This window comes from Maylandia zebra, linkage group LG5 (genome assembly GCF_041146795.1).
Source record: "Maylandia zebra isolate NMK-2024a linkage group LG5, Mzebra_GT3a, whole genome shotgun sequence".
NCBI lineage: Eukaryota > Metazoa > Chordata > Actinopteri > Cichliformes > Cichlidae > Maylandia > Maylandia zebra.
This window is the reverse complement of record NC_135171.1, coordinates 19,637,729-19,746,620: the sequence shown is the minus strand read 5'-3', so window position 1 is coordinate 19,746,620 and position 108,892 is coordinate 19,637,729. Positions and strand designations below refer to the sequence as shown.

The 108,892-nt window shown below is 40.6% G+C and overlaps 9 protein-coding genes across 17 annotated transcripts; 7 read left to right on the top strand and 2 right to left on the bottom strand.

Annotated features, from left to right (window-relative positions):
* The first annotated feature begins 782 nt into the window (after nucleotides 1-782).
* On the top strand, nucleotides 783-14,415 carry LOC101475803 (E3 ubiquitin-protein ligase MARCHF9). The gene is made up of 4 exons (XM_076883959.1): nucleotides 783-2,599; nucleotides 6,009-6,164; nucleotides 10,640-10,832; nucleotides 13,513-14,415. Exons 1-4 carry the CDS (start codon nucleotides 2,252-2,254, stop codon nucleotides 13,830-13,832), a joined length of 1,017 nt encoding a protein of 338 aa, XP_076740074.1. The 5' UTR covers nucleotides 783-2,251; the 3' UTR covers nucleotides 13,833-14,415.
* Nucleotides 14,416-16,074: 1,659 nt separating this feature from the next.
* On the top strand, nucleotides 16,075-23,090 carry mettl1 (methyltransferase 1, tRNA methylguanosine). Its single transcript, XM_004544990.3, has 6 exons — nucleotides 16,075-16,288; nucleotides 16,509-16,636; nucleotides 16,732-16,916; nucleotides 19,875-19,988; nucleotides 22,166-22,267; nucleotides 22,597-23,090. Exons 1-6 carry the CDS (start codon nucleotides 16,209-16,211, stop codon nucleotides 22,720-22,722), a joined length of 735 nt encoding a protein of 244 aa, XP_004545047.1. The 5' UTR covers nucleotides 16,075-16,208; the 3' UTR covers nucleotides 22,723-23,090.
* A 19,739-nt stretch (nucleotides 23,091-42,829) lies between these two features.
* cyp27b1 (cytochrome P450, family 27, subfamily B, polypeptide 1) lies at nucleotides 42,830-49,271 on the top strand. Its single transcript, XM_004544991.6, has 9 exons — nucleotides 42,830-43,317; nucleotides 43,862-44,052; nucleotides 44,337-44,527; nucleotides 45,095-45,295; nucleotides 46,014-46,177; nucleotides 46,268-46,434; nucleotides 46,538-46,619; nucleotides 46,720-46,917; nucleotides 47,592-49,271. Exons 1-9 carry the CDS (start codon nucleotides 43,090-43,092, stop codon nucleotides 47,703-47,705), a joined length of 1,536 nt encoding a protein of 511 aa, XP_004545048.2. The 5' UTR covers nucleotides 42,830-43,089; the 3' UTR covers nucleotides 47,706-49,271.
* Nucleotides 49,272-49,703: 432 nt separating this feature from the next.
* mcrs1 (microspherule protein 1) lies at nucleotides 49,704-58,224 on the top strand. The gene is made up of 14 exons (XM_004544992.6): nucleotides 49,704-50,107; nucleotides 50,744-50,898; nucleotides 51,084-51,222; nucleotides 51,343-51,507; nucleotides 51,657-51,766; nucleotides 51,906-52,014; nucleotides 52,212-52,350; nucleotides 52,693-52,768; nucleotides 52,932-52,960; nucleotides 54,482-54,574; nucleotides 54,691-54,773; nucleotides 54,933-55,020; nucleotides 57,569-57,696; nucleotides 57,791-58,224. The coding sequence occupies exons 2-14, from the start codon at nucleotides 50,744-50,746 to the stop codon at nucleotides 57,875-57,877; spliced, it is 1,401 nt and encodes a 466-aa protein (XP_004545049.1). The 5' UTR covers nucleotides 49,704-50,107; the 3' UTR covers nucleotides 57,878-58,224.
* A 3,091-nt stretch (nucleotides 58,225-61,315) lies between these two features.
* Nucleotides 61,316-74,550, top strand: suox (sulfite oxidase). Of its 4 annotated transcripts, XM_004544993.6 has the most exons (6): nucleotides 61,318-61,443; nucleotides 64,153-64,285; nucleotides 69,732-69,802; nucleotides 70,613-70,778; nucleotides 71,427-71,669; nucleotides 72,436-74,550. In XM_004544993.6, the coding sequence occupies exons 3-6, from the start codon at nucleotides 69,744-69,746 to the stop codon at nucleotides 73,654-73,656; spliced, it is 1,689 nt and encodes a 562-aa protein (XP_004545050.2). In that variant the 5' UTR covers nucleotides 61,318-61,443; nucleotides 64,153-64,285; nucleotides 69,732-69,743; the 3' UTR covers nucleotides 73,657-74,550. The 4 variants fall into 4 exon arrangements, with proteins under 4 accessions (XP_004545051.2, XP_004545050.2, XP_076740073.1 ...); XM_004544994.5 differs by lacking the exon at nucleotides 64,153-64,285 and having other exon boundaries at nucleotides 61,316-61,443; XM_076883958.1 differs by lacking the exons at nucleotides 61,318-61,443; nucleotides 64,153-64,285 and adding an exon at nucleotides 65,125-65,202 and having other exon boundaries at nucleotides 69,733-69,802.
* Nucleotides 74,551-76,574: 2,024 nt separating this feature from the next.
* On the top strand, nucleotides 76,575-81,465 carry LOC112434911 (uncharacterized). Its single transcript, XM_076883957.1, has 6 exons — nucleotides 76,575-76,791; nucleotides 77,435-78,344; nucleotides 78,613-78,709; nucleotides 79,083-79,193; nucleotides 79,642-79,808; nucleotides 80,141-81,465. Exons 2-6 carry the CDS (start codon nucleotides 77,437-77,439, stop codon nucleotides 80,601-80,603), a joined length of 1,746 nt encoding a protein of 581 aa, XP_076740072.1. The 5' UTR covers nucleotides 76,575-76,791; nucleotides 77,435-77,436; the 3' UTR covers nucleotides 80,604-81,465.
* Nucleotides 81,466-82,581: 1,116 nt separating this feature from the next.
* LOC101464225 (uncharacterized) lies at nucleotides 82,582-87,489 on the bottom strand. Of its 4 annotated transcripts, XM_076883953.1 has the most exons (12): nucleotides 87,351-87,489; nucleotides 86,268-86,293; nucleotides 85,873-85,958; nucleotides 85,692-85,724; nucleotides 85,506-85,595; nucleotides 85,023-85,094; nucleotides 84,709-84,811; nucleotides 84,577-84,629; nucleotides 84,387-84,465; nucleotides 83,669-84,165; nucleotides 83,276-83,469; nucleotides 82,582-83,167 (listed from the first exon to the last, which is right to left on the bottom strand). In XM_076883953.1, the coding sequence occupies exons 2-12, from the start codon at nucleotides 86,272-86,274 to the stop codon at nucleotides 83,023-83,025; spliced, it is 1,359 nt and encodes a 452-aa protein (XP_076740068.1). In that variant the 5' UTR covers nucleotides 86,275-86,293; nucleotides 87,351-87,489; the 3' UTR covers nucleotides 82,582-83,022. The 4 variants fall into 4 exon arrangements, with proteins under 4 accessions (XP_076740068.1, XP_076740067.1, XP_076740069.1 ...); XM_076883952.1 differs by lacking the exon at nucleotides 87,351-87,489 and having other exon boundaries at nucleotides 86,268-86,399; XM_076883954.1 differs by lacking the exons at nucleotides 85,873-85,958; nucleotides 87,351-87,489 and having other exon boundaries at nucleotides 86,268-86,406.
* Nucleotides 87,490-90,920: 3,431 nt separating this feature from the next.
* mmp19 (matrix metallopeptidase 19) lies at nucleotides 90,921-95,175 on the top strand. Its single transcript, XM_004544998.4, has 9 exons — nucleotides 90,921-91,137; nucleotides 91,318-91,403; nucleotides 91,561-91,691; nucleotides 92,175-92,387; nucleotides 92,475-92,720; nucleotides 92,889-93,014; nucleotides 93,193-93,357; nucleotides 93,452-93,579; nucleotides 93,676-95,175. The coding sequence occupies exons 1-9, from the start codon at nucleotides 91,030-91,032 to the stop codon at nucleotides 93,904-93,906; spliced, it is 1,434 nt and encodes a 477-aa protein (XP_004545055.3). The 5' UTR covers nucleotides 90,921-91,029; the 3' UTR covers nucleotides 93,907-95,175.
* LOC101477618 (transmembrane protein 198) lies at nucleotides 94,685-107,780 on the bottom strand. 3 transcript variants are annotated; one of them, XM_076883956.1, is made up of 6 exons: nucleotides 107,176-107,779; nucleotides 103,805-103,887; nucleotides 97,137-97,382; nucleotides 96,376-96,951; nucleotides 95,907-96,055; nucleotides 94,685-95,789 (listed from the first exon to the last, which is right to left on the bottom strand). In XM_076883956.1, exons 3-6 carry the CDS (start codon nucleotides 97,282-97,284, stop codon nucleotides 95,640-95,642), a joined length of 1,023 nt encoding a protein of 340 aa, XP_076740071.1. In that variant the 5' UTR covers nucleotides 97,285-97,382; nucleotides 103,805-103,887; nucleotides 107,176-107,779; the 3' UTR covers nucleotides 94,685-95,639. The 3 variants fall into 3 exon arrangements, with proteins under 3 accessions (XP_076740071.1, XP_012773037.1, XP_004545053.1); XM_012917583.4 differs by lacking the exon at nucleotides 103,805-103,887 and having other exon boundaries at nucleotides 95,978-96,055; nucleotides 107,176-107,780; XM_004544996.5 differs by lacking the exon at nucleotides 103,805-103,887 and having other exon boundaries at nucleotides 107,176-107,778.
* Between the last annotated feature and the right edge of the window lie 1,112 nt (nucleotides 107,781-108,892).

Genomic DNA, 108,892 nt, shown 5'->3' with positions numbered 1-108,892 from the left:
GAGCTTGAATGTGCTAAAACAAACTTTGTGTCATAAAAATGTGATTTATAATAAATGTGAGTAATAATTCCTGATCTCACTACATGACCTCTTTATACTTAGGACATTACCGAGCAGTCTGACTGCATCTACTTGTTCAGGTCCAAGACCTATGGCTCAAAATATTCATTGCAATCCGTGCAAAACTGTCAAAACTCTTGGTCCCTGTCACATCGAATAGACGACACACTGATGTTCTCAGAGTCCATGCAGACATGCTTCAGTTCTCTCTACACGACTGTAAGAAAACAGTCTATCCCAGCTATCAGGGACACTGTGGACAGATCACCAATCCCTCCAGCCCCTGTGATTAAGTCTCATGAGAAAATAATAAATAAAGCTTTTTCATTCTAGTGAAACATTCCATCTTTTGAATCTGCCTTTTTGCTCTGGCCCAATCGCTGCTTCTTGTAATGGGAGAACAGAGAGCATGTTTATTTATTTAATAATAAACCGTACACTGTCTCCTCTGAAACAATTATCTGTGCTGTGTTGTTATGTTCCTGTGAATGATGAATCTGTTAAATCATCTTATATGCACACTTTCTACTGTTTCAACCCTGGAGAGCTTTTGTTCTGGTTGTTAGACACACACGCAAACTGTTGGGCTTCCATGATTTCTGCAGACATTTCATTACCTCCATGCAATTCAATGATTTTCCTTGAGGGGACTTTGTTTTTTGTCCCCAGAAGAAAGACACGTCCCTATAAATTGACTGTTTGAGTAGATTTAGGTCCCCACAACATGGGTAATACCAGACCAGCTCACAACCACACACGTACACTCACTCACTGGATTATTACAATAGTTGCTTTTTTTCTCAACCAGCAGACGAATAACAGCACGTGGCTTTAACGTCACATGAATATCAGCACCTTGGACAGCAGCCACAGTCAGCAGCTACACCACCAATGAAGGATGGAGATAATTTCTTCTTAGCTGCAAGAAGCAAAAGTCTTTTTTAAAAATAGGAAACTATACAGATAACGAAGTTTGGGTGGTTTGAGCTGACGTGCATGCGAAACTTCTGAAAATCGAATTTGAGCATCCTGGGATTATGATGAAGGAGACACTATACTACAGTCTGCCAGGTGAAGTGGCACTTCATTGTCTCGCCTATTCTCCGGGGTCTTTATATGATTTGCTAAATAAGTGAGGAGGTGCAGTTTTTTTTAGCAACCCGGAAGGGACAGTTGCGGTCTGCTCTTTTTGTGTTCACAGGAATCCATATCTGGCATCCTCTCGCTCCCCCTGATTTGTGGCGCAGAGATGGTCGGGAAAAGAAGTGGCATTACAAGTTGCTGTGAAAGGATTTTTTTTTCATGTGATGTTATTTTCTTCGCTTTCTCCGCTGAGATTGAACCCCGCTGGATTCTAACTTTATAATCTGGCTGTCGGACCTGCTTAAGGGGAGAAAGTGCGGGACGAGCTCCCCCACCGCCCGATGTAACAGCAGAGAACGAGAGAGAGGGGGGAAAGGGCTAAAGCGAACAGGAGGAAAGAGTGGCGAAGTGATGGATGCCACTGCCAGACAACAAAGGATGCACGCTTGTCACCTCGTGTAATTCTACCCGCTCTGTGGGTAAATGAGAAACTCAAATATAAATCGGATTGGACTTAGTTGGTAATAGGATTCTGCATCAACCCCACACCTCAGACACCCTCGCTGTTTCCGCACGAAGAAGAAAACATTCTGTGGCAAACCTCGGACAGCTCCTTGTGATTCACAACATCGAGATGACCCGTTTGAACCTTGCGATATCAGCGAGCGAGCGGGATGGAGACGTGTAAGAGGATGCTGCTGGACTACTCTGACTTTAATGTTTGTGCCTCACAGTTCGTGGCTCTCAGCCTCCATTGAATCCCGAAAGAAAACGCCTCTGTCCATGAAAAATAATCCTTCCCTATTGGCTGGATTGCGGTGCACATGCTATAACAACAGGATATGCAAAGAGCTATGGGCTGATCTAATAGCCTATCATGTTAGTCGCATGCTTTCTCAATTCAGATCTGAATTTTATTCAGTAAGATTTGAACTGTCTACTTGAATCAATTCAATACCTCAACAACAACAACAACAACAACAACAACAACAACAACAACAACAATAATAATAATAATAATAATAATAATAATAATAATAATGAAGGGACTGTGACAGTAAAGCTGAAGGTTGCTCTGTTTGTGGCTGTGTAGTAAAGCTGCTGAAGAATGTTTAAGTATCGCATCCGGATGTTCTTTAATGAACTCAAAGTGTTGCTACTGATGCGTTCTGGATCAAGCAGGAGAACGGACACTGACCCGAACACACAGACCACGATGAGAGGGCTCGCTATTGGAGGCTGTGATTGGCCACAGCTGAGGTGCTCTCAGCGGGACGACGAGGAGGAGTACTATGGCTCTGACCTCCGGCCACGAAGCCTGGCGTTTGAGGATAAAGAAGGTGCCAAACCTCAGGGAGGAGGAGTAGGAAACATGGATGCTGCTTCACTCCCGAGTCTCTCAGAGAGCGGGACGCGATCACCGCAGTGCCGGATCTGCTTCCAGGGGCCAGAAAAGGTAAAGTTAGAAAAAAAGAAGGTATTGGTGCTGGAGGAACAAACACAACTGGAGCCTCTAGCAGTGGCTTGTTCGTGGTGCTTCTCTCTAATCACTTGAAGAAACTGTCTTAAGACAAGTTGCTCAGAAAAGTTTCCACCGGATACATGGAGAACGTTTGCTTAGAAAATTTACTCATTGTCCAAAAGAGTAAAGAAGTTGAAGCCAGATCTTTAAAGTTTACCACCAGCCTGAGCTGCATTTAGCCCAGTGTACTCAAGTTCTTTCTTTATGCACTCAAATGCTTTACTTGAGTGTGATTTACCTAGAGGCAGACTTAATGAATGGTCAAACCTGGAGCAGGTCTAATGGTTAACACATTTACATGAAATGTGAACAATTCCTGGTTCTCAAGAAGTCACAACAAGTGTACTTCTAATGCCCGTCCCAAGTCGTTATAAAGGTTGTGTCAAGAAATCAAACACAGATCCATCTGCTTGGAAAATAAGGGAACAGCCGATAAAGCTGCAGAGGGTGAAATCTCCAGATTTTTACTTTACCAGTGAGGACTGAAACTCCAAAAGTGTTGCACATTACCCACAATGCAACTCAGTTAGAGATTTGGGTGTGTAATGCTAGGAGCAGGGGATAATTCCTGAAGCTGCTGAGGACTAGTAAGTAAGTGGTATCATCTGACACACACAAATAAAGCCCCTCAGCCTTTACTGGAGTCACATAAGAGTCAAGATTCAGCATAATAAACTGTCAATTCAGGTTTGCATAGTGAAACTGTACATATAGTCGCCTTGTGTTACTAAAAAGAGTGAACAAATAATCTAAGGCTATTTTTCATGCTCAGGTATGAAGGAGTTCAGTATTCCCACTGCCCCCAAAGTCTGAGAGTACATCAACAGACAATTCTGTATTGCTTGCCAGATATAACCTGTGATAACATCTTTTTTCACAAATGCAAAAGTGCTCCCGAGGACCTTTAAGGCAATCTTGATGTGTAAAACCAGTAAGGATTTCATTTATGTGCCATGGGTGTGGTAAGGATTCCATGTGTTTCCTTTGCAAACACATGGAGAACATGTCAGCTACTGTAGATCAGTTTCAACTTGTTTTCAGTATCTGGAAGACTGCATCACATCTGCTCTGAAGTTTAAAAAAGAGAGAGAGAGAACGAAGTCAGAGAGAGTAAGACTAAAATAGGGGAACTATCTATCAACAGCGATCTGAAAATAGCAGTGGGCAGACAAAGGGCATCAGTTAAGAATAGTCTCAGAGAAAAGGGAGGAGCTTTATATGTACTGTGTGAAGTAGTGAAGTCTTTACGGAAACAGATTCAGCATCTGATGCACAAAATTAGGCTGTTTTAAAAAAGCAATAAAGAAAGGTTTTAAGAAGGATTTCTCAGCATGAAAATAAATCAATCTATGCTCATTGTTATTTTAAGGGATTCGAAGGGCAGTATCTGTTTAATAACTCTGACTCTGTAGCAGAAACCATTAATGAAGGGATCAAACCTTTGATCATGTGTTTTAGTTACAGGAAGGTCAAAGTACAGTGAAAGTGTCTCCCACAGACAGACTCTGCTGGAGGTGTCCGTAAAGTTTTTGGTTCGCCTCCAGAAATCCACATAATTAAAGGCCTCGCACGTCACCCAGAGTCAGACAGGAAATAAATGAAGATGTGCAAGAGTGTTGTCAGTCCAAAGCCTTAGGGAGTCATGCTGACAATGAAAACCTGCAACAGATATCCTGTGCTTTCTTTTAAGGGGAAAGTATAGAAAGGTATTCAGATAAAGGTCTTAGGAAGCATATAGTCAAAGAATATCACATAGTGTCATCGTGAATTCATGTTTGAAATCGCTTAAGCGCACGATATTAAGGCAGGCAGCACATATATACTATACACTGTGCAAAAATCTTGAGCCGCCTCTTGCTTCTTTAATTTTTTCTTCCAAGAAGCCAGACTTATTTGTCATTTTTAAAGTGGTCTTAAGCAATAGTTCTCCAGGCTTTCTTGGTCTTTCAAAGTTTGTCTTTTTCTCTTATTTTTTTGGACTTTGGCTGCTCCTTCACTCATTTTCAGACCAGTCCGTGTACCTGAATATTTTCAGAGGAATGTTGTTTGTGTGTGCTGAACCTTTTAACACTGACCTATAAATCATTCACTAATAAAAAAAGGCTCAAAAAGGAGAGAAAGGTACAACAGTGAGTGTCTGCAGGCATTTGTAACACACAGCAGAGGCTCTTTCATGGTTTAGCTGGTGATGCTGGGGATTTGGTCAAAATTGATGGAATTATGAATGCAGTACCATCAGATTTTGACCAACCATGCAATACCAACTCTGTTTTTTAACCCTATGTACTGCATTTCCATTCCATTTCCATTGGTATATTTACCAAGGATAGATCAACATGCAGACTGGAGGAGCCAAAGTTCAAACCACAAACCTTCCCATAAGTAATAATTTCCTAGAAGTTCTTCAAAAACTCTCCTTTTTTAACAACAACAACAACAAAAAAAGCCTTACTGGCTATTGATTACTTCACCACAAAAAGAGAGTAGCAAAGCATCAGCAGCACAGCAGCAGGCTGAAAAAGCCAAATAATGTTCAGTATGAAATGCCAGCAAAGCTCACCAAGTAAAGAATCACTCCAAGCTGTCAGAAAGAGTAGGAAGAGTCAACAAACTCTAAGATGGTTCCCAAAGGAGAGGCTGGAGTTACAGGATCCTGTTCACTACTGAGAGAGATAACACAACACTGTGAGGTTACATGTACAGGCAGTGCTTATCAGTCAAGGCAAAACAAGTGTAATTAGTTTTTAACTCCATATTAAAGCAGAACACAACTGTAAGTATCTTTACACGTTCTACATCGACAGGTCAGTGGATGTATATCTCAGTGGACATGCATCCAATTTGCAGTGACCACGATTGAGCCAGCACAACCACAACACTGCAGACTCGCTAACCGTGTACTCTTCCTGAAAGCAGACCTGTAGATAATATAGAATAACAATCCATCCACGGTGTCTGCAGCCGTCTGCAATGGAGTACGAGTCCAGTCTTGATTTAATTCACGGTATTTGTAACTACGCCACAACTTACCCTATAAAACCCACTGGCATAACTCAAACATTTACCACCCCCCTTCTTGCCAACCAGAAACAGTAAATTATTTTATCTGTTGGTACTTGCTCCAGACAGGTCTGTGACCCAGAGATGCCCTCAAACAATGTCTTCGTCAGGTAAAACACAATAGGAACATTGTTAAAGCTGTGAAAATCAAAATCAATGATAGAGATCTTTATTCCCATTTTTACTGTCAACTGTGTGACTCAAATCTTCATTCGGTGGGAGTTTTACCCTACAGGAGGCTCTGTGGAAGGCTATTTCATGCACTTAATGTTTCATCCTGCAGGGGGAGTTGCTGAGCCCTTGTCGCTGTGATGGCTCAGTGCGCTGTACCCACCAGTCCTGCCTTATCCGCTGGATCAGTGAGAGAGGCTCCTGGAGCTGTGAGCTCTGCTACTTTAAGTACCAGGTGTTGGCCATTAGAACCAAAAACCCACTGCAGGTATGGTCAATGTGGTTTTGTTCTACTCTTACTGTTTTAATGTTAACAGTGTAAAACCTTCCTATAGGATTTAGAATTGCTACAGGAATAAAGTCCTTGATGGCTTTATGGCCGAAAGCCATCAATAAAGGTTAATTTGCCAGATTTGAGTGACTGACTGGCAGAGGAGCACGATAATCACATTAGGGGTCACTGTAATCTAAGAATCAATGTGCTGGCACTGTGTAGAGGCCATGAAGTATTCACATTACCATCCCCTCAGGCTCCCAGTCATTTTGAACTCATGCTGTTCAGTAAACTTGCAACGGTTCCCAACAGGAAGCACAGTAGCTTTCCATACTTTTCACATAGCTATTTTTACGGTTTCTATGAACAAATGGAGAAGAAAACAGTGAGGATTGAGGGCTTGCAGGCGGAGGTTGCCAAGAACAATAAAATGAGGCACTGCACATTTGAAAGAGTTGAATGATTTGGTCTAAGTGATTTCAGCATCTTAATGCTAATTAGTGATGGGTCGTTCGCGAACGAAATGGCTCTTAGAGCCGGCTCTTTGACGTGAACGACGCGAGCCGGCTCCTTATCGCGAGCCGTCACGTGGGGTTTTGTTTTTTTTTTTTCTTTCTCTCAGCCTCTCTCTCGCACTTTTTTTCCGCTTCACTCTGCACGCGAGCCTTGTGCTTTACGCTGGGCAGAGGGGGGAGGGGCGGTAGTTACACTCAGTAGCACAGGAACAGTATGGCGTTATTTTTGTGCCACTATTCTGAGCGCACGTAAAAAAAAATTGCAGGTGCAAGTGTTGCATTTTGAGGAGAAATTTATTTTGAGCGAAGAAAAGCTGAATTTGAGTGAACAAAATTCATTGCTGCATGCAAAAAATGTATATCCGTGTTTGCTATTATCCATATACACACGCACAATAGCAGCCCCTCTCGCTCAGTTTTTGTATTTGCGCTCGCAATGTGTCGCTCACGCTCTCAACATTTCTGCCCGTGCACGCTCAACTCGTTCTGTACACCGTTATATTTGTGCCACAAAACCAGCCAATCACAGACTTGGATGCAAAAAAATCTGATTGGCTGTTTTTGTCTCCAATCAGCTCGAAAGGACGAAATGCAATATCCCAGAATCCATTTCGTCCAAAGCTCAAACGAGGCAGTGGCGGAGGAACACAGAGTGGCGGAGTTTGAAATATTACTCTTTCTGGGACACAAAATAAACTTTTAAGATATTTTCATGTTAGAATGTAGCTGTGTGAACTTCAAATATCTGCTCGATTTATCAAGACATCACATATTTGCATAAGTGCTCTAACGTTTTCGGAGATGCCTGTTACCCACCAGCTGACCGAATACCTGGACTGGCCATTGGGCATTTACCCGGCATTTGCCCGGTGGGCCAATGGTGATTTTTCATTTTTATGTTAGTTTGTTTGTTTGTTTTTGTAATGGTATAAACAATGAAAGGTGGTGGATTAGCCAGCTGGTAATAATCAACTATGGGCTGGACCAATTACAATACATCCGTATTGAGGGGAAAAGACTTCAGCGAGAATAAAAAAGACACAAAGCTGGAGTTATTCTGTGTCTTAGCTGCCTCTTCTCTCCTCATTCTCCCTCCCTCTCCTGTTGCTACTTCAATCATGAAACTGATCAATGATCAGCTGATCGTCTCTTGTTTGTTTATCTCCCACTTTGCGCCAGAAACAGGAAACCAGCGGATGTTGCGCTAAACAACAACAGCAGCACGTTCAAAATTGATCAGCTGTTGTTAGAATTTATTTAAAATTAATTTCTAGTATCAGCTGATGTTTGCTGGAGCCACAGCTGTAAAGCTGGAAACATGAAGGTGATACAAATCATACAAATATACCAACAAAACAGTACATCACTGTCACAACAGCGTTTGTTTTCGTTCAAAGGCTTTATGGTTTTTCCAATAATACCTGGTGGTGTAGTCGGTGATTTTTTTGTCAGTTCAGCCTTATATATTATGTTTAACCCGAGTTCCCACCCGGTCAGCTGGTGGGTAACAGGCATCTCCGAAAACGTTGGAGCACTTATGCAAATATGTGATGTCTTGATAAATCGAGCAGATATTTGAAGTTCACACAGCTACATTCTAACATGAAAATATCTTAAAAGTTTATTTTGTGTCCCAGAAAGAGTAATATTTCAAACTCCGCCACTCTGTGTTCCTCCGCCACTGCCTCGTTTGAGCTTTGGACGAAATGGATTCTGGGATATTGCATTTCGTCCTTTCGAGCTGATTGGAGACAAAAACAGCCAATCAGATTTTTTTGCATCCAAGTCTGTGATTGGCTGGTTTTGTGGCACAAATATAACGGCGTACAGAAAGAGTTGAGCGTGCACGGGCAGAAATGTTGAGAGCGTGAGCGACACATTGCGAGCGCAAATACAAAAACTGAGCGAGAGGGGCTGCTATTGTGCGTGTGTATATGGATAATAGCAAACACGGATATACATTTTTTGCATGCAGCAATGAATTTTGTTCACTCAAATTCAGCTTTTCTTCGCTCAAAATAAATTTCTCCTCAAAATACAACACTTGCACCTGCAAACCTTTTTTACGTGCGCTCAGAATAGTGGCACAAAAATAACGCCATAGAACAGAGCCAGAGAGAGAGAAAGAGAGGCAGGGACAACAACATTAGAAAGGTATAGTAATCATCCACAACTATTTTCGGTTGCAGATGATAAAGGATTGAGAAAGTTTATTCATGCAGGTCCATATGACAGAGAATATGCATGTTCTTTTAGTTTTCATATTATAATTTATATTTAATTGTGTTGTGGTTTGCAGTGTTTTGTGTTCTTTTCACTTTAAATTTGTGAAAGGAAAAAGCTGAAAATTTAAATAGTTAAAACTTGAAATGTGAATAGTTGATTTTTGTATTATATGATTTATTTATTACATTTTATGTGGAGTGAATAAATAAAAGTATATTTACGGTGGCCCCTAGAGACAAAGCACATACAAACTTCAAATCACGTACGAACTCTGAAGCATGTACAAACTCCAAAACACGTAAAAACACGTACAAACTCCAAAACACGTAAAAACTCCAAAACACGTAAAAACACGTACAAACTCCGAAGCACGTAAAAACTCAGAAGCATATAAAAGCTCAGAAGCACATAAAAACTCAAAACACGTACAAAAGACAACAGAAGTGCTCCAGGATGCTGGGCACAGTGTTGAGCCTTTGTTATCTTGTGGCTACACAAGCCAGCAAGTACCAACGACCGGATTTGGTGTGTGGTAATAACAGGTAAATGAACTTTTTTAAAAATTATTTGAATATATATATGAGTGCCTGTGTATAAATACACAAACAATACACACACTCTTTCAATTGTGTGATTTAAGTGATCTAGTAGCTCTGCTTTGGAAGTTCAGTTCATGCTAGAAATGTGTTTTGGAGTTTATATGTGTTTTGTCTCTAGGGGCCACCGCATATATTTATATATAAACATATATAAATAAAACCACTTGTTTTTACGTTAGTAATTCCTTTTGTGCATAATTTTATATTATTGTTAATAATAAATTAATTAAAGCAACAAAACAACCTGAAGAGCCGGTTCGGAGCCGAAAGAGCCGGCTCTTTTTAGTGAGCCGAACCGAAAGAGCCGGATCTCTAAAAAGAGCCGGAAATCCCATCACTAATGCTAATAGCAGCAGCCATCTCAAGGAGCTTTCTAATCCAAGGTAAAGACCCTATAATTTTAGAAAGGAAACTCCAATAATCTGATGATCTCCTGTGAGCAAGCACTTGGCAGAGGCGGAAAGTAAGATCTCTTTTTTATCAGGATGAGACCTCCGGCAGGACTGGAGTGAGGGAGGGGCAGCCATCTGCCTTGACTGGTCTGGGGCCAGGGGAAGGAAATGACAGAACATATTCGACCTGTGTCCTTTTTCTGTGTGAGAGACGCCGTATGCTACGTTGGAGAATGTGCCATCATTACTGTTCTTCCATACTGGCTAATACATGACAAATTAATAAATGCCACAGTACCGTAGTTATGATTAGTTACAGTCAGAATCAGGAGTAGACATGCTTCCAATTTTGACAAATTTTGAGTTTTCTTTTGTAGCAGGACAAAAAAGAGAAGAGATAATGAAACTTACGAAGAATAATTTTGTTTCCAGTAATTTATTCTCTTTCAAAAAGGTGCAGCAGAGAAGAGTCTGTAGTTTCATTATGGAGATCGGATTATCCTCAAATCCACTTTCAAACCTGCAAAACACAATTGCTGTTATTGCCTGTGAGATTCAGTGATTATGCTCCAGAAATCACAGAAACCATCTGGGAAATATGTGCTGATAAAAAACCAGGGCCTCTTTAGATGTACGGCAACGATTCAAACTCTGTGCTATTATCTCACATAATCAAGAAGCAGTTTGCAGTTTCTATCTGAAAAACAATTTCATTCAGTTTTTGTGTCTGTATCCAGTGGCAGGCCATCTCTCTGACTGTGATTGAGAAGGTACAGATTGCAGCCATTATCCTCGGCTCTCTGTTCCTCATCGCAAGTATTTCCTGGTTGGTTTGGTCCTCTCTCAGCCCCTCAGCCAAATGGCAACGGCAGGACCTTCTCTTCCAGATATGCTACGGCATGTACGGCTTCATGGACATAGTTTGCATAGGTAAGACACAGATACTACGGCGGCCACATATTCGTTATTATATATTTCACACTTGGTGTAAATGTCATCAAACTGAGTGCCAGTCTTGCATAATCTGACTTTTTATCTTACAACTCTGCAATTTCCCAATAATTTATTAGAATTTATCTTTTGGTGATTATTCTAAGTAATTTGTCGTGAGTCCATATACACTGCAAGGTTCCCAAAAAAGGGCAACAGTTTGGTTTATCTAAGTAAATAGGTACTTTAGGAGTTTTCCATTGGATCATTACTACAGTGATTTATATGTTTGGGCTGGCAACAGGTTGCCGTTGTCGTGAAAAAGATGGGTTGAATTATTGGCCTGCATCAAGCTACTAAAATTTACTTACTATAACTACAGAAATCATATTAAGAACGGTGCACGGCATTACTACCATCAACTTCGAGGAACAAATATGGTCAGAAAAGAAAACTCGAATGATCAAACGGTCAGAGATTGTTTAAATATTTAGTGAAATCAAATTGTAAAGCAAATCAACAGTAGAACCTGCAGCTTTGTTTATGGTTACTGATGAAAGCAAGAGTGTGTTTCCAGAAGCAAAATGTGAAGAGAACTCAAGGGAATGGGACTAAACAGCTGTGCAGCCTTAAGAAGACCACATATCAGTGGAGAAAAAAAAGGCTTCTATTTGCCTATAGAGCATAAAGATTGGACTCTGGAGCAATGGAAAAGGGTCGTGTTGTCTCTTATTGCATCAGGATAAGAAGACAAGGGATGAAGTGATGCAACCATCATGCCTAATACCGTCCAAGCCTGTGGGGGCAGTGTAATGCCTGCCCAAGTGTTGCTGGGGTTTCTTGTGGACGAGTGGTGCAGGGAACATTAAATATCATTTTCACACATGGACTGGCCACCACGGATTCCAGGCTTTAACCCCACTGATCATGTTGTGTATGTGCTGGAGGACACTTTGCGCAGCGGTCCGACTCCCTCATAAGTACAAAATCTTGGCGAACAATTAACGCAACTCAGGATGAAAATTAATGTTGTGACACTGCATAAGCTTGTTGAAGCGATGCCAAGACAAATGAATGCATTACAGCTAAAGACGGTTCAGTGAAATATTAGAATGTGTGACTTTTTTGGCTAGAGTACATACAGAGTCTAATTCTAACTTGCACTGATTTTTAAGGTAGTTTCAAAACCTGCTACAGCTGCTGTTTAATAGCTTCATCTGTTGCAGTCTGGTGACTATTGTATCAAAAATTATCAAAAACCTTTGTACATGATTATACACAAAGAATCACTGATTTCCAAGCTATGTGAATGACAATCAGTTTTTTGAGGGGCTCAAAAAGTATATTCCCTATAATTACACAAAATTGCACTACATCCTGTAAGATACATTATTTTATGTTGGGGTTTTTTCAGTTACCATATCCAAACTTACCTTATAACAAGTAATTTAATATGGTTGCTTACTTCCTTTTTAAAGGGAAACCAATCATCCCCAATATTAAGATTGCTTCTTGTTAGGTTTGTAAATAAAACCAAATACATTTTGAATAGATGCTTTTGTGGCTTTAATATAAAAAAAGTTAGCGTTGTTAGATCTGAATTGTAGCAGAGCATGTCCCTGAATGGCTTTGGCCACATAGAATGAAGGTCTGATGGAGGGCCGGCAGACCAAAGAGGATCAGGGGCTTGCAGGGAGATGAAGCGAATCTGGAGCACAAAGAGGATGAAGTTAACACTAGGATTTCACACTGAAGAAAACTAAAAGAGTTTGCCTTAAAACTTTTTGTACTCAGACAATGGTGAGAGGAACGCTCTGGTCTGACACGCAGGTATTACACTGAGTGTGCTGCCTTTGTAATACAGCAGGGTTTATATCAGAGCCTGAATGATATAGAATTTTTGAGACAGAAACCAATACCAATATTTGGTGATATAAAATATTCTGATATATCCTCCTGAGAACCAAGGAAAAAGGGATCTTCCAAATTAATTTTTTTGTGTGTGATTTCCTTCCTCTTTGGAGCTAAAAGAGGCCCAAACACATGAGATATCAATGGAAGATGTCCTCTATTTAGTGCTTCAGGACTTAGTAGGGTAGCTCAAATAAGTCAAAAGATATCTAGACCAAAAACAAATGTCCATTACAGAGGACATAAATGAATAGGCTGGTTCTCAGCCCGCCTCTGCTCTGATCAGCTGGTTATTGTTGCTGGAAGTTGACAGGAAGTGCCTTCTAGTGGACAAACTATGCAACATTAACACTCATGACATAGTGGACTGGTGTTTCTCCTGTCACTTATTTACTCTTTAAATTTTTTATTTATCAGCTGTTATAAATTCAGACATTGATAGATCAGCATCGCCATATTGGCCAGAAATAACAGCCTGCTGCTAAGATTGGCCCTCTGATAAATCTTTCAGACTCCAATACATGGCACTGTGATAACACTGTGATAACACTTTTTACACACACACCACATGAGAGCACACATATTTCAAAGCCTGTTGCCCACCGCTGCACACTATTCCAAGGAGACATGTCAGTTAACCTGGGAATTGTAGCACACATCGCACACCATGTTCTGGTTTGCACACAAACACAGATGAGGACAGAAACATTCTACATCCTTAAATGCCTACAGTAACATTTCTTTTCTTGCCTTTGAACTTCACATGCAGGCCTTATAATCCACGAAGGATCATCTGTCTACCGGATCTTTAAGCGCTGGCAGGCGGTGAACCAGAAGTGGAAAGTGCTGAATTATGACAAAGCAAAGGACTTAGGGGATCCCATCAGTTCCAGCAGCAAAAGCACTGTTCGAGTAGAGAGGAACTCTTCTCACACTGTCACAGACAGCAGCCGGAGGGCAAACCGCCATATCAGGACTATTCTCAACCACCACTGTGGCTACACTGTTTTACATTTCCTTAGCCAGCTAAGACCCAACAACTTGCACAGCAGCAACCATGAGGTGGTCATGAGAGTGACCACCGTATGAAGCTGACTAAAGTGCTGTAATGTTTAAGGAGGAGAAAAGTGTTGATTGGGGTTTAATTAAATAAAATCCCAATCTGCCATATAAACACTGCCGTGAACTTCCACTTTCATATTTCCTTCTCAGATTCTGCTGGAGTTAAGGATGAGTATTACCTATTTTGTGAGAAACTTGAAGTTTTTATTTGAGACTTTAAATGTGAAGCCTGTGAATTGAGAAAAAAAATGATTTTGAACAGATTCTTTCTTAAAGCAAGTAACCATTTTTAACACTAGAACTAAGGTTTCAAAATGTAACCAAACAAGTTTGTTTTACTTAGAAAAGAAAAGAAAAAGTTGGATTTGGATTTGTTTTTAAGGTTGATTAGGATTTGACCACGTAAGTGAGAGTTTGATGGCGATAATGATTGTGCTTCTACGTATGACCACTGTAGCAGTTCCCCTTCTAATGTTTCTGTGTATGTCTGAGAGTTTGCCATGATCTTGGTAACTTGTGCTGTTTTCACTTAAAGTTGAACTGATGGATAAGTCAAGAAAATGCCCAATAAAACTTTAGGATGTGTTAAAAGTGCATAGAATGTCACATTTTATTTTCTAGGTTTTGTCTCGTCTCAATTTAGGAAACAAAGATCTGACTGTTTGATGCTTTAAACATTCAATTGTCAGTAAAAATCCTAATATTAAAAAAATGTGCTAACCAAACTGAGTAAACTGAGTAGGCACATGAGTCAATACATGAGCACAGCTCAGCAAGGCATTGGAAATAACACCAGAGGGCCAAAATGGAATTCATTGGGACTGTGGAAAACAACACTCCAAGGCAAATCGCATCAGTCCCTTGTCCAGCCCACCAGGATCCACAGTAAAGCCATTTGGATGTCATTCTGACTGAATACATGTGGCCCCTAAGAATCAGATCTATAAAGGCAGGGGTCTACCACAGCCAGCTGCACCCAAGTTTCAGATTGTACAAAGGTGCTGTGTGGCTGAGATAGTGTACAAGAACATCTCTGCCACATACGGGAGACACCACCAAAGGTGCTAGGATCCTGTGGGACTTCCAGACAGACAAGCAGCTGCTGGCGAGTCAACCAGGCACAGTGGTGGCTGACAAGGAGCAGAAGACCACAGCTGTGATAGATGTGGCCATCCCAGTGGACAGCATAGAGAACAGAGAAGTACTAGGGGCTTGAAGGAACCACTGATGCAGATGTAGAAGACAAAGTCAAAAGTGGTCCCAGTAGTAATGGGAGCACTAGGAGATCAAACCCAGAAACTGGAAGATAAGATTCTAAAAGATTCCACGCACAACATCCGAGGTTTCTGTGCAGAAGACAGCAGACCAAGGAACAGCTAAGATACTGAGGAACGTTTAAAATTCCAAGATTGAGGATCAGCTCCCATTGGGTCAGAGGCAGAATTTTCTGATACCCTATTGTCAATGGAAAATTGTATTTAGTAGTCAGTATAATCTTTTAGTGATATAAGTTTGCATATGGTAGAATGCTGCATGTAATCATTTGTGTGTAGAAGTATATAGTTGGTGGCATATTGAAAGAATGTCTCATCCTAGGAGGTCTGTAACATTCTAGGGTGTTCACCCCCACATCCTAGAAGCATGGGAGAGGTCGTACCTTGTCTTATTGTTTTACGGTAGGATTAACGTAGCTATGTCTGTTTTAGTTTAAGTGCTTCTTTACATATAGATGAACTGCTGGACTTCCTCACCATGTTATTTAGGGTGAAACATTTAGGGTGAGGGGGAGACTACCCTTTTCCTGACCAAGGATGTATCTTTTGTGCTTTCATGTTATATGACCCTTTGATCAGCAGGACACACACACGCACACTGAAGTATAAATAAAGACCGGGGCAGTTTCTCAGCGCGAGTCTCTCAGTCTGGAGACTGCCCTTGCTAGCAAGAAGTTCTGTGTGTTTCTCTTCTCTGAGTCTTTACTGAAGAAGTGTTTTAGAACATATTTCTTAACACCTATATATAGCCACATAACTGCAGAATGCATGAAGAGAAACAGAACTTTAAGGTAATTTCATCCATCCTACAACTAGGGAGGAGTTGTAATTTTACACTTACCTTTATCGGTAAAATTTGTTTACATATTTTTGTGGTTTCTGTAATAGATCAGTAAACATTAAAAACAACACAAATCACTTGAAAACAAAGAAACTGTAATGTTGAGTTTTTCAGCCGGTATCAGCAAACCTGGCAACCCCGAGCGGACGCTTGGTGATGACGAAAGAACCCTGCGACTAACAAACTGAGTGGAAACAAGCGTGAGCGAGCGCAGATTCCGGCAGTTTGTTCATAACTGGGTGAACATCCTGAATATCGTCAGCATTAACATCTTTCCTTTGATCCATCATGGCTTCGTCCATGCCGCAGAAGCGTTACTACAGACAGCGAGCCCATTCAAACCCGATGGCGCACCACACCTTTGATTAGTGAGTGAGCTCCATGTGCACGGCTCTCTGTGAGCACGATTAGGTGTTTCTGAGTGTTTGGATTGGTATGAGAATAAAACAAACAGATAACATAAAAGAAACAGGAAATAGAGGATCGCTGCTGATGGATCCTTTATTTTCAAAAGGGGTCTGTCTTCCGCAGAATACGATTTAATTGAAAACTATTTATAGTGATGTACTTTCTCCTACTCCTCTTCAGCCCTGTGTGTCCTGATAAAATGGACTGGTCCAAGCTGTATCCAGACTTATTCACTGGCAGCCTGAGTGAGACAGAGCCCCCTCGAGTCGAGTTTGCTGACATTGGATGTGGATATGGGGGGCTTTTAGGTACTACACACAGCCTGTGTATAAAGACCACATTCAGCCTTTTATTGCTCCGTAATCTACATCATGATTGTGTCTTTATTTTCTCTGCACTCCAGTGGAGTTATCTCCACTCTTCCCAGATAAGCTCATCCTGGGTATGGAGATCCGGGTGAAAGTGTCAGATTATGTTCAGGATCGTATCCAGTCGCTGCGTGCCTCAAATCCAGCGAGCTACCAGAACATCGCCTGCATTCGTAGCAATGCCATGAAGTACCTCCCCAACTTCTTTTGTAAAGGACAGGTGGGTTACTGCTGTTTAATGAATCAGCACGGCAGAGGTGTCTTTTGGCTTAACTCGCTCAGTAATTCCTGCAGAAATATTTCGCTTTGAGCTCACAAAAATGCTGCAGATTAGTCCCCTAAAAAATGTTCTTGGTCTCTTACCCGCATAAAATGGATTAGTGAAAAAGGTTAAGTATGAGGGCATTATAAGGCAGCAGTGTGATTTAAGAAATTAAAAAGGGAACATTATTAATTTGGTTTAATTGAGCTTTTTGTTGGAATTCGTATTAGAACTCTTAAATTTCCAAAGCTGGCTCAGGCTGGCTTCAATCAAACATAATGCAAAATGTTAGAAATCACTTCTGGATCAGTCGCAGTTTTTCACTTTTGTTTTTAAAGAAATTAAAAGCATTTCAAACACATTTGACATATCAAATTAGAATACCTTTCCCCAAATATCAAACACATTTAAAATGAAATGTTCAGTTCTTGAATAAGATAATAACACTGGATGTCGGTGTCTGCGGTGCGGCATTCATCTATAACACAGTTTATATGTAGTTCTTACACTTAAATCAGACCATCAAGATGTGAATGAAGTGCAGATTTTTAAGGTTTAACAAAAAGTTTGCATTAACTGTTTAGGAGTTACACGTATGTATGCGTCATCCTCATTTTCAGACACTTAAAATAAACTGAACAAACTAGCGTGACTTTAAATGGGATTTTTGAAGTGTAAAACTCTCAGACATGACCAAATTCTGTGTTCTCTCCCTTGAGATGCTCTGCTATGAGTTCATCCTGCTGGTTCTGTCAGCAGTCACGTCATCAAGAAACACTAGACTGATATGCTTCGGATCATGAGCTGTTTCTCTCAATCTCCGTACGTTTCTCCTTCCATCATTCTGGGAAGTTGTTTTTCTAAACCATGGAAATAATTCTGTCCTCATGAGCTTTAGTCGTCTTCTGTGGTCTTTCATTGTTGCTGACCTTGTCCAGTGCATTCAGTCTTTTTAAGAATGCACCAGATTGTTGATTTGGCCACTCCTGAAGTTTATCTCTATCTTTCTGATGGGTTTATTTTAGCTTTTCAGCCTAATGATAACCTCCCTCACTGGTATTTCTTTAGCGCTCATAAAAATTCAACACTTTGAATCAACTTAAGATATTCTGTCTGCTTCACTTGTCACAAAATAACAGGGAAAACAGGCCTCACATAGAAATTAAGCTGCTCATCAGCCAATTATTTTTGAGTCTCTGTGTATATAAATAAATGTAATTCCTATTTTTGTTAAATCCCTTAAATTAAAGCTGAAACACTGCACTTCAGTCACATATCGGTTGCCTTATTTAAATTTGTGGTGGTGTACAGAGGCAAAAATAGAAATTCTTTCTTTCTTTCTTTCTTTCTTTCTTTCTTTCTTTCTTTCTTTCTTTCTTCCTTTCTTCCTTTCTTCCTTTCTTTCTTTCTGTGGATATTTACCAGCTGGCATATAAATACTCAGCTGCAAAAATCTACTACAGGTTCTGTTGCGCTTCAATGCTTGCGGCTCATTTTAGCTTCTACAATTCTCTAGCAAACCTAAAGAATATGACTGCGGCACCATTTTGTGGCACTAATGCATTTTATGAATAGAGGAAAAACCACATGCACCTACCTGATATATAGGGCCAGCATTGATATGATTATGTGCAGGTTATTGAATTAGAGCACATATACAAACCTGACCTTTTTTTTTTTTTTTTAAATGGCTCAGCCAACGTGGGCTTTAAAAACGTTAAACTGACGTCTGTGCTGGACATGCCAAGGTAATAAGAATATGCACGTGTTCAACATATGGACTGAATTAATTTATACAAGGTCCAATAAATCCAGGGATTTCACAACAATGGGGTCATTGACTGACATCACATCAGCTGAGCGAGACACCTTTTATCCGGCCCAATTAGCTGCAGCGCTCTGACTTGTTGAAACCCGCATTAGACTGCTCAGTGGGCTTAGTGTACCAGGGTTCATTCAGGTATCCTGCATAAAAAAATTCACCTCAAATGCCCTGTGTGGGTATCAACTAAAGGAGGAAAAAGAGGCGTAACAGTGACACGTTTATGGAGCACAAATCATGAAGGTGTTTCATATAGAAACATGCACATTTGTTTAATGTATTTATATTTTAGTGTGCAATTTCAGGTCATTTAAAATAATAGGACATGCTGGAAAGAGTTGGGGCTTTGAACAGTGCTAAGAGCAACCTTGCAGAGCTTCAGTGCCTCTAAGCATTAATACCTCTTGGCTCATATTTTTTTCCCCAGAGCTGAACAGTGCAGCTGCATCCTCCTTTAACGTTGGGTGTCTACCTTTTCTTACAATAGGCTCAAAATCATTCAAATTTTAAAGTGACAGTATTAAGTGAAGACCACCCAGACTAGAAATGGAAATTTAGCCACAATCCTTCCCACATGCACGCCGTGTTTCAAGTGTCGGAACAGTGTATTCTAAAAGATTCAATCTCTTTGTTTCCTCCCTCTTGTTGGTGTGTTTTGTAACCCAAAAATAATTCAGTTCTTTGAAGGTTTTTCCACCTTCTGTCAGCACTGAAGGAGCCCTTGAGGCTGTAGCCGTCCCCGGTGATTATCCCCACAACTCGCTGTCTGTACCTGATGTTATTTATTTTAACTAATAAAAAGTGACTGGAAGTATTTTTAATATATCAGCCAGACAAATATGAACAGAGCCTGCGCTTGTACACTTGTCAAGGACGGAGACACGGGGAACTTTGTGGGAAGAAAAGGAAAAAAAAAAATCAAGGAGGGAAATTCCACTTTGCAATTCTCAGCGTAAAATTCAACAGCAAATTATGGGGGCCAGATTTGCTCACCTTTTGTTGTGTTGCATGGCTAAATATAGTTGAATAAAACTGCCTACACTTTGTTTGGTCCTTGCTTGTGTGACTGTTACCGTGTTGTTTCTGTCTCTCAGCTCACTAAGATGTTCTTCCTCTTCCCTGACCCTCACTTTAAGAAGACCAAGCACAAATGGAGGATCATTAGTCCCACTCTGTTGGCAGAATACGCCTACACGCTCAGAGTAGGGGTATGTATTTGAGTTATGCTTATTCCAAGTTTTTAGTGAACATTAATGCATCATTTATCAGACAAAAATGTAAAACATTGTCCTTCTTCCAGTTTTCTTTCAATGTAATTAAAACCTGACCGATATCGGATATTTAAGACAAATACCGATATTTAGGGATGTAAGAGAATCTGATATAACAGCTAATGCTTGTTTTGTTTTTTTGCTTTTAGACATAACAGATTTGTTATATGTAGTTATTTATAAATTCTTATTAAGATGATATGATAATTGCATTTAAACATAATCTTTTTTTATTGCTACAATAAGTTGGATTGCTCACTGACGCTCTGCTCGACACTGCTTGGATCAGCAGGTTGTCGTGTATGTGGCGTTCCGAAAACGTGTTGCCAACAGGGAATTTGTAGAGTGCCCTTAGGTGGGCAACAGGCCATTATAAATGCAGATACCAATGAATCAACAAATAGAAACTATCAACTTGGATATCGGTCGGACTCTAAAGATAAAATCTATGCTTTTTTAATTGAGTGGAAAAAATACATAGCTTAGGATTCTGTGCTGAGCTTTGCATTACATTTCTCACTTGTACTGGATAATAAATTATAAAATAACTATTCAGTTTTCTTGCTTATCATTTAAAATTGGAAATGCACAAATAATTTTATCGCTTCAGATAAACTATGAACAACAAAGTAACATTTTCTTCAGTGCTGCAGTATGGTTCACGTATGTCTTTGGATAAACACAACAGCTGTTCAGAGACCAGCGTAGTTGTGCGTTGATCCTACGGTGAGCTGCACAGCTTTGCAGACCGCCATCTCCATGTTGTACTGTGTTACTGTCACCGGGGGGCAGTGTCAAAAATGTGTAAATAAAGACGTCTGTGGGCTACTCTTGCTTCCTGTTGGTCCTTCCGCGTGCCCTGGAGTGTTAACAATGTTGAAAACATCTCTCTCTGCGGTAAACTCTACTGTTGCTGCCCTTTCTGTTCAAGCCCACTTAGGCTCTGTATATGTTTTGTAGGTTGTATACCCATAATCCTTCACTCTGTATATCCAAACACCAACGCAAACCTATACAAATGCACTACCATGAATTCTGCTTTAATAGGCTGAGTTCACTGATGGTTTGGAGCTTTTAATGGAATTTGTTGACAGTGGAAATTGATAGTGTATCACTACAATAACCACTTAAAACAGTGTGGTTTAGCTTGTCTCATTACTGTAAGTGTTTTTCCATATATGCAATAATATTTTTTCCCTACTATGGGTCACAGTTGAGAGTTAAACTACCATTTCTTCTAGTTTCCTACATAATTGAACTGTGTACAAACCTGTGAGTTCACAGGAAATAAAATGTGGGAACCGGTGTGGCCTACAACTGGTTTATACACCCAAGTCCTGCCTCTCAGAGCTGTCAAGGCAGCAGTGGGACACTGGGGGTGAACGCTGATGGAGGTTGTGGGGAACAATGGAAGGCTTGTGTCTAAATTTATCCTTTTTCCTCCGTTGTGTGTGTGTGCGCATTGATGCACGTGTGCATACATACGTTGTGTGTGCGCAGGTGTGCGTGCAAACTCTACAAGGGCCTTCAGCGTTGGCTCGCAGCCAGAACTGCCGGTGGGAGCGGAGGCTGTCAAGTGTGCGCTCATTTGTAGAGGCAGTTTCAAACCAAAACAAGTCTAATTTTAAGTTGTGACTAAGTTTTAAATCTTGGGTATTGTCAGAACGGCAGGATAAAACGGCGTCCCTCACCCTGCTTTTTTTTCTTTTTTCTGGAAATTAAGACTCATACGTGCTGACATGCACTGGTGTGGAAATCTGTGCCTTTTCAAAGTGTTCAAAGAAATCCAAGTTCTAGTAATTTTATCAGCACGGTCTCCAAAGTAAACTACCTTGACACAGGTGATTCACCTCTGTGTTGGCATTAGGTTATTTTTATCTTTAGAGATAAATTGCTCTCCAAAGGTGATGAAACCATATAACTAACTGCAGGTCTGAAATGTCTGACAGTGTCAAAAAAAAGAGACTCGTATATGTGTTTGTTATTTTTTCATCAGTGCAGTAGTGAGTGTGTTTGTTTTTTGATAAATGGGTTCATATCAGTAAATAGCAAAGTTTTAGTATTTTTCTCAGAGCTGTGTTAATGGTCTCTGTGTGTTTGTCTGTTTGTGTCAGGGTTTGGTATATACCATCACAGATGTGGAGGAAGTCCACCTCTGGATGGTGAAGCACTTCAGTGAACATCCACTGTTCACGCGGGTCGTCGATGAAGAACTGGTACGTTGACATGCTTTGCATCGCTGTGTTTGCAGGTCATGACATCAGCATTTGGTGTTCAGCTGCTCACTCGAACAAAGTAGTCAAAAGTAGGATATGAAATAGGAAATAGTTTTTCGGGGGGGGGGGGGAATAGAAAATATTGCACTGTTTCCTTAAATAAGAAACGTAAATTTTCTATTATTGATCAGAAAAGCGCAGAATGGTGGTAAGTTGATTTGTATGTTAGAATAAGTTGCTAAAAAAAGTTACTGAGCAGTGTCAGAAAGTGCACGTTTTGGTCTGCTGTACCATTAGATGTGATTCAATCCTAAATCCTCTTTTGGCAGGCTGATGATGTCATCATAAGTCGTCTGGGTACCTGCACAGAGGAAGGAAAGAAAGTGCAGAGAAATGGAGGAAAGAATTTTCTTGCAGTTTTCCGGAGGATTGAGGATCCACATGAGATTTCCTGAAATAAAGGCCTTATGCAGTCATCTGTGCGTGGGTTCAGCTGCTCTGCTGATGGATTTTTCACCAACCAGATGAATGCTGATTTTTTTTTCTTTTATTAATGGACCCTTTTAATATTAGCAGATTTTTAAAAAACAATTTTTGGGGGGGCTTTTTCACATAATTTATGTTGTTTTTTTTTTTATTTTCTCAGACTGTAAAAGAGACGTAGCACATGATAGGATCTGACGTGTTTGGTTACACTTTCTAATTTTTTGCCTCTCTTGTTCTTTAGTTTCTCTCGCCAAATGTCAGCGTGCTGGTTTTGGATGTCATGTAAAGATGTACAGTATTTCAATTAAAAAAAACTACTAACAAAATTTTAAATGCATTTAATGACTCGATTTCTATATTCATAATTTGTTTACTAACATTATTTTTAGAATAATAATGAAAATGGACAGGTTAAATATTGTTATCTAAAACCACAAACCTATCAAACTGTGCTGCAGACTTCGCTGATAACTGTGCTGCGAAAACCCTTCCCAGGTTTTTTAACTTTGGATTACAAGCAAATATTTGAAAAGGCACATAGTTTTCACTCTTAGACTGTATATAAATGATTGTCACCCACTGTAAACTCCTGTTTGGAAGCCTCAAGGCTCAAGTGACCATTGCCATCTTGGTATTTTGGAGCCAATAATTACTTTAGCAGTTTCTCATGTGCTGTCGCATGAATGCCTTCAATACTTGGATGAGGTGTTGGAGTGCTAACTTATCAACTTCTTCTATGTACGTGTATCCATAGACTGTATGGCTGTATCATACCAACACAAAATAAGACTGTAGCATTTTACTCCCTTTAACTAAAACACAGAACTGTTAGACTGGCTGTTGTACCTCACTGCACAGCATGCCATACTTTTGGAGTGGATTACATTACAAATGCAGTGCATGTTCCATTATAAAGTCCAATTATATAATCAGTGAAAATGCTAACTTTGTGTTCATTTAAACATTTTAACTCAGCATTCCAAGTTGCTAGATAGTCTGGAAAGGGAGCTGGGCAGATTTGAATCCCATTTGCTGCTGCAGGCTGCGGTGATTACAAAAACAGGACAGCACATGCCTTCATGTTTGAAACCCAGACACTGGAAAACTTGAGCTGAAAGCAAAGAGAAGCTCTCAAAATACATGTCGTCATCACAATTAGAAATCTTTCCACTTTTGTATCCTTTGTTCACCACATTTGGCAGTATGTATGGAGTGCAAATTCTCAAGCCTCTCCACATTTCTTTATATTTTGATTCCAAGGAGCCAGGCTTTCTTGGAATTTTATTATAGTGGTCTTAAGCAATAGTTCTCCAGGGTTTCTGGAGGTCTTTCAAACGTTTTCCTTGGACATTGGCTGCTTTTACAGTCATTTTCAGTCCTTGTATCTCCGCCTTTTTTAGTCAATTTTCTTTTTTGTAAAGCCATTTAACACTGTCGTATGAGTCTTTCAGTAATGGAAAAAAAATGCACATTGAGCATTGTGTTTACAGATAACAGACAACTTTGCACTTTAAATTGTATCTTTAGGCACTTTGTTAATTGCAGCCTGTCACGTAAACGCACGATTTGTTCCCATTTCTTTAGTTGCCAAAGATAACAGTTTGGCATAAAATAGTATTTTTGCACCAACAGCTTGATTTCCAAAGAGTTATTGGCCAAAGACTTGGCATATGACAGCATGGTGCACAGTATGTTCTTAAAACATTGGAGGAAACTGGATAAGTGAAGGACAGAAGGACAAAATGCAGCAGAAACCTGACACAGGACCTGAGAGATGCATCTGGATCTGCAGTTCATCCATCTAATGTTCACGGAAGCCAAATCAGAAATACACACAATGGACGGGTGGCTGGCTCAGATGGGTTTGTTGCCATGTGGCTAAGATTTGTCATAATTGTGTGATTTGCGATTTCCAAAGGAAAAGGCTGAGTTATGACATTTACTCAAGAACTGGACTGAAAATCAGCAGCAACAGGTCTGATGAATCCAAATTTGACATAAACAAGTCTTTATCAGGATGTATGGAGAACAGCAGGAGAGAGGTACAACAGTGAGTGTCTACGGTCATCTGTAAAACACGGTGGAGGCTCTGTATTGGTTTGGGGCTGTATTTTAGCCAGTGGTGTTGGGGGACTAGTCAAAATGAATAGAATCAGAATCAGAATCAGAATGGGGTTTATTGCCAAATGTTGAGCAGGTTTACAACATTAGGAAATTGCTGCGGTGCTTCAGTGCAAACATGCTGTCATAAATAGCACTTAAATAGACATGGAAAAAAATAAAAGTAGGGATAAGAATTAAAAGTGCTACGTGGAAAGATATGTGCATGAGATATACATGAGATATATACATGAGAATAAGAATTAAGAGTGCTACGTTGAAAGATATATACATGAGTGCAGGTGGTGATCAGTGCCAAACATAGAATGATGCAGTGACACAGCGTAGGGTCATGTGTTAGTGGCGGGTACAGTCATATGGTTATTGTTCATGTGTCCAACAGCAGAGGGGAAGAAACTGTTCTTATGGCGAGAGGTTCTGGTGCGAATGGACCGGAGCCTCCTGCCTGAGGGGAGCAGGTCAAACAGACTGTGTCCAGGGTGAGAAGGGTCAGCTGAGATTCGAGCTGCACGCCGCAGTGTCCTGGAGGTGTACAGGTCCTGCAAAGATGGGAGTCTGCAGCCAATCACCTTCTCAGCAGAGCGCACAACACGCTGCAGTCTCTGTTTGTCCCTGATAGTGGCTCCAGCGTACCACACGGTGATGGAGGAGGTGAGGATGGACTCGATGATTGCAGTGTAGAACTGCATCATCGTCCGTGTTGGCAGGTTGAATTTCTTCAGCTGCCTCAGGAAGTACATCCTCTGCTGGGCTTTCTTGATGACGGAGGTGATGGTGGGCTCCCACTTCAGGTCCTGGGTGATGGTGGTACCCAGGAAGCGGAATGAGTCCACAGAGGTGATGGGGGTGTCAGTCAGGATGATGGGGGGGAGTGGGGCTGTGTGCTTCCTGAAGTCCACAATAATCTCCACTGTCTTCTGGGCATTCAGCACCAGGTTGTTGTGGCTGCACCAAGACACCAGACGTTCAACCTCCCTCCTGTAGGCAGACTCGTTGAATAGAATTACGAATGCAGAAAAAATACAGTCAGATGTTGATCCACCATGCAATATCCTCTGTAAAATGTTTTAGTGGCTTTAATTTTAGCATGAAAGTGACCTCAAACACACTGCCAATGCTGTAAAAGCATACCTGGGTAGAATAACACACAATGGAGCACTATGCCTGGACCTCAACTTTATTGTTTCAGTGTGGGATCATATAAGACTGGCTGGCTGGGAGAATTCAGGATGTGCTGAAGAGTAAAGGGGATCATGGCAAATACCGACTTTCAAGCTTATTAGTATTGTACAGTTTACTTGATCCATTTTTAAAATAGTTAATCCAGTTTACCAAGTAATGTGATTGTTGTTCATGAATTTCTTTTCTTTTTCTTTGCTAAATACAGGAAGTATTACCAGCTTTTTTTATGGTGTGAACGTTAATCAGTCCATCAAATGTGTGACGATGGGGAGCCGCTCTTCTGTTGACACTTATTTTAGCCATATGGCAACAAACCCATCTGAGCCAGCCAAATCAATGCATCATGCAACATTTTTATGCTATCAGGTCATCAAATAAGAGTTTTATTAAATGCTCTCCATGGGAATCCAGGAAAGGGAAACTTAATGATTTGCATTTGGCAGGACTAATAAAGTGTGGATTTACTTTTGTTTCACCCAAAAAGAATTTGTGACATCCAGATATTGGAATGTTACTGGGGTCAAAGATAAATCCCCCTGAACGTCTTTACAGAGGCAGGTGCTCGACTTATTTTGTCATAACATAATCGACAACTTAAAGCTACAGTTCTGGCACTACACAGGGATAAAACAATATCTTTAAACCAGATGAAAGATTGATGGCGCTCTTTTGTGTGTACTGTATCTTAGTTATGAAAACACCTCCAGCAGCTGACTAGCTTTGTTTAGCGCAGACATGGATAGGGCTGGAGACAAACCCTAGCCACAAGCAAAATATATATAGACTGATGAATTTTGTGCCAGACTACTTTTTAGCCTGAAATAATAACTTTTTTATTTTTTGTTGACACTGGAAGAATGCCAGACAACCAATATGCTCTAAAGAAGTTACTGTCCCGGCTAAGAAAAATTCAGACACATGACTCCACAAGCCCTCTCTGATAAACCACAAACTGCTTAGGATTTTGGCAAATTAGGAAGAAATCTGGAACAGGTTCATAAGTGACCTTTTTCGTGTTTCTCTCCATTTTCAAACTTGATCTTGAGCTAAAATAACCAGCTACAATTTACTAGCTAAAACCTTAAACAATCATATGAAAAAGTATTTTCCACTTACTTAAAATCCTTTAGTTTTTCTCAAAAACTGACTGTGCGCCGGTGTGCCTTAAGTATGAATTCTGGTTGTGCTTAGTGACCTCGAACTGATTTTATGTGGTACACGCTGCTCAAAAATCTGTCAAAAAATGTCTTAGTACGACTTTGGTAAGCTACGAAGCCGCAACGCTCGATGAATTATGGCTACCGTAGTCAGTTATGTTATGTTATGTCTTTAACTTCTGTCATCACAGTCATCCGTCAGCTCGATAGCCGCTCTTCACCGAGCCAAACTGCTCAGTGGAGCCACCTTGTGTTGTACCTTGTTCCTCTCCTTCAGGGAACAGAAGTTATAGACATAACTATTCGTTCCCTTTCAGTCAATTCACTCGGTACAACACATAAGTATGGGACATATATACACACCCCGCAGAGCAGCCACCGAACCGGAATCAGACCACCACCACCTTAGTGTGCGGTAGACCCAGCAGAAAGGATAGCTTGAGCCACCAAAGGGGCTGTAACGATAAAACCACACAAAAGTCTGCGGTGATGCCAGACTAGCTGCTGTACAAATATCAGCTACAGGCACCCCTTTAAAAAGAGCCCATGAGGTTGCCATCCCCCTGGTGGAATGAGCTCTCACTCCCTGGGGCAAAGCAAGACCTTTGGTGCTGTACGCCAGTGAGATAGGTTCTATAATCCAGCAGGACAGCCTCTGTTTAGACAGAGCTCTACCTCTAGTTGGATTAGCGAAGCAGACAAACAGCTGGTCACATAAACGCACATTCTGAGTACGCTCAATGTAGGTGCGTAGCACATGAACTGGACAAAGAGAATGCATCCTCCTCTGCTCCTCAGATGCAAAAGGATGGATCTCAACCACTTAGAGCTGCAGGCATGATCTTGGGAAAATAGGTAGCATTTGGACGCAATACGAGAATTGTGTGCAGGAGGGATGCACATGGATGCGCATGAAGAACATCCACTCGCTTTGCCGAAGCAAGAAGTAATGCAGTCTTATATGAAAGAAATTTCATATCCACAGACTCAATGGGTTCAAACGGGGGGCTACAAAGGGCCTCTAGCACCAAAGACAAGTCCCAAGCAGGGACACTGAACTTAAGCATGGATCTCAGCCGGCGAATCCCTTTCAGAAAATGTATGGCAATGGGATGTGCACCTGGTGTCACCCTGTCAAAGTCAATATGACAAGCAGATATAGCTGCTAAATAAACCTTAATTGTCGAAAATGAAAGGCCCTTATCCAGCAGCTCCTGCAGGAATGTCAAAACATCCACAATAGAGCACTGAAATGGGAGAGTGTGGCGGTCCTGGCACCATTGCTCGAAAGCTCGCCATTTGTAAGCACACAAGCCTCTAGTAGATGAGGCCCGTAGCGCTCTGAGTTGTCGCTATCACACTGGGTGGGCAAACCCTTAGCAATCAAGTTTAACCTCTCAGCAGGTAAGCATGAAGGCGCCACAGATCCGGGCGCGGATGAATCACTTCTCCTGCCTGAGAGGAGATCCCTGTGGAGAGGAAACTGCCAAGGACTCGCTGCTAGCAGGCTGATTATCTCTGCATACCACGACCTTGTGGGCCACCAAAGGGCCACTAGAATCAGAGAGAGAGAGAGAGAGACTGCCGACGCACTCTCTCTAGAACTGGAGATATCATTTCCACTGGGGGAAATGCATACAGGAGCATGTCTGGCCATTGGTGCACTAGTGCATCCATGCCCAAGTGCATTGTGGTCAATTATGGAGAAGAACAGGGGGCGGTAAGTATTTACCCTGGAGGCAAAGAAATCTACTTGCGCCTTGCCAAATAGATCCCAAATCTGAGCCACTATTAAAGGATGTAACCTCCATTCTCTCACCAGAGGACCCCACTGGGGAGAAGGTCCAGCCCCAAGTTCAGGTGGCCTTGAACGCGGGTGAACACTGCACCATAACAGCAGAGAGCGAGACAGCTTCAACAGGGGAAGAGAGCGTATTCCTCCCTGCCTGTTTATGTAAGACACCACTGTTGAATTGTCCGTCCTGACTAAGACATGTTGGCCCTCCAGGACTGGACGGAAATGCTTTAGAGCTAAGAACACTGCTAACAGCTCTAAGTGGTTGATGTGCAGCTGGTGCTGGGCTGCGGACCAGATCCCTCTCACTGATGCACCCTCGCACAGCGCTCCCCACCCTCTTAGGGAAGCATCTGTGGACACCACCTTGCGAAACAACACCCTCCCAATCCGAGAGTGCTGATGCAGCAGCCCGGGCTCCCTCCAAGGACTGCGAGCTAGCATGCAAGACACGGTTACCGTCAGCCTCCTCCGGAGGTGACCCGATGCGCACAGGTGAGAGAGAGTCCAGCGTTGAAACTCTCTCATCTTTAACAGTCCAAGTGGCACTACGGCGATCATAGATGCCATCATGCCCAACAAATGTAATATCGTCTGGAAACGCAGTCTGTGTCCCAGCTGAAACTGAGTGAGGCAGCAATGAAACGCGGCCACTCTGTGCTCCGACAAACGTGTGTGGCTGGAAAGCGAGTATATTTCCAAACCAAGAAAAGTAATCTGCTGACTCGGGATTAGCGAGTTCTTTTGAAAGTTCACAGAGAACCCCAGTGTCTGAATGTGTGACAGAACCAGTGACAGCTGTGTCTCCGCCTTTTGTCCTTGTTACGACCCGGCTCAAAAAACGCAACATAAATAAGGAGACCAGAAGACACGAGATTGTAGGTGAGAAGAGGTTTTAATCCTAAAATGCATAGCAGGTTGGCTAACATGGCTGGTACCACCAAGGTACGGCTAGTGAAGCTTCCTGAAAGCCTGCCTCAGGTATGCTTTTATCAACACCTGACTAGGTGTGGCCATTTAGCACCAGCTGAACAGTTTAGGGGCTGCAGAGGGATGTAACACCTCCCTCAAAGGGTTCCTCTAGGACCCCTAAACAAATTAAAAGCTCCTCTGAAGCCTTCAGGTACTTCAGGTACAACAAATAACAACAACCAAGTGATCTGTTGTCTCCACTACACAAATGGTCACATACAAGTGGCCTTATACCACAACAAGTTACTTTAATCCACAAGGTTCAGTAAAGCAAGCGTACTAGTGACCAACCACAAAATGGAGAGCTATGGCCACACAATGATCACATCGAGGGTGGCTCACCCCCCCTCAGCGTTATTGCCATCACCTGGCCAACAACACTCACAAGTGACCTAACCAAAGTAGCCAAATCCTCCACAACACCAAAGGTCACAGCATAAAACATTCACCCCATGAGGATCTCATTTGGCATCCACCAACACTGACATATTAGATGCACACACAGTGTACACACTATGCCAACTTAAAAACAGCCTACCTGCCTCAGCTACAAGACCATAATTAATGAATGGTCTCAAACCTCTTGCCAAGTTTGGTCCCACTGATTTACTATGTGCAACTCCCAGCCTAAAACGCTAAAAACAATAAAACCCTAACTTTTTTTTTTGTATTGTATTGTATCTTTATTTGTTTCAGACATATAAAACAAAAAACAATATATACACACTACATATATTTTCATTTACAGATACGAATATATATGTAGATATACACACACACACACGTATGTGTTCAGATAAACAAAAAATATATAATGAAATAAAACAAAATCGTCTGACATAATGTAACAATGTTTGGTCTGAAAAGGAGTAGGAAGAAGTATGAACATACTTATTAATTCCTACCCCTGCTCAACATCTTATTGATCCCACATAATTCACCTAATTCCCATCATCACATACTCCACACGATACACGAGGAGAACCTATATAAACTTGGCTACCGTGACTGATATAATTTGGATATAATTTGATATTTTTATACATACAATGGGTGATCATCTTTATCGGTATCATATTCTTCCAAAATCAGTTTTCGAAGTATTTTCATGAACTTACTAATTCCTGAGCATTGCTGTAGATCTATAGTAAAACTATTCCACAGTTTTACCCCATAAATAGTGACACAAAAGGTTTTAACCTTTGACCGTGCTTTAAGAATCCTTAGATTCAATTTCCCCCTCAATTCATAGTCTCCTTCTCTGTCATAGAACATCCTCTGTATATTTCCTGGTAACATATTGTATCTGGCCTTGTACATAATTTTTGCAGTTTTATATTTTATAAGATCCATAAACTTCAGTATTTTTAATTTCAAAAACATGATGTTAGTATGGTCTCTAAATCCTGCTTTATTAATCATCCTGATTGCTTTTTTTTGAATTTTACATATTGGTTGAAGTGCAGTTTTATATGTGTTTCCCCAAATTTCCACACAGTATTCCAAATATGGCAATATAAGTGAACAATAAAGTACCCGGAGTGATTTGGAAGGCAAAAAATATTTAACTTTACTTAGTACGGAGATGCTTCTTGACAGTTTGGCTTGTATATGCTTTATGTGAGGTTTCCAGCAGATTTTGTTATCTATTATCACACCCAGAAATTTTGTATCCGAAACTTGCTCTATTTCAACATTGTTTACTAATAATTTTGCTCCTGCATCTTTTTTACAATTTCCGAATAACATAAATGTAGTTTTTTCCAAATTTAATGATAGCTTATTTCTATCAAACCATGTTTTCAGTTTAATCATTTCTTGTGTGACAATTTCCAAAAGCTGATGTAAGTTCTCTCCAGCACAAAAAATATTTGTATCATCTGCAAATAGAATAAACTGTAGTATATCTGATGTTCTGCATATATCATTGATATAGAGGATAAACAGCTTTGGTCCCAATACTGACCCCTGCGGAACTCCACAAACAATGTCCATACACTCTGATTGATATTCCCCAATTTTCACAATTTGCTGCCTGTCTCTCAAATAACTCTTTACCCATTCTAATACCACTCCTCTAATGCCGTAGTACTCCAGTTTATCAAGTAATATGTCATGATTAATTGTGTCAAAAGCTTTTTTTAGGTCAATGAATACACTAACTATACATTGTCTTTTATCTATATTGTTGGTGATATTTTCGATCAGTTCCATTAATGCCAATGATGTTGATCTATTTGATCTGAAACCATACTGACTATCCGTTATTATTTTGTGTTTATCTATAAATTTGTCAAGTCTATTACTAAAGACTTTTTCCAGTATTTTTGAAAATTGAGAAAGTACCTACCTAGTCTTCAGTTGTGTACCAGGATCTAGGCGACTTTAAACGCAAACTCAAGGGTAGGCAGCAGACCAGGGGTACAGTCTCCCACCAAACCCTGAAGCATACACCCACCCAGGATAACCACCAAACACAACAAATTAAAACAAAGCAAAACAACAAACAAGTGCTCCGATGGAAGGGCAGCACAGCTACCCAGCTGAAACACACTTACTAAAGGGACGTTGCTCAATCACAGTGAACACCTTCACTCACCCACTTAAAAGAGAAAAACTGATATTCAGTCGCCAAAAAAATGTCCAAACAATCCCGGATGAGCCCCCACTTATGTTACGACCCGGCTCAAAAGCCGCAACATAAAAAAAGGAGACGAATAACAGAGTGTTAGTGAGAAGAGGTTTTATCTTAAAATGGCATAGCAGGCTGGCTGAAATGGCTGGTGCCACCAAGGCAAAGACTAGTGAGCTCCTGAAAGCTTCTTCTCTCTCTCTTCTTCGTGTTTAACAGCAGTTGGCACCCAACGTAAAGGAGCATTACCGCCTCCTACTGTTCCGGAGTATGGGTCAGACAGTGAGTTTAGCTCCTGAAAGCCTGCCTCGTGTATGCTTTTATCAACACCTGACTAGGTGTGTCCAATTAGCACCAGCTGAACACACTGAGGAGATTAGGGGATGCAGAGGGACGTAACAGTCCTACTCTTCTTTCTACACTCACAATGATGTATCATAAAATTTCCTTCTTCTTGTGCCAAGTCACTAGCACTCACCTGTCTCTTTTCCTTCCTAATACTCAGGTTGAGACATGAACCTCTGCTGCCTCATTAACATCCCACCCTGCCACCTCAGGCTCACCCTAAATCAGACCGAGGTGCTCTGTTTCTAGAGCAAAATCCTGACACGTTCCCATAAAAAAAAATGTATTCTGATGGGGCTTTACGCAGCCACAAAAGAGAAACTCATCCTGCAAGTTTGACTTCAGAATCAGATCCTTGCTCATTTGGGATTCTTAGATCTAAGCTAATGAGAAGCTTCTCTCTATTGACCTAAGTGTCCGATAAAATCTTTCCCTGGCTTTCAACTCAACAAAGAAAAACTGCTCACTTTGTATTCAGCTTCACATGCTGTCTTTTAGCCCATTCTTGCAACTCTTCATTTCAAAACAAAAAAAAATCACAAAATAACTTTTCCAACTGTTTTCATCTTTCATTTGTTTTTATTCACAGACTGACATAAAGTCAGCATCAGGGTTCAGTCTGACCCTCCACTGTAGACACAGTGGTGGTGATGTTTTATTGTTATTTTTTTCGTGACTGAAATAAATGGCAGAAAAGTGTCCCACGTTTGATTTGATAAGGCCATAGATGAAGCTGGAAATCCAAAGCCACAGATGTTGGAAATGTATGTGTAAAGTACGGTTATCAATCCACTCTACTCAGGAAAAAACATCTTAAACGGACGATCGTGGCTCAAGAGTTGGGAGTTCGCCTTGTAATTGGAAGGTTGCCGGTTTGAGACCCAGCTTGGACAGTCTTGGTCGTTGTGTCCTTGGGCAAGACACTTCACCCGTTGCCTACTGGTGGTGGTCAGAGGGCCCGGTGGCGCCAGTGTCCGGCAGCCTCGCCTCTGTCAGTGCGCCCCAGGGTGGCTGTGGCTACAATGTAGCTTGCCATCACCAGTGTGTGAATGTGTGTGTGAATGGGTGGGTGACTGGATGTGTAAAGCGCTTTGGGGTCCATTAGTAAGGCGCTATACAAATACAGGCCATTTACAATTACTCAAACTGTCTAAGCAAATGTCTCACAGTTTTACCAAACAACGCAGTTTATTCCATGCTTTCATTCTCTTTCCTTTTTATTTTTGTCCAGCCAGCATATGTCAGTGATAAATAGAAGGAAATGTGATCTGTTCAAACTTTTAAGAGTAAACTTTGGCGTTGATGGACACCGGTAATTATTTTTGAAGCCGAGTGCAGCTGCAGCCCTTTCAGTAATTGTTTACACCTGCCGGTCATGACATCACGACCGCCTCATTATTCAAGTCAGCTTGCACTGGATCGCCCCAATATATGTGCTGAGAGATCATTAATCATGTCGGAGCTGCTACATAAGGGTCATGGGTTAGTCTGAATCTGTACTTTTTATGCTGGGTAAATATTTTTCTTGGTTTGTATTAGAGATGGACCGATCCGATATTAGTATCGGTATCGTCCGATACTGACGTAAATTACTGGATCGGATATCGGAGAGAAATAAAAAATGTAATCCGATCCATTAAATATCAAAAGTTCGTCTCTGAATGTTTGTAAAGCATTCCCATGTTAAGCTTAACAACCGATATATGGAGCGACTGCCTCTTCTCTCTCTCTCTCCTGCTGCTACTTCAATCATGAAACTGCTTAATGATCAGTTGCTCGGCTTTTCTGTTGCGAGTTCGTCTCTCTTCTTTGTTTTTGGCCCACTTTGCACCAGAAAGAGGAAACCAGTGGCTGAATAACAGCAGCACGTTTAAGCTTGATCAGCTGTTGTTAGAATGTATTTAATATTACTTTCTACACCAGGATCCTTTTCTATGCAGCTGACGGCTGGTAACTGTGCAGGAGCGGATCTAGCAAAGTTTAGCCAGGGGGGCCGATAGGGCATTAACAGGGAAAAGGGGGCACAAAGACATACTTTTCTTTCTTATTCTCATTTAAAATGTCGAGCTTTTAATAAATAATTATCTGAATCTTACACCCAAAGTTTTAATCTGATGTAAAATGTATAGAAGTCCATTACTGTATATACACTGAAATGCCACAGATGCCACAAGCAATGAGGGAGCGTGCAATTGGCATGCTGACAGCAGGAATGTCAACCAGATCTGTCGCCCATGCATTGAATGTTCATTTCTCAACCATAAGCCGTCTCCACAGGCGTTTCAGAGAATATGGCAGCACATCCAACCGGCCTCACAACCGCAGACCTCGTGTAACCACACCAGCCCAGGACCTCCACATCCAGCAGGTTCACCTCCAAGATCGTCTGAGACCAGCCACCCAGACAGCTGCTGGAACAATTGGTTTGCACAACCAAACAATTTCTGCAAAAACTGTCAGAAACCGTCTCAGGGACGCTCAACTGCATGCCCGTCGTCCTCATCGGGGTCTTGACCTGACTCCAGCTCGTCGCCGTAACAGACTTGTGTGGGCAAATGCTCACATTCGATGGCGTCTGGCACGTTGGAGAGGTGTGCGCTTCACGGATGAATCATGGTTCACATTGTTCAGGGCAGATGGCAGCTGAGAATGTCCCAGTTCTTGCATGGCCAGCATACTCACCGGACATGTCACCCATTGAGCATGTTCGGGATGTGCTTGACCGGCGTATACGACAGCGTGTACCAGTTCCCACGAATATCCAACAACCTCGCACAGCCATTGAAGTGGAGTGGACCAACATTCCACAGGCCACAATTGACAATCTGATAGACTCCATGCGACGATGTGTTGCACTGCATGAGGCAAATGGTGGTCACACCAGATACTGACCGGTTCTGGGTCCCCAGACCCCCAATAGCGCAAAAAACTGCACATTCCAGGGTGGCCTTTTGTTGTGGGCAGTCTGAGGTACACCTGTGCACTACTCATGATGTCAGATCAGCATCCTGATGTGGCACACCTGTGAGGTGGGATGGATTATCTCAATATAGCAGATGTGCCCACTACCACACATTTGGACTGATTTGTGACCACTGTTTGGGAGGGATGGTTATATTGTGTATCTGGAATGAATTTTAGGTCTCTACGTCCATCCCATGGGGAATGGGAGCAGTAACAAAGGTGTTGCGTTTATATTTTTGTTCAGTGTAGTAACTGTTAAGTCTAATATACCCTAGTAAGCTATACTACTTTTTCCTTTGGGAAGGTACCATCTGTGAATTCTGCAATTCTGTTGAAGAAAGATGTTGAATCTATTTAATTATTCTTGAAAAATAATTTAATTCTGTGCATTTTCTTTTCACACTGCATCAAATTAAAGTTCATTCATTCCATTCCGCTTATCCTTTTCAGGGTCGCGGGGGGCACTGGAGCCTATCCCAGCTGTCATAGGGTGAGAGGCAGGTTACACCCTGGACAGGTCGCCAGTCTGTCGCAGGGCCAACACACAGAGACAGACAACCATTCGCACTCACATTCACACCTAGTGGCAATTTGGATTATCCAATTAACCTATCCCCACAAGCTGCATGTCTTTGGACGGTGGGAGGAAGCCGGAATACCCGGAGGGAACCCACGCAAACACGGGGAGAACAAACTCCACACGGAAAGACCCGGCCTGATGGTGGAATTGAACGCAGGACCTTCTTGCTGTGCGGCAACAGTGCTAACCACCGTGCCACCGTGCTGCCCCAAATTAAAGTTGATTATGTCAATTAAGCATCATGAGGTGGAGGGTGGTTCCCTATTTTTTTTTTTTTTTTTGCTGGGAGTTTGCAACCCTATTAGTTAGGTTGCTTAATATTTCTGCTAAGTACTCTTTAAAATACCAGAATAGGAAGGATGGAGCAGGTTTAAGTTTATTAGATTGATCAGTATTGCTGAACTATGAAATATTTTGGCTGCAGTGTATTTCTTACATACAGGTATAACAGAATAGCTTTAGTGTTATTGTTTATTTAAACTTGAGTATGAACTTATACAAAATGCAGCAAGATATTAAAAAACAGTTTTATTGATTAAAAAACACTATATCGGATTCATATCGGTATCGGCAGATATCCAAATTTATGATATCGGTATCGGACATAAAAAAAGTGGTATCGTGCCATCTCTAGTTCGTATCACTGTCAGATTTGGATGAGATAAATTCATCTACAGCTAGTTACATTGCTCTTTGATTTGTTCAGTTTAAGGTGAATTTTTTTTCTTTCATGCTTGTAGAACTGCAAGGTTGGTAATTTGGTTCAATCGGTCCATCTATTTGACACCTAGATAGGATTTTGGCGGTTTTGTTATTTGCAATATTTCAGCAAATTCCTACTCAAGAAAAATCCCTCCATCCTTCTATTCATCCATCCACCCCATTCTAAATTGGGTAGCCGGAGCCAGTCATACTTAGATCCACAGGTCAATTTAAAACGAACCATCAAACATGTATGTCTTTGGAATCTGGGAGGACTCCAGCCAACAAGCAGGTTTGAGAGCAAACCAATGTCTCTGTGCAGCAACTGTGCAAAACACAAAAAAAAAACCCCATTATAAACAAAAAAACATTGAGTATAATTTAGTTTCTTACTCATTTGACTTATTTGTTTTTTCTTACTTATTTTATGTATGTCAGGATGGGATCTTACAGATTTTGGAAACTTTTCATAAATAGCATAAATTCATTTTGCACACATGATTTTTATCAATTTAAGGCAGAGTGCAAATTAAATTTGTCCACCTCATTCATAAAGGGATTTCTGAGCAACCATACCTTACTTTGTAAGACAAATTTGTGTTTTAGTGCCACTCCTAAACACATGATACAAATGCAAGGGAAAAGTGATTTGAGTTTTTTCATCCATCCATTGTGCTTTCTAATATTTTATTGAAGAACGAAAAGTTATTGTGGCTCTGAAGACTGTTGCTCAATTGTGTTCAAATTGACAACCACTGATCAATGTATGACACAATAAATTCAATACATAGAGTCAAAAGAGCAAAGTAGAACAAAAAGGAGATGCACTACCCTGAAAATCTAGCAACACACACTGAAAACCTCTTTTAAACACTGCAATGCTGCATGTTGCCTGTTGGAAGCCGACCACAGAACATGTAGATCAAACCTGCAGAGATCCTGCAGATTTCTTATTATATATTATAGTTATTATAGAGAATTCGTTTTTCCCTGTGATCAGTCTTTACATGCAGCCCAGAAACATGTCATTATCCATTGCATGCATGCAGTCACTGTGGTGGACATCCCTCATAACCAGCCAGAGTGAAAAACGTTTTCTCATACCTCAAGCACACCTGGTGCCCAGATGTGCTGTTACTCTGACAGATGCCCTTTATGACACCTTAAACACCTATTTATTATTCAAGAGTGTGTTTTTCTTAAGTCCACACAGTCTTAATCAGTTACCACGTTACCACATGTATGCCAATAAAAATCATTATTCAGTAATTTTATTGCTATATTTTTGGTCTTCATTACCACATCTTCATAGCTGTTGTGCTCTCAAGCAACTGTTGGGCATTTGGCAGACACTCTGAGTCACTCCAAGCACACTTTGACTTTTTTGCAGAGTCAGAGTGTACACTGTGTTGCCCAAGCATGTCGGAAGCAGTATAAATACATACTGAATCTCACACACTGAAGACAGACCATTTTTAAACATTGAGATATGAAAACCATGTGTGAGATATAAGCACACAAATGTGAGCAGCATGTAAAACACGATAAGGTAGTAATAATAGTTTAATAATAATGATCCAGCAAAGAACGGACTAATCACACATTAAGTATGTCCCCTCTCTGTGATATAAAGATCCAAGAATAGAAAAAAACCTTTAATACAAGCATAAACAGCCATGTGAGAAAGAACTGTTTTCTCTATGACTTTTTTCGGTCTCTCACATCATTGAGGAGGAATTTTGGCCCACTTGTCTTTACAGCTTTGTTACAGTTCATTGAGGTTTGCAGGCATTTGTTTATGCACACATCTCTTAAAGTCCCACCACAGCATTTCAATCAGGTTGAGGTCTGGAGTTTGGGACATTATAACACCTTAATTTGTTTCTTTACAGCCATTCTGTTGTAGATTTGATGCCGTGTACTTGGAATCATTTTCCTTTTGTAATGGCAAGAGTTTATACAGTTTGTTAGACAGACGGCCTCGCATTTGACTCTAGAATACTTTGGTATACAGAGGAATTCATGGTCAACTCAACTGCAAGGGTCCCCAGGACCTGTGGCCCAAATCACCACCCCTCCCCCACCTTGTTTGACTGTAAAGTGTTTGTGCTGATATGCTGTATTTGGGTTGCGGCAAACATGGTGGTGTGCATTACCGTCAAACATCTCCACTTTGTAGTCTTGTGTTCTGTTCAGACGCAACTTTGCAAGCCTAACCTGTGCTGCCATGTTCATGTTCTATGGAGAAGAGGCCTTTTTTGTTACCTGATGACTATATTTGAAATAGGGATACATTCAACAAAACAATGAAACACAGCCGACAACAGGTCATGTCTGTTCATGATCATTCAAATATCGAAAGCAGTGGTTTGGTGTCCCCGGGGAGACCCATCACCATATATAAATTATACTAACAGCTTTCAGAGTGAAGAAAAACAGTGAGACACATTCTCATTCATGCACGCTTAGGCACACATACTGGTACATACTTTCAAACACACTGTGTGTGTTTGAAAGTGTGTACAAAGGCACTCTTCTGATGCCACCCAGACAGGCAGACTGCAGATGTGAACTTTGACACACTAGTCTGGGAGTATAACTACCTCCTTTCTGGGCATTTGGCCAATACAATAAGGGAAAATACCTCTGAGGGTACCCCCTCTGTGCTCTATAGCATGATCTACATTTGGGCCACGACACTTTACACCTTACGCCTTACGCCAGCACAAAGAAGCCATTCTTTCTATTAGGTTTTTCATAATCAGTATTAATCCCCTGCTTCTGAGGCGAGCACAGATTAATTGAAATTCGTTCCTTTTGTGGTCTTAAGTTACCAGCCAGCTGAACAAGAAAGGGAGGATGTGCGTCCAATTGACACCAGTGCAAAAATGTGTCCATCTTTCTTACAAAGAGTTAGAATATTTAATTCCATGCAATAAAAATGACATCAGTCTGACATCATCATAGCTTTACATAGCACCAAATGATTGCTGAGATCCAGCGTTGGTTTGGTTTATATGTTGCTGTTGTCTCTCAGGTGGCTGCCTATCCATTGGACAGGGAGCTTCAGCAGACCAGCAAAAAAAATAACACGTTTGCACTGCATTGTGTAAGACCGAGACTTATCAAGGCACGAGTGGCCATGTCTAATAAGTTATTAGTGTTGATGAAAATTTCAGAGGTCACTCTTTATCTATCACCCTTCAAGATAGCTATGCATCTTCGATTCAAGAAGTCTGGTGTCATTGCCTCATGTCCTGCTCCATGGTGCACTTTTATCTTCGTTAGTCAAAGTTAGTTTGTTTGCAGCTTCTAATTCAGAAGTCACCTCACATGGTCTAGTCAGATGGATGTCAGATGTACGAGGATTGCTGCAATGCGTAAAAATGGTCTCCTGACAATATCCTCCACCTACCCTGAGGAGTTCTTCAATACAATTGGAGCTGTTATCAAATGCCTGCATCGATCCACCATGCAAGCACTTGATTCACTATCATCATTGTGCAATCAAATCTAACTTTATTATGTCACAGTCGTGCTGCTTTTATTTGTAATGTTCGCACTTCCGTCTCCTTGGACCAGCACTACGCTTTGGGAAAATAACTGATTCAGAAGAACTAATCTCCATGTTCAGCTTGACTATCAAGGGTGTATTTTTGATTATACTGAACAGTTTATGTAAGTGTGTGGGGGGAAGGGCCAGAAGCACAGAAAGTGATCCTCATAAGACTGAATCCTCCCCTGAGCCAAAAAATATAAACAAACAATTAAAAAAAAAATCACACCATATCTGGCCTTTGTAGAGAGATTGGACCATAAAATAAAGACAATTCATCTAAAGGGTTGGGGTGTTCTCCACATTATCCCAAACATCATCTAAGTGCTTAAAGTCTGAATATCTTGCATGATGTCAGCAGGGGTTAAGTAACCCACCAGCAGGCTCACTGGACATGTGATGTTGCAGTGGCAAGGAAAAAAAATTCTCCTAATCACAGTTTTAATCAGCAAAAGACCCCACACTGTTTGCTCATGACAGAGTCCGATCATCTGAGGGTAACAGGCTTTTAACACTGCAATAACTCTAATGAATACTTCTGCATGTATAACATTCATGTCTGTGTCACTCTGTGTTTCACTGCATGAAAACAAATGTAATATATCATTTCTGAAAGAAGCCTTTGTAGGCAGCAGAGTTAATTTTCTGGTACCAACCCATAATTCTTCCTCCCTTAGGCAGCACATATTTATATATTAAGGTTTGTAATGCTTGGCTGGCATATTATGAGCATAATGTATGATTTAAAAAGATTAAGTCCTGGGTTTGAGGGGAGTATGCAGCTTAAAGAGGGCTTTCTTTTTGATGATCATATAGTACACACACACACGCACACACACACACACACACACACACACACACACACACACACACACATATATATATATATATATAACATGTTTGGAATCATGCATGATTTTCGTTCCACTTCTCACGTGTACACCACTTTGTGTTGGTCTTTCATGTGGAATTCCAATAAAATTGATTCATGTTTGTGGCTGTAATGTGACAAAATGTGGGAAAGTTCAAGGGGGCCGAATACTTTTGCAAGCCACTGTATTATTTGTAGACACAACGCAGGTTAACAGTTAAGTACCTTTTTATGCTTGAATGATTCATACATCAGTGTTAAGTGGCTTAAACAAAACTCGTGTTTCTTTGAAAATGGTCAGGTACAAGGGTACAAGGACAGGACTGGAAATGAGTGAAAAAGCAGCCAGGGCCAAACCTTTGAAAGACCTTCAGAAACCCTGGAGAACTATTGCTAAAGAGCAGTTTAATGAGGGGTGTGTGGCACAAGGGTTTTTCACAGTACTATATAATATAGCACTTAGAAATGCTTTCTTCCTGTAGCTCCCTTGGTGTGAAATAACACACTTTGTGCATTTTTCCTGCACTGCAGTGCCAAAAACATGCATGCAAAACATGTTTTCAGGCTTGCCCTGTAAACATTCAACATGTTTGAATGTGCCATAGCGAATATGAAAAACGAAGAAAGCTGCATGAGCTGAGATATTGCACCCTCATCCAACCTTTGGGTGTGTTTCTGCCTGAAAATGCCGGTCATTCCTCTGCGTTTCTGTGAAAGTGGGTGATCTAAGATGGGAGCAAATGTCAAAGCAGATTCTGAGTACAGCCCCAGGGTTGTTACTTCACAGTCCGCACACATGGTGCTTTGGACAGCTTCCAGCATGAAATCAGGTCAGGATTTTCTGCTAGAAAACCCACCAAGTCAGCAAAAGAACTGGCCATAGCTGTATAAACAAAGCTTGGGCAGGACACAGACTAGCTCTACCTATTTTCTCCCTCAGTTTTATTACAGAAATTTGTCTAGTGTTTCTAAAGGTTTTTAGTTATTGGATCAACGGGCTGCCTGTCATGTTTATTTAAGGCGAACCTAACCTTCAGCACTGTTATCACTGTTAAATAGACCTTATCCCCTTTCAGATAATTTGGATTTACCATAGCATTGGCCGTGGGTGGGCGATGGTGGTGGGGGACTATCGGAGACCAAAGTGCTTCTCGGGACTAGAACCTCAACAGTAACACAAGTATCTTGGGATTCCACGTGTGCCGCCGCTGGGATGGTCTGAGTTCAGCCTTCTGATTGGACACACCTTTTTCTTGGTACACGCCTTCCCCATTTCCATCCATGTGGGGCGGGACCTGAGCTGCCTTTGCACCCATGATTGGCCCAGACTAAGCAAATTTACAGCTTTTGCTCGCCTGGTTCGAGGAGCAGGTCATAAAGACAGTTATAAATAGGACGCTCAACCGGTAAAACAAAATGAGCGTCGACATCCGAGAGGCCCGCGTTCCGTCACCGCTCCATGATCTTAGTGAGAAGGATGTTGCAGCAAGCGCTCAGAGTATCCGGCCGGAGCTCATTCCCGCTGGTCAAATTGATGGAGAGGTGGACTGAGGGTGCAGCAGCCGGTTCGGAGGGCACCAAGATGCAGGGAGTGAAGACGCTGAACGAGATGCCCGGGCCGTCGGTCACCAGCTTCGCCTGGGACTTGTTTGCCAAACGCGGTCTGTCACGCCTGCATGAGTTACAGGTAAGATAAACACGAAAAAAAAACAAAAAACCTGTATGAGATATTTACAATTATTGCACTTTTACTAAAAATATCCAAAGTGCACGTGTCGTCATTGTAGACTAAAAACGTGAGTGTATTATTCTGTGCAGGTGGTTCTTTTTACATAGAACAATGCAAGAACTTTGACTCCCCTCTCAATGTGACATTTATAAAATATCCTCTTAAATTATTTTGCTTTGTGAGACAGCGAAGTTTCGCTGTCTCACAAAAGCACATCCAGTCTATACCTCCTGCTTCAAGCTGTCTCTCACTTCAGTTTAAAATCTCTGTATCTACTGAGAGCTTTGCACTTCACTCTAAGCTGAATGAACTGTCCTTTGTCAACGTGACAGAGCGTGCCTATGTGAAGTGAATGCATCCTTAAAACAAATAACTAATAACTAGTGCATTAAAACGCCTGCAAGGCAAATACATCTCTGCAGTGAGCTCTAAACTGGAGGGAGGAGGGTGCCTCCAAAGGTGATGATTGCAGTGCCTTTACAACCTTTGTCTCATCTCCTAGCTGGAGGGAGTCCAGCGGTATGGACCTATGTGGAAGGCAAGCTTTGGTCCCATCCTGACAGTTCATGTGGCTGATCCATCACTCATTGAGCAGATCCTGAGGCAGGAAGGCGAGCACCCAATGCGCTCCGATCTTTCCTCCTGGAAGGACTACAGGAAGCTGAGAGGTCATCACTATGGACTTTTGACAGCGTAAGCTTGCAGGAAAATCTTTCTGCTTTACTTCCTCCTCTTTTCCATTTTGTTTCTCATCAGATGATAAAGCTGAAGTAAATGTAATATTTGGCCATGCTCATTCAGTTCAAAAACTTTATACCACTCTTCTTTCAGCTTTCCTTCACTTACAGATAGAAAGAGCCACAACTTTAGCGTATGCAATCAGTATACAATGCAATACAGCAGTTAACTGAATTGTGTGCACAGCTGGAGCCACTGTATCAGTTTTTACATTAATGTGTGTGCGCGCGTGTGTCTAGTGAGGGGGAGGAGTGGCAGACAGTGAGGAGTCTCCTGGGGAAACACATGCTGCGGCCGAAGGCAGTGGAAGCTTATGATAAAACCCTGAACAGTGTCGTCAGTGATCTCATTGCCAAACTTCGCCTCAGAAGACATCCTCAGGGCCTCGTCACCGACATCGCCAGCGAGTTCTATCGCTTCGGCCTCGAGGGTAAGGTTTCATGCCGTCTTATGCATCTTCACAGGATGTACCATGCCACGTAAACGCTGTAATCAAATCCATCTGTATGCACAAATATTATGTCACATTGTTAACATTTTAAACACACATTCCTGTGCAGGCATGCCTTAATAACTCATGCTCATGTGCAGTTTACCATTCTGTCATCATTGTTATTGTACAGCTGGAGGGGAAAAAAGCATGTAACCATGTTTTGATGAGAAATGATGCATTGTTGATCTTACGCAATGATATAAATAGCTACACTGAAACTCTTTTATAGTCCCTTTTGCAGGAGTTAAATATAAATGCTGGATACTTGGAGCTGATGAAAGCTGCCAATATTTAAGTTTTCACTTTGCATGCAGACAGTATTATTTATTTAACTGTAACACCTTTAGTTAATAGGCATTTCTGATAAAGAGGCTAAAAACCTGGCAAATAAATGTCATGCATGGTCACCTCGGAAGCTTTCAGTAAAAAAAAAAAAAAAAGAAAAAAGCCGCTAGTCATCGTTTCTTGCCTTCGTCATGAGCTTGGTTTTATTTGCTTTGGCAGGCATTTCTTCGGTCTTGTTCGAATCCAGAATTGGTTGCCTGGATCAGGTTGTTCCCGAAGACACAGAGCGTTTCATCCAATCTATCAACACCATGTTTGTGATGACGCTTCTTACCATGGCCATGCCCAGCTGGTTGCACCAGTTGTTCCCCAAACCCTGGAATATCTTTTGCCAGTGCTGGGACTACATGTTTGAGTTTGGTAAGCTATTTCTCACAGCACAACATTTTAAGCTTGGACAGAAAAATGTTTAGAGATGATTGTAGTGGTACTTTAAAATTAAAAGTGATAACAGAAACTACAAGCAGGCTGCAGTCTCCAAAAAAGCACTCGGTAAAATATTATATAAAATGCACAAGTAAAAACTAAATATAAGTCATATACCAGAGATGAGACTACAGGATATTATAAAGATGCTTCTGGCTGTACTCAAGCTGGAGATACGTTACACAAGCTGGCACTGCAATGTGGAACCAAGACAAACATGATGTTTCCACACTTGATGTTATTATTTTCCTTCTGCTCTCCTCTCTTGTCATTGGCTGCCGCCGGTTTCCACTTAGCCCTGGGTTGACATCCCACGCTCTCTCACACAGTACATTAAGACTCACAGAAGATCTGAGACATCAGACATGTTTTGACGTAATCGCACTGGTTCGAGCTAGATCGGCAAGAGGGAGATTAAAGTCTTTAACCTTCACGCACTTCAAGATCATCTGCGCTGAAATACGTGTAAATGTTAGTCATGAAATTGATACGTGGTTCTAGGGATTTTTTTTTTTTTTTTTTTTTTTTTTAAGAAGGGGAATTTGACCTCACTTTATTGAACCTGACACTGGAAAGTTAAAGACTTAACGCTCTGTGTCATCATCGCCATCGAGGGATAAATGTGTCATGGCTTATCTCCATGTATCTGCAGCAAAAGGTCACATTGACCAGCGTCTCTCTGCCGAAGCAGATAAGGTTGCCCGAGGAGAGAAAATAGAGGGCCGTTATCTCACCTACTTCCTGTCGCAGATGGGGCTGCCCATGAAGACAGTCTACAGCAACGTCACGGAGCTGCTCCTTGCAGGAGTTGACACAGTGAGAGTGGCTCCTTTGCCGTCTTCCTTTATCAGTTCCTGATTTTAGGCCAGCAAATGGTTAAAACCATCCGTCGCTCTGTTGTTTCAGATCTCCAGCACCATGTCCTGGTCTTTGTACGAGCTGTCCCGTCATCCAGATGTACAGGCCACTCTCCGGGCGGAGGTGTTGACTGTACTTGAAGGTCGAAAGATACCAGAGGCTGCCGATGTAGCTCAAATGCCTTTCCTGAAGGCCATAGTCAAAGAAGTGCTCAGGTATAACTCAAAAGGTTTCAGATATTTGAAGATGTTTTGAGATTTGAAATCAAATTTAGCTTACACTATTGTGTTTTGTTTTGTTTTCCTTATTTTTTTTTAGGTTATACCCTGTTATTCCTGCTAATGCAAGGGTCATTCCAGAAAGAGACATCCAGGTTGGAGGCTACCTCATCCCAAAAAATGTGAGTTCACCATCTGACTCTAGCCAGTATCAAGTTGTAATGCTTCAGTTTTTCCATTATAGTCAAAAACCTATCTGACCAAAATAAAATTCCCTTTCAGACTTTGATTACCCTGTGCCACTTTGCAACATCGCGGGATCCAGGAGTGTTTGCAAACCCAAATCATTTCAATCCCTATCGATGGCTGAACAAAGACCAGACTTATCACCCATATGCCTCTGTGCCCTTCGGTGTGGGAAAACGCAGCTGCATAGGTCGCCGTATTGCTGAGCTGGAGCTCTACCTTGCTCTTGCCAGGGTGAGTTACAGCAATTTTTGTCTTTTTCTTGGGTTTTTTTCTGTGTGTTTTTTCTTTTTTCATTTGCAATTAAACTCCGACTAAAATAAACAAACAAAAAAACCCTAAAAGCATTCTTAAAGAATATACAACCCCATTTACCCCCAAAATATTAGGAAACTGTAATAAAGACAACATGTCAAATATAGTATTGTAGTATTTCCAGTCCTTTCTGAAAACTTGTTACTTGCATCTGAATTTAAACTGAACATATTATATCACATATTTTAAAATTTTCACATTTGATATTTTGTCTTTGTACTATTTTAATTAATTATGGGGTAGAAAAGCCTTTCAAGTCTTTACTTTATTTTGTTTTTTACTTACATGTTACACTGCATCCCAACTTTTTGGGGGAAATTAGGTTGTACAGTGTATGTCAGCTTTTGGGAATGTATTTAATTAAGAAAAACACATTCTGTTACTTGGTGTTTGAACACAGTTTGTGTTGCAAGTAATTTACACAGCGTAGGATTTTGATAAATGTGTTAGAAGTTGTTCCTGCAAATCTTCTTACTCTATTATTTCTCTGAGTCATGTAAGGAATTGTAGATTTCAGGGTCACTACGCAGCACTTGATTGCTTTTCATTTCAGGCGCCCTGCGCTTAATCTGCTCTGTTTCTGATTTCATTAGATCATTTCAGAGTTCGAGGTGAAGCCGAACACAGAGGGAGCTTCTGTGAAGCCCATGACACGGACACTTCTAGTTCCTGAAAATGTCATCAGCCTGCAGTTTATTGAACGGTGACCTAATCTCCTGGAACTGATCAGTTACGTGCCTGTGAGCGGCAACAAGCAGGACAGAACAAGCAGGCGCCGTTATCGCGGTGTTATATTTCAGAGCGGGCCTTCAGCCTTCATCCCAACTAACCAAAGCCCTTCTCACCTGCAGCCTGCAGGCGGAGATTTGGAGAAGGACAGATGGATGAAGGGTAAGGGCTGATGGATTATTACAGAGGCATTATCAACTGGGAGAAGGGTAACGTCCAGTTTTATCAAAAGGTGCTCATTTGTGCAAAGGCCAGACCCAAAGAAGGGATCTTCTGTCTGTCGTCTGTTCCGTCTGCTGTGCGGTACAATTCATGCAAACTTTGGGCAAAATCTGGGCCGGTGTGGAAAACGGATTGAGAAAGGAGGAGTGGGGAGAGAGTTGAAAGATAGACAGTAAGGAAATGAAATCTGACATTTGCGCCTCGCCTGACGTGTGTGCCCTCGCTACTCGTCCTTCATTTGATCTTTTTAGTCATTGCCGCATTTCTTGGAATTTGACAGAAATTAGTTTCCCTGAATTTGGTAACCGTCTCTTAAATCTGATTATGAACTGTGATCGTGCACGCTCGTAGATACGTGGTATCTGCAGTTTCCTGCGTGTCCTGATTGTGCAAATATTTCAAGAGTTTCTATGTACGTCCAGAACATCATGAGTCGCAGAGAGTCTTGCACACGGAAGAAAGAAAAATCTACAGAGGTGTCCGTAAACATGATTGTCAGTATGTTGATTGAACTGTGTTTTTGAAAGGTGCTTTTATGGTGCAAAAACCTCTAGTGATGGGTTCCTTAAAAAAAGGCAGCTGCTAAGATTATGCTTGTGTATGAATATATAATGCCACTAAAATCCAAAAATAGGCCACTCTGTACTGTTTTAAAATTCTTCAATACTGTCTTTAGTTCACTGGCAAAGCTTATCTATTTTTTTATTTTATTTTTTTATACATCTAAACATGAAAGATATTACATCATTTTGTAAGTAATAAGCTTCATGATCTGAACTTTGTATTTATTCTAATTTATCGCATTTGGAAACTGTCACTGTAAATGTCAATAAACGGTTTCACGATGAATCTCTGCCTACTGTTTACACCATGTGTTTCTTTATGTGATGCCTTTGTGTCTCGTTAAAGAAAATATCTCCCTCCATCATCATCCACAGCACCATCAGACTAGGGCTCAGGTCAACCAAGCATGTTTTACATGGACCACACGTTTTCTACAAATGTTTGCATAAAATAATGCTGGGTATCAAAGTTCCTGTGTGACATGACAGTGTAAACTGCTGTGCAGCTGCTGTGACTCAATAGCTTGGACCACATTGCTGCCAAGCACAACCTCAACCACTGTCATGTGTTTTATAGGTATGTGCTTCAGTTATTACAGTTGTGGTCACAGGTTTACTCATCATGGGCATGAGCTGTTCTTTTTCCATAATTCCACCATAATCAAAAATGAATGGGGCTGTACATGTATATTTGAGCGTGCATGTATATTTTTGACCTTGTGGGTATTAGAGAGAATCCAAAATAAATCCAAACTTGTACACAGTGTTCTTGTTTTTAAACAACATGTACGATGATGATGATTCCACCCAGGAAAAAGAACAATTCAAAGAAATCATTGGCCCCAAATAACCATGACATTCAAGTGTGTTCTTGACCTCAAATCTATATTTTGCTATAGATAAATGGATATGGAAGAATCTGTGTGAATACTGTGATACAGTATCTGTTCTGCCAGGCCATGCAGATGACCTAAATGCTGCAACTTATACCCTGTAGTGAGTACATTTGCAAAAGTGCCAGAAATACCATAAAACTCTTCTGGAAACGTTTTAAAGTGTCTGCTGGGAAAAGGACCAATGAGGCGTGGTGTATTAGATACAAAAGTATCAAATTACAATATTAAAACTGCTGGGCTGGTCACTACATTTACCTGGTGGACAAGATGTTTTTTCATGAAGCTGCATAATTACATTCAAATGTGGATTTTATTCACTTTTACACATATGGGGATTCACTTTGCCGGTTACATCTATAATAGAGAAGATGTTTTAAAAAAAGTTACGTTTCAAATACTTACGACGTGCATTGTTCTGACAGATGAATATTCAGAGTTAGGCACTGTAATACAATATGTTAAAGATAACGGAGGCCACTGTTACTTTAGCCCGGATGGCGGCGGTGTTGCGAACAGCGGGTGAGCTAGACAGGAAGAAAACAACTGTCTAGCCAAACGGCTATTGCTAACGAGGCAAGCGTCAAGTAAGCGAGTTAGCCATGTAGCCGAAGCAACGAGGGATTTACAAAGAGAAATACTGGACTATAATAACTTAATCTTTTCCTTTAAAGACACAACGAAGGGGGACAGTGTGGGAAGGTGAGTGGCAAAACAGCGTAACTTGTTACTTTAACTCGTTAATAATCAAAGCTAGCAGTTAGCTTAGCTAATGTTAGCTAGCCAACACAAACCAGCGGTCATTTAAATCAAATTACGCTTGTTAGCTAAACAGACCTTAGTGTGTTGCTTTCTGAGAGAGAGGTTTGTTATAGATATCAAATTGTTATTTAATATAACGTTCTGAAGGCAGCAATAGATGGCATTTGTTTACATGTCAACAAAGGCCCCTCAAAGCTAGCTAACTTGTTAGTCGTTAATTCCCCTGACTCCTATAAGCAACAACAAAAACAGCAATAATAATATTAGTCAGTTTTATACACAATTGTGAATTTAAACTATTAATAAAACATTTATCCTGTAATCTGTGTGCCCGGAGTAACTTTCGGTTTACGTCTGGAGTTATACTTTTATTGTTATTCCAGTGTTAATAAAATGCTTAATATCATGGCGTTTGAATTTTGTGAAAACCTACCAGAGGAACCCGCAGTTCATCGCAAATGTAAAGAAACCTTTACAGACAACAGCATATTTAAAGTTTAGCGACTCTGTGAAACAAAGTGTTGCTGAGAAACGTTTTAACTCTTTCTTGCTTTGTTTCCTGACGCATTTGAACAGATGCAGGCTGGTGACCCTGTGGTTGGCACCTCGATGGGAGTAGGTGGTGCTCAGAGTCGGTCAGAGGATGAAGAGTCACTTGGAGTAAAAGACCTGAAAAGGACAGCAACACAAGCATTTGGCAGTGGTGTTCCCAAACGCAGAAGTTCATCCAGGTTTGATATCTACTAATGTATATTTCATTATTTCAGTCAGGGTGGTATTCCAGCATAATTAGCAGGAAGAAATGAACCTTCGTTTTCTATGCTGATGGTGTTTCAGTACTGTGCTTTGTTTTGTTTTTTTCCCTGGTTAATCTTTAAATTTTTAAAGAACCACTTTATTATCACAATTTGTTTAGGTCAATAAAGCGAAAAAAGTTTGACGATGAGCTAGTGGAAAGCAGTCTTGTGAAGTCATCCAGTAGAGTCAAAGGTCCACCCGTAATGGAGCCTGTGCGCTGTTCGGGGAGTGAGCCTTCCTCAAGTGAGAAAAAAAAGGTAAATAAGACCAACAAATCCACAGATTATTGAGTGAATTCACATTAAAGATGATAAATATGCACATTTTTTATGATTCTCTCTCTTTTCTTATTCCCCCCCCTTATGATGCTTTTTCAGGTAACAAAATCAGGAGCAACTCTTACACCATCTCTGACAATGGTACTAAACCCTGCACCTTTAACCAAAAGAGTTAAGAAAAGCAAGCAGCCTTTACATATTACTAAAGACTTGGGCCGATGGAAACCCACAGATGATCTGCTGCTTATAAATGCAGTGTTGCAGGTGAGCTACCAAAAAGAAGATTATTGTCAAAAAGGTTGTCCTGAATTAGCTCAAAGGAGCTGCTTTGTTTAATGGCTTTGACTGTCAGTGTATGATCTAATGTGTATTGATTCATGGTATCTTGTGTGGTATTCTGTGTTTGTCTGTAGACCACTGACTTAACTTCTGTTCATCTGGGGGTCAAGTTCAGCTGTCGTTTCACTTTGCGTGAAATTAAAGAGCGGTGGTACGCTTTGCTCTACGATCCCGTCATCTCAAAGTAAGACGCCTAGCATCTGTTGTTGACTCTGACTGGGTTTTTACAGTCTCCCAGTCCTGCATATCTCCATATGCTTTATTACACTTGTGTGTTTGAGTCATCTTTTAAGCACATTCTTGGTTTTGTGTGTCTTATTTAGGCTGGCATGGCAGGCCATGCGGCAGCTTCACCCAGAAGCAATTGCAGCAATCCAAAGCAAAGCTCTCTTCAGTCAGGCTGAGGAGGCACTGCTGGCCAAGATTGGTTCAGTAAGTTATATTGAGTGGGCTATCATGTATATTCTATTATAAGTGCTCCACAGGGAAAATGCATTCCCAGTTAAGGTCACTTTTTAATGGCTCATAATTGTGAGATTTCACCTGGATTGGAATGAAACTCATTATTACTGTACATATTGGACTGTTGTATTCACACACAGTGTTGTGTTATGTTTCTCTCTAAACAGACCAGTCAGCCTAAACTGGACGTGTTTCAGGAGCTTTTAAGTAAGCACCCTAATGTCTTTCACCCATCTCGCAGTCCCAAGAGCCTACTGGTGCACTGGCAGCTGCTCAAGCAGTACTACCTACTGGACGACCAGAGTGGTGAGTTTAGTTTCCCGGAGGATCCATTCAAATTCCTCTTGACAGTTTGAGTATTGAGCAGCTGGAAAACCATACAAGTATAACTCATGTCAACATTGGATGCATTGATCATCTTTGTGGCTTTGTGAGATTTGCAATGTAAACATTTTAATAGAGGAGAGGAGGTTGTTTGGACATAAGATAGCAAGCAGTTACTCAAACAGTGTTTTGAAAGATGAATGTTATAATTTCCTCCCAATAAAACTACTGAGAATTAACTTGACATACCTGGTTGTTCTCTAAAATATGTATGAAAGAAAAAAAAACTGTTAAAAACATCTTACCTGTGACTATGTTTTGCAGTACAGCCCCTCCCGAAAGGTGACCAAGTTCTCAACTTCTCCGACGCCGAGCAGATGGTTGATGATGTAAAATTAAAGTAAGTCAGACATTCACTTCAGCGTTCAGCAAATTTTTACTGCTTGTAACATTTCCGGTCATGCTAAAGGACATTACATGCTATATTTTTCCAAATTTTTAAAAAGCATTGCATTTCCATGACTTCAGGGCACCTATAAGTTGTTCTGTTGCTTTTCACACAGGGACAGCAGAGATGAAGTGTTGGAACATGGTAAGTAATTTGCTTACGACGGAAATTCAGTTAATCTTGCACATCACACATCACCTTTATTCACATTAAAAGAAGAAGAGACAGGAGAGGTCACTGTGGATTACTGTGATTTAGGAAATAGTGGATTTTCTAATGTTCTTCTGGGTTCAAAGTGGTCCATATGTCAGTTTGTCCATGAGATGATACTGAACAGTAGACTGACCCTGATGCACCCATTGAAGTGTGAGTGTGTCTGTGATAGTTGGAAAGCACTGAAAAGCATGAGACAGCACTGTAAATGGGTGTATTTGGGTTGTAATGAAAAGTGCATTGAGTGTTCACTTCAGAAAGAAATGTACTATAAAAGCACCGGTCCATTTACAATTTACCAACCCATTTAATCTGTGAATGTCAAAAGAAGCTCAGATCACTTATTATCAATGTGAGCTGAAGTCAAATTCCAGATCAGATGCGTTTTGTTCCAGTAGTTCTTTATTGCAGATAATTTGTTTTTCCTTGTTAATTACCTGGAATTAAAATGTCTTAATGTATCCGTCTGTAGATGACATGGACGTAAACCTCTGGTTATATTAATATTTACATGAACGTCCTTTCTCCTGAAACCTGTTAAACCTAAGCAGGTTTAGCAAACACTGATGTCTGATTTGGCAACCAAAGGTTGTGAACAACAATGTCATTGTTAAAGAGCTAGACTAAATATTTATTCAGCTGTAAATTAAGAACAGAGATGGCAATATAGATCAAACTGATAAGACAGATAGGTAATGTGCAGAGGAAAAAAACAGCATCATGTAATTAATTAATCTAAACACACTGCAGAGTTTGAATGGTGTAACTTAAATGCTCTTAAAACTAGATCAATAAAGACTCTGGTTCAAACTACATTTAGTCAAGTATTCAAATGTTCAAAAGTCTTTTTTTAGCTGCACTAAGCATGCACTAAAACACTAAAAACAGTCAGCCAAAGTCTGAAATATTACATAATCTGAACCATTTACATAATCTTCTTGATATCTAGGACAGGAATGTTCCATCAGTATGCCCTGCCAGAGCATGAGAAATTATCATTCATGTATTTTGCTCTTTTTCATTCAGACTTTTTAATTATTCATTGATTGTGCTGATGTGCAGCAAATGTAAAAAGTTAAGGGGAACTCATTGGCTCATTAGTCAACCTGGCTGTTCACTTAATGCGCTTGGATGCATTGGGGCATTACAAAAGCCATTGTGTAGATTTATTCTGAATCCACAATGTGTATCTTTGAATGTCAGGACATTGCTATGTTCTGACCAGGGATCCTAAAAGCTGCGTCATTACTATGAGTAGGCATTGGATAAGAAACTGATGTCTAAAAGGAACTAAAAGGAATTCTGCTGTTGACATCTGTTTGTTTTAATGTCCTCTGTATGGATGGGGAAGTTCACACTGCTGCGTCAGGGGTTGAGTTTAAGTTCACAGTGACTCACTGGAAACTGACTCAGAGTAATCTCAGTTGCTCACCACACTTTTTTTTCTTTCAGAGCTGATGATTTCAGACCGTCACCAGAAAAGAGAAATCAGACAGCTGGAGCAGGAGTTGCCTCGTTGGCAGGTTCTTGTGGACAGTATCACAGGTTACTTAAGCTTTCATTCATAAAGTGCAAATGAAAGCCTTTATATTTGTTTATGTTCTGAGGAATGCAGAACTTATTTGTGTGCATATGTTTTTATTTTGTTTTCGGGGTTTCAGGGATGAGCATGCCTGACTTTGACAACCAGACACTTGCAGCATTACGTGGAAGAATGGTACGCTACCTTATGAGATCAAGAGAGGTAAGTAATCTTTCAATAATAGAAACAAGGGCTAAAGAGAAAATATGCTTAAGGAAGATGTTTGTTAGAAAATGTCAAGTAACTGTAAAAGAAAATCTTTTTTTTCTTTTTGTTGGAGTATGATACATTTTTTTTTTTGTTTAACCCGTATTCACACAGATTACATTAGGCAGAGCAACCAAGGACAAACAGATCGATGTAGATCTGTCGCTAGAGGGGCCTGCTTGGAAAATCTCAAGAAAACAAGGTAACTTAGCATTTTCTTGAACAACACCATGTCGTTTCATCATTTTCTTTCTTTTTTTCCTAAGTCCAGTCACGCACACATCACTGTTAGTCCCTTCATTTGGATTTTGGCCAAATGCATGCATAAAGAAAGCAATGACAAGTATAGCTTGTCTTCATGGCTTATCCAGTAACCATTTAGAGACTCTGAAATCGCACCATTCCTTCTTGTTGGAAGTTGTCATGGACAGATTAATAGATAAGGTCAGGCAGGATTTTCCATGGATTATGATGTTTACAGATAACACTGTGATCTGTAGTGGGAGCAGTTGGAAGAGAGCCTGAAAAGGTAGAGGAGAAAAGCAGAATGAAAGTCGGTAGAAACAAAACAGAAAATGTGTGTAAATGACAGGGAGAGAGTTGGAAAGGTGAAGATGCAACGAGTAGAGAGTGCGAAGGTAGATGAGTATAAATACCTGAGGTCAACCATCCAAAGCAACAGACAGTAGGGCTGCTCGATTATGGCAAAAATGATAATCACGATTATTTTCACTGAAATTGAGATCACGATTATTTGACGATATTTATTTAACCCTTTAAGACCTACTATAGAACCAAGTCCACCAGAGCTTTTTTTTTTTTTTTTACATGCTGTAGTGCCATTTGTGGGAGCATTTCAAGTTGCTATACATCAATACAACTGTTATAGCCCATATTTTAATAATATGTATGCATTAAGTCCATAGTAATTACATAAATTGCAAAAAAGTGCAATAAACTACAAAAAAAATTGAAAATCGCTTTTGTTTTGTTTACATATATTTCTACTTGGAGAAATTTAAGAGGCTTATCCCTCAAAACTTTAAATACAATAAAGTTGCAAAAAATAGTTTCCCACCACAGGAAATTTATTTTGAGTGTCTTCATAGTTTTATTTTGGAGATACAGCAATTTTTATATACTGCAGGAAAAACAAAAAACAATCCTATGATGCAAATTTGCAAAGAAAACAGCATGTGCATCATTTCACTGTGGGAAGTGTTACGAACAGCTGATAGGAACGGCAAAGCGTGTTTCTGGAATATTATGTTTTTGTTCCTGCAAGCGCTTTTTATGCAATTTTTGCAAAGCTATATGTGGAACGAAACCGTGACCGAGGACAAGCTGATGGCATCAGATGTAAGTACAACTCCTCCGGTTTCATATGCAAAACAAATTATTGCGCTAGCTTACACGGTTCAGGTTCTACAGGGATTTAAAAATAGTTACGCAAAACGGAGCGTGCTGCTCTGACCGGCTTTAAAGGGTTAACAATGACTTTAAAAAAATAATATAAAATAGTGTGCAACACCACTGAAGTTTTTTTTTTTAAACTCTCTTTTCAACCAACGGCAGTCACTCTCCAAATAACTTCTGCTTAGCTTTCCGAGCTTCCCTCGGGTCCTCTTAATCAGCGGTCTCCAACCTTTTTTGAGCCACGGACCGGTTTATGCCCAACAATATTTTCACGGACCGGCCTTTAAGGTGTCGCAGATAAATTAGGGAGGGGCTAATAATCGGCTCAGTCATTTTTAATGATCGTTGAAAGCCCAGATCGTAATCGTGATTAAAATTCGATTAATTGAGCAGCCCTAACAGACAGTGCAGAAGAGAGTGCAGGCAGAGTGGAATGGGTAGAAACTAGTATCAGGTTATTTGTGACAGATGGATGGCAGCAAGAGTGCAAGGGAAGATTTACATCATGGTACTGAGACCTGTTGGGATGTATGGTAACAGGAGGTCAGTTTGGAGGTGGCAGAGTTGAAGATGTTAAGATTGTTATTCGTCGTGACCATGCTGCTGCTCGGTTCCTCACAGGCACCTGAAAAAGCCATCAGGTCTCACCTGTTTTAGCTGCTTGGCAGTAAGGTTCAGAATCTATTTCAGATCATCTTGTTTGCCTACAAAAGCCATAGTGATTTGACTCACTCATTAAATCTCTGACCTCTTACACCCCCGATCAGCTTCCAGGTCATTCTTGTCTGCTGATCCGATGCTTCTGACTGTCCCTTGCTCTGGAGTTAAACTCAGAGGAGACTGTTCTCTGTGCTTCTCTGTGCTGTGGAACAGCATTTCTCTCACAGTCAAATCTGCTCCCTTCCCTCTGTCTGATTGCTCATTGTGTCTCCTGTGCTTTTTACAGCCATGATTATTGATGTTTCTCACCCACATGTATCTATTTATTGGACATGGACATGTGCAGAGGAAGGATTATAGATGTATTGGTCAAAGGATATTGAATATGGAGCTGCCAGGTAGAAGGAAAAGAGGAGGAGCACAAAAGATTCATGGATTTAATGAACTAGGACATGCAGAGGGTTCGTGTGACAGAGAAGGATGTTAGGGAACGGGTGAGATGGAAGCAGATAATATACTTCTGTGACCCTTAAAGGGAGCAGCTGAAAACAGAAGAAGAAGAACTGAATCATTCTTTTGACAAATGGAAGCATCAGTTTGTCTGGTTAAATTTTAGTGTTTCAGCTTGCAGAGGTCGATCAGATGTACTTGATGTTTACTGTTTGTTTTGCCAGGAATTATTAAGTTGAAGAACAATGGAGACTTCTTCATTGCCAATGAGGGCAGGCGGCCTATTTACATAGATGGCAGACCGGTCCTGTCAGGCAACAAGTGGAAATTAAATAATAACTCAGTGGTGGAGGTAATGTCAGAATCTTAACCAAGTTGTTTATTATTCATATTAAACGGCTGTTTAATCTTTTATTCTTGCTTAAATAACCTGTCTGTTTCTTCAGATTGCAGGTCTTCGCTTCGTGTTTCTTATTAATCTGGATCTCATCTCTCTAATAAAAGCTGAAGCAGCCAAGATGACACAACAGTGATCGTCAGCCTTGCAGCTGCAGAATCGGCCTATGGCAGCAGAGCATGTCATATCAGGCAGTCTGCTCAACACTGGTTACAGGTGCTCTTGTGAGGCATTGTAGTGCTTCGAGGGGATAGGACTGACAATGGCCTTCTCACCCCTCAGCCTGAAATGTGATTTTCACACAGGCTTCAGCTAAATCCTGGAGCACGACAGCAACAGGTTTTTACTTGGTGTGTGGATATTTTATGTTGTATGTAATGTAGACATTCTCACAGAGCCTCGCTTTTTCCAGCTTTTCACAATATTGTATTTAAATTCTGTAGTAAAACTTTTTCAAATTAATAAACTTGTATACACAATGAATGTCTGGCTGTTTGAATATTAAATTTTGCATGTTCCCAAAAAAGAAAAAAACAGTTTTGGACGAAACAAACTTGCAAAGAAATCTGTTTGTAAATAAGAAGTTAATAGAAAAACATCTGAAAACACTGAATATTGACTTTACACAAGATGACTCGAGGTATAAGTCCACTATATCTTTTGACTGAGACTCTTTATATGCTTATTTAGCATGCATGCATGCATGATGAAGCATACTGACGGAAAATGAACTCCCTGTTTAACTTAGACACTTTAAGTGCTGAACACCACTAAAGTGTCTGAGAGCACCAGTGATCGCTAGTTCGGCTTTTCAAATTAAAAAGGTAATGCATGTGAGCAAAACTGAGTGTATTACGTTGTTCCTCTTGGGCTGAGTGCCTTTAACTTAAGTTTAATCAGTTTTATTCCATCATCTCAACAGTAAGAAAGATTTTACTAAACTATAACAGTGAGGTCAATGCACGGATTGGGAGAATTTGAGGGGAAAATTATTTATGGCCTTTGCTTTTCCTGTGTGATATTAGTCTGTTAGTCTGCAACAGCTTTATTTGTTGTATAAGAGGCGCCCTGCAGGCCTTTGCCCTGTTCTTCTGTTTAACTAAGCTTAATATGCCTTAATTAGGCTAAAATATTGTTTGCTCACAAAACTAATTTCATTCTCTATTATTAATTTATTAATCCTAGAGGAAGTTATCTTGCCTAACATTCAGTTACTGTAGGATGGAGTAGAGTCATTAACTTTTACATTAAACTTTATTTTCACCATAGAGCTTTGTTGAATGACAACGAGTAATGAGGCATGAATAGTCAATGGTCTTCCCAAAATACATACCAAGTGCATTTAAAGGACTGACAAAATAACACATTTCATTAAACTGACAGCATGTCAGTACAGGTTTAACCATCCTGCTCTGATTTGTTCGAGATGAATTTTAAAGAACCAGAAAATCCAGATTCCTCTCAAGTGTCACCCTTTTTGTTACCAAAGTGCTGAAGTATTAAGACACGAGGAGTACATTTGACCAGTAGATGGCACTAGAAAGCCAACCAGTTAACAAAACAACAGGATCACTATTCTAGGTGTTATTATGCACATATGTGACAGAATTTTCCTACAGAGACATAAAAACACTTACACACTCTTCCCACCTCTTTCACTGCTCAGAGAATAAATTCTATAAGCTGTTGAAAATCTATATGAACTCCACAGCAATAAGAACATAATCCATTCAATTTTTTCACCTGAACTGAACCCTACAGGGATCTTTACAACTCTTGTAAATTAGTACATTCCACCGAATTGCAACAACCTACACACCACTGGCAGACTGTTAGTATTACATAAGTAACTCTTAAATATTTATATAAGGTGTGTGTAAAGTTTGAATGTAACCTGGTGGCTCTCTTTCCATGTGGAATCTGTCATTAACCAGGTTTTGTCTGTGAAATGTTAAAATACACAACATGAGTACCTGTTTCACGGGCTACCTAGCAACAACATGAAGAAACAAAAGAAAAGGCAATGTATCACTACTTGGATACGAAAATATATATTTTGATTTACAAGAAGACTATGATAAGATAAGATAAGATAAGATAAGATAACCTTTATTAGTCCCACACGTGGGAAATTTGTTTTGTCACAGCAGGAAGTGGACAGTGCAAAAGCTATGAGGCAAAAATTAGAATACAATAAGAATAAATACAGTACACAACTGTACAGAATAGAATAAAATAAAATACTATATACAGTAGAATAAAATAAAATAAATATACAATAAGATAAAAATAGAATACAAATACAAATACTATATACAACTGAGTAAAAATACAACGATGACAGAAAGGATTATTGCACTTAGTATTATTGCATATGTATGGATGTGTGTGCTTGATCAGTTAAAGTGTGCGTTAAATGTGTGCAAATGTAAATGGCCTGTATTTGTATAGCGCTTTACTTAGTCCCTATGGACCCCAAAGCGCTTTACACTATATTCAGTCATCCACCCAATCACACACACACATTCACAAATGTACCAGGAGATTGCCAAAATAAAGATAGGGCAGTCCACTAAATCTGCTGTTGACATAGCAACCCTGTCCTCAGACCAGTTTTGACTGGATTACTCAAACATGGCAAAGCTCACATATTGGCCAAGTTTAAACAAAGGAAAGGGGCAACACTCTGACACATCAAACACAAGAGTGGACCAATGTGGGCACACTGCTAAGTTCTTCCAAAATGTGAGTCACTGCAGGGTTTTCCATTTGCATGTGTAAAGGAAAGTGAAACTGCGGGCGTGACCTCAAAATGAAACTGAAAAGATGGGATTAAAAGAGAAAACAGGTTGCCATGCCATCATAAAAAAGGCATTTTGTCTTCATTTTGCAGTTTCATTCACCTCTTCCTGCTGAGATGCACAGAATAAAAACGTTTCTGAGTTCAATTCCATTTCCATTGCACGTTCTCCCTGTGTTTGTGTGGGTTCCCTCCAGGTACTCTGGCTTCCTCCCACCGTCCAAAGACATGCAGTTTGTGGGAATAGGTTAACTGATTAATCCAAATTGCCCAATGGTTGTCTGTCTCTGTGTGTCAGGGCGTATCTCGCCCTGAAAAGGATAAGTGGAAGCGAATGGATAAGGATCTATGTGTCTGGGAGCAATAATGCTCAATCATAATAATATCTGCACTAATTTGAGAAGGTATTGTAACCGTGTTGCCAACCTGTCAGAGCTATCACAACCTCTACAAATATGAATGCAGATGGATAAATGTCATGCTACTGGTCCAAATTTTGGGATTCACTTCAAATTCCTTGCATTTGAAAAGAAAGTACAAGGTCTTTTGTGCTCTCTTCCTCCCCTCACCCCCTCCCTGTGCCCGCTTCTATTAAATGTTTGTTCCTGTTAAAAAGGAGTTTTTCCTTTCCACTGTGATGATTAATCAAACGACCAGATATAAATTTTTAGCAGAACATCTGCAAAAGTGTAGAGTAAGGCGGCAGCCACCATTTCTGCAAGTTTACCATGCATAAAGACTAGTGAGTGTAACAAGTGTCACCTGGCAGTTTGTTGCCTTCTGCCAGGTGATTGGCTGAAGAGCTGAGAAAAGGTAGTGGGTGTGTGGGGTGAAGTCAGCGCTCTTCTGTGGAAAAAACCAGAGGCAATTAATTCACTCAGGTGCGAGTGGGTATACTGTCGGTAAGAGACTTTTGCCATCTTTGTTTGGATCATTTGCTATTGCATGTGTCTATTTTTAATGTGTCATTGGACTTTTTTAGTGTGACCCAGGGGCGGAGCGTGGGGGTGGCTTACTGGGCTTAAGCCCGGGTCTTTTTGTCAGAAGCCCGGGGTCTTTTGGAGTGTAATTTTTTCATAGTTGGATGCCTGGCTGACAACTGTATAAAACAAAAAGTACACACAATATTCGAAGCACATAGTGCACACTGTGGGAATTTACGACTGTGCGTGAATCCCCCCTGATATTGGTATGATTCAAGACACTTCACCCGCTGCCTACTGGTGGTGGTCAGGGGGCCCGGTGGCGCCAGTGTCCGGCAGCCTCGCCTCTGTCAGTGCGCCCCAGGGTGGCTGTGGCTACAATGTAGCTTGCCATCACCAGTGTGTGAATGTGTGGATGACTGGATATGTAAAGTGCTTTGGGGTCCTTAGGGACTAGTAAAGCGCTATATAAATACAGGCCATTTATGATCCAAGCTCAGGCACTAAGCGACTGAGCGAGGGGGCAGGGCAGCTGCCGCCTGTGAGTGCGCTGTTGGAGAAACGGAGCCAGCCATACTAGGAGAGCTTAAGTTTGACCAGGTACCAAAGCAAATCATTCGTACCGTACAAATAATGTAAATATGACTGTGCATCACGAAAGATTGATATCAAACTGATCACTTGACCAATATTACGTTACTCGCTCTTCAAGTGAATCAACAAATGGCGAAATGAAAAGCCGAACAAATGCTTTTTTTTTTATTTTTTAGAGAGTCTTAGCTTACGCGTGTTTATTTCATATTTTCAGTTCTTACCCTCCCCGACTAAATCGGTTTCAGTAATGCACTGAAATATAAGAATGGACATTAGAGGGTTCTTTCAAAGAAAAAACTCAGGTAAATGTTATTTTATATATTATGCTATGTATGGTGTTCAGTATATTTCTATGCAAAACAAGAGGGATTTCAGTACACAGCAGGATATTCACATTTGTAACCAGATATTTACATACACTTTAGGGAGAAAACATAAAACATTTTTACTGTACATCATCAATTTAGAGTAAATTTTTGTTTTAGATAAATATTGAAATATATTTTGAATTAGTTAAATGTCAGAATAAAAAGAGACAGAGCTGTCTATTTTTTTATCACTTTCATTAAATTTAGGAGTACATGTACACTAAGTTTATTGTTAATTAATAAGAAAACTCCAGACGATTCCATTCTGAGCTGAAGAAGCTTCTGATTGGTTAGTAGAGTCCATGTGAGTAAATTGGTGGCACACCTGTGGATGCATATAAGGCAAAACACAGAGCCTGTTTCTTTGAAATGGGAAAATCAAGAGATATCAACCAAAACACCAGGAAAAGAATTGTGGAGCTCCATAAGTGTGGCTCAAGTTTGAATACAATTTGGTGCCATTTACAATTAAGAAATACAGATAGTTTCTCTCTTTACTCTTAAAGTTAACAAATATGTTTTTTATATTTATCAATCTAAAAAAAAAACATTTAGTCTGATTTGATGTTACAATTAAAAAAAGTGTTTTGATCTGAAGAGTTTGTAAATATCTGGTTTCAACTGTAGATTTGATGATTGTCAGCACAAAGAGGGAGAGAGAGGAACAGAGAGAGAGAGAGAGAGGGAGAGGAGAATGGGAACAGAACAGAGATGAACAAGAGCAGGTAGACACACATGTTAGTCAAATGGTCGTTTACCACAAGTATCACCGTATCATAGGTCCTCATGTATCTCGTACCTAGTGTTTCTTTTTAGGTTTGTTATTTTTCAAATTCTGTATTTATTAAGTTATGCAGCTTGTTTGCACAACAAGGCTAAATAATTATATAAACTTTTCTCAATCTAAATATTGTACTTTGGTAGAATTAAAAAAAATAAGTGTAGTGCAGGTCTATGATGATTTTTAGTGCTACTATCATCTAGTTCTGGTTCTGTCTTGGTTAAGTCCCAAGTAGCCCTGATTTTGAACTGTTGTAGTCCTGTTTTAATTCAGGATCAGTTCTGGGTCTGGTTGAATTGGGGTTTAGTCCTCGTGTCTTGATACAGCCAGACTTTGTTCTGCCTTGCTGCTTAATTAAAAAACTAGTTTAAGGTGTCCTGCACATGTGATATATATTTTTCCCTATATGAAGTCATTCTTTTTTGAACAAAACTCAAAACAAAGCCAATTAATCTTTCAGTCATTTCTAACCCCCCCCCCCCCCCCCCCCCCAAAAAAAAAATAAATAAAAAAAATAAATAAATAAAAAATCCCACATGCATACTACCCTTTAGGGCTAAGCCCCGGGTGTTTCAAATGTCTGGCTCCGCCTCTGGTGTGACCACGAATTTTAATAGAAGAATTGATCAAGCCCTAGATCGACTGCGCGCAGGGAAACTGATCAATATTGTAGGTATATTGAGTGTTTGTTTTAGCTTCATGATTTTGAATGGTTTCATAAAATTTATATTTTATTGGGTAATATTTTAATTGATAATGTTGTTTGTTTTTCAGCTGTGCTGTCTCTGCTGTCCTTTTTTCGTTCTTTTGATTGATTTGTAATTTTGTTTTGGTTAGTCCGTCCAGCCGTAAAGGCGGTTATTGATTGAGAGTAAGTTGTGTAAGGGCGGACTAATCCCCCTTTTTGTTTTTTAATTGTTTGTGCCACTTCCCTTTATCTCCCAGATCGCAGGCCATGCATAGCACTGATTCCCAGCTGCGCTGAGACCCGAATTGTTTGCGGTGTGTGCCACGATTGCAGTGTCGCTAAGCGGGGTGTGACGGGTTGCAGTGTTGTTATTTTCGCACAGTTTGTGTGGTAAGTCTCATGTGCTCTGGGATATCAGCAGGATGTGTTGTAAGTCCTGTCTGGAAATGACTGGGAATTTGTATGTCTAACTCATGTAATAAATAAATGATCAATTTATTTCTTTGCCCCGTTTACTCATCCCTTGTCCTCGGTTCCATGAGCAAAGCGGAAAACTGCTGTGCTGATTGAAGAAACAATACATTCAGTTAGTCTTGTGTCTGGAACATTAGCAGCTCCTTCAGAGCTTTCTTGTCTCTGTGAAAGTGAGGCTGTTCCCATTCATTATATTTGCTCGTTTTAGCAGCGCATGAAGGCTTTTCGTGGCTTCTACATTTGTGCATTTGTTCAGGGTGTGGTCTCTGTGTTTTCTGTTCTCTTGCTCTATCTCAATTTTTGGTGTGGAGGACAAGCTGTATTCTGCATACCAGTTAGTATTTAACCTGTCAATCAGGTGCGTTCAGGATTATCTGGTCATTTAACTAGAGCTGAGCGTGTTAAAGTCACTGCTGGCACAGTCAATTTAGCAAATTGTTTATAATGCCTGTTATGTAAAATTCTGCCATAGATGTTGATATCACATTAATAACTATATGATAATACGCTAATAAATGTTTTATATTTTGCAGCAAAAAAATAATAACGAGGTGTACATGGTTAATTAAAGGTATAAAAAGGTGTTTTATTTGTTAGACAGTTAGTAGTGAAGTTGTTTTATTTTTAAGACAGAATATTCAAAATTTAGTTTTATTATTAATTATTTCGGCGGATGAAGCGTGCCCTGTGCTGTCATTACGTGGATGAAGTAGTAGCTTTCTTGAACGTTCCTCGTTCACTGTGTGTGTGTGGGTAAGTTCAGAGATCCACAGGGTAGCTGTCCTTCGGGCATCTTGAGCAACACAGAACACTGCACACAGAAACACAAGAGAGGTGAGTGCGCTGCGGTTTGGACCAAAAAGCGGGAGAAAACTGATTTCTTCTGTTCATGAAGACTTATTTACAAGTTGGGTGAGGAAGGGCTACAAGAAGCATGCTTGCTAACTGAAATGTTAGCTAGGTTAGCCGTGAGGATGGTGATGAAGCGCAACGCCGGCATGTTTGTTACGTAGACATTGAAGTGCTGCCATTTTTAAAAAAATAAAATAAAATTTAAATTAAAACTGTGCTTGTGTTGAATTCGTTAGGATTATTGCCGCCTTGGTTCGCTGTGGTTAATATAAAATAGTCAGTGAAGATTTTTAATAGATTTTTCCCTCGCTTGTCATCAGAAGCCTCTAACCGGTTTAGCTAATGTGTACTCAGCGTGAACCAGCAGGGACCTGGAGCTTCTGTGCCCTCATACTCCTTTCTTGGTATTATTATTATGATGATGTTGTCCATGCTGGTTGTTTTGCCAGGTTTGACCAAACTAAAAAGGACATTCCTCTGTATTTTATTTCTGTCTTGGTTGTTTTGAAAGTACATATTGTCCTTTTAGTTTACTTTTTCTGAAATGCAGGATTTTATATTGTTTTCATTTTAGTTTCATACATTTTATATAAGTCTGCTAATACATGTAATTTACTTTATGAAGTGTAACATATGAAGTGTAAGTATGTCCTGTCCATAGTGTTAGTTTTGAGGAACACCATGCAGATACTAGCAGATACTACAGAAACAAGGTGATTTAGCACTTTACAAAAAATGTTGAACCCGACCAAATATGGGATTTTGCAGATTTTGTTGATTTGTAAATTCAGTATTCCAATATATTGGCCAATATTTTTTTTTTTTTTTCTTCGAGGCACATATTTACATAACATTTGTGTGTTGTTATTTACTCCTTTATGCTCTGCCCGACCTTGCTGGGATCAGTTGTTGTTGTTGTTGCTTTCCAAAGATTTTACCAAAGATGGTAAAATCCAAGCCAAGGCTGGACAAATTACGCAATGTTAACACTCATAACATGGGTGATTGGCGTTTATCCTATCCCTTTCTTTTTAAAATTCCATCTACTGGATGATATAAATGCTGATGGTGACTGATTAGATCAGTTGGTAAGGCTGTAACATACATTTATTCATTCGTCCTTTCACCATTCAGAGCTGCGACTGAGCTCTGCCCTGGCAGGCTGTGCTGGGGGAAGTTGTGTCTGTGGTTGTGGTTACTGATTGTGGTTGAATTTCAGAGGTGGGTCGAGTATCCAAAAATTGTACTCAAGCAAGAGTAGCATTACTTTAAAATATTATTACTCAAGTAAAAGTGAAAAGTAGTCTTCAAAAAAGTTACTCGAGTAAGAGTAAAAAAGTACTTGGTGAAAAGACTACGCAAGTAGCGAGTAACTGTTTGAAATGTCTGATTTTTATAAATAAATGCTATCAGACAAACAATAAATAAATATACAAATTTTAGTATTTTCAAAAGGAATATATGTAAAAATCAACAAAATAAGGCACAACAATTCTAATTTCAAGATTTCAGATTTTCACAACATTTTTCAAACAAGCTTTTTTTCACCAATACCTACAGTAAATAATATAAATATATAAACAGTGCAAACAATTTCCAGTGACAAGATATGCTGTAAACTTTATATTCATTTTTGCTCCAAATGGCACAGCAGCCTCAGAGAAAACATTAGAACGAGGTATCTTCATCATATGTACATACAAGGCAGCTCAGTTTACCATAAGTTGTATGGGTGTGCATCTATTTCTGCATATTTAGCAAAAATGTGCCATTTATTCACTCAGTGAGGTGATGGTAAGCTTCAGCAGCAGTTTGCTCTCAAGGTTCTTGCTGTGAAGCTGTCACTGTTTATCAGTGAACAGGAGTCCTGCATGACTGAGAAGTCCTTCACAAGCTCCAGATGCAGGAAGAGCTGTATTGATTTTGATCAACAGCTTCTTGATGTGAGGAACATCATGCAATAGAGCCACACCTCCAGTGAATGGACATGAAAGGTACCTCTCCAGCCCTGCTTCTGGCTTTCCTGACCCCATGGATCCATCATCTTAGTCGGTTAGGCTGCTTTTTGCGCTGGCCTCATCCAGCTCTGTCTAGGCGATGTCTGATGAAGTTGAGACCTGTGGAAAGATATAAGGTTTTCAAAAGAATTAGCTCTGGTCATTATAGTGCTGTATACACTGCAAAGCTGTGGATGTTTGGCAAGAAGATTCGATCACACTGGAGATGTTTTTTTTTTTACTAACTCTTGTAGAAAAACAAAATCTTGTCATTCATATCCCGCACAAACAGTTTGCAATGAATTCCAGATTAACCCATATGGAAAAGATATATATATATAAATCTTATAAAGTTTGTATCTGTCTTGTGTGAAACTTGTATGAAAAGCATATAAGAGTGAAAATGGATATAAGATCCCTTGAAAAATTATATAATGAAACTTATATGTTTTGGATACTTACTAAAATGTATGAAAGTAATGAGAAAATGGCCACTTTCATGAGTAAATCATGTAAGCCTTATATAATTTACTCATGAAAGTGGCCACTTTCATGAGTAATCGCATAAGTTTTTACTATTTCTTTTCCATATGGGTTAAGTTTAAAATAAGAATGCGTGCAAGGCTAAGCAGTGCTAGCCAATAGATCCTCCTGTTTGGCTGTTACTCTGGGAAAAGACGAGAAAGACATTGATGGAAGCGTGACTGGAGCTGCGATGTAGCCTATATAATATTTATATTGTACGAACGTGATAATTCTGTATATTGTAATAACGTGATATTATATTGATACGCTTCCGTATCCGAGGCTTTTCAATGTGGCCTCACAAAATTATCACAACTACAACAACCATGAAAAGAGCTGGATGGACATTGCTGCTCAATCACAGCTGCCTGGTCAATGTTTTCCATTAGTAATTTAGCAAAGTTGACGGTGGTGGTGTGTGTGCCTGTGTGAGTGAGTGAAAGACAGAGAGAGGGAGAGCGAGAGACAGATTTTGTATGATAAGCTTCATGTTATGAATGCACAGTTTGAGCACTCAGGTCGTATCAGGCCGTATAGTGTGAGACCCTGCATCGTGGCCTATGAACTTCTACCCATAAATTCATATGGATATTTCACCATCTATCACCATTCAGACACAAAGAGTCTGATACCTTATTTAACAGGATTTTATGCATTTTCTTGTTATTTCAAGCCTTTTGATGAACAAAAATCTGTTTTTCAAGTTGGAGTAAATCATAAATATAAATCAAGGTTTTATGTATTTATTTTCTATATCTATTTATCTTTTTCTTATCGCTGTGGGTGCCAACAAAAACCGCATCATTGTGCTTTTGTCACATGTTAGCATACTTGTAACAATACTGCTGCATGTCGCTCGTCTTACACCCATTCATAAAGTAATATGTTGCCAAGAATCATGATTGCTAGTATACATCCACATTTAAAACCAGAACCACTGTAAAAGCTGTGTCATCTTTTAAATACAGTCTGTCCAAATCAGGTTTGTAGTTGAAATCAACAGTGCAGAATCGTGCAGAGCGTTGTACCAAGTTTGGTCCCAATACTTTATATGATAAAATATAAGGTAAGCTTAACTCTACAGGTTAGACACACACACAGATGTTTTTCTGTAGCACTGTTGTTATTTTACACCAATACAGTTGTGTTTATGGTGATATGCTCAGTTGTAACATCTCCGAAAGGTTAGATTTGGTGATGTTTCTGCTAAAAAGTGAAATTTTCAGTTGTCATTCTGAGTGAGACAGACTGAGGTCATGGCATTACTTCTGTTCAGCTTTGTGAACACATGACTCGGTGGTTGCACAACGCTTTCTGTTAAAAAAAAGAAAGTGGTTAGATTGTAACTGTGCTGCTTCTTTAAAAGCTGTCAGATAAGTCAAAGTAATGTTTATGGCTGTTGTGATAAGATATGTGTAATCACCTGATAAAGCACAGCTATGTCATGTGATATCTTCTGGTTTATCAGTGGTCTGTAAATGCGTTTTTGGTTGGTAGTTCTAGTTTAGTATGGTATTGTTCTCGATTCTCGGGTTAGTCAATCTTCTATTCCTCAGTTTTTATTGTTTGCTGGACAACATACAAGAGTGAATTGAACCCTTGGCCTCCTCGTTCCCCTCCTCCCTGCTCACTCCCCCTCAGCTGGTTGGCTATTTTTTTTTTGAAGGATGAAGTAACAGCTTGTTGGTCAGTTGATTAGAAATGGAAACATTTTAAAGTTCTGTTTGTCATTTACTCAAAACCCATTGGCTGTAAGCGTACACACAGTTTGGAGTTTCTCGAGGAGTGCAACAACATTGAATTATACAAGTAAAAATTGGGAACTCTGTTGAAATGTTTCACATTACTGACATTTTCAGAAGTACATTTATCTGCCCCTAAGACCTGCTAACAAAGTGTGGATGGAAAAATAATGATCAGCTACCAGATGATGCTCATGTGCTTTTTTTATTTTTATTTTTATTTTTTTATTTCTCTTTCTTTGTCAGAACGTCAATGCAATGCTGCTCCTCAGACGCTGCCACAGGCTGAATCCAATTGGCCCGCTCAGCATTGACAGGTACATTATTATAACAACGTATTTCTAATGTTTATTTCATATAATTTACTTCATTTTTACTTGTGATGTAGCTCAGTAGCTGAGCTCCACTAAGACAACTTTTTCTGGTTAACAGACTGTGTACCTGCAAATTAATTTAGTGTTACGAGTTTTTAGGTTACGTTTTTAGTGTACAATAAATCTAAAAGCTTGCACTTTATTTTGGTGCTACAGTAGCAATTAGCAACATATATTCCAGGTTTTTCCTGGTGAACATTTAAAACTGACAGAAAACTGACAACTACAGGATGTCTTAGTTTTTTTTTTTTTTGTCTTGCATTGTGCACTTCTTCTTTCTGTCACAGGCATAATCTGTAAACAAATGATGGCTGTAGCTTCCAGTGAATAAAAAGTAAAGAAAATGCAGAAGTGCCTTAAACCTGGAAAGTGTCTGATTGACAAGAACATTTTTCAGCTTAACCAAAACACATTGCCAGTGCAGTAAAAGCATGCATCAGTCATGGATTGGCCATCCTGGAGCTCAGACCTCAACTTTACTGACCCAGTGTGGGATCATTATGACAGAGAACCGAACAAAGAGCAGCCATCTTCCAAAGAAGCGCTTTAAATGTCCTTCAAGAAGCCTAGCCTTCTGAAGACTAGTTAATGAAATGACAAGAAAGCTGCCTAAGAGAGTCAGACTGTGTTTAAGAATGAAGGTGGTCATACCAAACATTCACTTTCATTCTCATTAGAATTTTACTAGTAGGTTTTGCTGTGTGTGTGTATATATATGTCAAAGTTATATTTCCATTTTTAAAATGTTCTCAGAAATCAGGTGGCACCTGTAGTTGCATCGTGTGCAGTTCGTCTCTGCAGCAGCAGCAATGACCAGAGGTTTCACCAATATGGCTTCAGTGCCAGCTGGAGACACGTCCTGGCAGGACTGCTGGCTGGCACAGGGGCTGTACTAGCATATGGTCTACACCGTCACAAGGTTACAAACGGACAATATCTGTCCATTTTTACTTTCTTTTTAAAGTTTAATGCACTTTTTTTTTTTTTGCCATAATTTGCTAAATTATGCTAACTACATATGTTTTTAACCACAGCAGCAAATGAAAATTTAAAATTGCACCGTCTCAGCAAAAATCTTTATCAGCAGATTTTGTACCTTCAGAGTTTGTCAAGCAAAAACAGAGCACTGCCCTGCAAAGTCCACGGTCGTTACAGAAACCCTTTCTCAGCAGTACAACCAGATTAACAGCACCGACAGCATAATTTTCTCAAACTGCCAAGTCTGACATTTTCTAACTTTAACAGTTAAATGTCAACTGATGTCTTTCCAGGAATTAGGCTGTACCTAATCAGGCTCGTATGCAAGCAGTCAGTGCTAACTCTCAAGGAGCTGCTTACTGGTTGTTTATCTAGTCAAATAAAAAAGGCCACACGGTTTTATGTTAAGGTAGTAAGCAGCAGTAGCGCTTCAAATTTGAAAAGTTGAAAGCTCATATATTTTCTTCTTTTGACATCCCAGGGAACTTTTTGGTGTTTTTAATATAAGTAGGGAGTATATAGGTCTGTGCATGACCATTAGTTTATTGCTATTTTGATAGAAACTGATGCCTGATGCCTTTCTGTGCAGGCTATAGAGAAGAGCTCCCCGCTTCCTATCATCAGCCAGGAGGAAGTTACAAGGCATCGCTCCCTGAAAGATGGCGTTTGGGTCACCTACCAAGGCGGTGTCTATGACATTACCGAGTTTGTTTCCATACACCCTGGTGGGGAGAAAATCATGATGGCAGCAGGTGGTGCCATTGAGCCCTTCTGGTCGCTTTATGCGGTACACAATCAGGAGCATGTGCTGGAAATCCTCTCTGAGTATAAGGTGAGAAACCCGCTTGTTTCTGTTGATTTAACTAAAGCGCTGTTACATACTAAGGAGTTAAAATGTACTGCACTGGGGTTTGTTATTCAGTATTAAAAGATCAGGTGTAACCACTGAGCTTGGTTAGAGTTTAACATAATCACCCCTGTAGTAAGTTAGCTAAAGGGGAGCGTGGGTGTAAAAGCTTTAGCAACACTGCTATTCATAGAAATTTACCAGGAAAAAAAACTTTCTTATGGGTGGAAATAGTTGTGTCAAACGGGATATTACAAAGTATAGCTGTGTGGAAATTTGCACTTAAACCAAACTGCAGACCTCAACACATGTGTGAGCCTTTCATTTGACATCAACACAGACATACCTACTGCTAAGCTTGCAGAGCTCTTTCTTTTAATAAGGTTCTCACTCAAAAGAAAAGCTGACATAATAATAAAACAGTAGATGCTGTTCATTAGATATTTTTGAAAAATTGCAACAGAGGTTGATGAGCTTTCGCAGCACATCGCTTGAATTTATCCTTAAATTAACTTTTTAAATGTATGCTGTTCATCTTGCCCTTCTGTTCAATGCAGACACATATGAAAAGGTCTGCTACACACTATATACTGAGGAAAACCTCATGGCTGTAAGCTGAATGCTGGCACTCCCTCAAGTGGTCACTGAGGAAAAAATGTGTGGCTGATGTTTTTATTAGCTTCTTGAGCTGAAGAGAAGTTCAGTTGCAGTTTTGGTCTAATAAAATCTTTGTGTTTGTGGTTGATGCAAGATTGGTGAGCTGAAAGCGGAAGACCTGAAGAAGCAATCTACTTTTAAATCATCAGACCCCTACTCTTCTGACCCTGAGCGTCACCCTGCCCTGCGCACCAACAGCCTCAAGCCCTTCAATGCTGAACCTCCGCCTGAAATCCTCGCTGACAGCTACATCACGCCCACTGCTTTCTTCTTCAAAAGAAACCACCTCCCGGTTCCTCAGGTGGACCCCGATTTATATCGCCTACATGTGGAGGGGCTACCCAGAGGAGTGCTCACACTGTCTTTAGAAGAGTTGAAGACTCGATTCCCCAAACACACCATCACAGCTACCCTGCAGTGTGCAGGAAACCGCCGTAGTGAGATGAATAAGACCCGGCAGGTTAAGGGACTGAACTGGGGCTTTGGTGCCATTGGTAATGCGACATGGAGCGGCGCCAAGCTCAGGGATGTCCTGCTGGCTGCAGGTTACGGGCCAGATGTAGCCCAGTGGGCTCGCCACGTTCAGTTTGAAGGACTGGATAAAGAAATAACAGGGAGTGCGTACGGTGCTTCAATCCCTATAAATAAGGCAGTTAGCGAGGAGGGTGATGTGCTGCTGGCCTATGAAATGAACGGCAAGGATATTCCAGCCGACCATGGCTTCCCCATTCGTGTGGTTGTACCAGGTGTAGTGGGCACACGCAACGTGAAGTGGCTGGGTAAAATAGTAGTCAGTGCACAGGAGAGCAGCAGCCACTGGCAGCAGAAAGATTACAAAGGTTTCGCCCCTGGAATAGACTGGGACACAGTGGACTACAAATCTGCTCCAGCCATCCAAGAGCTGCCTGTTCAATCTGCCATTACCACACCTGCAGAAGGCTCCGTGATCGATCGCAGCGAAGAAATGCTGACTGTGAAGGGCTACGCTTGGAGCGGCGGGGGCAGAGAGGTGATACGCGTCGATGTTTCTGTGGACGGAGGGAAGACGTGGAAGGAGGCCAAGTTGAAGAGCAGCGACAAGGAAGGAGATCAAACTTCTCCCCCACTAGGACGAGCTTGGGCATGGAAGCTGTGGGAGATAACGGTTCCTCTTCCTCCAGAGGCCCAAGAGCTGGAGCTCATTTGCAAGGCAGTGGACAACAGTTACAACACGCAGCCGGACACATTCGGTCCGATCTGGAATGTGAGGGGCTTGCTGAGTAACGCCTGGCACAGAGTGAAGGTGAAGATCAGCGAGGATGACGATGAAGAATAGGCTCAGCGGTTGAAGTACAGAAATCAAAAGACTTAGAGCTTAAACAGAGTCATCTCAGAGTGGGCTCTTTTTGTCTTTTTTAATTACATTTGTGTCATGGACTCAGCAAATGTAGGATCAACCAGGAGTAGCACTACATTTTGAAATATTTTTGACAAACAGCCTTAAAAATGTATTCATTTTGTTGCCTGGGAGATTTGCAGCGGTACACACATGGGATGAAGCTCAAGGCTGTGAACAGCCAAATTAAATTATGTCTGGTTATCTCCATTTATTAGTCACTGTCTTTTATTCTTAAGCAAAACTGTGGTTCAGTTTGACTCTGAAGCTCTGTGGTTTATAATGATGAAGCATTTATTTTTTATAATCCATATTTATAACACTGAAGATGAACTTGGAGCTATTCAAAGAAAATCTACCTGTAGTAACCATCTCGTTGAAGTAATCGATGTTTGGCTTAGGTTAGCGCATCAGTGGTGGACTGTGGCCTCTGACTAATCATGCTGCTCTTTCAGAGGAGATATGAAATACAAAACTATAGTGTGAAGTTCCAGCTGAAGTCCAGCTGTGTACAGGACAACGCTACAGCGCAGCAGAGGTCCCTGTGTGGTAAGGAGAGGCCAGAAAAAATATACTGTTGAGAAGTGAGTGCTGACTCCTTACACTCAGAGAGAGGACGGGAGAATAATATGTAGGACCAGTAAAATGTAACGGTTAGTCATTTTAGTATTTGTTTGAAGAACTGGAGAAACTGCAGGTTTTATTTTTTTACAACATTATGAAAATATGCCGATGCACTGCTCTTAAGTCTTATTAACAGGTGGATTATATTTGAAAGTGTGAGAATCATGAAATGTATTTAACTGCTTACAATGAATAAAGACTTGGACTTTACACTGGCCTATGTCTGGTTATTCAGCTTTTCCTGATTTTGGCCTTTCACACTTTTTTTATTTTTTTTTATTTAATGTACAAGGAATAATTACACCATGATGACAGATGGCTGTTGTTACAGATGGATTTCAGCAACTTTCAGTCCAGCTGGTACACACAACTCCTCCTGTCAGTCACGTAGCTCTGCTCTGTTTGCTTTAGATACTTACGTGTGTGTGTGTGTTGTCTTATGATTTCAAAAGCAGCCCAATCCCAAAAAAAGAACACTTTGTACATACTAGTCTTACTCTTCCCTCCTTTTGTTCCTTTTTCCCTTTTAATTACATAACTAACTTTCACAACAATGACAAATGCAAATGGCAGGAAGCACAAAGCTGACGCCTGAGGTTTACTGCAAGGTCAGCAAACACGCAGAACTGTCACATTGATGGTAAATGGTAATATTTTGCCAGTATGATGCGAGATTAACATAACTGAAGTCTGCAATACAGTTGTTTTCTTTGTAAAGTTTTATAAAAAGACAAATATTAAGAAAAGATGTTTCACCTCTCATTGAAGATGCTTCTTCATTTCTAAAAACAAATAGTGGAGAAAGAACAACGTATTTAAACCCTAGTGGGGTTTTGGAAGTAATCCTGAGGGTCCTCATATGAGCCAAGTTGTGGAAAAAAGGCGTGGGTCATTACCATCACCAGGGGTTAAGGGTGAAACCCCCTGTGAGACCTTGCCCCACTCTGCCATGTGAGGTCACCTAAGGAATAGTGTGAGTGTTCATTGAAGATCCTGGGAAGAGATCTCAAGACTGCATTTTAGGTGGCTAAAGCTGGTGTAAGTCACCGCCTCTGTTCAATGATGGTTGTTCACATTGGACATTGATAACCTCTTTCACTCCTGTTTCACACCATCTGTCTTCTCGGTCATTGATATGATGAGAAAGAGGTTTTTTTTTTTAAGAACTAAAAGAACTGAAGAAGTCCTGTTAACTTTTCAGGCTCTCGCGCCTACCATGAACCTGGACAGCTGAGACATAAGTCATTCTTCTTAGCTTAGTACTACTATGTAAATCAGTGCTAGAACTGAATAATTATGAGCAAAGACACATCACGTTATAAAAGTTATTACTATAACCTAATAAAAAAATGTGGATTCAGACTCCTCTGCTGGTGTAACAGACTGCCTGTGTGGTACCTGTGAGGCTATACGATGCCAACCATGCACTCACATCTTGAGACCAGCTGTTTTACTGCCTTTAATGCTCCTGTACATTTATGCCACTTCACTACACAGCGCTCTATTCCAATCATATCGCAGACATTTTCAAGAATACACATCAAAATACAATCTCAGCCTTCCATCATCTGCTATTTTTTCATTAGATGCCAAAGCAGGGTTGAACGAAATCAGGAAATCTTCAAAATGAGCTAAGCTCGTCAAAAGGTATGACTTGCTGGACTGGCCATCTGGCATACCGGTTTTGTGCCAAAAAAGTGATTGTCTGCCAAAAACTGATGTTTCTGTGTATTTTTTATGTGTAATATCTTTACGTATGTTCGTAAATAGACTTCGGTGAACAGGGGATACAAAGGGGTTACATAAAGAATTAAAAATTTTTCTTTTTTTTAAGTATCTTTACAACTTGTACTTACATTATAACCAATCCGGTCCTTTATCCTCACTTAAAATATTTTTACAGAACTATTGTAATATTTGCTGCCATTTCTGCTGTCCTGTTGGGCAACTTACTCTTACAAAATCCATTTTTAATGTTAATGAGATTTTTTTTTACTGCATAAATAAAGGTTATATAAAAGTCACTGCCAAAAACTGATTGCGGCTTCTATCTTGTTACACGAATGTTGTTTGTAGCTCAAGATGACTTTATGTCATCCATAAGGGATGCATTTGACATATGTTTAACATATTATAGCCCAACAAGTTACTTATAGGGACGATCTGATTTCCTCGTGTCAGCATTGTTCCCACATCATCATAATTAATGTTGTTCCAGGTTCTAATAGGGACGATCTGATTTCCTCGTGTCAGCATTGTTCCCACATCATCATAATTAATGTTGTTCCAGGTTCAACATTGCAAGTGACCAATCACCTTCTTGTGACGTCATTCCTTTGCGACTTCGAAATACCCGCCTTCGAGTATTTCGAAATACAAGTGAAGAAGCGAAAAACCGCCGCCTGTCCGCCGAATTTGAAGTCAATTTAGGATACTTTCCTTTAATAAACGGTAAGCATTATACATATGTTCCTCACTTGGCTTGCTGTTTGTTTGCTAGCGATAGGCTACTTGACAACAGCATTAGCTAACCAGTGTTCTCTAGACCAGCGTTCCCCAACTTTTTGGGTGTTTCGTGGCCCGGGGGTTGGGTCAGGCAAAATTGCAGTAGCTTCCCTGATCATTTTACAAACATAAGTGAAGAGAATCTGGACTAAAAGGCCTAGACTTATGGTTGTGTGCTGAATCTATGAATCAAACTATCACCTGGAAACATAATTAACTGGTCCATAGCTGTGAAACTGGACATGAGTTCTTGATTCTATGGAGATTAACAGTAATCCAGAAATTTACAAATTTGTCCTGGTACATCGCGTAAATGTTGTCCCTGGGACATCGCGTAAATGTTGTCCCTGGGACATCGCGTAAATGTTGTCCCTGGGACATCGTGTAGATGTTGTCCCTGGGACATCATGTTAAAGTTGCCAGAGACATACCATATGAAAGTTTAGCTTCTTTTAGCCCCTGTTTGTTTTATATTATTTTATATATATATTATTTTAATATTATATTTAATATTTACATTGTATTGCAAAACAAGTTAAAATGAATTAATGAATATTGACTAATTAAACCTTCGTTATTTTTCCACCAGAAATGGACGACATAATTAGAAGAAGTGTTCTGAATGACGAAAAAAAAAGAACTGGAAAAGACACACAACTTTGTGTGCATGTGTCACAATGCCAGGAGGACCCATTCAGTGTTGTGTTAGAAAAATTGAACTCATTAACCCTTCATGGACATTATAAATGTTTAAATGTTGCCTCAGGTAAAGACAGGAAAAGAGACTATTACAAATTCAACTGCATCAGAGCTGGGGAAAAAAGTCGAAACAGCTACAGAGCAGTGGGCTGTAAGGCCTATGTTTCATTTAAAGTACTCAAATGTTGGAAAGACCACACAGTCATCGTGCAGCGTACATATGATAAGCATGATGGGCATGATCCTTCGGACCCAAAAGACGCACATTTCAACAATATTTCCAGTGATTTGAGGAGGAAGATTGAGGAACTGCTTTCCCTTGGAACTAAGCCAGCCATCATACTAACCGAATGTCATAAATGGGCCAAAGAACATGGACACAGAGATCTTCACAACAGAGAGCATTTTGTCACACCACGTGACATTGACAGTGTTAGAACCTGCATGATGAGGAAGAAGCACTTTAACTGTGGAGACAGTCAAAGTGTACATACCTTACTTAATGGAAAACATCAAGAACATGTTCTCTTCTATCAACCATACACATCTGACCAAGAACTAATGATTGTTTTGCAGACACCTGTAATGAAATCAAACATGGAGAACTATGCAAAACAGTTAGTATTTGTTGACACCACGCACTGCGTTAACCAGTATTCATTTCCCTTATTCACACTTGTTGTAAGAGATGATCATGGGCATGGAGTCCCTGTGGCCTATGCTATTGTCAGCAACGAAAGTCAGAAAACCCTGGAAACTGTTCTTGGAATAGTTTGTGAGCATTTCCCAACTTCCCCGAGGTAAATAATACATTGACAGCTATTAATTTTGAAATAATTCCTTTTCAAAAAAGTTATAACATGCCAGAATCTAATGCTATAGCTGCAGCATGGGCTGCAAAAAACTTTCCTTTCCAGTTGTTAAAGTTATTCCTATAGGCTGTATGCAGTATTTTATATATCTACTTGTGAGTTGAAATGTTTAATTTGGCATTGAAGTGGTACTTTGAGATAGCAAAAACATTTTCATACTGTTTAATCTCATTTAGTGTTTTCTTTTTTTCTGTAGAGCATTTATGGTTGACAAAGACTTTGCGGAAATAAATGCTTTGCAGAAGGTTTTTCCAGAGTCAGCTATCCTTCTATGCTGGTACCATGTCTTGCAGGTAAACCACATTGTTTTCTTTTCACGTTGTCTAAGATGCACCTGAAACACATTTTTACAACAGGGTCCTGTTGTTATGATTTGCCTCATTGTGATATTCACCTACTCAGGTTAATGAATATAAAGGGATAAAATGTTGAGTGACTATGTCCATCCATTTAAGACCACAGTGCACTCATCTTCTGGTGGCTGCTTCCCAAAGCTCTTTTTGACATTTAAAAATATGTTTGCCTGGTTGATTTCTGTAATGCACAGGTCCTCTTGTCCAGTGAGTGACAAAGTTATTTTTGGACGTCAGCTTTCTTTTATGCTTTTTGTACAGCTGCTCCTCTGTCTCTCTCTCCAGATTAACTTTTTTTCTCTTACATTCACAGGCTGTTAATCGATGGCTTTCAAAATCAGAGTCCGGGGTCCATGGGCTTTCTAACACCCAAAAGAGAAATGAAATCATTTCTTTCTTTTGTAAGCTGAAAGCTTGCACATCTGTAAGTGTAATTTGTCTATTTCACATTTTGATTTCTTGATTACACTAAGAGCATAATAACTTTCAGTTGCTAAAAAAAGTTACAGAGAGATACAAAATAGATTTTTGAAACAATTTCTAAAACTGGCTTCTTATCTTGCTTATCAAAACAAGTACTTAAGCTGTGCAGAACATCATTGTGTCACCCACTGTGCAGGAGAACTTGTGAGTGGGATTCTTTCACAGACAGATGCTGAAACCAAATATGCTTATAGGTTTAGTGTTCCTTCTTAGCCATTGTAAGGGAAGAAATAATTGCTTCTTAATACAAAAACACGACATATTATTAATAACTTAAAATTCTTAATGTTATTCAATAAAAGGAAAAGGGCTTCAATACATAATATTAAAGATTTCAATAGGTCTGTTAAATGGATTGAAATATATTCTGTTGCATCCAATTCTCTTAGGAGGACGACTTTAAAGCCACATCAGCAGAGTTCTGCCAGACATTTAAGCAATACCCTTTGGTGTGCCAGTATTTTCAGAAGCACTGGGAAGGCATTGGCCACATGTGGTGTGACTACGGCCGTCGCTTCAGTCACGCTCGTTCTGAAACAAACAATGTGATTGAAAGGTATGATTTATTATTTTGACCTCATTCAATTGTATTGCTGAAAAAAAGATATTATGCTTTAATCCAAGAGGCTAAACTGAGTAGGTTCGTCATGTCATTGCCAGAACAGGTTTTAGGCAAATCCTTTAAATTCTAGCAGCGTTTTTTATGTTATCACAACAAAAAACAGAGTAGGTGGATTTGCCTAAATCAGCTAAACCGGCACAGAGCATTCCTTTATAAAAGACGTGTGCAATAGGTATTCCAATTTTTTAAAAAATAATACAGTCTTGATTAAAACTTTAAATTCCTTCAATTACAGTTACTAATCATTTCAAATAACTGTTTTTCAGATTTTTCCACCGCCTGAAATACCAGTTTTTATCTGGCTACAAGAATAGGCGTTTGGATGATCTGATTGAAGTGCTCCTAGGGAAGGCCGACGACTACTTCTCAGTCATAAAAACCCTGCAAGATGTGGGCCGCATGAAAAACAGGTTTGCTGACACCTTGTCTCAAGTTTCAGACTCTGCTTCAAGACTGATGGAAAGTGGTTGGGCTCTTAAAATTACAGTCAAGAACAGCCATGGAGTTAATGCATATCAAGTCCCATCTGAGTCAAGAGAAGACATGGTGTATGATGTCTGCCCTGTTGAGTCCTACTGCAACTGTACATATGGCTTACGAGGACTTCTTTGCAAGCATCTAGTGTTACTTGCAAAATTAGCAGAGGCTGACAATGACATCTATCCAAACATGGAAACAGACCTTGGCAAGAATTGCAGTGAAAGAAAGGCATTACTTTGTACACTGTGAGGACTTGAAAGTGATAAAAATGCCAAGTTTGTTTGGAAATCTGTGTTTTTTTGCATCGGCTGAAACACTTCAGTGCACTTGTTGTACGTTCTCTCACTATAACACATGTGCTTGCCTGAAGGTGGCTTGTAGCCATTTTAAACAAATGAAAAACTCTCTGAAAAGTCCTCTATCAACTTTGAATGACACTCCTGTAGTTGAAAGCACAGACAAAAAATGCACAGAAGATGCAGTTGGAAAACTAAATGCTGTTTTAGACACAGTTAAACAGTGGGCATTCATTCCAGAGGGTATTACTGCAATGATAGATGAACTGCATACAAATGTCTTAAAAACAAAACAAGTAGGCAAAAGTATATGCCAGTACGAAATAAAGACGACAGATAATGCACGCAAAATTAGGCCATTGTATTCTAGCAAGAAACGTTCGGCCAGCATCGACATTCCAACAGTCTGTGAAAATGAATGTGAACAGTCGATAACCACTGAAAGAGAGACATCCTCTGGAGAAAATGAAAACCTTTTGGAATACAAAACAAAAAAGAGAAGAGTTAAAGCTAAGTATATGCACAAGTAGACTTTTGTGTGACATTTCAAAGGGACTGCATCCATTACTTCTGTTTATTGAAACCTAAAGCTGAATAGCTGTCTTAACTTTCTGCCAAGGAACAGATGAAAAGAAATTGTTTGGTCTCTCAAGCAGTTGTTATTTATGTGTGTTATTCATTACTTTGGCTTGGTTGCTGTTTTTGATACAAATTCATCTGTGCCCATTGTAATATTTTCATATGTTACTATTTTTATATTGCTATGCATTATAAATAAAGGATTACTTATTACTATTAAAGGTCTGCATTTGTAATTGTTGGTATTATTTATAAAATATGCGCTCTTAAGTTTTTTGCTCCATAAAACGATACCTGTCACTTTTTGGACATAGAGTATCAGCTGTTGAGAATCCTGGCTCATACAAAATAGAAGTAAAAGGTTTCAACATCCAGCCTTTTTATGATTAAATACAAAGTGTAATAACAGAGTTATTGGGGTGTGATTTTGTTAATAGTTAGTCTTAAGTATAAGTTTAATAGTAATGAGTAAGAAAATATAGCCAGAATAATGGAATGAGACTAACACCTGACCTCACACTGAGATTTGGTATGAAGTGGCATGTTTGTGCTAATGCTGACATTGGGGCTCAGAGTTCCTCTGTGTGTATATATTTGTGAATGTTAACTTGGCTAATGTCCAAGGGTTTGACTGCTTTCCTGTTGGATTGTATCACAAAGAACAGGGATAAGAGCACCAGTGGCCGTGCACACCCTCATCTCTCTCCTTCACCCGATCATTAGTGTTGGAAACCGGCATTAGCTCAGAGTAGATTAGACTTCAGTATAGTGCAAGTGATTTGATTTCATGATTATTTGATTCAGTTTTTTCTGTGTTCAAGCTCAATTACTTTAATAAAATATGTTGAATTCAAACAAATAAACAAACTGTGGACATTACCCTTTTAAACCTTTCTGAAACAAGACAGGTAAAAACCAGTGTATAAAAGTTTACATAGGTATAAATAGCTCTAACACTTTACTCCAGCCTGGCGTCCACACATGTGGACATCACATTTTGGGTTATTTAGACCAAAATACTAAATCTTGATCAACAAGTGCCTGATATACAGTTATGAGGACATTATACTGCAACTGTTCTATCGAAATTTCAAATTAATGTCCTCATGTGGCTCTCATTTTTCTCAGAAACAAAAATTAGGTAAAAAAAACAAAACCTGGTAATTCTTTCTTTTTACATTCATCGGGTTCCAATCGGCCCAAATATCAAAGAGAAATTAAAAATGCATGCCATGGAAGATTTCGGGTCTTAGGGGGTTAAAATGACCAGACCCCTCCGGCCTGTTTTCCAGGCCACTAAATTAAACCCAGTCAATTACCAATTGAACAGAATAAAAACATACGAGGTCCACTAATAGTCCAAAAGTCCAAATCTTTAATAGAAAAGACAGGCAGAACTCAAACAAACAATAATCCAAACGAGGAGCATATATACACACTGGAAAGTAAATAATTATAAGTTATTAAATCAGACTAATTAAATACAGTAAAACTAATAAGGGAAGACGAACACACGGGAAATAAAAATAACAGTGTAAACATACCAAAACTCAAAATAAAACAGGAAAGCTACTACAAACCGAGTGTGACACAATTACATTCATATTGAAACATGTGTGATAATTTTCTTTCTTTGTAGCATTTTTAAGATATGTGTTAGAACAGTCATTATGCTGTTTGGATTAGGAACCAATCATTTTTGCCAAATAGTTAACACAAACTTAGAACAACAATGAACAATTTTCAAGATTCTGATTTACAGAACAAACAAAAGTCACAAAAGGTTTCATTATTTAAGAGACAAGATCAAGTTTTTCACACAGGAATGAAATGACAGAATCCAGTGCAGCGGGGCCAAAGGTGTGTGTCAGCAAACTGAAGGTTGAGGAATCAGTCAGCTCATGTTTAAGATTGTGTTGGATTTTGAGAAGAGTCTGTCTGTTATTAGAAAGTAAGATTAACAATGTTACACCAATAACCCAAATACGGGGAAATGACAAATAATACCAAAAAAGATACAACTTTCATATTGTTTTACTAACTTACTTTGTCATATCAGCACTTGAATGGTCGATGCCTTTACAGACCATGTCTGTTGTGACATCGCAGGCCAATCTTCCGGCAAACCCGAGGGCTAGCTCCCCAGCCTCCTCTTCACTCAGAACACTAAACACTGTTACTTTAGTTTTGGCCTTCTTAGGCCTGTCAAGAATCATTGCGGGCAGTTTGGCTTTACGGCCCTAAAAAAGAAAAAGTGCAAACACCAAAAGAGCAGAGAGAGACACACACACGCGCACAAAGTTAAATGCTTTTGTTTACATGGTGTAATTGTGTATATGTTGCAGCAAATGCACAATTTCCAGCCACATTGTCACTTCATTGATACGAGTAACCCGGATTTATTTCAGGTGACATCAAAATCACGAAATGTATACCTACCCCAATCAAACCTCTGAAAACATGAACTGACATGTTCTCTGCGTTGATTCTGCGCTTGATCTCGTCTTCTGTTATTGTGTAGGTTTTCTTTTTTGAGCTTGGTACAGATAAGCGACCATGCACTCTGTAAACTGTACTAGTTCCTTCTGAATCAGTTTGGAATTCTGTATCTGCATCGATCCTGTCAACATCATCAGCAGCAGCATTATCTGTACTCAGACTTGTGCCGTATACTTCTGCTTCTTTTTCGTTGTCTTCAGTCTGTGTACCTTCATCTCTTTCAGTCTGTGTACCTTCATCTCTGACTGTCAGTCTTCCTATCTCACTGTTACTTGTCGATTTGCTGCAGATGTTCTCTCCCTTAGGAACTTTTCCTTTGTCATTCGCTGCCTGATGCTTTCCCTGATGACATTCTTCACTGGCTACTTCTATTGCTCCTCCTGTATAGCCACCCACTATGCTGCACAACTCCTTTCCCTCTGCTGTGCTGCACTGTGCTGTTACATAAAGAAGAATGATATAAACAGCACTATATCAATTTAATTGTGAAGAGAAATCCCCACAATACGACACAGTTATGTCTAAAATAGTTTTGTGTAAAAACTGGATCTTGAAACGTCCACTTTAATTACACAGTCCTGGTGTGCAAAGGCAAAATTACGAAAAAAAATTTCACTTTAAACATTTTTGGACATTGTTTAGTTATATTGTGACTTACTCTCACAGAAGATACAGATGCCACAAACAGACTTTGAACAACGCATGTGCTTGTATGCACCACATTTCTGGCACTGCACCTGTGAATTAAAAAAAAGAAAAAAAAGAAGAAGAAATAAACAAACAAAAAACAAATGAACAAAGTCCATTAAATAAACAATCTATATGGCTAAGGACATGTCATAGTGTACCCGGTCTTTGGCTGCAATCACACACCAGCACTGACTGCACTTCCTAGTTCGATCTGCAAAATATAATTTGTTTAAGTACAAGTTACATTTTCCAATGTTAGAGAAAAAGAAGGCAGCTAATTTTATCTTTACCTATTGAGGAAAATAAGTAGTGGCAAAGTCGGGACCTGAGCTTTGTGATTTCAGTGTTGTACTCCTCCACTTGTGTTTTACCGTCAATGAGAGATTGGGCAAACTAATAATTGACAAAGAAGAAAAAAAAAAAAAAAAAGAACAAAAAGAATTAGATTAACAAAGAAATGTTTGTTTGTTTTGGTCCTCTTGGGTATGTCACAAAACTGTTTTGTAAAAAGATGGATATGGTAGGCTTGGGCCTTGAGCTTTCCTAATGAGGGACACTGAAAAGTATCATGCACTAGAGAGAGTGCAAAATCTGTGCAACTTACAAACAAGGTCCAGTGGCTGCCGTTTTCCAGACAGGCTCCAATCAATTTCTCATACATCTGAAAGATGTTTTTCTAGAAATAAAAATAATGTGACAAGTATGTTTTTCTGTCAAGAATGACACTGCAAAACTGCAAAAGCTTGTCAGGTGAGACTTGTAATTAATTCTGCAGATACACAAACATATAGAAAGTGTCATTTTTGGTTTACATTAATTAATTTCTATAGTGTGTACAAAACAAATCAAGACCACAGACTCAACACGCACCACTCAATTTTTGGTGTTCTTTATCAGTTGGCCAAGACAGAAATGTTTTAATCTGTGTGCATTGCTTTTGAGCAAGTCTTTACACAGAAAAGGTTTCAGAAAGGTATTTTTCAGGTTCTTCTGACAAGGCTTCAATTTTGGAAAATGCTGTTTGTTTATAGTGGCAACTTATAAACCCTTTGTGATAAGAACATAGTTACCACAGTCCAAGTCATACCTTCAAAAAGTATGCACTTTGTGCTCTTGTGGACCCATCCAAAATTTTTCCAGTGATTTGGCTTGGTATTGGATAAATGTGAGGGAAATTCTATAAAAATAACATAAATACACCTATGTTTTCAAATACATTACAAAAAACGTAAACATGCTATGTCATTATGATCAAACAAGCTTTTCAACATACCTCACACTGCAAATAGATTAGGCCATCTATTACCTTATAAAACAAATAAATAAATACATATAAATAAAAACAGAACTAAGGAATACGATTCATTAAGTAAATTGTACAATAAAGTGTATTTAAAGCAGAATTTAACATTAGTTTTATGACAACATAAAAGGATTTTTATGTCAAGAGGTACCTCATCTGAAATGTTAGTCTGGTCAAACAGGGATTTCAAACTTGAAATACCAATAGAGTTTGGTCCAGCTACTCCCACAAGGTAATCTGTGAGAAAGCATATGCTGTAGTCAACAGATATCATTTTCTTTTTGCATGCTGCAACCATCATCCATTTCAGTCTTCTAGGAGCTTTGTCTGGTTGTAGTTCTTTTTTCTCCTCCTCTCCCCTCATCTATTAATTAAATTGTTTTCTGACCTTCCTAACTGTTTCCGACCTGTCTTCCCAATGTGATGTTTAAGCAATATATGTATGGTCAGAAGGGGGTGAAATTTTCATTGCAGTTGTACGTGTAACATTGCATGTGATAATAAAAGGCTTGATTGGTTGATTATTCAACATGAGTTGACATTTACCTGACATTGTGAAGGAGTCACAGTTTCTGTAAGGGTGTAAGAACATAACATGTGGATTTGTTACACTTCTTTTTCACAAGTTAATAACAATCAATAATTTTCATTCCATTATTTACAAGCTATCACACGATGTCCCAGGGACAACATCCACACGATGTCCCTGGGACAACATTTACACGATGTCCCAGGGACAACATCTACACGATGTCCCTGGGACAACATCTACACGATGTCCCAGGGACAACATCTACACGATGTCCCAGGGACAACAATTACACGATGTCCCAGGGACAACAATTACACGATGTCCCAGGGACAACATCTACACGATGTCCCAGGGCAACTTCTACATGATGTCCCAGGGACAACATTTACGCGATGTCCCAGGGCAACTTCTACATGATGTCCCAGGGACAACATTTACGCGATGTCCCTGGGACAACATTTACGCGATGTACCAGGGCAACTTCTACATGATGTCCCAGGGACAACATCTACACGATGTCCCAGGGCAACTTCTACATGATGTCCCAGGGACAACATTTACGCGATGTCCCTGGGACAACATTTACGCGATGTCCCAGGGCAACTTCTACATGATGTCCCAGGGACAACATCTACACGATGTCCCAGGGCAACTTCTACATGATGTCCCAGGGACAACATTTACGCGATGTCCCTGGGACAACATTTACGCGATGTCCCTGGGACAACATTTACGCGATGTACCAGGACAAATTTGTACATTTCTGGATTACTGTTAATCTCCATAGAATCAAGAACTCATGTCCAGTTTCACCGCTATGGACCAGTTAATTATGTTTCCAGGTGATAGTTTGATTCATAGATTCAGCACACAACCATAAGTCTAGGCCTTTTAGTCCAGATTCTCTTCACTTATGTTTGTAAAATGATCAGGGAAGCTACTGCAATTTTGCCTGACCCAACCCCCGGGCCACGAAACACCCAAAAAGTTGGGGAACGCTGGTCTAGAGAACACTGGTTAGCTAATGCTGTTGTCAAGTAGCCTATCGCTAGCAAACAAACAGCAAGCCAAGTGAGGAACATATGTATAATGCTTACCGTTTATTAAAGGAAAGTATCCTAAATTGACTTCAAATTCGGCGGACAGGCGGCGGTTTTTCGCTTCTTCACTTGTATTTCGAAATACTCGAAGGCGGGTATTTCGAAGTCGCAAAGGAATGACGTCACAAGAAGGTGATTGGTCTAGTGATGGGTCGTTCGCGAACGAAATGGCTCTTAGAGCCGACTCTTTGACGTGAACGACGCGAGCCGGCTCCTTATCGCGAGCCGTCACGTGGGGTTTTTTTTTTCTTTCTTTCTTTCTCTCAGCCTCTCTCTCGCACTTTTTTTCCGCTTCACTCTGCACGCGAGCCTTGTGCTTTACGCTGGGCAGAGGGGGGAGGGGCGGTAGTTACACTCAGTAGCACAGGAACAGAGCCAGAGAGAGAGAAAGAGGGGCAGGGACAACAACATTAGAAAGGTATAGTAATCATCCACAACTATTTTCGGTTGCAGATGATAAAGGATTGAGAAAGTTTATTCATGCAGGTCCATATGACAGAGAATATGCATGTTCTTTTAGTTTTCATATTATAATTTATATTTAATTGTGTTGTGGTTTGCAGTGTTTTGTGTTCTTTTCACTTTAAATTTGTGAAAGGAAAAAGCTGAAAATTTAAATAGTTAAAACTTGAAATGTGAATAGTTGATTTTTGTATTATATGATTTATTTATTACATTTTATGTGGAGTGAATAAATAAAAGTATATTTACGGTGGCCCCGAGAGACAAAGCACATACAAACTTCAAATCACGTACGAACTCTGAAGCATGTACAAACTCCAAAACACGTACAAACTCCAAAACACGTAAAAACTCCAAAAACACGTAAAAACACGTACAAACTCCGAAGCACGTAAAAACTCAGAAGCATATAAAAACTCAGAAGCACATAAAAACTCAAAACACGTACAAAAGACAACAGAAGTGCTCCAGGGGCTGGGCGCAGTGTTGAGCCTTTGTTATCTTGTGGCTACACAAGCCAGCAAGTACCAACGACCGGATTTGGTGTGTGGTAATAACAGGTAAATGAACTTTTTTTTAAATTATTTGAATATATATATGAGTGCCTGTGTATAAATATACAAACAATACACACATGCTTTCAATTGTGTAATTTAAGTGATCTAGTAGCTCTGCTTTGGAAGTTCAGTTCATGCTAGAAATGTGTTTTGGAGTTTGTACGTGTTTTGTCTCTAGGGGCCACCGCATATATTTATATATAAACATATATAAATAAAACCACTTGTTTTTACGTTAGTAATTCCTTTTGTGCATAATTTTATATTATTGTTAATAATAAATTAATTAAAGCAACAAAACAACCTGAAGAGCCGGTTCGGAGCCGAAAGAGCCGGCTCTTTTTAGTGAGCCGAACCGAAAGAGCCGGCTCTCTAAAAAGAGCCGGAAATCCCATCACTAGATTGGTCACTTGCAATGTTGAACCTGGAACAACATTAATTATGATGATGTGGGAACAATGCTGACACGAGGAAATCAGATCGTCCTACTTATAGCACTTTAAATATGAGCAATCGCTTTTTGGCAAATACCGGAAATCAGTTTTTGGCAGACAATCACTTTTTGGCACAACACCGGCATCCCGACTTTTGGGAGAGAAATGTTGTCCCATTCACACAGCTGATTTGAATTTTAGCTGCTCGACAGTTCTGAGTCTTCTTGGTCATGGTTTTCATTTCATGGTGCTCCAGATGTTTGCAGTTGATGAAAGGTTTGCACTGCATGCAGGCCAGCACCCAGACTCTACTATTATGAAGCCATACTGTTTTAATAGTAATGCAGTATGTTGTTTAGCATTAGCTTCCTGAAAAAGACATCATATGAATAAATGAGCACATGTTGCTCTAAATCCTGTACATGGCTTTCAGCATTGACGGTGTCTTTCCAGATTTCCAGATGTAATCTGTCAATTCCAAAGGAACTAATGGACCCTTTTACCATCAGAGATGTAGGCTTTTGATGGAGGTCAAGAACCTTGTTATCAGCTAGACAGTCCCTCTTTTTTGAGATGTGTGTCTGCCATCAAATTAAAAATGAGCTCATATTTTCTTGAAATCATAAATGTCTTATTTTAACCGTTTGATTTGTTTTCTAAGTTCTATTGTAGGTAAAATATGGATTTCTGAGATTTCCAAATCATTGCAATATGTTTTTATTTACATTTTATACACAATCTCAAGTTCTGTAGTTTGAAGTGGAGTTGTACAAAAAAACCTGAAAAAGATACACATGCAGCAGAAGAAATCGAAACCAAAGGCAAAACTAAACATGAGGACTTGATCATGAGGACTGGTTTTTATATCGCACCTTTCTGCCTTACTTGAACACTCAGAGCATTTTATTGTAAATGTCATGGTGCTGAGTCTGTGGACTCAGTGGTTTTGATTATTATCTTATGTTTCAGGTTAATTCTTGTTAGGATTTTCTTGTTCTGACGTTTGATATTTGTTTTGTATTTTTGAGCTCCTTTTGTTCTGTGTCTCTGTGCCTTTGCTGCTCCCACGTCTCTGTGTTCCCTCCCTGTTGCCATGTCTGATGTCTTGTGTTAAGCTCGTGTTTGTTCATACCTGTTGTATTTGCTGTTTTACTTTGATGGTCCCTGTCCTGTGTGTAGTGTGTCTGGTTTTGCTTCCCCTTGTCTTGTCAGTTCTGATTTCTCCCGGCTTTGTTTCCTTCCTGTCTCCCATTCCCTGATTGCTCCTGTGTGTATACAAGCCCTGTGTTTTCTTCTGCTTGTTACTGGTCCGTCTGTTTCCTCCGTGTTTCTTCCTGTGTCGTGTCATCCCGTGTTCCACCCTGTATGTTTTCCTGTCAGTTACGGATTCAGATTTGTTTGTTAGATTGTCCGAGTTTAGGTTTGTTCTTAGTTCCCGTCTGTCCCATCTCTGCTCTGTCTGTATTATCACCTCATGTAAATAAAGCTCACTCATTGCATCGTCAGTGCCCCCGATTGGGTCCCTTTCCCTTCAACCCCACACGACTGCCGCCGCAGCTGTGACAGTATATTTTTTCTTATTTGTGAAATTAAAGACAATAAGGAGAATCACAAAACAACATTTTTAAAAAATGGGGAAAAAAATAAAATAAAATGCAGGTCCACTAAGAATACTGTTCCACAAATGGAAATACTAAAGCTTTTATCTGTTTGTGTATTAAAGATATCTGTTCCAGGTAATACAGGTGTGGGGGTGACAGGAATGTGAAAACAGAGGGCAGGGCAAATCCTGTGGTTTAGGCCCATACCTGAACTCCAGTCATGTGTTAAGGAATGAACAACTCTGCTGTAATCCTGGATAGTGATATATCAGTGTTGCTATGTTCAGGAAGAAGGCCCTCTCTCCACCAGCTCATAAAAAGACCAAACTAAACCCACACTACTGTAACATTTACTACATCTTATGTGTAGAGCATGCAGGCGGGGGGGGGGGCTTTCGGTCTTCCCTGACAGCTGTACAATTTAACAGCAGACATGTTGATAGTAGGTCAACTGGCTGCTCTTGTAATCCTCATTCTTCAGAGGTGGATCATCACAGCTGCGGGGCTGACTCATGCGCCGGACGAGTTAAAAACCGCTGGAGCGCCAAGAGAACAAAGAGTCTGCTGTGGGACTCCGCTGAGCACGTCTCCGGAGCACCGGCTGTGAAATCTAAATCTGAGGATGATTATGGAGCACAAAGGACTGCTGCTGGTGCTGCTGCTGCCGGTGTTCAGCCTCAAAGGAGTATTTTGCGCAGTGGTACCATGGACGGAGTTCAGTGAAGCAACGGTAAGATGGCAGGTCGTTTTGTGACTTGTTTGAAAACTTCTCTAAAAGCAGACCTTTTTACTTTATCTAATCAGAGAGTCCTTATGATGTGTTTATAGATGTCTCTTTATTTTCCTGCCAAATTAGTTGATTTATCGTGGTCGCACATGACAGCTTTGTTGTTTTCTCACACATGCACAGGCTTATTTGAGGCAGTACGGCTACCTGAATGAGCCCATCGATACATTGGACCCTCGTTACCTAGAGGAGGTCATTGAAGGCCTCAGGTAAAGTAGATTATTGCTATTTCTACAGAGAACACACTTCCAGTAACATCTGCTGTTAGATCAGGATCTGTTAGAGCGATACTCCCTACACAGGATGTGGGGTGGAGTGTTTTTTTTCCATTACTTTACAGATATTTGATTTCCTTGTATTCATCAGTGTCTTCCAGAGAGTGAATGATCTGCCACCTACTGGAGAGTTAGATGAAGCCACACTGGAAGTGATGAACCAGCCCCGCTGTGGTTTGGAGGATCCTTTCAACAAGAAATTTCACAAGTACAGAGTGATGGGTGAGAAGCAAATTGTGTACATCGGTGGTTTTAACATTTACTTGCAACTGTTATACAAAATACCCAGCCAGTGTCACAATTTCCTGATTATTTTGGTTTGTTTAGTTTTTTTAGTTTCATAAAACCACGAGCAGCAAGACATCAGTGTTTCTAGTATCCTGAGGCTTTACAGTTAAGAATATATGTATATTACACAAGACAAGCTGTCATGACCGGGTATAGTATGATTTAGTACTCGTTTGTTAACTTGTTACAGCTGCAGATTAGCATTAAAAAGCTGGATCTTTAAAGGCAACAGCTATGACGTTAGTTTAAACACACTCCTGAAACAGGCTTTTCCATGCAGTTTCAAATTCATCCACTCTACTTGAGGAGCTGACAAAATGCATTTTCAACCACCCAACTCTCCACGCATAAAGTACATAAAGTCTTGATTTCGGTTTCATTATGATGACTTAGAAACAAAATGTTCTTCTCTTTTAGGCCGCTGGAGGAAAAGGAGCTTAACCTATCGCATCTACAACTACACTCCTGACATGATCAAGTCAGACGTCAGGAACGCCGTCCGTTCTGCCTTCAAGTACTGGAGCGATGTGGCGGCTTTGACCTTCAGAGAGGTCGATTATGGCAGAGCCGACATAAAGATCTCCTTCCATAAGAAAGATGGATTCTGCTCTGTCCCATTTGATGGCCGTGGTAAGTCTTGTTTATAAATGCATGTGTCACTAGGTCGTCTGTGACTGGGTTGCTGGGACTGTGACTGTTTATTTGCTCTGGGTGCAGGTCATGTACTGGCCCATGCTGAGTCACCAGAATCGGGTATTGTCCACTTTGATGAGGATGAGTTCTGGACTGAGGGAACATATTATGGCACTAATCTGCGTATTGTAGCTGCTCATGAAATTGGCCATGCTCTCGGCCTGGGTCACTCTCAGTTCAGAAGCGCTCTGATGGCACCGGTCTACTCTGGTTACCGTGTCAACTTCAGGCTGCACTCAGATGACGTGAATGGCATCCAGGCACTATACGGTGAGTGTGTCGAGGGGGTCCTGCAACATGATTGGTGCTGTTACTGGACCTGGGCTGTCGATGTTGCACATATACAACATTTGTCAGTTTAAGGGTGATGATTCTGGGCTCTGATTGCATATAAGAAAACATGCAATCGTCCTAAAATGTTTAACTTATCTGTTTAAGGCAAACGCATCATAAGCACGTTAGCCAGTCCCACAACTCCAGACAGTCTGGTTCCCACAGTGAGCAGCCAGGGGACTGAGAACATCCCTGATCCCTGCACAGCAACACTGGATGCGATTATATTAGGTAAGTTATCGATCAGTGTTTGCTAGACCAGCTAACTTTACATTAGGCCATCGAAATTAGTTTAAAGAATGAAACTTCAATATACCAAGATTACAAAGTCACCATGAGTTAAAAGGGTTAATAGATCTTGTTATTCAGATCGTTTCTCATGAATGGCTGTTATTATTTGTTCAATCAGGTCCCTGGGAGAAAACCTTTGCTTTTAGTGGTGATTATGTGTGGACTATCTCTGACCTGGGACACAACCCACCTATAAGAATTGACAGACTGTGGAGAGGCCTCCCAGGAAACCTAAATGCTGCTGTGTACTCTCAGCGAACCAACAAGACATATTTCTTAAAAGGTAATTTTAGTCCAGTCAAGCTACACTTCAGTTACCCACCGCTCTCTGGGTCGGAATAGTCAGCGTAAAAGGTTTGTGCTCTTTCTGGTCACAGGCAATAAAGTGTGGAGGTATACCAGTTTTGTTCTGGACTACGGCTACCCCAAAGAGCTGAAAAGGATTCCCCCTAATATCGATGCAGCCCTGTATCTGAAGAAGAACAAAAAGCTTGTCTTCATTAAGGTAGCTATGAAGAGAAGCACTTAAACATGCATCTACATCCACACCTTCTATTCCTCATTGCCTCATTTGTTTTTTTATTTCCGTCACCCTGTGTAGGGATCAGAGCACTGGCAGTGGGATGAGCTGAAATACAACGACCTAACTTTCTACCCCAAGCCGCTCAGCATGCTCTTCACTGGAGTGCCACCCGCTCCTCATGCAGCCTTCACCTGGACCAATGGCAAAATATACATATTCAAGGGAGACGACTACTGGCGAGTGAATGAGCAGCTGAAAGCAGAGAGAGGCTATCCACTGAGCAAGAAGAAACGCTGGATGCGATGCTAGTGCTCCACCATCAGGGGGCAGCAGGTACCAAAAGGTGTGAAGCACAGGGCATTTACAAGCCACCCTAACCTCAAGAGCAGCAATTCATCGTAAGTAATCACTGACCACATTAATGGAAAAGCTAGTGTGGGAACCTGTACCCTCGAGAGCAGGTTTGTGTTTGTGTGTCTCTGAATGCAGGATTGTGCAAACTTTTGTATTATATGATCCTTGAGAAAAATCAAAGCTGTTTTGTTTTTTGTTTTTTCCATTTAACATGTGTGTTGGATTAGCTGTCACTATACACTCAGTAAGACGTAATACGATGACGGGAACGTGCACTTTCTGGTCAGTTGTGTTTATGGACTTCATTGCGTTCAATGAGTAACACTGGTCTGCGAGAAAAGCACGAGACACTCACTCGTTCCCTTGTTTAAAGTGAAAATGTATCATTTTCTACGAATAAACAAGACATAACATCAACAATAAAACTGCGTCTCGGATTGCTCACAGCATCTTCACAACAGTTGCTCACACAGCCACATTGAAAGGACAGAAAAAAATATTTACTGTGATGAAAGGGCGGTCTGTCTCACATTGTGTCTGCAAAGAAAAAAAATCAGAAAACTGTGCGAGCGCCATGGCAACTCCAACCAATTGCAGAGTAGGAAATCCTCCCCATGACCTCTTTATTGCCTATGAGAAATCTGGTGAGTAATGCCGGCAGTGTTGCTAAGAGCCCGGAGAGACAAACAGTCTCAATAACTCCCCCCCGACTCAAGAGACGACTAAAAACTGCTTATTATTAAACACATTTATTAATCTTTGACACTTCTATCAACAGGTATTTACAGATTCGGGCAACACGTGTGTAGTCACTGCAAAAAAAGATCCCAACAACATCTGGATAATTATTTAAAAATCTACAGATCAACAACAAACATGCTTTGTTTTTGTTTAGTTTTTTCTTCTTTTTTTACTTAGCGCTACTAAGGTACTTGAACTTTATATAAATTAAATTATAAAAAGTGGACTCTAAATCACCGCCCATTTTATTCTGATGGGAGCTACATTGCAAAAACAGAAAGATCACAGAATTTGTTAGAGTTCTGCTAGAAGATCCCGCTAAAGGTCCCAGCAAAAGGTTTTTTCCTCTCTCACATCATTTAGTTTTCACTTCACTTTGTCTTACTCCACACAGCCAGGTCCTATACTTCACTTTTTCATCATACTCCATCTGAAGAAATACACAAAATAAAATTTACTGTGATGACAAGACCTCCCCCCCCCCCCCAAAAAAAATCCTACGACCGGACGGGAAAAGGGTAAAACAGGTAATAACACGACACTTGATTGCGATGACTAACTTCTGAAGTACAGTACATGTAATGTCAAGCATTGCTTTGTGATGTTCACTATCAGAACAGAAACACATCTGTCTTCGAGGCTCATTGGGCTGTTATGTGCTCAGTGAAGAGTGGAAATGGTCGACCTTTATTTTTGTTCGTGTCTGGGGTTTTTCTTGTGTTTCTCTGTGAAACACAGAAGTTGCAGTGGTTTTAGCCTCATCCTCTTACATTCTCCAGCAGCGCTGTGTTTTGCTGAACACCTGCGACCCACTGAGGAGAAAATCAGTTCAAGGGCGACAAACACCCCATGGATAGAAGAGCAGTTATTAACTTCTACTCTACATTAGGAAGACACAGTTGGAGAACCAGAGTGCATTAAGTAGTCCCTTCTTATGTTTGTGCTGCTCAGACCCTGACGACTGGCGTTGTGGCTGTGAGGGGCACCGTGGAGCCAGTGTCGTAGTCCAAGTCGATCGTGGTGTGGTTGGCGGTTCCCACGCTGCTAAGGGAAGTGCCGGTGCCCATCTGTCTGTCCCGCAGACTTTGCAGGTAGCTCTGAGGAGAAGAAGAAGAAGAAAAACAGAGAGATTAGCGAAGCGAACAAAGAGCTAGAAAAAAGTCCAGCGTCTAACGTCTAATCGCTACCGCACGCGGCATGTTTGTCACACTGACCGGTGCCAGTAGATCCCCAGCGTAACGTTTCACTGGGGTGGGTTTACGGCGGTAAGTGCCTTCCTGCCCACCTGCCTGCTGTCGCTTCTTGGCGTCTTTCTCTCGGATCCGCATCAGCTGGACTCTCTTCTGTCTCCGACTGATGACAACTATGAGGTGAAGGGAAAGTTCGAGAGCAACTTTTATCAATTGTGAATCGTGCTTGAAAAATGTGAGTCTATATTTATGAAAGTAATATGAGAAAAAAAAATTTAATTTTGTGAAAGTAAAAGTTTGCTATTTTCACTTCATGCGGGAAACCTAAGCTTGAAAAATTCCAGCAGTTCAGATTTAAATGATTTCACACAAAAAGGTCAGAAGATGTGATGTGATCGCCAAACTTTGCTTTCATACGGAGAGAATACTTTGATGCTAAGTTTAAGCCTTGGCTTGATTTGATTCATCGGAGGAATGAAAGCGCCACGCTTACCCTCTGTGTGTGAGAAGCTGTTGTCCGTCAGTTTCCACTGGACCAGCACTCCTATGAGGCTGAGAGCAGGCCAGATGCCCAGAATGACCCAGCTGTACCAGCAGAGCGCCTGTCCGGGTGTGAGGCGCAGGCATTCATACACGTACATTCCCAAAACCAGCATCTCCACAAAGTAATCGGCACACACTGTCATGATGGCCGCCCCAAACACAGCGGTGGACAGCATGGTGAACATCTTCTGCCACTGCAGTGTCAGCACGGCAAACAGCATGCCCGATCCCAGAAGAGCGCCCAGCGGCACCCACAGTGTGGTAGGTGTGTAGAACTGCTGAGTGACCAGCAGGGCGGCGAGAGCCAGGAGGAAGCCGAGCAGCAGGCCCGTCATGAAGAGGCCGACGCTTCGCACGAGCATAGTGACGAGGCCGCACAGGAGGCCTATACCGAGGCCGATGCCCGCGCTGGCCTCGACGCTCAGCTGCGTGTCCAGCACGTGCTCCTTGTGGCACAGCAAGAAAATGATGACCGAGCCAAACATCAGGCCAGACAGGAACATGACAGCTTTGAAACACCGGTAACCTGGCGGAGGAGGGCACACAGGAGAGACGTGTAGTGAGGAAATTAGAGAATGAAGAACTGGAAGGAAACTAAAAATGAAGTTAGGCCAATATATGACCAGAAGATAAAAACAGCAGACTGCACGTGCGCCTGCAGTCTCATGTTGCCCCAAGTTTCAAATTCTGTAAGCCAGCAGAGATCCTCACCAAAGAAGCAGTAGATGATTCCAAACAGGCAACACATGGAGCAGATGACAGTAGGGATGACATCATACTTCCTCTCTATCTCCAAGCTACAGGCATCTGCCATGGCTGACCCTGCCCCCTCAGAGCTCAGTCCAGTGGGATCCGTCATCGTGTTGAACTTTGAGGCTCTGGGACAGGCTGAAAGTCAGGATAAGGAAGGCGGGGACCGCTGTGGGCGTTATCTGAAGTCCATCAGAGCAGGTGTGACTGCAAGAGAAGAGAAAAGTGCCGATAAAACAAGGAAACCTAAGAAAGGGTGACCGTATCCTAATCAGTGAAGCGTTTTTAATGCTGATTAACACTGAAAATAAAGTAATTCAAAAGTAGGGTGTTAAATCTGTATGTTGCTCTGTATGTGCAACTCTCACTGCAACTCAATAAAACCCTAAATGTTACAGTCAAACATCTCATTCACTCGCTCCGCTCATATGCAAGCTCAGATCTTCCTGAAAAGGAATTTTTATATGTCAACAAACTCTGGTTTCATGGTAAAGGAATTATGTTTCTTCACCACGTTTTACCGTCTCATGAAAACCACTCTTCTACACCCAATTTTTTTAACACTAACAGATTGTGTTTTTAATTTTCTCTCCCCTGAGTAATTCACCCTTTCCTTAAAATAAATAAATAAATCACCAATCGTTTCGTGGAAAACAAAGGCACAGATTTATCTATGGGCTAAATTGGCCTGAAGTCCACTTTTGTAACTGCAGGCGACTGTTAATATTTCCCCACCACCTTCTCTTCTACTCTGTTATAATCTCTTTTCAGAGGAAGGGCACCAACAAGCACTCTTAAAAGATTATATATGCTATTTAAGCTGGCAGGCCTGCAGATCGCCACAGAGGGCTGCAGTGGGGCTAAAGACTTATGGGTGGACTGCTCTTTCTGAGGCTGCTGGCAGGACTCCTGTATGAGCTCACCGCAGCTGAGATCCGATTACAACTAACTCACGTTTCTACTTGAGACACTCAGGAACATTCGGTGCTGCCTTTTCTCCTTAATAACCAGCTCCTCTCTTTCTGTCCATCTTTACCTCACCGTGTTTCACATCGAAGTTCCCCCACCTTGCAGCTGTTTTCTCTTTAACTCTACACACTTCTTCTATCTGTTCCTCAGACAGAAGAATGACTAATTTGGATGTCCTGCCTAAGAATGACTTTACATGGAAAAAATGAACTGGCCACTGGAAATTTCTCTTTTCTTTTGCAGTCTCTCACAGTTCTTCTGCCTTTTTCCCTCTCTGCCCCTCTTCTTTCTGTCACTGAAACTGCAAAGTCCCAATTGTGGGTCACAGAAGAAAAAATACATGATCAGTGCAAGTCTGCTGGGCTTCCCCTGCATTTTAAAACTGATTAATGACTTAAAGATATGCATATCTTACTTTTCTCATAATAAAAAACCTCATTCTCAGACTATAATGACTCCTATTTGTCAGTTTCTTCATTGGAACAGTAAACCAAAAGGAATAAGCTGTTGTGCAAATAGAAAGATTGCAAAAAAAATGTTTGTTTGTTTTTAAAAAGTAATGAAACCAAGCTGTGCTCTCTGTTGACTACAGCAGGACAAATAATAAAAAGGAGAAAAAAAACTTTTCTAACAAGAATGACTGCTGCGGGCCAGATCTCTGTTTACAATCATGACTATAATCTTCACATCAGCCCTTGCCAGCTTACAATGAAGGCCCATACTCAGCTCTGGGACGCAGCTATGCACAGAGGTCCGGGCAGCATTGGTGGATCAGTGCAAATATGACAGCTGGTGGGCAGAAAGGGTGGTAGTGTCTTTCTTCGACATTTTTGCATTCTTTGTATGATTAAGGGTTAATGCTACCTCCTAAAATTCAGAGTAAGCACTAAATTTCGAGCAGATGTTCGCGTCAGTGTGTTGTGAAAGAGGTTTAGAAGGGGAAAAAATCCCTTACTGTTAGAGGCTTTTGTTTACCTCCGGCTGGGGAAGTACTACGGTCTCCCTCCTCGTGTTACCAAAGGTGCAGTCATGTGAGAGAAGGGGAAGGTTTTGTATATGCGTGACTCTCTTTAGGTGTCAAATGAATTTGAATGAAGAAAGTTGGCTGATGCACTTTATTTATGAATAGAGCTGACTTTTAGTGTACACTCAACTCAATGTTAAACCCAGCTGGTTTGTGTCAAAGACTCTTTGCATTAGCTGGTGTTATTATGACACCTGGTCAGTGTTGATATGAAACAGCTGCTTCAATTTTGTCTTCTTTTTTTTTTAACAGTTTTTACAAGTTTGATGGCTTCTTCATATTCCAGGCATCGTTACTCCTTTAAATTAGTAGAAGACTAAAGTCCTGGGTAGGTAACTGGCTCTAAACAACTACAGCAACACCAACCTGAATAATGTTTACCACGAAGATTTGTGGGCCGTTATTAAATATTATTACTTTTATAGTAATTCCTGTTATTCCACATTAACAATATTCCACATTTACACTCACAGGCCCGACTCTGAATGAACACTTTGTCGTCTTCTAATTAGGTTTAGTTAAACAGCAGGAGGACGGCGGCGGCGCTAACACGAAATAACAACCCAGGCCTCTTCCTTTCTCTCACATATCTGGTTACTGTTGGATCTCATATCTTAACTGCTAAGATAATGACTTAATTCACTCTTAAACTAGAGATCAGCTCATATTTCAGCAGGATTTTAACAGTAATCTGCCTCAGCTTCACACACATATACACCCATGTTTTACTCCCATGCCTCTGCCTCATGCTCCCTTTTCGTCACAATGGTGTCTTATGTGTAGCAGCCTTGGGAGTCATTGCCGCTGTGGGAGAATAGAGCCATTATGGGGCAAAACAAAGACTCTGAGGCCCATGCTGTGACCTCTAGTGGCACTCGGAGGAAACCATGCGAATGAAAAACGAGACCGCATAAAGATGACTGAGCGCAGCAGCAAGGACGCTGCTACATCCCAAGTCGTTTGCTTTAAGAGGGGAGCCAAGTATTTGCCTTCAGACGGCTGGTAAGTGATGAAGGGTGGTCCTAAACTGGAAGACAGAGCTATCAGTCTTAACGCTTGAACTCCCTGGAGCCCCCCCGCCAAAAAAAAAAACCTTACAATGCAGAATTTTCAACAAGCTGCCTGGCAACAGATTCATTAGAAGTCAACTAGACTTTGAGTCTGCAGCCACACAGGCAGCTCTCCGAGGCTGCACTTTGGCCTGGCAGCGCTTTGAGTCAGAAGGTAGCATCACTGGTTTTCCCCCATGCAGCAAAGTACTGCAAAAAGGTTAATGAATTCAATTCTGACGACTCAGTGGAAATTAAAGTGAAATTCGTTAGTTTTACAGCAGCTATTTGGGAAATTTTCAAAATATGACACCTAGATAAGCTAATAATAGACACCAACACATACACAGGACCACCAGCCAGGGGGAGCTTGGGTGTAGTTGGACAAAAATGGGCCTTTCTAAAAACCTTTCATAAGAAAAGCCTCTTTTTAAATTTTCCTTATTTTATTTATATAAAGACATAAAGAGGTCAAATAAAATTTTACCTTGTCTTCCTATAATGCAAAAAAAACAAACAAATCACCCGTAACCTTAAATCTACATTTAAGGTGAAGTATAACACCTACCCTTCCTCATGGAGGGTCTAACAACAGAGAAACGCATCAGGATTTTAGGGCATTCGTGCCCGTAGCCTGAGCAGAATAAGAATGAGTGAGGACGAGCTATTTACTATCCCCCCGCATGACAGGAAGAGCAAGCGGTGAATGGAAATTATTGCTGTGCTTACACGGTGGAAAACAAGGGCTTTAAGCAACAGGTTAAAAAGCTTGACGTCAGAGGTAGACAACAATTTTCAGTGTAATCATGCGACCGTGGTGTGCAGCGCTACAAGGTTAAGTTACTTTAGTAAGTGTTAAGTACGTATTTTATAAGTTTACTTTACTAGATTTTCTGGGGGGGAAAACTACCCAAAGCTACTTCTGTGCTTACATTTGATATTCGCTGTATCACTGGATATAATGCTGCTGCTGCAGCTGCTGCTGGCACCTTGTTTACATACTTTGAATTAGGCCATGCGTCATCAATGAAAGTAACTCATTAGAAAACAAGGCCGGAAAATGCCCTTCATATAAGTATTCTTATAAATGCTTACCATGTGTCTCAAACTGCCACTCAAAAATAGGCCCATGCATCTGTTGCTTCTTAGATAAAACATCCCAAAAACTGCCAGAAGCTCCGCTGTGACAAACCATCAGCTAATCCAAAGTGTTGCAGTGTGAGTACAATGAGGAATTAGCAACACGAATCAGATTTCTGTAGCTTCCCTTCATTAGTTCACACAGTAAAGTCCACAATAGCTTTTAACCCTTTAAAGCACCTCAGAGTGCAGGTTTTTGGTTCCTTCAGTTTTAAAAAGTCTTACTGAGGCAGACAGTGTAGCTCCTTTTATGAACAGGCCTGAAAGTTTCTGTACTGATCACACTTACAGTTATTGCTCAATCAATTTAGTTTTTACTGGAGAATCTCATATCATGAATGCCCTGAGCTTTGCTTCTTTCTGGCTCCATAAATTTCTGCGCCTCTGCTGCATGTCATTATGTCGTCCCTCCCATAATTTTATCTTTTTCCTCTTTGTCTTCTCTCTCTGTTGTAGTCTCTATTGTATTTTCTCTAGTCTCTTCTGTTTTGTCTCCATTGAGCTGGATCGGCCGCTCCCAAGTCTGCTTTTGCTGCAGATTTCTTCCAGCTGAAAACAGAAAATAGTTCCATTTCTCTTTGGGATATTGCACCATTGGAAGGTTTATACTTTACAACATAAAGTGCCCTGAAATTACTGTGAAATGCAGCTTGTACAGTTTAATAACTCTTTTGCACTTCATTTCCCTCCCTTCTTTGTGTCCTGTCTACCTCTGCACTGTTAAAACACAATGAACAAGTAATAATTCAGATCCCTTCTACAAAGCTCACTGAGCTCACACTCAGTATCAGCTGCAGCGCTATTGGAATAACGTGTTGTCCTTGGGTATCCTCCCCTTGAACACACCCAGCGGGGTGCTGTCCTGAACAGCACAGATTTGAGTGCTCAGCTGCTGGAACAGACAAGGCTGACTAAAAGTTCCCCACATAGCTAATGCGGGTGTGTTTAATCAAGGGGGTGGGCGTGCGCGAGCACAGCCAAAGATTCTGGGAGCGTTTCTCCGACTTGACGGCCGGGGCCAGCTGAGAACTGAAAAACCTGCAGAGCTATGGCCTGGCCGTCTGACAGCTTCACTTGGAAGACCCTACCAAGAATGCGAGATGCACTGGGGTCTCAACAGTTGTTGGTATAAATTATGTCTCCTCAAGGTGAAGACCCCAACCAGCTGGAAGACTGAGTCAAGAAAATAAAAATGTGAATAAAGCGAACTAATGTCACAGCTGGGGTCTTTAAATATGATAATACATATTGTGCTAAGCACAAAACTTATCAAAATAACATCTGCTTTAACTCAGACAGAGCAAGACTTCAAATGACCCACTGCTGAGCTTCCTGCCTCGCCGTAGCAGGAAACTGAGGACCACATGAGGAAGTGGAACATCAGGTTTCAGCAGGAACTGACCCCCTGTGTTTGTGACATGGACCAAAAAGGCTATCAAAGAGCTGGATTATCAACACACAAAGCTGAGGAAAAACAACTACCTGGAAGTCAAAAAACTAGCAGTGTCTTTAGAAACCATTTCACCTGAGAAATTTGACCATTAGGAAGTTGCAGGATAGGCAACCTTATGATGCAGCGTTAATAAGCTGGTAATCTATCTGGCTCATGGGCTAAGCTACACATAACACTTTCAATTATGTCATAATGCCCCAGCTTACGTGATTGTGGCTACTTTCAGAAGGGTTTTTTGCATAGCTACTGCCATGTTTGTATGCTAAGAACTTACATAACGAACAAAGCACCACATGACAGTCAGTTTTCACTTTGACCAGACTTTGAGTCCCTGCGGGCTTTGCATTTCTTCTTCATATGCATCCGTGTATGAAAACAGATTAGTAGCTGTCACAAACTCTTGGCTGTGGTCCTTTTATTTATTCATTCTGATTACTAAGTGCCAAAAAACTAAACACACAATACACACAGAGATTTATAAACTGAGCTATAAAACTAGGGGCAAGCTATTTGGTTCAAAACCTTTAAAAAGCAGCATTTTTCAAAGCTGTTGAGGCGTAGGTAACTCAGGTCTCTCTGTGTTTTTTCACTCCATTGTACATGAATTAACAACAACTTGTTTTTAACAACTTTCCACATATCAATCCAAACTTTCAAGAGCCGTTTTAGGGCCGCATGTGAACTACGACATCAACATAAACCTAATTTTTCACTGCACAAATCTGACCTGCAACTCCCCCCCTCACTTTAAAGTTCTTCATGTGTTCTCTGCCTCGTGGTCCTGATCTATACTAAAGAGATACCTACACACGCAGGGATCCGTACATCTGTCTATAAAGAAATGTCACAAAACTCAGTGCAATCGATGCCTTTAACCAAACAGTTCAGAGGGGATAATAAACTGCCTTGTGACCACAGTCTCTTAAATGCTGAGTTCAAGTTAAACAATTTCTTCTATTTGCCTCCCAAAACTGACCCAGGTCAAAAAACCAACCTCATTTTCCACAGTGGGAGGTCCCTGAATTAGGTCATCACCCTGAGGTATGGAAATGCACATTGGCAGTATTTTCGTGTACTCTGCAAGACAATAAGAGAGCCACTAGTTGAATTTCTAATTCAGTCAAGTTTATATTTTCACTGCAAAATCATTTCCCCTGTAGTCCTGGGTCCCAATTACATCCACTTATGGCTCCCTTTTTTTTTATATGAGCAGCAATCTAACTTTTTTCCTGCTCTTTAATCTCTCCATTTCATGCTTGCCTGATTTTCACCTCAATAAAAGAGATCCTTAGAGAGCTATTCATAAAGAGGCATAAAAAAATCTGATATACAATGAGCAGCCTTTTGAAGAGAGTCACATGTCAGTGGTGCATGAGTGTATACTGTACCTCAGAGAAAAAGGTCATTAACACAGTGAAAATATACTAACGTGTAATGTACATTCATCAACTGTGCTGTGGTAAGTTACCACTGTGAGTGCACCGTATGTGCTGTAAGGAGGGGCGGGTTCACAAACGCTCTATTAACGTCTGTGGTGGGGGAGCAGCGTTTAGCAGGCTGTGTGGTGGAGTCTGATGTCCATATGTTAGCGCCAGCGTGGCAGTGTATGAGATAATATAAGCGGCTGATGAACAATGACATCCAGGCCGGAGTCTAAATATAACCTCCAATCATGAAACTTTGAAAAAAGGCCACTCACTGAAATGTAAAGAAAGCCCAGTACAGAGGAAGGGACGTCAGAGCGTAACACAGCAGTGGTTCGGACCTCTAGTGCTGTGTCTATATACAGTACGTCTGCAGCACTTCCAATGCAGCTCTGTCATTTAGAGCAGGCCTTTAACCCTCTCTGTATAATTCCAGCCTGCAATAATTGTACCCCCTACAGCGCCGTCACAAGCCGAAAATATCACACGTCCTTCATTTCCCCCCCAACCCAGCACCACCCTCATGTCACAGCTATAGCACAGAGTACTTTAAATAGTTTTTGGATGTTAGAGAATTCAGTTCAATTCAATTCAAACTATACAGCTCCGAGTTACAATAATGGCTGCCTCAAGGCACTTTATATTAAAAGATAGAGACCCTACGATACGATAATACAGGGAAAACCCCAACCATCCAATGAGCACCTATGAGCAAGCACTTGAAGACTGTGGGAAAGAAAATCTCCTTTTTAACAGGAAGAAGAACCCCCTTCAAAATTATGGTCTTTACTTCTTTAAAAGCTACATGTAACACTCAGTTTAGCTTCGTATCAGTACAAAGGACAACGGTTAGAGTGAAAGAAAATTGATGAAAACGTGATGAAATGCAGTTTTTTTTTCTGCACTGTAGCAAAGACACAATATATACCGAGCCCTGGGTTGCCCCTCATTCATCGGAGTGTAAGTGTGTGTGTGAATGTTAGATAAGGCGCCTAGCCATAGAATAAAAAGCTTGGTGAATGTGTATGTGAATGGGTGAATGAGGCTTGTAGCTTCAAGTGCTCATTCTTTGCCCTCGTAAATGTAAAGCAATAATTTTGAATAAAATCTAACTGAAATATATAAAATCGAGGGTTTATTTTCTCATATAATTAATCATTTAGGAAAACATGACTGACATAAACTAAATGTATACCAATCAGGTACATTTTATTTGACCTGATTCCATTGCATTTGATGTTTTACGTTGTCGTTATGTAACACAGTTGCATGGGAAAATGTACATGTTGTCAAATGATTTAAATCAGCATTTTGGCCATAAATATTTGTGTGCGTGTAAAGGTCCATTTAGCCCACATCTATTTAAATTGCACTCTGCATTTTTGCCTTACTTTAGTACTGAAGTTTTCAGAAATACACCTTTGCTGTAGTTTCCTAGCAGCTGAGGGAGTCACGGGTACAGAGTACTGGGGTCAAGCATGTGGCCTGACACACTAACACATATGTCTTGAAAATTTCAGAGGTGAACTTTTCTAAATAATCATCATCCAACAGCATTTTGGATGTACAAGTGTATTTGTGTTTCTTGTTGCTTAAATGTTACTTGGCAATGTGCTGTAAGACATTGCATTTGGACATTTAACTTAGATATTCCATCTTTAGCAAAAACATGTCTCATATAGGTTTGAAACTGCAGATAAATAAAGACGGGCAGCAAGTCAATGCTTTAGTCAGAAGAATAAAAACCAGCCTGTGGTCACTTTGAGAGAAAAAATGTAACAACACAGACTGTAATCTACGTCCTACCGAGATGTCAAGTTAAAGATTTAAATGTGCATACACTCACTCCAAAGAGTGTTTGACATTTTTCTGAAATGTCACCTTGTGTTTCAGTGATTTTAGATGAGCAAGCATATTTTACTAACATCAAAAAGACAAAAACCGAGACCCATGCATCCACGCTGACATCTGCAGACTGACTTTCATCAGCCCCTGCGCTTCGCGCTTCCTTCTACTCCTTCCCCAAAGCAGGGAAGGGCTTCCTCTCAGCCTGTTCAAAGGAGTTTTTAAAACCATCTGGTGCAGGCTGAGGGAGAAGGTCGTGTAGATGGCGGGGGGTGCACGGAGGGGCTGTAACTGCAGACTGTGGTCCCCCAGTAAAGACGGGACCTGAAGGTTGTCATCATACTGCCCAGAAAAACCAAGAGGCACTCCTACCCTGGATCACACAGCAGAACCACAGGGCAGGGCTCTTTGCACGCCATCCACAGACATAAAAAGATGTAACTATATAGTTATCCTTGAATGCACGCTGGGTGGATACAAAAGAAGGTAGGGTGTTGTTACAAACCACCTGTGGCTCTCACATAAAACCCGGATTAAAAGCACAAATCAGCAGCGGTTGATAACTTCAACTAAGATCTTGACTTTTATTTCTCCCCCCACACACAACTTCAGCATAACTAACATTGAGTTGTTAGCCTCCACTGATTAAAGCACATTACTGTGGGACTTTGGTGTAAGTGTCCGGTTCAGTGCGCACACAAAAAGCCTGCATTATCCCGGATCATTACGTCTTTGCGCCCAAAGGCTCCGGGATAAGTTGCATTACGTGCCTCAAGTTTAAAAAACTTTAAAAGAGGAGCAGCTGTAGAGCTTGGCATCGATCAGTCAGGATCTGGATTCAACTATAATCAGCCATCAACAGCTCTATCAGTGGAATATATGCGGCTATTGTCTCCATACGGCTGTTAACTGAATTCAGATATCCACTGACACACTTAACACCGCAGATGACATCCAGAGTAGGCTGGCATTGTGGACGACACACACACACACACACACACACACACACACACACACACACACACACACACACACACACACACACACACACACAAATATGTTTTAAGTTAGCCTAAAGTTAAAGTTACAAACTTACCGACGCGCCCGTGAGCTGCTGAAGCCTCAAACTTTTCTGTGACACTCGGCCCTGTCAGGCAGGAAAGGCAGCCAACCATTCAAAAACACAAAAGCAGCGGCGGTAGGATTCAAGGGAAAACCGGTTTTCTCTCCTCAGGCTCTTCCTTTTTTCTTCCCCTAACTCACAAGCTCCACTAACCCGACAGCAGCGGCTGCATGGTCTTGCTCCCCGTCCCTGCCTTTCCTTATGCAAATCTCTTAAAAAAAAGAAAGAAAGAAAGAAAGAAAAAGAAAAAGAAAGAAAAAGAAAGGCTCCGACTGCAGATGTGCGGACCTTCAGCTCGCTTCCATTCTCCGGGTAGAGCCTCGGTCACTCCGACCCAACTTTCAAACTAAAATGTTCAGTTTCCGTCTCAGTCCACCTCTCTGGAAAATCTTACCAGTCCTCCCTCTCTTTCACACACACAAACACACACACACACCTCCCCTCTTCTTTTCTTCACACTGAAATAAACGACACTTAAAAAAACACAAAAGAGGGAAAAAAGTTCTCCCTCTATCCCCCACCCTGAGCTAATCCCCTCTCTATCTGCATCCAGCCTCGGCAGTTTGGCCGTTGAAAAGCGGGAGGGAGGGGGAAAGAGAGTGGGAGGGTAGTGGGGCCCAGCTCAACGTTTTACTGTGGCTGCACCTGAGGGGGGGGGTTCATGTGAATGTAAGAGAGACAACAGCGTACACGTACTGCATATAGATTACAGAGTAGTGGGTTTTAAAGGACACGCTAAACGGGAGTTCATATTTAGACAACCTTTGCAAAGGGTTTATAAGTGACAAAGAATGCCTAATAAATCATTTACTATGGATTTATGGGGCATTTAAACCAACTAACTAAACCAACTTAGCAGGACTATTTGTTTGAATTAGTTACAATTACAGGGGCGTATCCAGGATTTTTTCTTAATGAGATGACAGGGTGTGTGTGTGTGGGGGGGGGGGGGGGGGGGGGGGGGGGGGCAAAAAACAAGACTAGGGGGGAGGGGTTATATTTACTCTGAAATAACCTCAGTTTGGCCAGCACAGTGGTTGTTAGCACTGTCAGTGCACACTAGGTACTGAGTTCCAGTACAGCCTGGGGGCCTTGTGACTTTGCATGTTCTGCCCATTTGTGGTAGAGATGGGTGGAACGATCCAAATGTCGATAGTATCGGACTGATACTAGTGCTATAAGATCGATACTTGGTTTCTGTCCTCTAAGTCAGTGGTCCCCAACCTGTTTTGCGCCACGGCCCGACAATATTTTCACGGACCGGCCTTTAAGGTGTCGTGGATAAAGACAACAAAATAAAACTAGTACCGGTACCGAAAAAAAGAAGATTTATTCATAACACACGTGAAAAGACCCAGGAAAACCGAGTTAACGAAAAAAAACGATACCAACCCTGAAAACCATACATTTCACACCAAAGTCTCAACTCTCGCGGCCCGGTACCAAATGACTCACAGACCAGTAGCCGTCCGTGGCCCAGGGGTTGGGGACTGCTGCTCTAAGTTCAGCATGCAGCCCACTAAATGAAATGAAATGGGGTTTTTTTATGAAAAATATCAAAATATACTTCTGTACCAAATGCAAAAAACCCCCCAAAAAACGGCTGTGTATAAAAATATGTGGACAGCCATGTCTATTTTGTATAACCGATAGCAAATTTCAATTGCAAAAGCTGACCCAAAGACTGGAG

Coding starts and splice junctions, on each gene's coding strand:
- LOC101475803 (XM_076883959.1), top strand. CDS start 2,252: ATGTTTAAGTATCGCATCCGGATGTTCTTTAATGAACTCAAAGTGTTG. Junction 2,600..6,008: donor GCTTCCAGGGGCCAGAAAAG/GTAAAGTTAGAA, acceptor TTCATCCTGCAG/GGGGAGTTGCTGAGCCCTTG. Junction 10,833..13,512: donor CATGGACATAGTTTGCATAG/GTAAGACACAGA, acceptor CTTCACATGCAG/GCCTTATAATCCACGAAGGA.
- mettl1 (XM_004544990.3), top strand. CDS start 16,209: ATGGCTTCGTCCATGCCGCAGAAGCGTTACTACAGACAGCGAGCCCAT. Junction 16,637..16,731: donor TGGATATGGGGGGCTTTTAG/GTACTACACACA, acceptor TCTGCACTCCAG/TGGAGTTATCTCCACTCTTC. Junction 16,917..19,874: donor ACTTCTTTTGTAAAGGACAG/GTGGGTTACTGC, acceptor TCTGTCTCTCAG/CTCACTAAGATGTTCTTCCT.
- cyp27b1 (XM_004544991.6), top strand. CDS start 43,090: ATGATCTTAGTGAGAAGGATGTTGCAGCAAGCGCTCAGAGTATCCGGC. Junction 44,053..44,336: donor CACTATGGACTTTTGACAGC/GTAAGCTTGCAG, acceptor GCGTGTGTCTAG/TGAGGGGGAGGAGTGGCAGA. Junction 46,620..46,719: donor GCTACCTCATCCCAAAAAAT/GTGAGTTCACCA, acceptor ATTCCCTTTCAG/ACTTTGATTACCCTGTGCCA.
- mcrs1 (XM_004544992.6), top strand. CDS start 50,744: ATGCAGGCTGGTGACCCTGTGGTTGGCACCTCGATGGGAGTAGGTGGT. Junction 51,223..51,342: donor CCTCAAGTGAGAAAAAAAAG/GTAAATAAGACC, acceptor ATGCTTTTTCAG/GTAACAAAATCAGGAGCAAC. Junction 55,021..57,568: donor GAAAATCTCAAGAAAACAAG/GTAACTTAGCAT, acceptor TTGTTTTGCCAG/GAATTATTAAGTTGAAGAAC.
- suox (XM_004544994.5), top strand. CDS start 69,744: ATGCTGCTCCTCAGACGCTGCCACAGGCTGAATCCAATTGGCCCGCTC. Junction 69,803..70,612: donor GGCCCGCTCAGCATTGACAG/GTACATTATTAT, acceptor AAATGTTCTCAG/AAATCAGGTGGCACCTGTAG. Junction 71,670..72,435: donor AAATCCTCTCTGAGTATAAG/GTGAGAAACCCG, acceptor GGTTGATGCAAG/ATTGGTGAGCTGAAAGCGGA.
- LOC112434911 (XM_076883957.1), top strand. CDS start 77,437: ATGGACGACATAATTAGAAGAAGTGTTCTGAATGACGAAAAAAAAAGA. Junction 78,345..78,612: donor CATTTCCCAACTTCCCCGAG/GTAAATAATACA, acceptor TTTTTTCTGTAG/AGCATTTATGGTTGACAAAG. Junction 79,809..80,140: donor ACAAACAATGTGATTGAAAG/GTATGATTTATT, acceptor ACTGTTTTTCAG/ATTTTTCCACCGCCTGAAAT.
- LOC101464225 (XM_076883951.1), bottom strand. CDS start 86,085: ATGAGGGGAGAGGAGGAGAAAAAAGAACTACAACCAGACAAAGCTCCT. Junction 85,095..85,505: donor AAAGTGCATACTTTTTGAAG/GTATGACTTGGA, acceptor TTTTATTTCTAG/AAAAACATCTTTCAGATGTA. Junction 84,630..84,708: donor CTACTTATTTTCCTCAATAG/GTAAAGATAAAA, acceptor TATATTTTGCAG/ATCGAACTAGGAAGTGCAGT.
- mmp19 (XM_004544998.4), top strand. CDS start 91,030: ATGATTATGGAGCACAAAGGACTGCTGCTGGTGCTGCTGCTGCCGGTG. Junction 91,404..91,560: donor GAGGTCATTGAAGGCCTCAG/GTAAAGTAGATT, acceptor TGTATTCATCAG/TGTCTTCCAGAGAGTGAATG. Junction 91,692..92,174: donor TCACAAGTACAGAGTGATGG/GTGAGAAGCAAA, acceptor CTTCTCTTTTAG/GCCGCTGGAGGAAAAGGAGC.
- LOC101477618 (XM_076883956.1), bottom strand. CDS start 97,284: ATGACGGATCCCACTGGACTGAGCTCTGAGGGGGCAGGGTCAGCCATG. Junction 96,952..97,136: donor AATCATCTACTGCTTCTTTG/GTGAGGATCTCT, acceptor CTCCTCCGCCAG/GTTACCGGTGTTTCAAAGCT. Junction 95,790..95,906: donor CTGGGGATCTACTGGCACCG/GTCAGTGTGACA, acceptor TCTTCTCCTCAG/AGCTACCTGCAAAGTCTGCG.